This window comes from Gorilla gorilla, chromosome Y, assembly GCF_029281585.2.
Source record: "Gorilla gorilla gorilla isolate KB3781 chromosome Y, NHGRI_mGorGor1-v2.1_pri, whole genome shotgun sequence".
In the NCBI taxonomy this organism is placed as follows: domain Eukaryota; kingdom Metazoa; phylum Chordata; class Mammalia; order Primates; family Hominidae; genus Gorilla; species Gorilla gorilla.
In genome coordinates, this window is record NC_073248.2 from 44,103,766 (window position 1) to 44,247,944 (window position 144,179).

A 144,179-nucleotide genomic window follows, 5' to 3' on the forward strand; every position below is an offset into this window, starting at 1 on the left:
CTCCAGCCCACTGTCCCTAGTGTTAATCTCTTTTAGGCAACACTCACACAGACACATGCCAAACTAATACTCTGTATCTCTCAATCCAGTTAAATTGATACTCAGTGTTAGCCATCACAGGCTCTTGGTGATAAATTTGCTGGTCCCCACTGAGGCTCCACCTTCAAGCCGGTTACAGCCTGAAGTCTAGGTTCTAGGCTGATGGACAAGAATGGGAACCACTGTTGCTTTTTTCTGAAACGCACGCATTGTTGCCAAATAATCCAATCAGCAAGCACTTTCTTTCCTCTGAAGCAAATAATATTCCTGGACTCAGCCACATTTGAGGACTATTCAAACTACCAGCTGTGGAGAGGAGCTACCTACCCAAGGGCCATCGCTCTCCTGCCAGCTTAGGAGATGTCAGGACTATCAGCAGTGGGCAGGAGCTACCCACCAGACTCTGCTGAAAGCTGGGGAGATAATGGGATGACCAGCTAGAGTGAGGAGCTACCCAGTCGAAGGTCTTCTCTTTGCTGAAGGCTTAGCCAATCTTGGAACCACCAGGTGTGAAGTAGACCTACCCACTCCAGGGTCTTCCCTCTGTGGAGAGCTTAACATCTCATAATATGACCAACTGGATAGAGAAGCTACCAAGTCCAGGGTTTCTTTCCTGCTGAGAGCTGGACACTAAGCCTTGACAACTTGCCTGTAGAGATAAGCTGCTCGCTCTAAAGCCATCTGTCCACTGAGAGCTGGACACTCATCAGAACATCCAGCCTGTGGAGAAGACCTACCCAATCAGGATCTCTTTTGAGTTCTGTCCCTCAGTAAATCTTGTCTATAAATGTCTCACTCTCCACGTGTCCATCTACCTCATTCTTCCTGGATAAAGAACTATTATTTGAGAATCACTGAATGGTGGTGCTGAAAGAACTGTAACACAAACAGGGAAAAAAAATGTCTCTTGCTCATCACATTGTGAAAGACAAAAATAAGAGGACAGCTAGGCTATCTCAAAACCAGGGCTGTGACACCCTCTTTAGGGCTTTGCTGTTTCTGGCATCCTGAAACTTCTGGGCACCACTACATTCCCCAGTATCAACTGTGGAAGCTGCTTGCAGTATGCCTGGTCCAGCTGCTGCATCTCAGTGAGATTGCAGTTCTGTTGGTACCTAAAATTTCCTGCTTTGCCACTGCTGGCAGGCCTGGCCGTCCATAGCAGCTGGACCCCACACTTGCTCAAACACCATTGCCGCTCTACCTCTTGTTTGCCCTTGGCAGCTGTTAAATCCTGGCCCATAATGCAAGCTGAGTGCAGCCTGTCAGGCAGAGTGGGTAGAGCTAGCTTAGCAGGCCTGAGAAAACACAGGCAAAGGCACCACTGGCCACAGAGGTTTTCAATTGGCAAGGTGACTCTCCTAAAATCCCATGACAAAAGGAGCATAGCTAGTTGCGTTTAAATGCCTTTCTTCTATTGGATCTTGAAATACTTAAAATTCAGTCTCCTACAATTTGGAATGTTTAAACCTTATTTGAAAATCATTATATTTCAAAATCTTTTGGAAATTAAAGTTGAAAGACTGGTATTTCCACTGAAACACCCTATCCCTCTTACTTGCACAGACATCTAGTCTCTGAGAATATACTTCTGTAATTCATGGCATTGGGCTTCAGGTTAGCACTCTTCCACTGTGGTATAAAGCTTTCTAATGAAACAGAATTTCTGATTTTGACATTTTGTACTCATAAAATTTCTTTATGTGAGGAGCTTTTGCTGTGCATTGCAGGATGATGAGCAGCATTTCGGGCCTCTTCCATTAAGTGCAATTGTAAACGCCTTTTTTTTTTCCCATGGAAGAAATGCCCAAGTATGTTTGTGTCTTGTGGAAGCAAAATTGATGTCTATCTTTATCGTATAAGTTAATACCCATGAAAAAACTGATGGTGGTGAGCTAGTGCAGTCATAGGAATGGTTTTTCATTGTTCTTTGGAATGTAAATCAGTACAGACAATGTGGAAAGGTGTGTGGTGATTCACACTTTTAGTCTTTCAGAATGCCAATCCCACTGGACTCAGCAATTTCATTACTGAGTGTATAGCACCCACAAAATAAGTCATTCTATTACAAGGACACATGCTTGTGTACATGTATTACAGCACTATTCACAAAATCAAAGTCATGGAATTAACCCAAATGCCCATGAGTGACAGACTGGATAAAGAAAGTGGGAAAACAACAGCTTCAGGACAAATAGCTAATTTATGCAGAGATAAATACCTAGGTGATGGGGTAATGGGTTCAGTGAACAATCATGGCACACGTTTACCTGTGAAATAAATCTGCATGTCCTGCATACGTATCATGAAACTTAATATAAATTTAAATTAAATTAAATTAAATTGAAATTAAAAGGCTTTCATTTTTGTAGCAGTTATAGTAACTTTGGAATGTGTGCCACACCTTATTTAAGAGATTTTATAAAATAACTATAAATCAGAGTTTTGACAAACTGCACCAAAAAGTAAATAAGTAGTATATTTCAATTCTCAGTTGATTGAATTTCTTTTCTTCCATTTTGAGGATGGAATCTTACACAGTGTCTTCAGCTGGAGTGCAGTGGTGCAATCTTGACATGCTGCAACCCCTGCTTCCCAGCTTCAAGGGATTAATCTGCCTCAGCCATTTGATTAGCTGAGATTACACGTGAGCACCAACACAGCTGATGGGTTTTCACCATGTTGGCCAGGCTAGTCCCAAACTCCTGACGTCAAGTAATCTGCCTGCCTCATCATCTGTAAGTCCTGGGATTATAGGTGTGAGTCAGGATGTCTGGCCATTGAATGAATTTCTAATTGAGAAACTTATCCATCTTGCAAAACTTTATTTTCTATATCATACTTTTATGAGTTTCTTCACATGTCTCATAAGTCAAGAAAAATAATATAATTTTAATGCATTCTCTTTTCATTGGAAATGAATATATATCCATTTATATGTAATTAAAAGAGAAAGTCTATTTAGAATGTCATTTTTCTTTTGTGTAAAACTCTGGGGTTTTAGAAATTTCTTTAAAAATATAACTTTGGGAACTAATTACATTTCTTGACATAAATGGTTGTTTTTTAAGGATCTTTTTTGGTAAGAAAATTCAAAATTGTTTGAAGATACAATGAGATGTTTAATTATATCAAATAAACGTAAAGGTATTTTCTTTGAGAAAACAGGTTTTTCTTAATTTAGGTTTTCTACAAATAATATTATGATTACTTTCTCTTCCTAAAATTAATTTATGTTTTCATCTTCCCTGTATCAATATTCACCCGCAATGTATAAAAAGTAAGAACTGCCAGCAGAACAGGCATTTCCAAGATGTGGGTCACCCGCTACCATGAATCCTAGTTTGAGCTACTTGTTGTGCCAGCTATTGACTGTGTAAAAAATCTAAAAATGAGAGTAGGCTCTTTGACTGCAATATATGACACAGACAAAGCAATAACTAGTGAGTAGTTTAAATTATAAATCTGATTTTATTCATTAATATTCATTTACTTTGGTTTGAAATACTACTTTTTCATTTAGAAAAAGAAGTAACTCACTTTTTTTTGTTTGTTTGTTTTTGGTCAACTAGCCCAACATTTTGTAGTCATCAGGTATGTAAGTAGAAGAACTTTAGTGAGAGAATACAATTTTTTTGAAGAAGATGCCTTTCTTTAATGGTTTCCTGTAGCTGGTTTTGGTAACTTAGCACATGAGTTGTTTTTTATCATATGTGAAAAAATACAGAAATGTTACATTAATGAGGGGCCAAAGTTAATGCTATAAAATGTTGTATTTAAAATGTATGCACTGAAGTTGCTTAATGTTATTTTAATTAAATTCTAAAAGAGGAATGGTTTTGAAAATCATGATATTAGAGGGAAACATTTGAGTGCACTTTATTACTTCTAAATGTCCAAATAAGTTCCACAAAAAGGTAGCAATGTTTAAACTTACACAGAACTGAAACTCAAAGTGGGAGGTAATGTAAGCAAATTAACATACAGTAACATAAAACTTAGTGTATTTCAAGATTAAACTAAGTGTTAAGTATGTAATTAACAAACATACTCAGTATAGGCCTGTAATTAGTAAATATGAAATTATATATATATATCTATATATATATATTTCCATGTAAGTATTTTTTTAACACATTGTAGGAGTTTCCAGCTAACTCACTGCTTAAAAGATTAAGTCTTCATTTACATTGTGAGATCCATGTAGAGGGAAAGATTTGCTTTTAAAAAACACTTTTTTTGTTAATTTATTTAATGATTGTATTGACATGGTAAATATATATTTGCAAATGAGTTTTTTAAACAAACACTGCTGTTGTTAAATGCTTTAGCTAACTGTTTTACATAGGTTATATATATATTTTCACTATACAGGATGATATATACTCAAAATTATTAGCTGATCACCAATTTTATATTCCTGTTCCAGAGATTGTCTCTGTGCCTGCAGTAGTCCATATATTTAGCTATTTATTTATTTTCTTACACAAATGAATATAAACAATAGACTATATTGTTAACTTTGTTTCATACTTCGTCACACATCTGTCAGTATATGAAGATCCATTTAATTTTGTTTGTAGCTGCATAACTTGCAATTCAATGTGCTCTAATTTATGAAGTCCACCGCTGAGATGGATTGACGTGTAAGTGGTATTCAGTTTTACACTAAATAAAGAAGAATTTACACTTTCACCATAATTTTAAACACACCATCTCATTGACTTCATCTCACAACAAAATTCTGAGTGCAGGCAAAGTGATTATCATTATTTGCTGAGGAAAGAAGCAGATCTTTACATGAAAGTTATAGCTTTATGAGTCAGAACAATAACTTAAAGGAAGTGCTCAATTAAAACCCGGAAAACTCATTTTTTTAATGTAAAGTTCTAATGGCAATGAATTGCATACAATCATTTTAAGTGCAAAAGTTTTTAATGAGTAAACTCATAATGATCAAAGTTAAGTCTGTGTTTAACACATGAAAGTTTAATACTACGCCGTCTTCTATAACTCTTTCAAAGAAAGCGTTTTTTTTTTTTTCTTATCTCAGCTTGTGAAATATTTACTGAATGGGACTATCTGCCCCTGTTGGACCCCACCCAACAAAAGTATTTGTGGGACTCAAAGACGCTGGTGCTACTTATCAAATACATTCTGTGATCCAGCAGCTATACCTGATCCCTGTCATCGGCCACAGCATTTCTACCATTGAAAACACAGGTAGTGACATAGATGATGATCGTGGGGCTGGGAAATGAGGGTTTTCATCCTTCGGACTTCAGAATGGTTGGTCCATTGACAGCTTGATGGTGTGCCCAGAAAAGCCCGTAGACACTCAATGCCAGATAGTGAAAGCAGTTGGGAGGAAGGCTGTATCCCATAAAGCCTCATGGGGGGATCTGCCCAAGACCATGGAAACCCACCTCTTGCATCAGCATGACCTGGATATGAGACATTAACTTAAGGAAGATCATCCTGGAGCCTTAAATTTTTAGTGTCTCATCAGATTTCAGATGGGCTTAGGGCCTGTAATCCCTTTATTGTGGTCAGTTTCTCATATTTGGAATATCTGCATTTTCCCAATGCCAGTACCCCCATTATATCTAGGATGTAACTAACTCGCTTTAATTTTTGCAGGCTCATAGGCAGAAAAAACTTGCCTTGTCTCAGATAAAATCTCAGACTTTGGACTATTGAGTTAATGCTTGAATGAGTTAAGACATTGCAGTACAATTGGAAAAGCATGACTGGTTTTGATATGTGAGGATTTGAGATTTTAGAGGGGCCAGGGTTGGAATGATATGATTTGACTATGTCGCCATCGAAATTTTATCTTGCATTTTTACATGTGGTGGAGGGGGATGAGATAGGGAGTAACCATATTGTGGGGGCAGGTGATTTTTGTGCTGATCTTGTGATAGTGAATAAGTCTCATCAGATCTGATGGCTTTAAACATCAGTGTATCCCTGAACAAGCTCTCTCTTTGCTTGCTGCTATCATATAAGATGTGACTTGCTCCTCTTTGCCTTGCCAGATACATAAATCTCTAAGTCCATATATTACTCTTCCTTTTATAAATTGCCCAGTCTGGCGTATGTCTTTATAAGTGCATGAAAATATACTAATATAGTACAAATGTCATATTGACTAATAAAGCTCTGAAACTTTAGTTTCACAGTCAAGTCAAGAAGTAAATAAAATGCAAGTATACGTAGGTCTCTGAAAATGTATATCAAACACCTTTTAGTTCAGCAATATTTTATTAACATCTTTTAATAAAAACAAGGCAGAAAGAGTTGTGAAGTCGTTATTATAATGCACTCTATACTTGTATAATTTGTACTAACTTAAGACTAAAGCCATTTTACTTTTCTTAAGAGACAATTTTCTAGTGCTCCAGCTGGAATGAATACAGTGGTGCCATCGTCACTAACTGCAGCTTCTAACTCCTGGACTTATGTCATCCTGCTTCCTCAGCCTCCCAATTAGCTACAGCTAGAAGAAAAGGCCAGTAGGCTCAGCTAATTATTTAACTTATATATTTATTTTAATTTTTTCTTAGAGTCAGAATCTTGCAGTGTTACTCAGGCTGGCCTCAAATCCTAGGCCTAAAGTGATCCACCCATCTTGGCCTCATTAAGTGCCAAGATTACCAGTGTTAAGCCACCACATCTCCTCATTATTAAAAACTTTTTGTAAAGATGGTATTTCAGGATTTTGCCAAACTCTGTTCCAAATTCCTGGCCTCCACTGTCCTTTTTTTCCTTGCCCTTCCAAATTATTGGAATTGTCAACATGAGAAACAAAATCTGATGTAAAAACTGATCGACTTTTTAAATTATAAGTAAAGATTTTGTTTAGAATAGATAAAACTTAATACTGAATGACAAAGTAGAATAAGCTATGATAGAAATTTTTTGAAGTCAGAGATAATTTTTAATTAAAAAATGCATATTTAGATTAGAGAATTTTATGTTTACCAAGAATTCTCACACAATTACTGCAAAAATGTTTTTTGTGTATTTAAAAATTGAAATAATAATTTTGCTGTTAGGAAATATAAAGCAGTATAATAGACAATCAAACCAATTATAATTACATGATGAGTGAAATCCAAAGCCATGTACCAGTCACTGGCAGGAACACAAACATTTTTTGGTGTAAAATCCTGTGGTAATGATGAATATAGAGGCATTTTGTACGCTAATCATAGCAAATTCTTTTCCTTCATGCAGAAAATAATTCTACTGTTCAAAAAAATTATATATAGAGTCAAAAACGTTTGTATTTTCAAGCTGTTAATAAAATATTTGTTAGTTAAGCCAAATCTTAGTGATTACCTCACCGCTTCACTGACTCATATTTCAAACTGCTTGAGTAAAAAATAATAATTAATATAATACATAAATGCTCTTCCATATTTCCATATATTAAAAACCAATATTCTAAGGTAAAGATATCTTAAATATTTTACCTTGAAATAACTAGACCGAAAAGGCAACACATTCATATAAATTAGATCTAATGATTTCATAAAGAAAGAACAAGAAGATTGAAGAAATCGATTAAACACATTCGATACCTTGTAAAAACTCCTACGAGCCAAACACAAATTACTTATCATAAGAAGCAAATCTAAATTGTTAGGCTGAGTACAGTTTAGGTTTTAAGAAATCTGTGTTTGCAGAATCTGTAGGTGTAAAAGGTCACTTATTTGTTGTAAATTACAAAAGATTACTGACACAGACACTGATGCTTTTGTGGTGCCATATAGCCACTACCATCTGACTGTTACTGTTCTGATGTTTTCTTTTATGCTATGAAGCAGAATTTGGTGTGAGTAAATTGAAGATACATGATAAGCAATAATAATAGCAGCTGATATTTATAGCACTTAAAGAAGAGGTAATACACTAAGAGACACACAGATACTAATGAGTTTAATTCTCACAGTTTTTTTTTCTTTTTTTCTTTTCTTTCTTTCTTTTTTTTAAATTTCTTTATTTTTCTTTTTGAGATGATAGGGTTTTACTCTCTTCCCCTAGGCTGCGGTGCAATGGCAGGATCTCCGCTCACTGTAACATATGCCTCCCAGATTCAAGAAATTCACCTGTCTCAGCCTCCCCAGTATCTAATTTTACAGGCATCTGCCACGACGCCTGGCTAATTTTCATAGTTTTAGCAGAGGTGGAGTTTCACACTTTTGGCCAGGCTAGTCTCACTGTCTTATAAAAAAAAACGTTTAAGACCTGGCCGGGCTCGGTGGCCTGTAATCCCACGCCTGTAATCTCAAAACGTTGGGAGGCCGAGGTGGGCAGATCACGAAGTCAGGAAATCCAAACTGTTCTGGCTAACACGGCTCAACCGTGTCTCTATTAAAAATACTAAAAAATTAGCCAGGCGTGGTGGCTGGTGCCTGTCGTCCCAGCTACTCTGGAGGTTGAGGCAGGAGAATGGTGTGAACCTGGAAGTTGGAGTTGCAGTGAGCATAGACCGGGCCACTGCACTCCAGCCTGGGTGATAGAGTGAGACTCTATCTCAAAAATAAATAAAAAATAAGTAAATAAAATAAAATAAATAAAATACAACGTTAAGACCTATATATAGTTATTTTAAGAGGTTTGCATTAAGAGTGAGAGAAAGGGTGAAAAGAAATTGTTTCATTTCTCAGAGATGTGAATAGCAGGCAATATGATGTTACAAATGAACCACAATCTAAATGACAGCTAAGTTCACAACAATGCAGACAGCTTGGAGGTGAGAAGTTATGAAGGCCAAGAAAGACATCCATGTTATTTAGCTTACGTCTCCCAAGATAGTTCTTCATTCCATATCCCAAGCATGTTCCAAAGAGATAAAATGGGCTGGTTAGGCCTAAAGAATGAAATCTGTTTGTGAAACTACTCGTGGTTGTTAAAATCTGTTGTAACTGCATAAAATGAAGAGGTATCTGTAATAGAAAAAGAATAGTGTTTTCTTCTGTCAACTCTTCAATATTCAATCATTAAATTGCAATTTATCATAGAGGACAGATGAAAACCATCTGTGAGATCTTCTACATCCAAAATTATTCATTTAATAGGAATCATTTTTCTTCAAGTCAGTCGCTGTATTTTGTCAATATTATTTTCCTTTAAACCAGTTATCATCTTAACTACCTGTCTGATACCACTAAAACAGTAAAGAGAAACCAGAAGTTAATTTTGTAGATGAGCACAAACAACTCTAATGTCTTCTGGTTTTGTTGAATGAGATCTTTGTTTTTTCAAAACTGAAAAAAACATACATTTTATCCCATTTTACAACAATGTGGATTTGCCCTTTCCATTGGATATACTGTTCCAAAGAATCAAGAAGATGTTGATGACTGTTAATGTCCACGTTTAAAGTGTTAAAATATTTTTCACATTTTTACCTAAAGATATTTTTAAAGAAACAAATTATAAATATATATTCTTTATGTTTTTGTTTGGTTTGGTTTGGTTTGGTTTTCCAGTGAAGATAACAGAAAATTGTCTTTCACAAAACAGGTCCCTTGTGCCAATTGTTTGCAAACAGTCACACATAGATGCATGCACACATAAATTATTGTGTAAAAGTTTTGAAGACAGAAACTCATAGTGTTATAGTAATTTGAATGAAACAGAACAGAAATGTTGACTAGATTTCAGAAAAAAATATTTTGAGTAGATCAAATAAATGAAAATAACTTGTTGATGCAATGAAAAGGGAGTGTTGGTCACACGTGAGGCTATAGAACTGAAATAGGTCAATAAGAATTGCATATGCAAATTACACTTACAACCCTAAGTTTACAGTTTAGTTATGGAATCTAGAACCTCAAACTGAGAGATACAATGGGGAGTCAGTGCATTACAGGTGCACCGTAGACATTTAAAAGAAATCTAAGTGATATGCTAATACAGAGAAGGGAGCTGCTGTGAGTGAAACAGAAGGAAGCCCAGAAATCAGAAGATCCCTTTTTCTTTCTACCTCTGAGATATCTACGAATTACCTTCCTGAAAGAACGATAAACTCTCATGAGAAGCTGCAGCTTGTTTTAGAAACTAGAGAGAGAAATATATTACAGTATACAGTAAAAAGTTGTGTGACAGTGTTTTATTGTCATGCATGCCACAAATTAGACCTTGATAAAATGAAGGAGACAAAGGAAACAAAATCAAGCTGTTATTAAGCTTTGTGTGTGTGTAAGGGTTGGAAAGGGCAGCCCTTCTCTTCATTGCACAGGTTGGAGTGCAGCAACACAATCACAGCTCAGGAGATGTTTTCATCTCACTGTCCCAGGTAGCAGGGACTACAGGTGCAGACAATTACACTCACCCAGCTAGCTTTTTGCATCTTAATAGAGATGATATATCACCATGTTACTCCGGCTGGTTTTGATCTCCTGAAATCAAGTATTCTGGCTGCCTTGGCTTCCCAAAATGTTAAGACTACCAGTGTGAAGGAAGGTGCCTGGCACAAGCTTGTATTTATGTATATATATATATATATGCAAATATATATATATACACACACATATATGCATACATATACACATATGTATTATATAAAGTTATACATTATATATGTATATGTAAGTTTATCACATATATATATTTTCTTGCAGGGCTAGAAAGGGGCACTTTCTTGACAGTGATGAAAACGTTCATTTGATAAGAAAAAATGTGTATTTGATGATGAGTAATGTTGATCTGTGATATACATAATCTCATGGATAAACATTACTCTAGAAACTAAAAGACATCATTGATGCACTAATCTAATTTGAAATGAGTAATGAAGGAACTTTAAGCATACCCAGAAAGTCAGTGAATGAAATGGCATTTTACTTTCCCAAGTAGCTGATACTACAGGCTCAAACCACCACACCTGAGTAATTTTTGTATTTTTCGTGGAGACTGGTTTTTGCCATGTTGACCAAGCTTATGAAATAATTTTTATTATGTGCGATGACAGCACCATGGTCAAATTTTAAGGAAAATCTTTACAGATGTGTTCAAACATTTATAGAGATAAAATTATATACTTGAGATTTGCTTCATTAGAGAACTGTTAGATCAAGGAAATGGCTACATTTTAATGTTTAGTTTATATAGAGAGTATAAATCTTATTATAATAAGAATTTAATTGTATCTTAAGTGATGAAAGAATACATGGCCTGTCTTTGCTGTGACAATTTTTGTCTCTTTCTATTGGGATAATACTAGTAGAAATGACCGAGAAAGACAGCTATAATATTACTTTTGTTTAAATATTTAACATCAAATACATTATGGATTTTAAGATATATTTAAAAATTTTAGTTTATGTAGAGTTGATTTCATCAAAATTAAATGATAACTCACCCATAATTTACCTGAACTGTTTCCAAAAACTTTGGGTATGTAGAATTGTAGTCAGAAAGCAGCTAAATCAAAAGATTGACCTGAAGATGTCTTAGGACACCAATATTGTACTCTTTACTATCTTCTGTCTTGTTTAATGCTAGTTTGTCTTCACATTTATGACAATACTTAAATACATCATCGTGAGGATGAGCCTTACTCTAGAAGCCAAAAGGCAGTATCTTTAAAAGTATTGTGAAAGTAGTTGAATGAAATATATACCAAAACTGAGTTAATGAAATGATTCACAATTTTCGTAGCATTTTCAAAGAACTTACTGTGTTTAATGTTTAGCATTAGTGTTTACTTCACAGGTGGACCATCATAAAGAGTATACAGAAAAGTTATCAGTAGAAATAATAAAGTAATAACATACCTCACAGGTAAGAAAATAGACTACAATCTTCTCAAGTCGACAGGATTGGAAAGAAATCAGTGCTCTGCCATAAATAACTTACAAGAACTAAGTACTTTTTTCTCCTGGAATGCAGTGACTTCTTGTGAGTATCATGCATTTTTGACATTTACGTGGTATAATTTATGTGATGTATTGAAAATTATTACAGATCGATAAATATGGCCATTAAGAGCAGTTGTGGAAGGATCGAGAGCATACACAGAAGCTCCAAAGGTCATAATTTCCTTGTAGCTACAGAACAAAATACAGCTGTTTTACACATATGCAACATGTTTCTCTATGCTTTGGTATGCATCTGAGGTTTATGACACAGAAATAAAAGTTATCTTCTTCATGTCCTGATGAGGTTCATGGCACAGAAAAAGTAGCTAGGCAGACATGCATGCCACAGTGAAGGGCTGAGACAACATAAAGCACAAGCAGCTAAGCACAATGGTGGGGACTTAATTTGAATGCTATATTCTATCTACTTCATTCGCTTCTTGCCAGTACAATTTGCCATCTCTATCAGTTTTCAATTCCAAACCCTAGAGGAAAAACCAGCTAGAGGATCAGGACCCAAATTCTATCTTTTTGTCCAGTAGTGGCTGTTAACCAATTAAGAGTGGACATCCCATAATTAGATCCTACTGAAAGGAATGCTACCCAGGTTGTAATGCCTGCATAGTGTGATCTGTCATATCTAAAAGTCAGAGGCAAGTGTGTGTTTTGTAATCTCCGTAAACTTTAAGTGCTAAGATGTTATTTGAAGGCAAAGTTATTTCTGACCACTGAGGAAAACAAATGTAGAAATTTTGGAACTGTTTACTACAGTTAAAATATTCTAATTTCTTTCTTTAGTTTCTATCAATATTTATGCAAAAAAAGTAAAGGAATGATAAACAGTTTGAGTGTAAACATTTCCAAAATTCAGGTTTTCTGTATTAACTTACTTAATAGCTACATCTTAAATATGTGATCTGCCACAAAAGCCTAACATTTGCTGCCTTATGATCAACTGAATACTTTTTATTTTCAACCAGGTGCTTTTATACCTTTAGTAGCCTTATTGTAATTGTGAAATAATGTTGATAACAGGTCCATGTAGCATTATCTGAAAAACGATTTTTTTCTTAAGCAGAAGAATAGCTAATTTGAGGAACATATACAGAAAATCCTAAAAATAAACACAACTTATATAACACAGATAAAATTAGGGTCAAAAAATTAAATAGCCTACTTCAAATACAAGATGAGAATATACTTATTAAAATAAATATTTTTTATTCTTAAAATTCTGAATTGCATTTATCATGTCATACAAATATGATTGTATCAATTGTGCTTTGAAAACAAACAAAAAATAATAAAAACTGTCAAGTAAACTTTCAAGTTATTAGATAGTGAGCACGAAAAATATGCCATTCATAGTATCTCAGATATTCTAGCCATATTGTGAAAATGCAGTCCTGACAAAATCTCATGAAAGTACAGTAATCTCATGAAGAAAAACAGTACCTGGTATGAGAATATTAAAAACAAACAAATAATTAAAATTTAACTCACACCTTTGTTACTCATCTTTGAACAATCATTGTCTACATCAGCACATGTGTTTCTAATTGTAGAACTACTGTTTCTAACCACTAACATTATGTATAGTTGCTAGGTCACACAATTTATGTGACTAGTCACACCAGCCTCTTTGAGTCCCACAAGTCATTTTTGTGGGCAGGGTCTGATCGGGGGCAGATATTCCTACTATCTGAGTGTTTCACAACCTCAGAGAAGAAAAACTATGCTTATGCTACAAAAAGGATGACTCTGTCCATAGTTCTTCTAATCAGGCTGGGAAATTCATTTTATCAGGCTAACACAGCAATTTTTAAATGGTACCTTAAAGGTAGAAGGAAGAAGGAGAAGAAGAAGAAGAAGAAGAAGAAGAAGAAGAAGAAGAAGAAGAAGAAGAAGAAGAAGAAGAAGAAGAAGAAGAAGAAGAAGAAGAAGCAGAAGCAGAAGCAGAAGAAGAAGAAGAAGAAGAAGCAGAAGAAGAAGAAGAAGAAGAAGAAGAAGAAGAAGAAGAAGAAGAAGAAGAAGAAGAAGAAGAAGAAGAAGAAGAAGAAGAAGAAGAAAAAGAGGAAATAGCTTTATGTATGAAGGAGTGCAAATATTTCAAAAAACATCTCTGGGCCAGAAACACAAGAAGAAGAAGGAGAAGAAGAAGAAAGAAGAAGAAGAAGAAGAAGAAGAAGAAGAAGAAGAAGAAGAAGAAGAAGAAGAAGAAGAAGAAGGAAATAGCTTTATGTATGAAGAAGTGCAAATATTTCAAAAAACATCTCTGGGCCAGAAATACAATATTCGTGGCAAGTTAATCATTTTTCTTGCATGCCGTCTTATATATTTGGAAATATATATTAACCACAAGGAAAGAAAAGATTGACTTAACGTTTCATAACAGTAGTGGTTGTTTAAAACAATTTTAAAATATTTATTTACTCTGCCAATACAATAGTTAAATAAATTAACAAAAGTCTGTGTTTTTAAAATGGAAACTCTCCTCTTTACATAGATCCCACAGGACAAATAAAGATCTGTCCTTTTAAACAGTGAGTTTATCTAGAAACTCCTGCAATGTGCCAAAAAATATACTCACAGAGAAAAACATATAAACTAACATAATTTCACATTTTCAATTAAATATCTGTACAGAATACTGTTGTTAATTATATTTGTAACCCTCTGATTTCCCTTGAAATGAACTAAATTTTATGGGTTTTTTTGTTTGTTTGTTTTGAGACGGAGTCTCGCTCTTTCGCCTAGGCTGGAGTGCAGTGGTGTGATCTCGGCTCACTGCAAGCTCCGACTCTCAGGCTCACACCATTCTCCTACCTCAGCCTCCCATGTAGCTGGGGCTACAGGTGCCCACCAGCACGCCCGGCTAATTTTTTCTATTTTTAGTAGAGACAGGTTTCACCTTGTTAGCCAGGATGGTCTTGATCTCCTGACCTTGTGATCCACCCTCCTCGGCCTCCCAAAGGCCTGGGATTACAGGTGTGAGCCACCGCACCTGGCCTATTGTTTTTCAATTTACTTACATTACCTCTCGCTATGAGTTTCAGTTCTGCGTAAGATTTGAACATTGTTATCCATTTTGTTTAATTGATGTGGGCATTTAAAAGTAATAACATGCACTCAGATGATCTCTTCTCACGTTATGATTTTAAAATAATACTTCTCTTGGAATTTAACTAAAACAACATTAAGCAACTTCAATGTTTGGTTTAGAAAAATTTTTTAATGTATACATTTTTAGTATAAACTTTTTGTACCATTAAATTTGGTTTCTTCTTACTCAAAAGTCTTAACTATTTTTTTGTATAGGATTAAATCACTTCCACTGTGTTAAATTACCAAAACCATATATGAGAACATTTAAGTAACATCTCATTTAAAAAAAATAATATTCTCTGATATAAATGGTTTTAATTATATACCTGATGGCTACAAAATGTTAAGCTAGTTGATTGAAAACAAAGCAAAACAAAAGCGATGAGTTAATTTTTTCTAAATGTAAATATAGAATTTCAAATAAAACTGTTATTAATGATAAAAAACCTCTTTATGATTTTAAATACCCACTAGTTATTTCTTTGTCCATGTAATATATTTCCATCAAACAGACTGATATCTTTTTGAGATTTTTTTACCCAGCCAATCTTGTGCCGCAGGTAGCTCAAAACCAGGGTAGATGGTAGTGGGTGAACTATGGACCAGAACAACCTGCTCTGCTAGCAGTTCTTTATTTCTTAAATATTGCAGGTGAACTTTTGAGGCTGGGAAAATTTAAACATCAATTAATTCCTAGTAACATACAAAAAGTAATCACACAGTATTAGTAGAAACATAGCTTAAGAAAAAGTTGTCTTTCAAAGAAAATACCTTTTAAGTTTATTTGACATAATTAAACATCTTATTGTATCTTGAAACAATTTAGAATACTCTTACAAAAGAAAATCCAAAGAAAAAAATGCAAGTGTGATCAATAAATGCAATGAGGTTTCCAAATGAGATATGTAAAGCGATTTCTAAGATGTGAGAACTCTTCACCATAGAAAAATGACTTTCTAAATAAACCTACTCTTTTAATTATGTATTACTGGAAATAAATTCATTTCCAATAGAGAGACAATGCACTTAAGTTATCTTTGTGAATTATGAGACACAAAACGAAACTCATCAAAAATATGATATAAAAAATAAGGTTTGTAAGACCAGTGTATTTCTCAATTGGAAACTTAGATGAGGGCCGGCAAGCCTTGGTGGCTCATGCCTGTAATTCCAGCACTTTTAGAGGCCAAAACAGGCAGAGTACTTGAAGCCAGGAGTTTGAGACAAGCATGGCCAATATGGTGAAAACCCTTCGAGTGTGTTGGTGTATACCTGTAATCTCAGCTATTCAAGAAGCTGAGGAAGAATGAACATTTGAACTTGAGAGGCAGGGTGCTGCAGTGTGCTAAGATTGCACCACTGCACACCATCCAAAGAGACAGTGTGGGATTCCATTCTAAGAATAAAAGAAAATAAATTTCATCAATTAAGAATTGAGATATTCTACTTATTTGCTTTTCAATGCAGTTTGTGACAACCCTGATTTGTAATTAGAAAATGTCTTAAATAAAGTGTGGCACACATTTCATTACTATAACCTCACTTCTAAGAAAAGAAAGCCTTTCTAGTTTTATTCAACTTATTTAACTTTGTTTTGTATTAAGTTCCAGGGTACATGCAGGACATGCTGGTTCATTGCATGAGTGACAGGATATTAGAACAGCAGAAAGTTAGATAAAAATAAGATCTCATATAAAATTTGCGTATTAGTTTTGTTTTGTTTTGTTTTTTAAGACAGAGTTTCGCTATTGTGAGGTAGGCTGGAGTGCAATGGCATGATCTCAGCTCATTCTCGCCTCCTGGTTTCAATCGATTCTCCTGCCTCAACCTCCCGAGTAGCTGGGATTACAGGCGACTGTCACCATGCCCAGCTAATTTTGTTTGTTTGTTTACTTACTGTATTTTTAGTAGAGACAGGGTTACACCATGTTGGCCAGACTGGTCTCCAACTCCTGACCTAGGGTGATTCTCCCAAATTGGCCTCCCAAAGTGCTGGGATTACAGGTGTGAACCACCCTGCATGGCCTCTGCAAAATTGTTAAAACTGGTATTTTTATTCATTCTTCATAACTCTTTAGAATAGTCAATATCAACAATTTAGCTTCCAGAAGACACTAAGATATTTGGACATTTCAACCATGGAAAAAGGATGTTACTATTGCACTTAGTGGAAAAGGTCAGAAATGCTGCTCACCCTCTTACAATGCACAGCAAAAGTGCCTCCACAAAAAAAAAAAAAAAAATATATATATATATATATATATATATATATATATATATATATATGTGAGTATATAATGTCAAAATCCAGGGATTAGAAATTGTGTTCCATTGGCAAGTTTCACAATCTGCTAAAAGAATGCTAATCTGAAGCCCAATGCTTATATTTCAGAAATATATTTTGTGAGAATCAGGTGGTTCCATGCAAATATATTCTTGGGATTCAGGCGGTTCAATGCAAATACCAATTATTCAAATTTTATTTCTAAATAATGTGGAAATATAATACTTTCCAAATAAGGATAAAATACGAAAATATTCAGGGCATTGACACTGAATTATCAGTGTCTCAGGATTTAAGAGAAGTAAGGCATTTAAACACAATTAGCTATGCTTCTTTTGTTACAGAATTTTAGGGGAGTCACTTTGCCAGATAAAAACCCCTGTGGCCAGTGGTGCCTTTGCTCGAGTTTTTCCCAGGCCTGCTACATGTGTTCTACCCACTCTGCCTGACAGGCTGCACTCAGCTTGCATTAAGAGCCTGCATTTATCGCCTGCCAAGGGCAAGCATGGTGGAGTGGTGAGTGTTGTAATGAGCAAGTGTGGGCTCCAACCACTAAACTCATCCAGGCATACCAGCTGTGGCAAAACAAGAAATTTTAGGTGCCAACAGAAGTTCCGTCTCACTGAGAAGCAGCAGCTGGGCCAGGCATACTGCAGGCAGCATCCACAGCTGATACTGTGAAACGTAGTGGGGCCCAGAAGCTTGGAGATGCCAGAAAATGCAAAGCCCCTAAGAGGGTGTGACAGTCATGACATCGAGAGCCCCTAAGTCTGTGCACCCTGAAGGGCCACAGCTGTCCTCTTATTTTTGTGTTCCACAATACGATAAGCAAGGGGGCGAGTTTTATCCACAGTTTTGTTACAGGTCATTCAGCCCTGATAGTCAGCTGATCTCAAATTATTGTTCTGCATCCCAGACGAGAGAGGTACATGCTGCCTTCAGTCTTTCCACCTCTACCTATAGAGATAAACCATGCGCTGGCTGAGGCCACAGTGATGGCCTCCCCTGAGTCAGTTGCCAGGTATGATAACGTTGATTCTTCTCAGAGGCCACCCCCAACATCTCTGTTTGGTTCTAAGCCTATAACTAAACTAAAGTACTGGTGGGCTCTTTAAGGTGATATTGAGAGTGCAACCCATGAGAAGTTGTGGTAAACTGAAAAACAACTGTTTGAGTTCTATAATATACATGAACAGCAGGCTAGAGAACACAGAAGCAAATGGATATTAAGGGTATGGGATAATAGCAGAAGGAACACAGGGTTGTATCAGGCTGAATTTATTGACTAGGGCTGACCTAGTAGGGACTCTGCATTTAGAGACGCAGCACAGGGAGCTAAGAATTTCTAACAGTTTATCTGCTTGGTTAGCTAAAATATGGATTCAAAGATGGCCCACTGTGAGTGAGCTCTATAAATGTCCGCTCTCCATTGGTTTAAAGTAAAGGATGAAATCCAAAGGCCTTGGGAGATTGGAATGGTGGAGTGGATTAGTTCACTTTAGACCTACTCATCCCAGCTGAGAGAGTCCAGAGGATATATTCTTGATCAATGCCTTGTGAAGTAGAGCAGTACCCGCATCTTTGAACGGCTCTGTAATTACTCTTCTCTGTGTGTCAGATCGAAGGGTGGGAACTGCAGCCACTAACTATAACATTTAAATACACTAGGGATAATCGAATCCCAAGGTGGCAGGAACCAAGTGGCAACACTCGACCATCAAAGGCAAGGTGGGTGTAGGTACCATAATGGACAGCTGTCGGAAAGCAGCAATCAGAAGAGTCTGACACCTGTGGAACCCTGGCACTGGCTAATTAATCAAGGTGTTCCTGGAAGTGAAATTGATAGAAAGCCTACTGCATTCCTACTTAGGTTATAGAAACAGAAAACTCTGGTGTCATATAGATGAAGAACTGTTCTAAATTATAAAGACAGAACCACAGCTTCTCAACCTATTTCCATACCAGAGCCAATTTAAAGACACAGAACCCCTTGAATGAAGGGGAGGCTGGATCCCCTTGAGGAAAGACCCCACTCCATTACCAACAATTTATGCAGTGAATCTTTCTCTCATTGTTCCTTAAGTAATGCCTGGACTTTTGTCAGGGTAACTGTGCATGGAAGAAATGGAAATGATCAGAATTTTTGGGCTACTGGACCCTGGATCTGAGCTGATACTGACTCCAGGAGACCTGAAACATCATTGTGATTCTACAGTTAAAATAGAACCTTATGAATGTCAGGCAATTAATAAAGTTTTAGCTTCCGTCAGACTTACGGTGGGTCAAGCGTGTACCTAGAGTCATCCTAAGGTCATTTTCCCAGTGCCAGAATGCATTATTGACATAGACACACTCAGCTGCTGGTAGAACCCCACATTTGCTTCCTGACCTGTAGGGTGAGGATGACTAAAATGGGAAAAGGCAAATGGAAGCCATTTGAGCTTCCTCTACCTGAAAATACAGTAAATCAAAAACAATATCACAACCCTGGAGAGATTGTGAAGATTAGTACCATCATTAAGGACTTGAAAGACACATAGTTGATCATTACCAGCACATCTGAAAGCAACTCTCCCATTTAACCTGTGCAAAAGACAAGTGGCTCTTGGAGAATGACAGGAGATTTTGGTAAGCTTAACCACTCGGTGACTCGAATTGCAGCCGCTGTACCAAATGTGGTTTTATTGCTTGAGCAAATAAATATATCTCCTGGCATCTGATATGCAGCCATTGACTTGGCAAATGCCTTTTTTCTGCATTCCTGTCCATAAGACCCACCAGAGGCAATTTGCCTTCACCCGACAATACCAGCAATACACCTTTACTCTCCTGCCTCAGGGGTACACCAACTCTCTACCTTTGTGCCTTAATCTGTTTCAGAGAGATCTTGATTTATTTTGGTGGCTGCAAGATATCACATTTGTCTGTTACACTGATGACATTACGCTGATTTGATCCAGTGAGCAAGAAGTAGCAAACACACTGGACTTATTGGTGAGGCATGTTTATACCAGATTATAGGAAATAAATCTGACTAAAATTCCGGGACCTTCTAGCTCAGTAAAATTTCTAGGGGTCCAGTGGTGTAAGACCTGTTGACATGTTCCTTCTAAGGTAAAGAACAATTTGCTGCATTTGGCCCCTGATACAAACAAAAAAATGGGAGACAATGTCTAGTGGGTTTCTTTGGATATTGGAGAAAACATATTCCTTATGTGAGGTTGTTACTCTCCCCCTTTTGTTGAGTGACTTAACAGGCTGCCAGTTGTGAGTAGTGTCCAGAACAGGAGAAAGCTGTGTAGAAGATCCAGGCAAGCTTTTCTGTCACTTGGGTCATATGACCCAGAAGATATAATGGTGACTGAGGTGTCAGTGGTAGATAGGGGTGCTGTTTGGAGCCTAATGCCAGGATCTCACAGGTGAATCACAGCATAGGTCTCTAGGATTTTGAGGTAACGGCCTGCCATCTTCTGCAGATAACCACTGTCCTATTGAGAGACAGCTCTTGGCCTGTTACTGGGTTTGGTGGAAACTGAACCCTTGTCTATAAGTCATCAAGTCACCAAGTGAACTGAAATGCCTATCATGAACTGGGTGCTTTCTGATCCATCTAGCCATAAAGTGGGTTGTCCATAGCAGAATTTCATCATCAAATGGAAGTGGTACATACGTGCCCAGTCTCAAGCCAGTCCTGAAGGCACAAGTAATTTACATGCATAACTGGCTCAAATGCTCATGTTCTCCAGTCTTGCCACCATGGCTTCTCTCCTCCAACCTGCACTGATAGTCTCATGGATAGTTCCCTGTGGTCAGTTGACAGAATAAGAGAAGAGTATGGCCTGGCTCCAGACGGTTCTGCACCATATATGGAGCCACCACCCAAGAACGAACAGCTGCAGCAGTACAGATTTTTGCTGGGATATCCGTGAAGAACAGTGGTGAAGGGACCTCTTCCCAGTAGACTGAATGTCAAGGAGAAATAACGAGATGTGTGATTATATACTGGTTCATGGGCCATAACGAATGTTCTGGTTGGATGATCAGGAACTTGGAAGAAGCATTATCAGTAAATAAGTGGCAAAGTAATTTCAGAGAGAGTTACATAGATGAGCCTCTCTGAGTGGTCAAAAACTGTGAGGATATTTATATTTCATGTGAGTGTTCAACAACGGTGACCTCAGAAGAGGAAAAATTTGGTAAGCAAATGGATAGAATAAACCGTCCTGCGGAAACCACTCAGCCTCTCTCCCAAGCTTCTGCTGTCATCACCCAGAGGGCCCATAAACAAAGTGGCCATGATTGCTGGGGTGAAGATTATGCATGGGTGCAGCAAAATGGACTTTTACTCGCCAAAGCTAACCTGGCTATGGCCACTGCTGCATGCCCCATTTGCAAGCAACAGAGTCCAACACTGATCCGTGGATATGGCACCATTTCTCAGGGTGCTTACACTGGATATGCGTTTGCCTATTCTGCATCCAATGCTTCTGCCAAGACTACCATCTGTGGACACGCTAAATACCTCATCCACCAACATAGCATTCCACACAGCATTCCCTCTGACAAAGACACTCACCTTATGGCTAAAGAAGTGTGGCAGTGGGCTCCTGCTTATGGAATTCACTGGTCTTACCATGCTTCCCATCATCCTAGGGCAGCTGGATTAATAGAATGGTGAAATGGCCTTTTAAAGTTACAATTGCAATACCAACCATGTGACAAGACTTTGCAAACCTGGGGAAAAGTTCTCCAGAAGGCAATGTATGTTCTGAATCAGTGTTGAGCATATACTGTTTTTCCCATAGCCAGAATTATTGGGTACAGAAATCAAGGTGTGGAAGTGAAAATGTCCCCGCTCACCGTCACCCCTAGTGATCCACTAGCAAAATGTTTGCTTCCTGTTTCCTCTTCATTATGTTCCGCAGGCTTACAGGTCTTAGTTCCAGAGGGAGAAATGTTGCCACCAGGAGACAGAATGACATTTCCATTAAACTGACAGTGAAGATGGTCCCCTTGGCATTTTGGGCTACTCCTGTCTTTCAGTCAACAGGCTAAGGAAGTGACAGTGTTGGCTGTGGTGACTGACTTGAATTAGCAAGATAAAATCAGTCTACTATTTCACAACGGAGGTATGGAAGAATATACAAGGAACACAGGAGATCCATTAGGGTGCCTGATAGTATTTAACTGCCCCGAGATTAAGATCAACGGAAAATTACAACAGCCTGATTTTGACAGGACTGTGAGTGATCCAGAACCTTCAGGAATTAAGGTTTGGGTTACTCCAACAGAAAAGAAAGGAAGCAAGCAAGCAAGCAAGCCAGCCAGCAAGCAAGCCAGCCAGCCAGCCAGCCAGCCAGGCAGCCAGCCAGGCAGCCAGCAAGCAAGCAAACAAACAAGAAAGAAAGAAGAAAAGAGAGAGGGAGGAAAAAAGGAAGTAAGAAAAGAAGGGAGGAAGGGAGGAAGGAAAGAAGGAAGGAATAGAGGAAGCAAGGGAGGAAGGAATGGACGAAGGAAGGAAATAAAGAAGGAAGGAAGAAAGGAAATAAGGAAGGAAGGAAGGGGATTAGGGGTCTCAGCTGAGGTGCTTGTTGAACGCAAAGGGAACACATAAAGGTTGGTAGAAGAAGGTAGACATCAACACCAGCTACAGCCAGGTGACCAGCTGCAGAAATGAGGACTTTAATTGTTCTAAATAGTTCCTCTTTTTGTTAAAAAAAAGTTTGTGTATGTATACACACGTAATAGTACCTTCATTTTTTCTTTTTCTTTATTATGTGACATTAGATTTATTGACATCAAATCAACATTTGAGTATGGTTAACTTCACATAATAGTGTTTGGATTTGGGATTGGTGAATTACTGGTTGTAATAAAGAGAGTTGTATTACGTTAGGTGTAATTATGATGTTATTATTTTCTTTACTTGAGGATTAGGTATTCCCTTAGGAGACGTGTATGGGTTCAAGTTGTCAAGGGGTGGATTTGTGATGGTTAATACTGAGTGTTGACTTCGTTGGATTGAGGTATACAGGATACTAATCCTGGGTGTATCTGTTGGAAGATTTCCCCGAAACAATCTTTGACTCAGTGAGCTGTGGAATGCAGATCCACCTTATTCTTGTGGGCACAATCTAATCAGCTTTTAGTGAATATAAATCTGGTAGAAAAATGTAAATTCATGAGATGAGCCTAGCCTCCAAACCATGGTTAACTACCATGTTGTTGCTAGCTGCTAAAGTTTGGAAACAATTTTTTTAATCAAATGTAAAAGATGTTACGCTGTATGAGTAGTCATATGGAGTTTTCTAGAAGTTTTTGAAATTTCTTTATGAATCTCCCTTGCAGTCTTGCTGATTGTGGTCTTAAGTGTCCTGCAGAGCCAGTCTTTTCAAGAATCTTGAAATGAATCATTTGGTTAGAAAAATGCTTTTCTGATATATGTAACACGTTTTTCACTAACATAAACTATTGAGTCTTCAAAAGCTGAGTTTTCCTCTAGCCAGGCATCTGGATGGAGTACAATTTCCCTCTAGACAAAAGGAGCTGGTCTTCTCCCCTCCCCACCCCCAGCCCCACTGGAGAAATTCTAGCAGGCTCCAGTCTCAGCGTTTCTTGACATCACAGCCAGACAGGCTGGTGACCTCCTCAGGGCCCTCCTTTAGTACACATGGCGTGGGTGGGTAAGTTCTGACTTGATAGACACATATTGGTATGCCTATATAGGGGACAATACTCTTTTCACTCATAGCAAGGTCAGCTCCTGTGGTTATGAACTGAAGAGAATTTCCGAGTACATTTGAGCTGCAGTGGAAGGGGTGCCTATGTTTCCTATTTCGTTATTCTGAGACCCACTTGTTCCATGCTTACTGTGCGCCAGTGTCAGGTCCTATATTAGGTTTTTTACATAAAATAACTCATATAATCCTCCCCTTTCTTTGGTACAGGGACTATTAATATTCTAATTTTATGAAAACTTAGATTAAGTTAGATAAACAATTACAAAAGTCACATGACCAGAATTCAAAGCAAGATTTCAACTAGTTTGTCTGACTCCAAAGCAACATTACATTGCTTCTTTAAAAAAAATTTAAAATATATATGTGTATAATATTTTGAAAATATAATAGAAACCTATGGTACAAATTTCAAAAGATTCAAAAAACAATGAAAACACAGTCAAAATGAAACCTCCCTCTCTCCCCGTCCTCTTTCCTGAAGACAAGAAGAATTTCTTTTTTTGTTTTTTTGAAAATTTTATTGAGATTTAATTTATATACTATACAATTCACCCACTTAAAGTGTACAATTCAGTGGCTTTTAGTATATTTATGGGTTGTACAATGACCACCACAATTTTAGAACATTTTCACTTCCCCCCAAGGAAACCCCAAGCCACTTAGCTGTTCCCCCTCAGTCTTCCATCCCTTCCAGCCCTCAGCAACCACTGAACTATTTTCTGTTTCTATAGATTTGCCTATTCTGGACGTTTCATATAAGTGGAATTATACACCATGTGGTCTTTTGTGACTGGCTCGTCTCACTTAGCATGATGTTTTCAATTCATGTTGTAGTATGTGTCACTACTTCATTTCTTTTTATTGCCAAATAATATTCACTTGTATGAATATACTACATTCTATTTATCCATTCATCAGTTGATGTTCATTTGAATTGTTTCTGCTTTTTGGCTATTATGACTAATGCTGCTATGAACATTTGTGTGCGAGTGTTTGTGAAAGATTAGTTGAACACACTGCTTCTTATTTAAGATTGTGTAGTCAACCCCTACACAAAGAGGCTGAAATAAATCCAGAAATGTTTCTTTTTTTTTTTTTTTTTTTTTTTTTTGAGACTGAGCCTTGCTCTGTCGCCCAGGCTGGAGTGCAGTGGTGGCACAATCTCGCCTCACTGCAAGCTCCGCCTCCCAGGTTCATGCCATTCTCCTGCCTCAGCCTCCCGAGTAGCTGGGACTACAGGCGCCCACCACCACACCCGGCTAATTTTTTGTATTTTTAGTGGAGACTGGGTTTCACCATGTTAGCCAGGATGGTCTCAATCTCCTGACCTCATGATCCGCCTGCCTCGGCCTCCAAAAGTGCTGGGATTACAGGCATGAGCCACTGCGCCTGGCCCCAGAAACATTTCTTGAAAGGTGCTACTTGTGAGTTTTGTGAATGGCTTCCCTTGGGAAGCCCGAAAAGGTCAGGGGGAAGCTGCCTTATCCTCCCTGATGTTATGCTGGAGCACAGTACACTCTATGTGCTCCTGTTCTTCTGACATCTGAAAGAGGACCTCTGTAGGACTCAGTGTGCCGACCATGGGAAGCACACTACAGGCAGAGGACTGGCATTGCCTTGTCAATTTCAACGTACTCTTCTTGCCCCTCATTTGGGAGCCCAAGTCTTCTGGGAAAGCTCACTTTACCCAACCTTCCAATAGCCTCCCATGACTGGTGGCATCTTCCCACAGAGCTGGTTTCCATCTCATTGGTCCTGAAAGAGCTTTAGGTCCCCAAAGCTGCTACCTTCCTTTGATGTGGTGGAGTAGAGAGGTAGATGGTTCTGATCTAGGCATGCCTTCCCTCCCCTCACAAAAGCAATGGAGTCTGGGTTTCATTCCTAAACTGAAGAGGAAGATCCCAGTCAACTACTGGGGACAAGATGAAGGTGAAATCTCAAATAAAACTGTAAGGGTAATTTATTCCTTGGGAATCTTCATCATGAAAATAGTTACTATTTTATTGAACATTAATATTGAGCATTTATTATGTGTCAGACACTGTTAATAGGTTGTTTTTATTATTTTTAATACTTATAATTATGCAAATTAGATAGTATTAGCCTTCTTTTATAGATGAAGAACTTAGGGCTTAGAGTAGTTAAGCCCAAAGTCATGAAGATAAGAAGCAGCAGAATAAAGATTCAAACCCAATTCTGCCTGCCTCCAAAGACCATGCTCTTAACTACTGCACTGTCTTGTCTTCCCATACATCTGAGTTACTGAAAGAAGAAGGGCTCTGTGGTGACTTTTAAATACAGAGCTTCCCAACCTGTGTGATGGCGCTCCTTCCAGCCCTCCAGGGGCAGGGAGATCTGTGCAACTGGACCCCATGAACTGGTTTCCTCTACTGTGAGTTTACCGTAGTGTGCCATACAAACATAGTTTCTATATGGCTTGAAAAGGGTTTGCATATCTGTTTTAAAAGAAGGAAGAGATCTCCGGTCTCTAAGTCAATTTTAGTGGTTGCAAGCGTGCTGATCAATGAGGAGGCTATCTGCAGGAACCAGACTACAAGCTCTGTGAAATAAGGGAATGTGTCTACTTTTTCTCAGCTTTATATCCCAGGCACCTGGAAAATACTTGGCACATTGAGGCTGTTCAAAAATTATTTCAAGAATGGATGAACAAAATGACCTGGGCTGTAAGCCTAATCCTGCTTCTCATTTGCTGTGTGACCCGGACAAATGCCAACCCATATCTTTTCTGGAATTCCATGGTCCTCTTGTATGGAACTAGGGGATTGGGGTTGTCTCTGAAGATCTATCCAACCTTAGAATCCACTAAGTACAGTGGAGAGAGGGTTATGCCAGGTGTGTTTGATGACTCTATCTGCCCAGGGTATGTGGTATGGCAAGTGAACTAGAAACCCTTGGCATGGAAGTAGGAGACAAGACATATAAGCCAGTGATAGGCAAATCTGGAGCCACTTGAGGTTGGAAAGGCAAGGTATTTTAAAATAAATCCTTGATGATAACTTTAAAAAAGATTTTATTTCATTTGTCTTCTCTTCCTTTTCTTCTTTAAACTGAAATGCAGTGAAAACTTCAGATTAACTGAGGATTTGGTGAGTTACATTTCCTTTAACAAAGATGGACTGTCTTTGATCTTAGAGAATGAAAGCAGATTACATTTTGACTCCAGCTCTTTTAGGGACCCCTGGTCTGACTCAGCCCCTCTCTTCTTAGGAAGGCACATATAAGCCTATTGGCTTTGTGAACCAACTGGCAGTTCACTACACCCAGGTTGGGAACCTGATCCCCAAAGACTCAGATGAAGGACGGCGGCAGCATTACCGCGATGAATTAGTGGCAGGTAGGACTCTGGGCCATCCTGAAGCTACAGCCCTGAGCCTGTTCCCCTTATTCTGGTCACTCTAGGGAGTATACCTCTAAGCCAGAACTTTTCAGAGCTTCTACTAACATAAACTCCAGGCCGGGCAGGGTGGTTCTTGCCTATAATCCCAGCACTTTGGGAGGCTGAGGCGGGCGGATCATGAGGTCAGGAGATCGAGACCATCCTGGCTAACACAGTGAAACCCCGTTTCTATAAAAATACAAAAAATTAGCCGGGCGTGGTGGCACGTACCTGTAGTCCCAGCTACTCGGGAGGCTGAGGCAGGAGAATTACTTGAACCTGGGAGGCAGGGGTTGCAGTGAGCCGAGATTCTGCCACCACTGCATTCCAGCCTGGCGACACAGCGAGACTCTGTCTCAAAAAAAAAAAAAGCCCAATAGCTGGCTGTCCTGAATAGGTCAGGGAGCTAACCCATGACACTCAGGCCAAGGAAAACCCCAGGGATAGGTAGTGTCTGAAAAGCAGAAACCAAGAAAGCCCTCCCTGCCACAGATTGGGAGAGCAGGCTTAGACTTTGAACTCATTGGCAGTATCCTACCAAGGTTCTCAGGAGTCTGTCAAGGTGATTTCAGAAACAGGAAACCTTGAAGAAGACGAAGAGCCCAAGGAGTTAGAAACTGAGCCTGGGAGTCAAACAGATGTGCCTGCAGCTGGGGTACAGTATAATATCGCTCTGTGTCCCTCTTCTTCCAGCTCAAGCTGTGGATGGAGGCTTCATGGGTAACTTGGGAAAGGAGGAGGGAGACCAAAGGTGTGAATAGAGGCTGCAGGTGCCAATGTGTCTGGCAGCATCACTCTCTCCTACCTCTGTCCTGTCCTAGGACAGGACTTGCCCCATCTCCCCGTTTTCTACCACCTTCTCACAGCTGATTCCTGATCCTCTGGGTCTTTATTTTCAGGCAGCTGAAAAAGTGACTGAAGAAGAATTGATGACTCCTAAGCAGCCCAAGGAGAGAAAGCTCACTAACCAGTTCAACTTCAGTGAGAGGGCCTCACAGACCTACAACAACCCTGTCCGGGTAGAGCAGCCCCCACCCTAGCCCCTTTGCAGCTCTTCACTGTGCCTGGCAGGGAAGAAGCAGGCCTGACCCTGGCCCTAGCAGACCTCAGCCTGGCAGGGGTGACAGGACAACAGATGCTACAGCTTATCTCCCCAAGGAGAGCTGAGAGCATGCGTTCAGGTCTCTGTAAGCTATCCAGGCAGGAGTTTAGAGGGAGTAACATGGAGGCTAGAGCTCCCAAAACTCCACTGGAAGGCTTCAACTGGATCTGGGCTTTGTAGAGGGGTAGAAATTAGGACTTGGGAGGGGAGGGGAAGCCACAGTGTGTTCAGGGAACAGGAGGCCTAGGAGCCAGTTCAACTGAAGTTGATGATCTCTGTGATAGACCAGCTGGCAAAGGCCAGAAAGTTCTCTGACTCATAAGAGAGGCTCTTGAGAACCAGGCTGAGGGAGCCTCTCAGGGTTTCAGGTGAGAGACTCACACGTAAGGGGAGGGTTCTACAGAAATGAATCTACAGATGGAGGGCGAGGTGTACAGGGTGAGTTTTTGACAGTGCCTCATCACCCTGTGTGGTCCCTATGCTAACATTTGGTAATCTGGGTGATACAGAATGGGAAGGGGGCCCATTCCCCTGGTGGAGCCAGAGACCCTCATATTAGAGAGGCCTTCTCAGGGCAAGGGGTGTTAGTCTGATGGCCTGGCAGAGGCTGACCTCTATGCCCTGGCCTGGCATCCTGCAGGTCTGTTCATCCCCCACTTAGACTGTATCTTGGTTAAAATCGGCACAGTCAGGCTTCCCTGCCCCTGCTTTCTAGCTTATACTTCTTCTGAAGGAGGCCAGAATGGACACAATATGGGCTTTGAATGCATCATTCAGTTATTCACCCAAGCCCCTCTTTACTTCCCCAGCTCTGTGTCCCACACCTCCATCAGCCCCAACCAAAATGCTTCTCTCAAAGATATACTGTTGGATTAAGTGAGAAGGAGTTGAGGGCTTTTTGTGGGTCTCCTGTTGTCTTGTTCTTTAGGATCGAGAATGCCAGACGGAGCCTCCTCCCAGGACAAACTTTTCAGCCACAGCCAATCAGGTAAGACCCTGGGCCAGCCTGAAACCTCTTACCACCCACCTCTATGTATCCTTTCCTCATTTAGCAGCAAAGGCAACACTGGGTCAAGGGCTCCTCTGGCAGTCTGCCCTCCTCATCTACTTGCCTCCCTGCTCACTGTCCTGAGCATCCAGGCTCTGAACACCAGGCACATGAGACAGTAGGTCCCTATCCAGTGAGCTGTGGGCCAGCCACGTGACTCAAGGGCAAGGTTGTCCAAGCTGGAAACAGGCATGGCTTCTGGATGGAGCTTCTTCCATGACCAGGGGAGAACATTTGCTTCGATGGACTCTCTGGAACCTGTGGCACCCTGTGACTCTGTGACTGACTCCAAAGTGTTAGCACTCTGACCCTGCCCTCCCAGCAGCCTGCAGTGTTCCTGCAGCCCCCCTCCTCCCCCTTCAAGTCCTCCTGGATGGCCACACTTATTTGAACAGGATATGGTGCCAGGAGACCTGATCTCAGACCTCACATTTTCTGTTCATACTTTAAGATCCTGAGCAAACCATGTCACTTTTAATGCCTCAGTTTCTTTCTCTCTAAAGAGAGGATGACAAGCTGCCTCAGAGTTGTTGGAGGGTCTGAATGAGATAACAAAGATTAGAGTACTTTGCAATGTGGAATAGGAGACTGGGGGGGAATTATTAAATGTAAGGTTTACTTATCTGACCTCCAGGTGGCAGTGACTTCCCAGCTCTAGGGAGCACATGGTGTGATGAGGGGCATTTGCCCAGCCCCAGATCCTTGCTGCTTCCTCTGCTACTATCCTTGGGCTTCTCTTCCTGTCAGATCCATTTAGCAAATGTTCCCTTACCTTTTGCTTATCTCCTCTTAATGCTGAGATGTGGTCAGTGCCATAGACAGCCAGCCCGAGCCAGTATGTTTATGCCATGTCCGGGGTGGGGGTGGGGATATGAAGATATATATATATATATATAATATATATTTGAGACAAGGCCTTGCTCTGTCACCCAGGCTGGAGTGCAGTGGCATGGTCTTGGCTCACTGCAACTTCTGCCTCCTGGGCTCAAGCGATCCTCCCACCTCAGCCTGCTGAGTAGCTGGGACCACAGGGGCATGCCACCACACCTGGCGTATTTTTGTATTTTTTGTAGAGATGGAGTTTTCGCCATGTTGCCTAGGCTGGTCTTGAACTCCTGGGCTCAAACAATCCACCTGCCTCAGCCTCCCAAAGTGCTGGCATTACAGGTGTAAGCCACTGTGCCTGGCCTATTTTTTTAAATGTTCTAGTTCAGAGTCTTTTAAATCACCAACAAAAATGGGAACTAGCCTGATGTTTGCCCATTTGTTCTGCCTGCTGGGGGCTGTGTGCTAGAACAATGTTGATCTTCAGCTGGAGACCCAGCCTCTGGGTTTCAGGGTATGTAAGCCCAGCCCAGAGATGTCCTTAGAACTCTTTCATTCTTGTTCCAGAGCTGATAGTAGGGAAGACAGGTATTGAATACATAATTCCAACAGGCCAAGTAGAAGATGCTTGTTGCCAGGGTTAACATGACCAATTCCTTAAGTCTTGAAGGCTGAAAAGAGCTGTCTGGGTAAAGATTGCACCTTACAATGATCCTTCTTATCTCACCCTTGCCTAGTGGGAGATCTATGATGCCTATGTAGAGGAACTTGAGAAGCAGGAAAAGACCAAAGAGAAGGAGAAGGCAAAGACCCCAGTGGCTAAAAAATCAGGGAAGATGGCCATGAGGAAGCTGACATCTATGGAGTCTCAGGTTTGGTGTTAGTTCCTACAGCTCTGCCACAGAATTTCTGAATGAGGCCTTGGCCTCTGGGTAGACAGAAGCCTGGCTGTCTGGGAGGGGTTCACAGATACTTGAATCAGGGACTAATGTTGAGATATAAATAGTTCGTTCCTTAGGGAAAGATGTGAGGAGAGTTACAACTGCCTCTAGCATTCCATACCTCCCCCCAGTAAGATAGATCTGGAGGCTAGCAGTATTTCAGAATTATTGAGCTAGAGGGTAACAGAAGACATATTCCTTATTGAAAGCACTATATGCCTTCTGGAAGAGCTGGGGAGTCTGCTCAGGTGGGGGTGGGATGTGAGGATAAGGCACCACTTCCCTCGGCAAGGGCTTATATAGGATCTGGGAAAGTGAGATGTTTTTTCACTTTCAGTACTTGGGTTTACTTATGTCCTATACTGTAGGTGAATCTTCAGGGCCAGGAGCCAGATCAGAGATGATCATAGGTACCATAAATGCTAGGCCAATGGATTTGGCCACCCTGGGCTAGATTTTCCATGAAGAGCCATGTAGAAGTCATTATAAAGGTCGTGGTTGAGGGGGACTCACTGTGGGTCTAGCCAGCACAGGTTTGGGGATCATCGTGGGAGTCACAGTGATGCAACTATAGGGAGTCACTGAAGGGAGGGTCGCCACAGGGAGACGCTGAAGGGCCACATTTGTCCCTTTAACAGACAGAAATCTGGATCAGGAACCAGAGTCCCATTGTGGATCAGGATGGGTTTGACTTGGCAGTGGCGTGGGAGGGACAATGTCCACAAGAATCTGGGGGCTGGTTTCAGCACCTCGGAGAGTTCCCATGGCTGCTCTCGGGGAAGTGGTTCTGCTCCACTCCAGAATTGAAGCTGGACCAGTTAAAGGAAGTGCTGCTTCCTATGCCTGAGGTGTGTCCACTCTCGCTTAATTCTGTTTCATTATCCTGATCATGTCACATTTTAGGGGAAGTTTGAGGGTCCCCTGCCTTGGCTTTATAGGAACTGTCCCAATGCTGTTTTATTCAGTCACTGACCAAGTACCTAGTGATCATGGCCATGCGGGTACTGGAACTCTGACGTGAAAGATGGATCCCCTGCCCTGCTACTCTGTGCAGACCCTTGGCTTCCCCTGATCCATTCTCTAGAGGTTAGAGGCTTCACAGGGGCCACTGGCCTAGGTCAGGGTTCACATGAAGATCCATCAGGGGTTATAAGCTCTGTACTGGGACCCATGGTTGCAGAAACCTCAACTATAATCACCAGGATCTAGAAACCAGAAGAAAAGTCCCTGTGACTGAGACTAGAATCTGACCTGTGTCTTCTAAGCCTTGCCAGAGTTGGTGTCTAACATCCTCAGGGATGAGGGACCATCCCTCTCCATCACACTGGACTCTTCCAGCTTAGCTGACTTGGAAGACTATGGTACAAGCAGATTCCAGCCCTCTGGACCAAGAGTCCACATGGGAGGCAGGACACCCTCCCCCAGCCCCACCTAGTGAATGCCTTGGTGTGCACCCTCTCCCCAAGGCAATAATTAGAAATCCCAAGTACTGGGCCAGGCTGTCTGTGCAACACAGTGGGAGAGGCAGTCACCTTCCCCATTGCCCAGGCCCAATGGTTGAACAGAGTGACACCCTCAAAGAATGGCGTCTGATTATGTGGGTAGAAAACTCAAATGTGCTGGAGGGGAGAAAAGATAAAAACTTCATGATATCCTATAGGAAGGGCCTCCTTGGTGGACCTCAGGTCTCTGTCTCATTAATGATTTGAGTGAATGCACAGAAATCAATGCACATTTGTCTGATCTGAATAATTAGGTAGGAAAGGAGGAAAGGGCTCACAGGCTGCAAGTTCAGTCAGAACTAATAAAGATGTGTGGCTGCTCCAGTAGCATAGTATCTGGGACAAGGGAGGTGACAGCCCACAACACTCTCCTCAGAACACAACTGGAAACCTGCATCTCCCAGGACAAGGAGAGGAGTGGTCAGACTGGGGAGGCACTGGCTCGCTGTGTGGGTCTGAGAGCATGGACCCTGGAACCTACAGACCTGGATTTATATCCTGGCTTTGCCATTTGTTAGCTCAGTTTTTCTGAAACCTCAGTTTCTTCATCTGTAAAGATACCCTAATGATACCTACTTTGCAAGATTTTCATGAGAACCCAAGATAATACAGTGCAGCCCCTAACATAACACTTTTGTGCTACTGATCAATAAATGGTAGCTATTGTTATTGATATGCCATTTCATGACTGTTGGAGCTGGGAGGAGTCACCCGAGGAAGTGCTGACTTGAGGGCACGTGGCTGTGTCCTCCTACCTCAAAGGAGCTATCACCAAGCATCCAATTCCTTGTGGCCAGAGGACAGAGTTGGGCCCATAGGTAGAAGATGCAGGGAGGGAGTTTCAGTTAACTGGCTATCTGGCCACAGAAAACACTGCCTGACCTGGGGAGAGTCACACTTACCAGGAAGCTGCTAAGGGGAGAGGATTCCTGCTCTGGGTCAGAGAATAGAGAGCGTAGCTGGAACCAGGTGAACTCTGAGGTCTGTGACTGCAAGACTCCAATGAATGCCCTTCTTGGTCAGTTTTCAAAGATAAACTTGGAGTCTCTTTCAGGCGTGGCAAAAGGTCCTCAAAGGTCAGTTCCCCAGAAGTGACTTCATAACCCTTCGCTGCACTACTCTGCATGTTTCCTCTGACACCATCACCACCGGGAACTGGGTTAGACACTAACATGTATTATCACATTTCACCATCACAATGACCTGATGAGGCAGATGCCACCATCCGCCCCCACTTACCAGGAGGACTCTAAGACTCAGAGAAGCTAAGTAACTTGCCAGAGGTTGCCACCGGGTTCTAATTTTGGTGGGATGGGATAGGAGTGCAGGTCTGTGCGGCTCTAGAACCCATCCTTTTAACTGCTACCTGACGCTGCTGTTTCTGAGACATCGAATCCTTGGGAGCCATGGGCCTGGCCACCTGACCCCACCCTGGAGGGCTGCCCATTCAGCTGGCTCACTCCTGCCACCTGCCCTAAGCCCTCTGGGCCTTTCCTGTTAGTCCCAAACTCTTTGCTCTTCTGTCAACCTGCCAAGCACCTCATCTTGGGGATTTATGGAATTTCACACAATGGCAAGCTTCCTTTTGGTTCAAGATGAGTCACGTTTTCTTGAAGTTAAGCTTCCTGCTTTCTCATTGGTCTGGGCTGTAGGGAGGGCCTGGGATTAGGAGTCTCAGTTCTGCCTTGTACTCCATGTATGTAAGCATGTCTCTCCCCTCTTTGGGCCTTGGTGCCTTCCTCAGCCTGTAACTGAGTAAGGGATAAAACCACATGATCTTTGAGGCCTTTAATGGAGTCTTTCACTCTCTGAGCTGATAAAACTTTTCTGTCTCCACCAAAGAAGGCTCCAACCTGCCCTTGTCTGCTCTCCCCTGCAGACCCTTCCTGGGCTCTCTTCAATTCCCTGTCTTGTGCTCAGAGATAGGCCTTCTCCAAAACAAGTCCAGAATGAAAGCATGAAGCAGGTTCTACCCAGGGGCCAAGTATATCAGCTCAGACCCTTTGTGCCACTTGTGAGGCAGGAGTTCCTAGAAGAGGGTAGTGGCATGAGCTGGGCCTTGAGACATGCAGAGAAACCTTTACAGAGCTATCTGGGGTGAGTAGTGCCAGAGAGGTACTGCTGAATCAATTGCAAGGGTGACATGGCTCAGGACATATGACCTTGCCAAGTGCTGGTTTATGAGGACCTGAAGTTTCTGTATCCCCACAGACTGATGATCTCATCAAATTGTCCCAAGCTGCTAAGATCATGGAGCGGATGGTCAACCAGAATACATATGATGACATTGCTCAAGGTAAGAGTTGAAGTTCTGGCAACCACTATTATTGCCTGTATTAAAAATTTCTCATAAAAGCTTGGGTTATTTGGGTGTCTCATGCTAGCTCCTATAGGTGCAAGCGGAGAAAAAATAATCCCTCTGTCCTCTGGATGTCACTGGGGAGACAAGACTTATGTGGATTAACCATGACTGATGGCATAAGAAACAATGTGTATACTGATGAGATCTGGAAATGGTGCAGCAAAGAATACCTGCACATTGGTGATCCAATCTCATCTTCCTGATAACCCTGGGAGGCAGGCAGAGCAGAGACTTGCCCATACTGTACACATGAGGAAGCTAAGGCTAAGGCCACCTGACTAGTGAGTGGCAGAGAGGACCCAAACAGAGGTCTCAATCTTCCTCATTCTATGCTCTGTCCTCTACTCAGAGCACCTTGGGAATGCTATAAATGCCAGAATGTATGGGGTAGACAGAAACCACTCTGGGGATCCTCACGTAGGAGAGAAGGAAAATGAGGGATGAGTGGGAGTAGTTATGGAAGGCTTTGGAGAGGGCTTAGCTAGATGCCAAGGGAGAAGCAGAGTGTGTGAGAGAAGATAGCTACAGGGAGGATGTTCTGGACAGGGATGGCATGAGCAGTGTCTTGGCAGTGAAACCGAATAGGAATGGACTCTGGGGACAAGGGACAGCAGGCTCCCTGACCCAAACAGGATCTTCATTGAAAAGAGGTGAGAGTTCAGGCGGAAGAGGTTGTTGGAGCCCATTAATGAAGGGCCTTGAATATCATGCAAGGAATGTGACCTATCTCTGCAGACAGTTCAGAGAACTGAAACTTTCTAGGCAGGGACACAGCCTGATGAGAGCAAGGCTGGAGGAGGATGTGATTGTGTAGAATATAGGGGAGAGGTGGAGGTGAGGCTCAAATGTGGGGTGGAATGGGCCTTACCACACCTGACCTAGCCTGTGTCTTAAGGAATGGAGAAAAGGGAACAGTTATAATAGTGAGAAACAAGCTCCAGCATTCACTGGGAGTAGCCTGTGTGTCAGGCATTGTGCTATGCAATTTACATGTTATTATTTTGTTTGTTCCTGACAGCCACACTGTGAGGTGAATACCATTATTATCTCCATTTTATAGATGAGAAACTCAGGCTGGGATGTTGCCACTTTTTCAAAGTCACAGCTAGTGTGAAGTGTGAGTGGCAGAATCAGAACTCGAACACAGGCCCCTTGGATCCATCACCTAAGCACTTCGCCGCTAGGCTGCAAAGCCACTGAGCTGGAAGAGACATTTCAAATAAACACACTCAATAGATCTATCCTGGTGATTAATTAGTGATGAGTTGAAGAAAGAGATTGATTCAGAAATGCTTAAATCCTGGGGGCCTGGGAAATTCTGGTGTCTTTGACAGTGTCAGGGAAACAGAATCCTTCCCATGGCATGAACAGCACATTCCCAAGTGGCTTGTATTTCCCTAAGAGGTTGTGCATTTATTTGGAGCAGCTGCCTTCCCAGAGTTGGCAGCTCCTCGATGCTGGCTGGTCTCCTTTGCTGACAGCCTAGGGCTCTTCTTGGTGACTTGATGCTCATTGCTCACCCATGGGACACAGAAACCAGGGCTGCCAAAACCAGCCACCTAAACAAGCCCCCTCGTTATCATTCAGGCTGGAAAACGACCTTGAGTGCTTTTCAAAGCTGTCAAAGTACACAACAGCTGTGAATGAGTTTGTCACTCAAACAGCGTGGCTTCTTGAAACCCAGCCTCTGCAAGTGGCCCACCAAAGGGCTGCAAACCTGATTAATATCCATGGAGAAATTGGCCTTGGTGAACCACTTTCATTTATAAGAACACAGTCACATAAAAATGTATTGAACTTTGATTTTTTTAATTGCATACTCCTTTCCCTTTGGGAAAGTGTAATCATGAAGGAGACGTGAAAATAGAGAAGTGTTACCAATTAATCTCTGCTCTGAATTGAAGTATTTTCAAAGATAACCCAAGCCGGGGAATCTCTGATGTAATCAAGGCTCACGCCTCTCTGACCACTTGAATCTTTTTTGTTCTGAGACATTTTTGAGGTTTGAGTGAAGTCCCACAACCTCAAGGTATGGGCACTATAGGAGATGTCAGGCCTGGGCATGTTCTTGGCTTCACTGAATGACAGGATTCATTTTCTAATTGGTCACCCTTTGTCAAAAGAAGATCAAGAACTACTTCACTTCTGTTAATGAATTTCACTGCATTCTTTAAACAGTTGTTGGTTGTCTGTTTTGTGGCTGGCCCTGTGCTAGGCAATGGGGACCCAGAGAATATATGTGTGTCCTGCTCTCCAGATATTGTCTGGTGGGGGAGAATAGGCAAAAGGATAAATAGAGGCAATCTAGTGTGACAGATGTTTCAGTAGAGGAGAGGCAGGGCTAGAACAGAGGAAGAAATTAACTCTGCTCAAAAGAAAATGAAGGCCTTACAGATGAGAAAGAGTTTGATCTGGATCTGGAGTGAGTAGGAGTTTGCCAGGAAGAACAGGGCATCTTAGACATGGAAAACTATGTAGAAACACCCAAAACAGGAGACAACTGGACTCATTGGCATGATTTGATATGGAGGGGACACGGACAGCTGACTAGAAATAATGTGGATCTCCTCTTGGTTTAATCTCCTCTGCAAGGAGAGCCATTGAGGGGGTTTCAGTGGAGTGAGGAAAGGGGTGTCGTGAGGTGCCTTGTTTGTACTCACACTGATTGTTCTGTGAAACAAGGGTTGGAGAAGGAGTTACTGGAGGTAGGAGACCAGTTAGAGGGATGTTGTCATAATACAGGTGATGGATGTTGGGGCCTGAACCTGGGCAGGGGCTATGGGTTTGGAGAAAAGTGAATGAATTAAAAAGATAGAAGAAAAATATGAGAAATTATGGAAACAGATCAGTCAAGGATTACTCATTTCTGGTTTAGACAAGTGGGAGGATGGGGCATCTATCTAACTTAAAGGAAGTGGAAGGCAGAGACAATTTTGTAGGCAGGAGATGAAGTTGGGTTCAGAGAACCCATGGGGGATCTAGGCAGCTTCATTATAGGGAGGCTTGGCTGTGGATATGAAAATGGGCTGCATTTTAGGGATTTAGGAGGCAGAATTAATAGAACTATTAATCAGCCCCTGGCAGCTGAACCCTTGAAATTTGGCTCCTCCAAACGGAGCCTCCTGAAATGCTAGGGAAACACATGGGAACAAGGGCTGCAAACCTGGGATTTTATCCATGTAGACATGGCCGGTGTATTGTAATGTACCTCCAACAACAACGACAGTAACAATGGCTAACACATAGAGCTTACTATGTGCCAGGCATTTTTCTAAGCTCTTTGCATATATTAACTCAATTCATATATCCTCACAACAGAACTCTGAGATAGGTAGTATTATTATTCCCACTCTAAAACAGAGGCTCATTGTTTTGCCCAAGGAGGTACAGACAGTAAGTGGTGGACCTGGGTTTGCTATAAAGCGGCAGTCCCAGGGCTGACTCTGCTTGTGTGTGTTTAAGATTTTAAGTACTATGACGATGCTGCTGATGAATACCGGGACCAGGTGGGTACCCTGCTGCCGCTCTGGAAGTTCCAAAATGACAAAGCCAAGCGCCTGTCCGTCACTGCCCTCTGCTGGTAAGTATAGGCATTGCAGCAAACGCAGAGCCCCTGAGTGCCCTCTACATCCCAAACCCCCAGTACCCCCTTCTGCACTTAACCACCTTGAGTATGACGTATGACAGTATGGAAAAATATGGAACTTGGATTCTTATGGGATCACAAGACCACCCCCAGGACTCCCAAGTGGTGAGGGCCTAAGCTGGAGAACAGATGTCTGTAGTATATTTAGGCACCAGTGCCAATGGGAAGGCCCTTGTCCACAGGAGGGCCATGTTCATTTCCTATGCCAATGGATTCATATTTTTTTTTGCAGGAATCCAAAGTACAGGGATCTGTTTGCAGTGGGATATGGCTCTTGTAAGTGATCTGGCTATTCATTTATTTGCGCATGTAAACAGCAAACACTAAGTACCTACTCTGTGCAGAACTCTTTGCCAGTTGTAAGAAATACAAAGATGACTGCCCGCAGGGGGCTCACAGTCTAATGGGGAAGACCCACTATCCTACTGGCAATTAGTGCTGGGTGAAGGAATATTCTAAGCTGAATGTGTCAATGGAACCTTGAAGGAGTTATTCTGGTGAAGAAAGAGGGGAAAACACTTCTGGAAGAGGGACCTGCATATGCAAAGGTTTGGAGGCATGAGGAATATGGCAGAATATGAAGCTGCTGGTGGGGCCAGGGTCAGCCCTCAAAGGGCCTGGTAAGCCATTCCAAAAAGCTTGGATCTTCTCCTGAGGGGAAACCACTGAAGGAATTCAAGGACAGGGACATGACCAGTGCAGGGAGGAATTGCAGGCATTGCAGGCCTGAGACTGGAGGCAAGGAAACCAGTTAGGAGACTGATGTGGGCATCCCAAGGAGAGATGGCAGGACCTTAACCACACTGTGGAGTAGGGATGGAGGCCCCCCCTTCCTGCCTCCTCCTCAGGCCTTCCTGACCGGGTGGGTGGGGGCATGGGGGATGGGATCCCCTGAACCTTAGGAGCCCACTGCTATCCAGAGTGTGCCCACCCCTGCCAGTTACCCACCCGAGGCAGGAAGGCAGCACAATGGAAACTGTGTCCAGGCAGTTTGCTTTCCCTTCATGTTACTTGGTCCCAGAAGAAGCCCCTAGTGCTGTGCTGGCCTGGACATTCCCCCTTCCCAACGGGAGAGGGCCCTACACTTCACAGTAGTCTCGCTCCCCAGTGCTAACAGCTTGTTCTCTGGCTGGGAGGATCAGCTTCTGCAAACACAAAAACCTTTCCATTCTCCAAGCTGCTGCTGGCTGGCAGGCATACAAGCTCCCAGTCACTGCCCCTCAGACTGCCTGTCCGCCCATTCTTTGACCAGGGTGGGGAGGGGCAGGGGGTGTTTGTCATTCCTCTCAGGGAGGAGACCTTGGAGCTGCTCCCAGTCTTGTGGTCTGGGCCGCCTTTGAGGATGCCCTAAATGCCTGCTTTGTGTCCCCACTCCTGAGGGTGGGCTGCTGCCAAGTGGGAAGTACCCTCCCCCTCTGGCAGGGAACTAGCACATTCCTCCCCCTCTGCTGCAGCTACTGGGCCTGGAACAGGGCCTGGGGGTTGGGTTGGGCAGGCCCTCCCAGGAGTGGGTGTGGACCCCCCTGTGAGGCTACTCTCAACCCAGGCTCTCTGCCCAGGTCTGAGGCAGGGGTGTAGGGGTTGCTCCTCAGAAGGTGGGAGGGAAAACTGCTTCAGTTTTAGCGCTATTCTCCCCCCACCCAGGTTCGGAAGCAGGCTCAGCTGGTCGGGGTCATGTGGAGGCTGTCGTGGGGGCTGGGGGGCTGGGCAGCCTTGGGCAGGAGCAGTAGAGTAGGTCACCTCCCACCAGCAGAAGACCTTGAGCCTGACAAGCCCAGCAATGTCCTTTGGGCAGGCACTTACCTGAGAACGGTCTCTTTGTCCTTCCTTGATCCTGTTAGCTACATCCACGTGCCTGAGTGGTACCCATCGTCAGCTACAGTCCTGGGGGTGGGGGTGTCACTTTCCAGTGACACCTGGGGCCAGAAGCCTCTCTGAGCCTTGGTTTCTTCGTTGGTGACATGGAAAGTCTGACAACCTGCCAGGCCTCCATTCCAGGGCTATTGTGAGGTATGCTTGAGAGAGAAGAAGTAAACATGCTGCAAGCGGAGGAACCACCTACACATAAAGGACAATCATTGCTGATTTGTCTGTCATTCTTTCTCGTAGCTTTCCTGCAGTACCCTCAGGGAGCCCGAGCAGAGAAGGGGGGTGTGGAGACAGAGGTAGTCTCCTAGGGAGCAGGGCCCAGTGGCAGCGGCAGTGGTATTTGCTTTTGCTGTCACTGGCTTGGGGGTTGTTGGCCGGCTTTCAGATGAGCATCTATTCTCCAGAGCCTTGCATATCTCAGAACCACCTGCAGAGGCCTGAAGAGAACCAGGCTGGGCTGAGACTCAGGAAGGCCCCTGCATCCATCCTGAGCTTGCCTCTGGGAGTCCCATGCTCTTGAGTGCCTCCATGGGAGAAAGAGGGCGAAGCTGGGGCAGACAGAAGGCACCCTAGCTGCTGGATGGGGTCACTATGAGGAGCAGCTGGTCTCACCAGCATCCATCACACTGTCTTTGGAAGCTCCCAGATACCACCCTCCCATAATCAGCTTTTGCCTCATGAGGACAAACACTGGAGTGAGAATTTGGGTTTGTTGTTGGATTTGACTCTGGTGAGCTGAGTCTAGACCTCATAAACCTCCTTTTTATGGTATTCCCAGATATTTATTCTGTGATTCAGCCAAATAAAACTTTGGCAGGGGTAGGTATGTACCCTAGGAAGGACTGTAGCCATTCCCTCATTTCTGGGACAGGCCAGGTTGGTTGGAGCCAGCCAGAACAAGCAGGTAGAGAAAAGGAAATCTGGGCAATTGCCTGCAACAGCACAGAAACATCCCTACCTGGTTCCCCTCTATAGCTGCTGGGTACCAGGTAGTGAGCACAATAGGCTGCTTAAAGGGCAAAGATTGGGATCCCCCTAGGGCCAGGCTACATGTTCCCAGCAGAGTAGAGAAAGAGGCTGTCAGTAGGTATAAAGCAGGCGGAGGAAGGTTAGAAGAAAAGGAACTAGCCCAAGAAGAGATGGCCTTGGGACTGCTGGGATGCAATGATGTCAGCTGGCTGTACTGAAGGGGTCCTTTCCAGCCCATTAGCCAATTCATAGCAGGGAAACAGGGACTTCTCATGGTCTGCCAGGCATGGATGGTGGAACAGATCAGGATGCTCTGTGTGGTCCTGAGGCTATCACACAGGACATGGGGCAAGAAGCTTCCCAGAGAGCCATGTATTGGAAGAGCAGGGAAGCCAGCTGTTCCCCAGCCCAGCCTCTGTCTGGGGACAGCACCCTCAAAAGGGGCCAATGTCAGGCTCTGAGTCCCAGCTCTAAATCCCTTCCCACTCTGTCCCACCACATCCTGGCCTGTCCCTGGGCCTGCCCAGGCCAGAGATACACTTTTAGGGATTTAAATCTTTCCTGATCATTTATTTGTCAGCTTCACTAATTAAGCAGTGTTAATTTCATTTACTGGAAATGGAAATTCATCCACCTCATTTCTTCTCATTCATCCTCCATACACAAAATCCACCACTCCTCGGCTGCAGGCTGCGTAAAATTTACAGGACTAATTATGTTGTCAGGTCTCTTTGTAAATACAGTCCTTAAAGGCCACTGTGCTTGCTGGGTTGTAATGCAAGGGCATTCCTGTTGTTAGTTTAATTACTGGTTAGTTATTTAGGTTCTCAAATGTTTGCCTCATTTTCCCTAAATCAAATTAAATGTCCCGCTTGATGTATTCTGTCTCTAAGGCCTTGCTCTTATTTCCACACTGTTTAAATATGACTTCTAATCAAATGAGAGTGCCTGGAAAAGCCCAGCTACTCGAGAGGCTGAGCCCAGCTCGGCACCATGGCCTCTGGGCCATGCTTGAGGTTTTGAACCCTCTAGCAACTGATAGCCTTCTTTAGAGCAGCCTTGGGCTAGTCCCCTGCCTTTGGAAACTGTGAACGTCCTAACGCAAGGGGCATTTTTGTTCCTGGAGTCGAAGGTGGCAAGGCTGAGGTATGGGAAATGGAGAGAGGGTTTCATTATTGTCATCAGAAGGGCGGAGGAGCATTGCATCCATCCAGCTGACTTCTAGAGGGACGGCTTCCAAACCATCCCAGAAAAAAAAGTGCCATCTATGGGAGCCTCTCTCTCTGATTCCTAAAGTACGTTTGGGTCAATTTTCCCTAAATGTCTACTATATTAGTTTCCCGTTGCTGCTGGAATAAACTACCACAAATTTAATGGCTTAAAATAACACAAAATTATCATATAGTTCTGGAGGTCAGAAGTCCAAAATAGGTTTCACGGAACCAAAACCAGGTGGTAACAGGGCTGCATTCCCTCTTGAGGCTCCAGGGGAGCAGCCCTTTCCCTCCCCTTTCCAATTTCTACAGGCTGCCCACATTCCATGGCTTGTGGCCCCCTTCCAGCAAGCAATCGAATCATTCTGACATCTGCTTCTATGGTTACATCTCCTTCCCTGACTCTCCTGCCTCCCTCTTTCCCTTATAAGAACCCTTGTGATTACATTGAGTCTACCCAGATAATCCAGGATAATCTCCTCCATCTCAAGGTCTTTCACTTAATCAAATCTGCAGAATCCCTTTTGCCATGAAAAGTGACATATTTACAGGCTCAGGGGATTAGGATATGGACATCTTTGCAGGGGGGCCTTATTCTGCCTACCACACACCCCCTCCAAGTGCCTTTTGCATGACTTAATAAGGGAGTCATTAAACAGCTGCTGTCTTAGAGCCAGTCCTGGGCTAGACTCATTTAGGACAGCACAGTAAGAGAGGAAGCCTGCTGTCAGTGGCTGGCCTGGTATCCTTGTCTCTGTAGCGTGGCATCTACTTCCTCCTGTCCACTGACCTGGCCTGATGCCCCTACATGCCCTCTGCTTTAGCAGAGTGCCCCCAGGTAGGGGCTACACTAGCCTTCCACCTCTCCAGCTTCGGCTCCTCTGAGCTTGGTGAGGAGGCTGGGAGGACCGAGCTGGTGGCGGAAGGGCTGGGACTATGTTCATGACTACATATCAGGATGGGCGCCAAGTACACAGAAAATGAAAGAAAGAGTGGGAGGCACTCCCTTGACATGGGGCTGGTGGGGAGAAGGGCCTCTGCTGAGTAGTCCATTGTTGATCGCCAAAAGCTGTGCCCAGGTCAAGTGGGCCTGTGGAAGCCTGACTGGCTGGCCTGGGACTTCTGGGTTTGGGGAGCATGCCTAGATCTAGGGCTCAGGCTGAACCTGGGACTGTGGGGATATGCTCATAGGTGGCTAGTTTGGGATTCACTGTAGACAATTCGATGTTAGTTCAAGCTTAGCCCATATTTAGCTGGGGGGAGGGGTACATGGGCATTATCCAGGCATCTATGGAAAGCTGCCTGCCCTTGGCTGGGCATCCAAACCCCTTCTGAGGGTTCTGCTCCTTCCCAAGCTCACACACCTTCTTCACTTAGCAGCTCTTTGAGCCAGCATCCCCCTTTCCTGCACCTCGGGGAGAATTAGGAGAATAAACCTGGTCACCTTGATTGGTTGTTGGATCTTTCCATGATCTCTGAGAAGGGAAAGGTCACATCTCATAATTCCACTTCACAGATGGAAAAGATGAATCCCAGAGAGGAATCCCACACTCTGACAGATGCAGAGCAGGGCAGGGCTTGCCCATCTAGTGGGGTAGGGGTGAGGGGGCTTCTCCAGGCAGGGCAGTTGGATCCTCCAACCTCAGCCGCCCATCTTCCCTGGGTAGATGACTTCATGAAGCAGAGCCGGGGCATGCTGCTGCTCTACAGCCTGAAGAACCCCAGCTTCCCCGAGTACATGTTCAGCAGCAACAGCGGCGTCATGTGTCTCGACATCCACGTGGACCACCCCTACCTGGTGGCAGTGGGCCACTATGACGGCAACGTGGCCATTTACAACCTCAAGAAGCCCCACTCCCAGCCCTCCTTCTGCAGCTCAGCCAAGTCTGGCAAGCACTCAGACCCTGTGTGGCAGGTCAGCAACCAGGGTAGGAGGGGTGGGGATGGGAGCAGCATGTGGGCCTGGAGCCACTGGAGGAGGGAGGGAGCTTGGGGAGGAGAGGACCACAGGCAAGGAGATGAGGATGGCAGGTACCATCAGGTCAGGATCTGGGTGTCAGAAAAGGGCAGAAGGTGAAAATCAGGAGGCAAGAGGGTCTCCAGTGAGAGCTGGGGTCTGCTGCCCCAGAGCTTCCCTCAGGAGGGCCCCCACCTGTTTGCTAAGGATCTCTTAGATGTGGCGATCAGTAACTCAGAAGACATAGCTGGAAGGCTCCAGGGCCTGACAGGCTCCAGCTGAGTACAGTGGGCCCTTAGACAATGTGGGAATGAGGGACACTGACCCCCACACAGTCAAAAATCTGTGTATAACTTTGGGGTCCTCAAAAACATAACTACTAATAGCTTACTTTTGACCAGAAGCCTTACTGACAACAGTCAAATAACACATATATTGTGTGTTATGTATATTTTATGTACTGTATCCTTACAATTAGACAAGTAGAGAAAAGAAAATATGTTATTAGGAAAATCATAAGGAAGAAAAAATATATTTACTGTTCATTAAATGTAAGTGGATCATCCCAAAGGTCTTCATCCTCATCATCTTCACATTGAGGAGGCTGAAGAGGAGGAGAAAGAGGAGGGGCTGGTCTTGCTGTCTCATGGATGGCAGGGGCAGAAGAAAACCTGTGTATAGTTGGACCCATGTAGTTCAAAGTCATGTTGGTCAAGGGTCAACTGTATGTTAAAGACCAGGTCCTTGTCTACAAGCTTCCTCAACTCTGCACGGGGCCTTTCCTCTGCCATCTGGGCTAGATTTGGGGAAACTCCCAGGCAGGGGTGGCTGCTGCTGGTTGCCTGCCCTCGGGTGGGACTGTAAGGCCTGGTAGGCAGGTCTGCCCCTGAGCCTCTCTGTAGCACCCCCTCTTCTCCAGACATGCCTAGAGTGGTGGGTGGGGCCTCTGCAGAAGTCTGACACCAGCCTGGAACCATTACCTCGACATTGGGGCTGGATTTCACCCTGACTGTGTTTCCCATCATATTCCACTGGGTGTAGATTTCAGTTTCACTCTCAGAGGGTCTCTTAGCTGTGGCTTTGCAGGCCCTTCCTTATTGTGTCCCAAAGGTCCCCTTCTTTCAAAGGCTGTGTACTATTTTTCCATGGGCAGGTCTGGGAGGACCTAAGGATGAATTTCTGCCTCAAGTTGCTCAAGGTCTCTGGGCTCATCAGACAGCAGTGGGACTCTGTCTTCTGTTCTTTCACTTCCCTCCTGCCCTGACAGTCTTCAGGCAAGTTCTACACTCCTGCCTCTTATGGCCCTGAGCTCCCTGAGACATGTGGACACCTTCCCCAGCACTGACAGGCCTGAGCAGAGGGAGGACTGCCCAGGCACAGGGGCTATGGTGCCCTCTCAGCTTTATCCTTTACCCAGAGCCTGGGGCAGAGGGTGGGAGGGAGGCAGCCCCTCCTGCCATACGCCCTCCCCAGCTACTCTCCAACAAAGCAGAGACCAGAGGTTGCAGCCTCAGGAGTTTTCTCCACCAAAAAGTCCACCTCCCAATTAATCACCAGGCCTTCCAGACACATGTAGGTCTCCAGGCAGGGAAGGATCTCTGTAGAAACTTTAAAACTCAGGGAGAGGAGAAAAGGCCTGTCTTGATCATACCTGGCCCAGCCCTGCCCCTGCTTTCCCAGCTCAGATAGCCCAGGGCCAAGCGCAGAGCATCTCTGGTTGGCCTGACCACCTTCCTTCCTCAAGCCAAGCAGAAGGGCAGAGGCCCAAGCCAACCACCCTACTCCTACTCTGCTATGTCCTGTAAATCAAATAGCAGATTGCTGGGAAAATGGGGCATCGAGAAGAAACATTATTGCTTTTGCTGAGCAGGTCCCAAGAAGACAGGAACTCAGCTGGACAGAGAAGCCTTCTGCTCTCCTATCCTGCCAGGAAAACAGGGCTGCTGCCTTTGCAAAATGGAAGACTCAGTTTCTTGTATAGAATCATGGCATGTGACATGGTCAGGACACACCTGTCTCTCACTTGTTTACTCACTTCCTGTTCTTTTCTTTTCATTCCTTCCTCCCTCCTTATTCATTCACTTACTCATTCATACATTCAGTAACTCCTCCCTGTGTGCTCCTCTGGTTGATCTCTGGAGTTCCTACTGGGGAGATAACCACAGCCACAGACTGACCAGGGCAGGGCAGCGTGCTAAGTGCTAAAGTAGAAGTGCGCGAGGAGGGGCACCCACACTGTCCTGGGTGGGGACCAGGGGGTGGAGGGCTGGGCAGGTCTTTCTAGAGGAAGCAACACCTGAGCTGGATTGTGAGGGAGGAGAGAGAGTTAGTGAGATGAAGAAGGGTACAAAGGGGTCACATGTGCAATGACATGGGGCATCAAGCAGAGTAGCCTGTTGGGAAGTGACACGTCATTTGAAGCACCCTGCACTTATCTATTAAGTTAAGATGCTTGGACATTGTACGTCTGTGGTTTCAAGCAAAGTGTTCATGCAGAAGCCCATATTAAAAAGATGAGATTAATATTAAAAAGAAATGAGAAAATATTAAAAAGATGAGAGTGGTGCTCTGTTAGGACCAGGTCCCTGCTTGCTTAAGGGTCCCCTATTTTCACTCCCTCTACCCCCTGAGCATAGTTCGAAAATTGCTGCCCAACCATCAGAGAGTTTGGGGCAGAGGAGTAACACAGTCATGTTTGTCTCTTGGAAGGATTCTCTGGCTGCAGCATGAGTGATTTTGAAGCCTGAGCTAGGGCAGGGGCAGTGGAGACAGAAATGAGAAGACAGGGTTGAGAGCTGGTGGGGTAGCAAAATCAATAGAAGGAAATGATTGATCAGATATTAGATAGAAGAATTGATGCTGCCTGGGTTTGAGGTGCTTAGTAGGCCATCCATAGGAGTGAGAAATGGCAGAAGAAAAACAGGTTTGGCCAGAAAGTAATACAAGAAACCCAAGGGACACCCAGAGGGAGGCGTCCTCCAGGCAGTTGGCTATATGAGCATGGAGGTTGAAGGAGAGCCAGGCTGCTGAATGAGATGTCAGAGACATCAGAGTCTAAGTCCCTCTTAACAGGACTGTGTCAGAGATACTGTGTCAGAGATATATGGGGGAGGCCAGAGAGGTTGTATTAGATCTCAAATGCCAGGCTGAGGCAGAAGGAGTTTGTTCTGTTGGCAGTGGTGAGCCACGGAAGGTTTTGGAGCCAAGGAGAGGACTGTCTGTTCTAAGAAGATTGGGCTCCTGTCCCACAGCACAGGCTTCTTCTCCAGGGAACCTGCCTGAGTAGCCAGCTCTGTGCAGGCCCTACTGTGAAGCTTCAACCAGCAACACTCTGTGGGGTGTGTGTGTGTGTGTGTGCGTGCTGGTGCAATTCTGGGGAAGGAGGCAGGAAGGATGTACGAAGCAAGAGACTAGGGTCAAGCAGGTCTGCCCTAAGCAAATAAGGCAGAAGAGAATAAATCAGTGAAGCAGGCTCCAGCTCCTCCCTACCACCTGGTCCCTGGGAATTCATTCATTCTCTTAACCTCACTTACCACCCTCCCTCTTTTGCTTTATTCCTACCGGCTCACCTCCACCCCAGGAGCATGTGTGTGACTTGCGCACATACACACATACACAGTCACTTGCAAATACACACACACCACCCCCCACTGGGCATCAGGCTGCTAAGTGGGGTGTGAAATACAATTTCCATGCGGTGCTGGCGTTTACTCATTAAACACTTCCCTTTGCAGCTCCCTAGTGCCTCTTACAGCCTGGCCTTTGACACCCCCTGTCCCCTCCCCCCTTTAAAGGGACCACCTTTACACAGAAGGAGAAGCGGTCTCAATATTAGGGCTGGCTCTGACTTATGCCTCACAGGCTCTGTGGCGCTCTCAGTCCAGTGAAAGTGCAAAAGAGCCAGCTGCCTGGACAGACCAAGACAGGACTCAGCCCGCCTTCCTGAAGCTCCGATCCACCAGGCCTCAGGCTGGCTGGGGAGAGACAACCCATTCTCTACTTCCCTCCAGCCCCCAACAACCCTGGTGACAGCAGCAGTTACAGGCAACAGGCAATGGCACTGGGTTCTTGGCCTCCCTCACTGGTCCTCTGCTAGTGACAGGGGGAGGGGACAGGACGGTGGTCCCAGCATGGGCGGTCTGGAGGGAGCTAGAGAATGGAAAACTCTGGGCACCCAGCCCCACCCCAGCTCTCTGGGACATGGCTTGGCCAGGCCTCCCCATCTGGCAACAGAAACTTGAGTCTCAAGCGTGTCATCTTCATAAGACAACAGCTCTGTCTCCAAAACACTTTCCCACATGTTTGCTTCCAGCCCTGAGAAGATGGGTGGGGCAGGATAATTAACCCTGATTTGCAGTTGGAGAAATGCAACTCAAATCTGGGACTGGGAGCAAAGTTCTGAGAGCAGGAGTTAGTAGCAAAGGAAAGGTGGGAAAGACGAGACACTTCCTAGAGAAAGGCCAAGCCTGGAAGAGGTGGGCAGGAGACGGGGGCCTGCTCCTCTTCACCCCCCACTAGCAAGCAGGGAAAGGCTCCTGCAGAACCTTGGCACCCAGATTCCTAGGATGATGGTAACAATGAGGACATTAGCTAACATGTATCGAATACTTCATATGTGCAATGTTCTGACGTAAGGGCTTCACATATATTATCTCATTTATTTCTCATAACAAACCTATGCTATTATGACTCCTGTTTTATAAACAGGAAACTGGTTGATGGGCCCTGTTCTTTCCAGGCCATGTTTATTTATGTAAGGTGGTTGAACCCGTAGCCACTGCCTTCTCCCCACAGTGGAGCTCCTGGAACCCAACCCAGGGAGGGATTGGGTACCTCCACTGCCAAGCCAGTAAATTAAGGCAATGCTTTGACTGGCACTATTGCTCCAGGATGGTCAAGAAAGGAATGAGAAATCCCCAAGAAAGGAATGAGAGACAGAGATGGATGGAAGGAGGGAGAAAGGACCAATCATGGGATTCTGGGAAATGGGCTCCCAGAACTTGCTTCTGAGCCTCAGATGGGTGCTTGGGGGAGCCCTGCTCTGCCCGCAGCCCTAACTCAACACTTTAGCAGGGTCCCAGAGCTCACATTTTGGGATGTTTCAGGTCAAGTGGCAGAAGGATGACATGGACCAAAACCTTAACTTCTTCTCTGTGTCATCTGACGGCAGGATTGTGTCTTGGACTCTCGTGAAGGTGCCTATTTCCCAGAGAGGGTCACACTGGGGTGATTGGGGAGGCAGGGAGCTAAATGGCAAAGGGCACCCCCAAGCCTTGCTCATCTAGCCCAACCCACGTGCCCTCCCCCCCACATCCCTCTGTCTGCGGCTACAGAGAAAGCTGGTTCACGTAGATGTCATCAAGCTGAAGGTGGAAGGCAGCACCACAGAAGTTCCTGAGGGGTTGCAGCTGCACCCAGTGGGTAGGAGCCCCAGCCCTCTCACCTCCAGGCCTGGCCAGGTCATTCAGGCCCAGTGAGGGTCAGTGACAGTGGTCCTTCCCCTGACTGAGTGCTCCCTCCCCAACCTGTGCCAGAGCCTGACAGGAGATTATAGGAAGGCCTGGCCCTGTCTGCTGAACCCTTGGCTGTTTGTAGACCCTCCCTGTTTATGCAGTTCCCATCCCTGTGTTTGCAGACCCTTTTCCTGTTTATGCAGATCAGGTGCTGTTATGCAGATCCAGCCCTGTTTATGCAGATCAGGCCCGTTTACCCAGATCCTGTCCCTGTTTACTCAATTCCTACCCTGTTTATGCAGACTATATCCCTGTCGGCACAGACCATGTCCCTGTTTGCAGACCCTGTCCCTGTTTACCCTGACCCTGACCCTGTTTAACTCAATCCCTGCCTTGTTTACCCAGGCCCCCATTCCTGTCTGCAGAACCCCTGGCCATTAGGATTTGCAGAATCCTAACTGCCTGGGACAAGCAGGCCAGAGGGCTGGTTTCTGTTTGCCTGGCCTGGTCCCAGCCCTTACAGGGGCCCTAGTTCAGTCTGTCCTGCGCTGAGTCCTGCGCTGAGAGTGCCTGGGCTGAGCTCCTCTGCTGAGTAGGGGAGGCACTGGGAGCCTCCCTCTTGGAACTGGGCTAAGCCTGCCCCTCCCTCTTTTCCCAGGGTTGTGGCACTGCCTTTGACTTCCACAAAGAGATTGACTACATGTTCCTAGTGGGCACAGAGGAGGGAAAAATCTACAAGGTGAGGCTGCCCTGTGCCAGCTCCTTAGAAGGCCGCTTAGACCTGAGCACCTGGGGAGCTTAGAGTTCTCAACAGATCCTATTTTGATGGATTTTAGTTCCCATCAGTTCTAGAAGGCCTCTTGAGGGAAGAGAATGTATTTCTTGACCTGCTTGGGTGATAGGAATAAGGGTAAATGCAGGAAAGGGGATGGAGAATCTAGAGGGTGACTTTAGCCCAGCTCAGCATCTTTTCCTCCGGGCCCTCCCTCCCTTCCTGGGAGTTGAGGTAGAAGGGGGAATTCGGAGGAGTTAGAATATTTTGGGAAAACTTCCTGGAGGAGATTTGTACTTGAGCTGAGCTTGGAAGGCCAGAATTATCTCTGAATACTGGGTACATCCCAGCCAGCAGGATGGAACCTCACGGTCAGTTTCTACAAGGTCTCGGTGGTAGTAGGTGAACGTCCTTCTGAACTTCCATCCATCCAGAAATAGCTCTGCTGCAAGCTTTTCTTAGGCTCAGAGACTCAGAATGTTAATTACAGGCAGCCTCTTGGGAGCCCCTGAGGCCCAGCCAGAGCTGGTCTGAATGCAAAAGAAGTCCCCACCCCCTCTTCACCCCTCCCACTGGCAGCCCAGGAGAGGCAGGAGTAACAAGAGATTACTCAGTCACACTGTCTTCTGGAGGGAGGGAGAAAGGGGCATGCTGGTCAGGGCAAAAAACTGAATAGGAAAGCTGGAGATCCAAGTCAGCTTCTGGCTCTGCACCTGCTCTTGCCTGGACAAGGTGGGATGTTATCACTGTTGCAAGGATGATGTCTGGGCTGCAGGTGGAACCAGGGCTCTGTTTGTCCACAGGCCCTGGCCTGGAAGATGGCCAGACCACACCTCACTCAGGGCCTGAGACCTGCTCTGCCCTCTCTTAAGGAGAGAAGGCTTTTTCTGCCTGGCCTGGAATCCTCTGGGGTCAGGGCACTACAGCCCTTTCCTTCATCCTGCAGGAAGGCTCCCCTGCCCATCCTGAACCCCCAGATCCTCAAGCCCTTCCTTTCCCCCAGGGTGTGCTGAGGGTGGGAAGGGCAGCCAGGAGCTTGGCCCCAGTTCAGCTGGGATGCGATGTGGGTTAAGGACAGGAGTCTAAGGCTCTGATCCTCCAGACCCCCAGGGAAGTGGTGGCTGCTGACCTTTCTCTCACTTCTGACCCCCGTTCCCTCCCCTACCAGTGCTCTAAATCCTACTCCAGCCAATTCCTCGACACCTATGATGCCCACAACATGTCAGTGGACACTGTGTCCTGGAACCCATACCACACCAAGGTCTTCATGTCCTGCAGCTCCGACTGGACAGTGAAGATCTGGGACCACACCATCAAGTGAGGGGCCTGTTCCTGGCTCTGCCTGGGGCCCTCCCCTGGGCTATGGCACTGTAAGCCCTCTGTGCCATGGGCTTTCCACCTTCCACCTCTGCAGGACCCCGATGTTCATCTATGACCTGAACTCAGCCGTGGGTGATGTGGCCTGGGCGCCATACTCTTCTACTGTGTTTGCAGCAGTCACCACAGATGGGAAGGTGAGTGCCAGCGTCCTGACCTCACTGAGTTCCTACTGGAGATCAGGTGTGTTATCTCAGGGGCTTCCTGATGGAGAACCCATCCCATGCCTAGGTCAGGAAGGAGAAGGCGGGACATAAGGACTGTGTATTTTCCAGGGGCAAGCCATCCAGGGTCCAGCCAAAAGAGGAATCATTCATCCCATGAGGCTTCAGGGAGGAAACGGAGCTGTTCACCTTGGAGGAGAAAGCACTCTGGGGGATGAGATGCCATTGAGCAGTTATTTCCTCTGCTGTATGGTGGGGAGCTAGAGGGTGGCAGGGCCCGGCTCCATCTAAGGAAAAATGTATGAGCCAGAGGTGATCAGTGACTGAATAGTGTCTATAATGTAGTGAAGTCTCCATCCCTGGGAGTGTGCAAGCTGATTCTGAGGGAACTTCAGTGGGGTGGAATGGGAGGGGGCTATTCAACACTGAGAATTGGTGAGAGCTCAGAAACAAACATCTTGTGAGCATATTCTTGAATGCAAACCCATTTTCCCTATGGACTTTCATATAAACTGAGAAGCACTGGCTGCCCCAAGGAAAGAATGCAGCGATGAAGGCACCATCCTAAAGTCCGTCAGTCGTCTCTTCCTGGAACAGATAACTACTAAGGGCCAATGATGGTGCCCAGCTCTAGGCTGGACCCTGGTGGCTTAGATACCTGCTCCTGTGGAGCTTATGTTCTAGTGAAGGGAAAGATACAAAAAGCAACAACAAAATTCCCACTGTTAAGTTCTAGGCAGAGAATTATTAATAAAAGACTGTGATATGTAAACATAAATGTTCATGGCAGCATTACTCATAACAGTCAGAGTGGCAACAACCCAGTGTCCATCAACTGCTGAATGGATAAACAAAATATAGTCTCTCCTTGGGGATTATGTCAGCAAGGACAAGGAATGATGTGCTGATACATGCTACAACATGGAGGAACCTTGACAACATGCTTAGTGTAAAAAGCCAGTCACAAAAGACCACATACTGTATAATTCCACTTATATAATACATCCAAAACAGGCAAATTTGTAGAGATGGAAAGTCAATTTGTGTGGCCTAGGGTGGTGAAAATGTTCTAAAATCGGTTGTAGAGAAGGTTGCATAACTGTGAATATAATAACACCAAGAATTTGATACTTTAAATGAGTGAATTTTATAGTATATGAATTATATCTCAATAAAGTTGTTACATTAAAAGAAGAAAGATAGGTTCACAAAGGCCAGGCAATGAAAAAGAAAAAAAGAAAAAGAAAAAATAAAAGGACTGGGTGGTCTGTTGGATACAGTGGTCAGGAAAGGCTTCTTTGAAGAGGTGACACGCACGCTGAGAGTTGACTGGCAAGAAGGAGGCAGCCATGTGGAGATAGGGCAGGGGGGCAGCCCATGGTGAGGGAGCAGCTGGGGCAGATGCCCTGAGGTGGGAACCAGCTTGGGGTTTAAGGAACAGGAAGGCAAGTGTGGTGGGGGTAGAGTAAGCAAGGGGCGAGAACATGAGGTGAGAGTGGGGAGGTGGGCTAGAGTGTGGGATCTGGATTTCATTTATAGTGCCAAGGGAGACTGTGGGAGGATTTTAAGTGCTTTAAAGGTAAGCCTACTGCCATATGGAGGATGGATTGTAACAAGGCAAGAGTGGAAGTGGGGAGACCAGTTAAGAGGCTGCCACAGTTGTCCAGGTGAGAGTTGGTAGTGGTTTGGTCTGAGGGTGTGGTGAAGGTAGCATCCAACATGGAATGAGCACTGGTATGTCAAGCACTGTCCTTGCACTTTACATATATTAACTGGTGTAAGCCCTGGCTCTGCCACTTACTAGCAGGTTAGCCTCTAAGAGCCTCTAACTCCTCCGTTATAAAATAAAGATAATGACAGAACCACCTTACAGAGTGGTTGTGAAGAGCATAATGAGGTGATGCAACCGTATGATGTGCTTGCCCAGAGTCGAGTACATAGTGAGTGCTCAACAAATGGTAGCTGCTATTTTCTTTTCTTTTCTTTTTTTTTTTTTTTTTTTTTTGCCCAGGCTGGAGTACAGTGCTCCATCTTGGCTCACTGTAACCTCTGCCTCCCAGGTTCAAGTGATTCTCCCATCTCAGCCTCCCTAGTAGCTGGGACTACAGGCATGCACCACCACGCCCATCTAATTTTTTGTATTTTTGGTAGAGACAGGGTTTCACCATGTTGGCCAGCCTGGTCTCAAACTCCTGACCTCAAGTGATTCACCCACCTTGGCCTCCTAAAGTGCTGGGATTACAGGCGTCAGTGAGCCACCACGCCCGGCCTATAGCTGCTATTATTAATTCTCCATAGATTTAACATTTCTCCTAAACTTTTTTATTCTCACTCTTTCAACCATAGGAAAAACACAGAGACACAAAATTCCCCCTCCCTCCACCTCCAGCTCCAGTGTGCTAGCCATTAGCCTTCTACAGTCTTTCCCCAGAAAGTCCAGGGACTCATTCCTCTGAGGTGGAAGACAGGCCTCATTACCCCTGAGTGTGCTGACACCGACCTCTCCACAGGCCCACATATTTGACTTAGCCATCAACAAGTATGAGGCCATCTGCATCCAGCCTGTGGCGGCCAGAAAGAACAGGCTCACCCACGTGCAGTTCAATCTCATCCACCCCATCATCATTGTGGGCGATGACCGTGGGCACATCATCAGCCTCAAGCTCTCACCCAATTTGCACAAGATGCCAAAGGTACAGGCTCTGGGACTTTGAGCTGCTGCAAGATGTAAAGTCTCCAGGAGGGTGGGGATGACAGAAGGGAGAAGCCAGGGTGACCACCCAGTTTCTGATGTGGGAGACCCAGGGTAAGGATGGTGTCATTGCCTGAATGAGGCTCACAGTAGAAGCAGGTTTGTGAGAAAATAGCAGTTTGACATGCTGCATTTGAGTTACCTGTGGGGCCCCAGGTGACTCTCCCAGGTGGAGACATCCAATGAGCAGGTGGATCTGAAGCCTGCAGAGGCAAATGTGGAGGTATCATTGATTTCTTCCCAGTGGAAATGCTGTGGGTAGGACAGGTCACCCAGGCAGGGGGCCTGGGGCTGAGCCACTGCCTCATTGACTGGGCTTTCACAGGGCTTCAGCCCCAGTGGTCCCTGAGCTGGGAGCTGTGGGTCTACACAGAGAGGAAGGAAATGAGCCGCAAGGAGAGTAACTAGGTCAGCAGCTATGCAGCCCTCCTTCTGAGCTCTGGTTCCTGTTTCTAGGGTCTCCAATGATCAGGAGACCCTGCCCAGAGGCCAAGGGCCCCAAATACAGGTCTGGAGCCCAGAGCGATGACCTTAAAGTCTAGATCTGAGTCCAGATCCAGACTTATGAACCTGGGCTTTGCAGCCCAGGCCTCGGAATCCTGAGCCCAAGAACCCAGAGCCCAGTCCTGCCCATTTGTGTGCTAAGAGTAGAGATGGCTCTTTGCTTTCTGCCAGGTTCTGGGCCAGGATCAGGACTGGGCCAGCTTGCCCTGATGACCATCCCTCCTGGCAATTTGAGGCATTTACTGCAGTTTGAGGCAGTGGCAGGGGCCTGTGTCTTTCGACTGCTGTCTTCCCTGCACTGTGCTCCTACCAAGGAAGGGACTGCTGCACCATCCCTCTGGTGCTGGCTTGGCCTGTTCCCCACCATGGCCAGGGAGGCAAGGGCTGGGAGTGTGGCTGGCCCTGTAATTGTAGCCAGCTGGGGGAGGGGGTGGACTTGGCTATAAATACTCAAAAGGCTGCTAAGCGCCTGCAGCTGTGGCCCAGAGGCTGTGGTGGGCTTGAGGGGAGGGAGGGAGTCGGGCGTGGTCTGAATCTCTTTGCTGAGCCCAGCTAGTTGGCCTCAAGGAGGAGGAAGGAGGAAGCATAATTTGTGGAATAGATAAAATGTGTTCTTAATTTTCTGAGGAGAGAGACCCAGGTTGAAGCTGGCAGAGTTGGACAACCCTCCAGGAGGGATGATGGTCATTCTTTGGGGGAGGAGTACAGCCACGACACCATGAGGGCGGTAGACATGGGCGGGAGCCTGCCCTGCCCACTCTGATCCAGGGAGGTAAGCATCTCCCATAGTTTCAGTTCCCCTCAGAGAAGGGTCAGTCATGGCTGGGAGAGCTGGGCTGTGTTTATCTGGGGACCTACGTCTCTGAGGACCTGAGAAGGGACAGGTGGGGGCTGGTGGGTACTTGAGTGGATTAGAGGTTCCCGTGAAATTGCCATCTGACCCTATCAGCCAAGTGATTCATGCAAAACAAAATCCTCTGGGCATCCCTACTGCCCTTCCTCTGTGAGCTGCAGACTCCCTGCCCTTTCCAAATGGCTTCCCCACAGAGGTCTGGACCTCCCTGCCCAGGGAGCTCCCATGATGGGTGTCAAGAGCCCAAAGAGTCCAAGGCCAAAGACTGTCTTTCCCTAACTACAGGATAGATGGGAAACCGAAGCTCAGAAAGGCAAAGGCCTTGCCCAAAGTCATATAGGGAGTTAATGACAGAGCTGGAACTAAAACCAGGTCCCCTAACTCCCAGGGGATGGGGTGAAGCCAAGAAGAGAACCCAAGCTTAATTTAGGAAGGAGAGAGGGAAGAGAGAGAAAAAGAGTTTTTTTGTCCTCTGCCTGCAGAGGGTAGAGGTGAGCTAGGTAGTGGCAAAAAGGCACTGGGCTGCAAGGGGATAGGGGAGAAAATTTGGGAGCAGGTATGGGGTCACACCAGGGGGAAATCTGAGCTCCACATGGTGACAGCAGCCAAAAAGGAGCCAGGGAAGGGCCTACTGGCCCTGCACTCACCCCTCCCCATCCCCTTTACAGCCCTGGCCAGACCAAGGTAAGGCTGGGGTAGGTGTCAGTGAGCAGTGGGCACAGGTGGCTGAGAGGATGGGGGCCCAGGAGCACAGCGAAGGCAGGAAATGGGGAAATGGCAACTGTCCAGCCTGCCCCAGCATAGCCCTCACCCCCCTGCCTGGACAGCAGGGAGGGTGGGACTGGTGCTGGTCTGCCAAGGAGTTCTCGGGACCTGTGGGTGACACACACTCCAGTGTCCAACTTATAATGGAAGGATTAGAGTGCTTTGCAGGTAGGGTGATGGGTCATAAACTCAGGATCTGGTCTTCTAAAGGACAACCTCAGCCAACGACACCTGGAGTCACATGGACTATTCCCTCTGCCCTTATGGGTCTCTGGACACTCTTCCCAACCCTGGGTATGTCTGACACAGCAGGTCTCGCCCCAAATAGCACCCACTGCCAACCTGACCTGAAGGCATCAGGTGAGAGGACTAGGTGAGGTCCGGGCCCCTGAGGCTCTGTCCACAGCCCCTCCCTCCCCAAACACATACCCATTAGCTCCTTGACAGGTCTCGGCCAGGGACCTTCCCATGGTAAGGATGGTGCCAGCAGTCAGCCCCCCGCCTTCGCAGAGCTGGATTTCCCTGGCCTGGAAGGTTGTTCCCCGAGGATCAGGGAATGGATGCCTTTTCCCACTCCCACAAGCATCAAGACTCCATGTCCATCTGAGGTTCAAGCCAGAGCTGGACTCCTTTTTGCAAGCTGTCAGCTGAGCCCCTGTGTCACCTAACCTGAGTTGGGGAATGATCGTGTCAGGGAGAGGGGAGGCAGGGATCCAGAATTTACTGGGCAGGGGAGGGGTAGGACACAGCTGGACAGGCTGGGCAGAGGTGGTGGTGCTGGGACCCAGAGAGGGGGGGCCCACCATTCCTCCCTCATGTATACTTTCCCTCTCCCCAGGAAAAGAAGGGGCAGGAGGTGCAGAAGGGTCCAGCTGTGGAGATTGCGAAACTGGACAAACTGCTGAACCTGGTGAGGGAAGTGAAAATCAAGATCTGAGGGGCTGGCCTCAGTCTCTGTCCCATCGCTTGAATACAGTACTCCTAGGGCTTGACCCTGGTACCCAGCCCAGCCTTAGCACCCAGCATGTGACCCCACTCCTGATCAGGTCCCAGCATCTTCCCTTCTTGTTCTGTTCCTTAAGGTCCCAGCACCTTACCCCAGGACTTGGTCTTCAACCACCATTACCCCTCTAACTTTGCACAAATAAACCTGTGTAGAAACCCACCCCACACCTTTAATTGTGCTACCACAGGGCCCTCAGGAAGAGAAGAAAATCTCAGGGTAGAGCCATAGTTCCATTTATTATCCAGCAAACACTGGGAGGACCAGGGGAGGGGCCCAGCCTGGACACCCTCCTATTATTGCCATGGGTTCCAGTTTGCTTCCCCAACCTAGAGGGCCTAGAGGTGCTCAGCCTAGGGAAAGAGTGGACCAGGCCCCTGACCCTTGGCCCTTGGGATGGAGCATAGTCCAGATGGCCCTGGCTCTAGCACCAACTCATAAGCCCCCACCCCAGGCCCATCTCCTTAGGGCCAGTTTACTGTCTCTATAAATATTTCTTCTCTGTAACGTAATAGAAATGAAATCATACAACATGTCACCTCTTCAGACTGGCTCTTATCACTTTGCTTTATGAATGCCCGATTCATCCATGGCTTTGCATGACTTCATAAATCACTCCTTTTGTTTTGATGAATAGTATTTCATTTTATGAATTTACCTGGCTTGGTTAATTTTGAAGGGCATCCTGATTCCTTCAAGTATGTGGCCATTGTCAAGAGAGCAGTTATACATAAATGCTTGTGGTTTTTGGTTAGATGTGAGTTTCCAAATCAGTTGTCTAGATACCTAAGTGTTAACAATTGTTAGCCTATATGTTGAGACCACGTCCGCCTTTGGAAAAAACTGTCAAACCCTTTCAGAAGGAAACAACCATATTTTAAAGTTGCTGTAAAATTATGCATTCCTTCAGCAATGAATGAGATTTTCTGTTGCAGTTTTGAGTATATTTAAAAAGAAATTTAGACATAGTAGAGCTGTTTAGTGCTCACACTCTTATTTTAATTTGCCTTCCCCGAACGGCAGGTGTTGTTGAGCATTATTTTGTTGTTATTGTTTGTTCATTAATCTATGATTGCTGCCAAAAAGCATACATGTGTTGTGCCACAGAAAACCAATTTTAAAAAACGTACTCTCAGCTCTCAGCTCAACTTGGTAAAAAATAAAAAAATTAAGTGTCATACTGCCCAAGGTAATTTATAGATTCAATGCCATCCCCATCAATCTACCAGTGACTTTCTTCACTGAACTGGAAGAAAAGTACTTTAAAGTTCATATGGAGCCAAAAAAGAGCCCACATCACCAGGTCAATCCTAAGCCAAAAGAACAAAGCTGGAGGCATCACGCTACCTGACTTCAAACTATACTACAAGGCTACAGTAACCAAAAGAGGATGGTACTGGTACCAAAACAGAGATATAGATTAATGGAACAGAAAATAATGCCGCATATCTACAACTATCTGATCTTTGACAAACCTGAGGAAAACAAGCAATGGGGAAAGGATTCCCTACTTAATAAATGGTGGGGGGAAAACTGGCTAGCCATAGGTAGAAAGCTGAAACTGGATCCCTTCCTTACACCTTATACAAAAATTAATTCAAGATGGATTAAAGACTTAAGCGTTAGACCTGACACCATGTAATGACTTGCCGTTTGGTTTTTACTTACTACTGTTACTGTGTTTTCTGTCTTGAGAATACCAAAATAGTAATGCATTGTACCAAGCCTTCTAAAATAACTGCCTAAAAATGTAATTGAGTCCTTTTGTTGTTGTTGTTCTGTTCTGTTTCTTGTTGTTGTTGTTTGTTTGTTTGTTTGTTTTGAGATGGAGTCTTGGTCTGTTCCCATGGCTGGAGTGCAATGACATGATCTCGGCTTTAGTAACCTCAGCTTCCCGGGTTCATGAAATTCCCTTGTCTTAGCTTCCTGAGGATATGGGTTTACAGGACCCAGACACCACTACTGGCTAATTTTTTTACATTTTTAGTAGAGAGTTTGTTTCACCATATTGACCAGGATGATCTCAAACACCTGACCTAAGGACATCCACCTGGCTCAGCCTCCCAAACTGCTGGGATTACCGATGTGAGCCATCACGCCTGGCCATGCCAATTCCTTTATTTCTTTATGGAATCAAATGTAGGTTGAGAATCATCTTTCCTAATACTTGTCAGTGCCTCAAGATTGTTAGGATAAATATAAAACTTCCAACCGAAGGATACTGGTTGACATCCAGAATTTTAAGAAAACTTGTGAAATAAAATATCCAGCTTCTGGCTCTTCCCTCATGAGCATGCTCAATGTCTGGGAAATCCTTGGAACCTCGAAGAAGGGTAGAGCTGGGGTAGGTGGGGATGATTTTTGAAACCACTGCTGCTCTGGCAGCCACTGTTGCTCCTCGGAAAATGGCTTGGAGCCTCAGCCTTCAGAAGAAGTAACAGGGGCTCAGCAAGCAGTATTTTGTGTGCCAGGTTTTCCATCTCCATATCTGTTTTGGTGATGTACCTATTCAGGTCTCTACTTATTAATTAGGTCATCTTATTTGTCTGTATATTTTGCATAAAAGTCACTTTTCAGTTGTGTTTCCTAAACTTTTCTTAGCCTGAGGCTTGTTTTTTCGGTTCTCTTAACCAGAACATAGTTCTTGTTTGTTTTGTTTTGTATTGTTTTGTTTTCTTCTTTTTTGTTTTTTGCCTTTTTTGAGATGGAGTCACACCTTGCCACCCAGCCTGGGGTTCAAAGGCATGATTTTGGCCCACTGCAACATCTGTCTCCTGGGTTGAAGGGATTCTTCTGCCTCAGGTTCCAGAGTAGCGTGGATTACATGTGTCTGCCAACAAGCCCACCTATTTTTTTTTTTTTTTGTATTTTTAATAGAGACAGTGTGGCAGTCAGTTACTATGGGATGAAACAAAGGGGGTTGAATGCAGAAATGAAGACAAAGACAAAAAAGATCTGTTTTAAAAGAGGGGTCGGGGGCTCATTGCTTCTAATCAGCAAAGGCCCTGAGCTTCTACAGGCCTTCGTATTTAGTAGGCAGAATCAACAGGGAGGAAAGGTAATTGTTGGTCAGCTGCTTGAATTATCACAGGCTCACATAATTGCTTTCTATATACTACAGGCTTCAGATGTTCCTATATATAACCACAAGAAAGACTGTGCTTGGGGAATGACTGTCCTCAGCATTCCTTCTGACACCAGACGTGGTGTGTCAGGTTGCCAACATGCTGCTTTCATGAGAACAGTTCCCTCTCTGCTCATAGACCCTCCAGTCATTACTGAGTTGGTCACGACCCTCATTCTTTTGGCCTCCAACATCTCCTCCTTTTTATTTTTGCATTAATTGAGTAAAGATAGTTGCAGACTGTGCAGCTCTCCACTGCTGTTTGGTGGTCCAGCTGCTTTTACAGACAATGAACATAAAAGAGAGACATCATGACGTTACTCTGATAATCACAAAAAAGACATTTAGGTGATGTTTGGAGGAGGTCCAAAGGCTAAGGCTCTCTAAACCTTGCTGGAATTCTGCCCAAGTTTTCAGAGATGGCTGAGTTACTTGAGTATGCTTTTTCAAGTTAAGAATTTTGCTTTGTAAATCAAGTTTCCATGGATATTCCCTTTGGTTTTATTCCAAATTGGTTACACAAATATGAGCATGCTTAAAATGACAATGCAATTGCTGCCACAACTGCTAGTTTGTTCTTGGTTTCCTAGCCACAGAACTGTAATCTTTAACTCTTTAACATTGTTACTTCCATGTGTATCTCAGTGTTAAGCTTATTTTTAAGCATCCATGCCTGGTCGGCTGTACACATCCAATTTTCTACATATTGAGCTGTGATTTGAATGGAGCTGTACATTGCTACTAAGGACACCACAACAGAAGTTATTAATGTACCTAAGGAGACTTTCCCAAAAATTTTCATGCCTAAGGCTCTACAAGCACAATGAATAAGCTGACTAAGAAAAAAGTTTACAAAATGGAAACCAGAGGTGGCCACCCAAGGCTCAGGCAGATTTACAGGAATCCGTAATCTGGGATTGTGACCTACAATTACTAGGGTGGATATGCTGTATGTTTGTACTGTGTTATGATTAAGGGAATAAAACAGTTAACAGGAATCACAAGTCAGTCTGGCATCGTTTACCTGGAGTTGGTCATTTTTGCTGCCAGAAAAACATAAGTTCAAAAACACAAATTGTAAATTGAGTGGTAGTGTTTTCTACAATGGTAACATTACAACTGTGTTCAGCACAATTACTATAATTAGATAGTGTTCCGACACAAATGCTGCCATTCATATAGTGGAGTGCTGCCTTCCCTATCGACTCCTGAGTTGGACCTCTCTTTCCTTAGTAATGCCATTGAGGCAAAGTTGGGCTAAGGCCTGTTCCATGCCAAGTGAAACTTGCTGCAGGTTGGGATTGAATCCCAGCGCAATGTAGTGAAGAGATGCTGACCAGTGTCAGCGAAGTTTATGCCATGAGGTCGGATTCTCATCTCTCCCATCTAAATGACCACAGGGACCTAGAAAATAATGTCTCCCATTAGCATGTACTCTTGTCTAGCTAGGGGACCAAGACACTGGGTCCAAGGAGGGGGGTAAGAATTATCAAAGGGAGCCCATTCTGTATAATTAATATGATTTGGGAGATGGGGCTGGGAGTAATTAGTAGCTACACCAGTAATGTTAATAGAGCTAAGGCCTAATAGGTACATATTTTTTTCCATGGTAACTCAGCCATACTTGGGGTTAATTTGCAAGGCCACTGCAGTTGAGTGATGTACCCTGGGTGACTCATGAAGGAAGTCCCTCCAATGGAGCGGCATAATTGATAATCATTGTTCTGAGAGTCTAATTACTGTTTGTCAGGGGGTGTTAGGGGTCCTGGTGCCCCTGCCTCATGATCATGATAGATGTCAGGGGGAGTGTCACTCCAAATTACACTCCGTAATACTGGGGGATTGGGAATATATGCCCAATATGTTTTTGTCTCTCTGCACAAGGGAAACCTACTGCACAGGATGTTATGGGTAGCATGGCCATAAACGTGATGTCAGGGGTGTTTGCCTGACCCTGGTGCTCCAGCAATTTCAAGTGACTCATGGCTTGTAATGGAGGAGTTGGATTCATAGTTGGGATCCATGGCTCTCTCCAGTCTCCCTTTACATGGTCACAAACACATTGAGGGCACCCCACACAGATTATCCATCTCCTGTAAAAACACAAGCATACCCTCATCCTTACATCAGTAAATCTCCTGAGCATTTCCATCGTCCTTAGGGGGATTTTCATAATATCTTGGGGTATACTTTACTTTTTCCCTATAACATTTACCAGTGTCATTCTGCCATAGTCTTACTATCTGTGCCAGGAGTCAAAAAAATTAAAGTAAATAAGTAAAAAAATAAATTAAAGTAAAAGTAAGTATTTTGTTTGAGGTGGTAACTGATCTCTTGTTTCCCCTTTCGGTTTTTTTCAGCACAACTTGTAATGTTTGATTTGCCCGCTCTATAATTCCTTGTCTTTGGGGTTTGTAAGGAATTCCTGTTTTATGAGTGATTGACCATAGCTGTAAAAAATTTTAAAAAGCATGACTAACATAAGCTTGTCCATTGTCAGTTTTTAATTATTTAGGGACCCCCAATATGAGCAAATGACGACAGACAACGTCATTACACATAACCAGCTGTGTGACCTGGTTTGCATGTAGCATGCCGCATATGAGAATATGTGTCTCTAGTCACATGAACAAAGGAGAACTTACCAATGGCAGCTTTGTGAGTAACATCCATCTGTCAGATTTCATTTGAAGCTAAGTCTCATGGGTTACAGCCTTCTATGGGTGTGACTCCAGTGACATGCTGGCAAGCAGGACAGGCTTGTACAGGCTGCAGCCTGGCTGTTAGGCAAATGAAACATATGAGTAAAGGCAGAGTTTTGATGCAGTAATATATGAGAAGGTTGAGCTTGTTGAAATGCAGAACAAACCAATTTATTGGTTCTATTATTACCTAGATATAGTGGTGTAGGGAGTTGTGTGGGAGAGCAAGTATAAGAAATATAAAAAGCAGCACAAGAGCAAACAGCTTCTTAAAGTCTTAGAAACGAGTTAAACTGCTCTGGTTCCAGGGTGCTTTTAATAGTGGCCATCCCAATATGACCGGCTACATTTACAACATAGGCTGAATCACAGAGAGTGTTAATAAGAGATGAACCAGTGAGCTGTAAAACCTGCATAACTGCCATTAGTTCTGAGCGTTGATCTGAAACTCCGGGGTTTTTTATTGTTTGAGCATGCTTAGTACCGTAAGTAACTTTGCAACCTTTGGAAGAACCATCAGTAAGTAGGTCTGGCTGATGAAATGGGCTTGTGATGAGTAATCACGGGGAAGATGAAAGGTTGAACTTTTAAAATTGCAAAATTTTGTCTGATGGATAATGTTTATGTATTATTCCTACACAATCTGAAAGAGCAATTTGCCACACAGGCAACATTTCCCATGCTGCAGCCTGTTGCTGGGAATCCAATATTTCTCCTCATACTTTTAGACTGGCTCTAAAAGGAGAACAATAATTTTGTGTGGATCATATCTCTTAAGCATTTTTGATCTATCCCTACCCCTTGTTATAAACTGAGTAGTTAAAGAAAGATAAACTTGCAGAGATTTTACTCTCTGATTGAATTTCAAAAAAAGCCATTCTATTACAATTACATATTTTTTCTATGATCTGGCCTAAAAGTCCTGTTGGAGAATGAGGGGTAGAGAGAATAAAGGGAACCAAGGGCTTTTGTGGCTGTAGCCGGGAGGCATGTGTTTGCTGAAGAATCTGCTCTACAAGCTGTAACTCAGCTTCAGCCTCCTTAGACAAACCAGCAACTGGGTTGTCTCCTAAGCCCATTGCTCCTAATGAAGAATTTCCATGGAGTGCCTGAGTGTTTGAGTTGATGAGTAGCAATACCTAGGATTGGACACAGCCAATTTATATCTCCTAATACTTGTTGGAAATCACTGAAGGTTTGTAATCTGTCCCTATGGAGGACTGCTTTCTGAGGTCGAACATTTGTTTTAGTAACAATAGTGCCTAAGTATTGGTATGGGGGGGGGTTGCTTCTACCTTTTGTTGAACTATTTTGAGATGTCCCCCTGTTTTGCTTCTCTCAACAATTGGTGTAATAACTCTTCCATTGGAGCAGCCAAAAGAATTTCATCCATATAATGAATGATGTAGGCAGTAGGAAATATATTATGAGGCTCCTTTAAGGACTGTCCTACGAAACGCTGAAATAGCGTAGAACCGGTGAGCATGCTTTGGGTGAAACTTTGCTTATCCTTCTCATGTAAGGGTATAGTAAGGAAATAATCTTTGAGATCTACTACTATAGGAGGTGAGTCACTTGGAATGGCCGCCAGCAATGGCAGACCTTGCTGTAATGCACCCATTGATTAAATCTGTGCATTAATCGCTCTCAAATCATGTAGCAACTTGCTGGCAAATCGGTCTGTTTTTATATACTAAAATTTTTCTGAAACCTTACACTTGTGTTGATACATATGTATATGTATATGTGCGTATATATCTCTATATGTGTGTATATATATACATATACACATACACACACATATGTATGTGTGTACATATATGTATGTAATATGCACATATGTAATACCCAGAGTTTATGGATGTATACCTATACACTCTGGTACGTGTGTATAGATGGTATGTGTATACGTAGGTATATACGTATACACATACACATATGTATGTGTATATATAACACGTGTATATATACACACATATATGCACACATACAGACAGATATATAAGTGAGTGTGTATATTTACATATATATGCATGCTCTGTCTATAAATGTGTTTATATATACACACACATATATATAACACACATACATACATATACACATATGTGTATATGTATATATGTATGTCTATACATGTTTATATATATAATTCCTAATTCCTCATACATATGTAAAATTTTGTATACGTGTGTGTGTGTGTGTGTGTGTGTGTGTGTATATATATATATATATATATATATATATATATATATATATATATATAAAATTCGTTGTTTTTCTCCTAAGCCCATTCAACCCAAAACCTTCCAGGTATGTGGGAAGCTTAAGAGAGGTTATGCAGTAGTTAGATGGCAGCAAGAGTCTTTAATAGAGTTTGAGTCTTTATACTATCCCTGGCTTCCCTTACTGTGGTCCTAGCAAAACATTGACATCCTCATAAATAACACAGACTGACTTTGAAAATTAACATTCTCTTCTTATTTAGGTATCAGTGTAGCTGGATGTAGAACAGCTGCCTCAAAAAAAAAGACATTCCATTCTTTTCCTTCTTTTATAAAAACTTCAGCAATGAGGTTGGAATTTGTCTCTCAAGGGCAGCTTCTTTTTGACTGTTGAAAGTGGAGATTTTCTGCTTACAGATGGGACATAGAGTCTTATAATTATTAGCGGGACATGGGAGGAAGAGAAAGTTAGAAACTAGACGTTTTGGGCAAAGGGCTGACAAGGCTCTACACAGAGAAAAATCCTGTCTTACTAGGTGGCACTGTAGGATCTGAAAAATTAGATAAAAACTCTGATTCCAAACACTTTTCTGTCAAAAGTTAGAGAAGGGGGGTGGAGCCAAGATGGTTGAATAGGAACAGCTCCAGTCTACAGCTCCCAGCATGAGCCACACAGAAGACAGGGGATTTCTGCATTTCCAACTGAGGTACCGGATTCATCTCACTGGGGCGTGTCAGACCGTGGGTGCAGGACAGTGGGTGCTGTGCACCGAGTGTGAGCCAAAGCACAGGGAGGAGGCATCACCTCACCCAGGGAGCACAAGGGTTCAGGGAATTCCCTTTCCTATTCAAAGAAAGGGCTGGCAGACAGCACCTGGAAAATCAGGTCACTCCCACACTAATACTGCTCTTTTCCAGTGGTTGTAGCAAAGGGCACACCAGGAGATTGTATCACACACCTGGCTTGGAAGGCCTACACCCACAGAGCCTCACTCTTTGCTAGCACAGCAGTCTGAGATCAAACTGCAAGGCGACAGTGAGGCTGGGGGAGGGGAGCCCGTCATTGCTGCAGCTTGAGTAGGTAAACAAAGTGGCTGGGAAGTTCGAACAGGGTGGAGCCCACTGCAGCTCAAGGAGGCCTGCCTGCCTCTGTAGACTCCACCTGTGGGGGCAGGGCATAGCCAAACAAAAGGCAGCAGAAACCTATGCAGACTTAAATACCCCTGTCTGACAGCTTTGAAGAGAATAGTGGTTCTCCCAGCACGCAGCTTGAAATCTCAGAATGGACAGACTGCCTCTTCAAGTGGGTCCCTGAACCCCACATAGCCTAACTGGGAGGCACCCCCCAGTAGCTGCAGACTGACACCTCACATGGCTGGGTACTCCTCTGAGGCCAAACTTCCAGAGGAACAATCAGCCAGCAATATTTGCTGTTCACCAATATCTGCTGTTCTGCAGGCTCTGCTGCTGATACCTAGGGAAACAGGGTCTGGAGTGGACCTCCAGCAAACTCCAACAGACCTGCAGCTGAGGGTCCTGACTGTTAGAAGGAAAATTAACAAACAGAAAGGACATCCACACCAAAACCCCATCTGTATGTCACCGTCATCAAAGACCAAAAGTAGATAAAACCACAAAGATTGGGAAAAAACAGAGCAGAAAAACTGGAAACTCTAAAAATCAGAGCGCCTCTCCTCCTCCAAAGGAACGCAGCTCCTCACCAGCAACGGAACAAAGCTGGATGGAGAATGACTTTGACGAGTTGAAAGAAGAAGGTTTCAGATGGTCAAACTACTCCGAGCTAAAGGAGGAAGTTCGAACCCATGGCAAAGGAGCTGAAAACCTTGAAAAAAAATTAGATGAATGGCTAACTAGAATAACCAAAGCAGAGAAGCCCTTAAAGGACCTGATGGAGCTGAAAACCATGGCATGAGAACTACGTGATGAACACACAAGCCTCAGTAGCCGATTTGATCAACTGGAAGAAAGGGTATCAGTGATGGAAGATCAGATGAATGAAATGAAGTGAGAAGAGAAGTTAAGAGAAAAAAGAATAAAAAGAAATGAACAAAGCCTCCAAAAAATATGGGACTATGTGAAAAGACCAAAGCGACATCTGATTGGTGTACCTGAAAGTGACGGGGAGAATGGATCTATTATCCGGGACAACTTCCCAAATGTAGCGAGGCAGGCCAACACTCAGATTCAGGAAATACAGAGGACGCCGCAAAGATACACCTCAAGAAGAGCAACTCCAAGACACATAACTGTCAGGTTCACCAAAGTTGAAATGAAGGAAAAAATGTTAAGGGAAGCCAGAGAGAAGGTAGGGTCACCCACAAAGGGAAGCCCATCAGACTAACAGCTGATCTCTTGGAGAAACTCTACAAGCCATAAGAGAGTGAGGGCCAATATTCAACATTCTTAAAGAAAGGAATTTTCAACCCAGAATTTCATATGCAGCCAAACTAAGCATCATAAGTGAAGGAGACATAAAATCCTTCACAGGCAAGCAAATGCTGAGAGATTTTGTCATCACCAGGCCTGCCCTAAAAGAGCTCCTGAAGGAAGCGCCAAACATGGAAAGGAACAACCGGTACCAGCCACTGCAAAGACAGGCCAAATTGTAAAGGCCATCGAGGCTAGGAAGAAACTGCATCAACTAACTAGCAAAATAACCAGCTAACATCAAAGTGACAGAATCAAATTCACACATAACAATATTAACCTTAAATGTAAACGGGCTAAATGCTCCAATTAAAAGACACAGACTGGCAAATTGGATAAAGAGTCAAGACCCATCAGTGTGCTCTATTCAGGAAACCCATCTGACGTGCAGAGACACACATGGGATCAGAATAGAGGGATGGAGGAAGATCTACCAAGCAAATGGAAGACAAAAAAAAAGGCAAGGGTTGCAATCCTAGTCTCTGATAAAACAGACTTTAAACCAACAAGATCAAGAGGTCAAATCAACAAGAAGAGCTAACTATCCTAAATATATATGTACTCAATACAGGAGCACCCAGATTCATAAAGCAAGTCCTTAGAGACCTACAAAGAGACTTAGACTCCCACACAATGATAATGGGAGACTTTAACGCCCCACTGTCAACATTAGACAGATCAACGTGACAGAAAGTTAACAAGGATATGCAGGAAATGAAGTCAGCTCTGCACCAAGAGGGCCTAATAGACATCTACAGAACTCTCCACCCCAAATCAACAGAATATACGTTCTTTTCAGCATCACACCACACCTATTCCAAAACTGACCCCATAGTTGGAAGTAAAGCACTCCACAGCAAATGTAAAAGAACAGAAATGATAACAAACTGTCTCTCAGACCACAGTGAAATCAAACTAGAACGCAGGATTAAGAAACTCACTCAAAACCGCTCAACTGCATGGAAACTGAACAACCTGCTCCTGAATGACTACTAGGTACATAACGAAATGAAGGTAGAAATAAAGATGTTCCTTGAAACCAACAAGAACAAAGATACAATATACCAGAATCTCTGGGACACATTCAAAGCAGCGTGTAGAGGGAAATGTGTAGCACTAAATGCCCACAGGAGAAAGCAGGAAAGATCTAAAATTGACACCCTGACATGACAATTAAAAGAACTAGAGAAGCAAGACCAAACACATTCAAAAGCTAGCAGAAGGCAAGAAATAACTAAGATCAGAGCAGAACTGAAAGAAATAGAGACACAAAAACCCCTTCAAAAAATCAATGAATCTAGGAGTTGGTTTTTTGAAAAGATCAACAAAATTGATAGACCGCTAGCAGGACTAATAAAGAAGAAAAAAGAAGAATCAAATAGACGCAATAAAAAATGACAAAAGGGATATCACCACCGATCCCACAGGAATACAAACTACCATCAGAGAATACTATAAACACCTCTACACAAATGAAGTAGAAAACCTAGAAGAAATGGATAAATTCCTCGACACATACACCCTCCCAAGACTAAACCAGGAAGAAGTTGGATCTCTGAATAGACAAGTAACAGGCTCTGAAATTCAGGCAATAAGTAATATTGCAAAAAAATGTCCAGGACCAGATGGATTCACATCCGAATTCTACCAGAGGTACAAGGAGGAGCTGGTACCATTCCTTCTGAAACGATTCCAATCAATAGAAGAAGAGGGAGCCCTCTCTAACTCATTTTATGAGGCCAGCATCATCCTGATACCAAAGCCTGGCAGAGACACAGCAAAAATAGAGAATTTTAGACCAAAATCCCTGATGAACATCAATGCAAGAATCATCAATAAAATACTGGCAAACCGAATCCAGCAGCACATCTAAAAGCTTACCCACCGTGATCAAGTGGGCTTCATCCCTGGGATGCAAGGCTGGTTCAACATGTGCAAATCAATAAACGTAATCCAGCATATAAACAGAACCAATGACAAAAACCACAGGATTATCTGAATAGATGCAGAAAAGGCCTTCCACAAAATTCAACAGCACTTCATGCTAAAAACTCTCAATAAATTAGGTATGGATGGGACGTATTTCAAAATAATAAGAGCTATCCATGACAAACGTACAGCCACTTCATACTGAATGGGCAAAAACTGGAAGCATTCCCTTTGAAAACTGGCACAAGACAGGGATGCCCTCTCTCACCATTCCTATTCAACATAGTGTTGGAAGTTCTGGCCTGGGCAATCAGGCAGGAGAAGTAAACAAAGGGTATTCAATTAGTAAAATAGGAAGTCAAATTCTCCCTGTTTGCAGATGACATGATTGTATATTTAGAAAACCCCATCGTCTCAGTCTAAAATCTCCTTAAGCTGATAAGCAACTTCAGCAAAGTCTCAGGATACAAAATCAATGTGCAAAAAATCACAAGCATCCTTATACACCAATAACAGACAAGCAGAGAGCTAAATCATGAGTGAACTCCCATTCACAATTGCTTCAAAGAGCATAAAATACCTAGGAATCCAACTTACAGGGGATGTGAAGGACCTCTTCAAGGAGAACTACAAACCACTGCTTAATGAAATAAAAGAGGTTACAAACAAATGGGAGAACATGCCATGCTCATGGATGGGAAGAATCAACATCATGAAAATGGCCATACTGCCCAATGTAATTTATAGATTCAATGCCATCCCCATCAAGCTACCAATGACTTTCTTCACAGAATGGAAAAGTTCATATGGAACCAAAAAAGAGCCCACATTGCCAAGTCATTCCTAAGTCAAAAGAACAAAGCTGGAGGCATCACACTACCTGACTTCAAACTATGCTACAAGGCTACAACAACCAAACAGCATGGTACTGGTACCAAAACAGAGATATGGACCAATGGAAGAGAACCAGGCACTCAGAAATAATGCCACATATCCACAACTATCTGATCTTTGGCAAACCAGACAAAAACAAGAAATGGGGAAAGGAATCCCTATTTAATAAATGGTGCTGGGAAAACTGGTTAGCCATATGTAGAAAGCTGTAGCTGGAGCCCTTCCTTACACCTTATACAAAAATTAATTCAAGATGCTTTGGATTCTTACATGTTAGACCTAAAACCATAAAAACGCTAGAAGGAAACCTAGGCAATACCATTCAGGACATAGGCATGGGCAAGGACTTCATGTCTAAAACGCCAAACACAATGACAACAAAAGCCAAAATTGACAAATGGGATCTAACTAAAGTAAAGAGCTACTGCACAGCAAAAGAAACTACCATCAGAGTGAACAGGCAACCTACAGAATGGGAGAAAATTTTTGCAATCTACCCGTCTGACAAAGGGCTAATATCCAGAATCTACAAAGAACTTAAACAAATTTACAAGAAAAAAACAAACAACCCCATCCAAAAGTGGGCAAAGGATATGAACAGACATTTCTCAAAAGAACACATTCATGCAGCCAAAAAACACAGGAATAAATGCTCATCATCACGGGCCGTCGGAGAAATGCAAATCAAAACCATAATGTGACACCATCTCACACCAGTTAGAATGGTGATCATGAAAAAGTCAGGAAACAACAGGTGCTGGAGAGGATGTGGAGAAACAGGAGCACTTTTATACTGTTGGTGGGACTGTAAACTAGCTCAGCCATTGTGCAAGTCAGTGTGGAAATTCCTTGGGGATCTAGAACTAGAAATCCCATTTGACCCAGCCATCCCATTACTGGGTATATACCCAAAGGATTACAAATCATGCTGCTATAAAGACACAAGCACACGTATATTTATCGCAGCACAATTCACAATAGCAAAGACTTGGAACCAACCTAAATGTCTAAAAACGACAGACTGGATTCAGAAAATGTGGCACATATACACTATGGAATACTATGCAGCCATAAAAAATGATGAGTTCATGTCCTTTGTAGGGACATGGATCAAACTGGAAACCATCATTCTCAGCAAACTATGGCAAGAACAAAAAACCAAACACTGCAAGTTCTCACTCATAAGTGGGAATTGAACACTGAGAGCATGTGGACACAGGAAGGGGAACATCACACTCCGGGGACTGTTCTGGGGTGGGGGAAGGGGTGAGGGATAGCATTAGGAGCTATACCTAATGCTAAATGGTGAGTTAATGGGTGCAGCACACCAGCATGGCACATGTATACATATGTAACAAACCTGCACGTTGTGCACATGTACCCTAAAATGTAAAGTACAATTTAAAAAAAGAAAAAAGTATTCTTCCATCGTTTTATTTTGAGCGTTATGTGTGCCTTTGCACGTCAGATGTGTCTCCTGAATAAAGCACACTTGGTGTATTTATATTTAAGATTAATATTGTTACGTGTCAATTTGACCATGGTATGGTGATGCTAGCTGGTTATTTTGCATATTCTTGATGCAGTTTCTTCATAGTGTTGTTGGACTTTTTATTTGTTATTCACCGATCTTAAAGGAAAGAATTTTCAGACCAGAATTTTATATCCATCCAAACTAAGCTTTATGGCCAAAGGAGAAATAAAATAATTTTCAGACAAGTTAAGTGTACAAACATTTTTCACCACCATGAGTGCCTTACAAGAGTTCCTAAAGGGAATATTAAATATGTAAGGGGACATCTGGTAACAGCTACTGCAAAAAATAACAAATAAAAAGTCCAACAACACTATGAAGAAACTGCATCAAGAATATGCAAAATAACCAGTTAGCATCACCATACCATGGTCAAATTGACACATAACAATATTAATCTTAAATATAAATACACCAAGTGTGCTTTATTCAGGAGACACATCTGACGTGCAAAGGCACACATAATGCTCAAAATAAAACGATGGAAGAATACTTTTTTCTTTTTTTAAATTGTACTTTACATTTTAGGGTACATGTGCACAACGTGCAGGTTTGTTACATATGTATACATGTGCCATGCTGGTGTGCTGCACCCATTAACTCACCATTTAGCATTAGGTATAGCTCCTAATGGTATCCCTCACCCCTTCCCCCACCCCAGAACAGTCCCCGGAGTGTGATGTTCCCCTTCCTGTGTCCACATGCTCTCAGTGTTCAATTCCCACTTATGAGTGAGAACTTGCAGTGTTTGGTTTTTTGTTCTTGCCATAGTTTGCTGAGAATGATGGTTTCCAGTTTGATCCATGTCCCTACAAAGGACATGAACTCATCATTTTTTATGGCTGCATAGTATTCCATAGTGTATATGTGCCACATTTTCTGAATCCAGTCTGTCGTTTTTAGACATTTAGGTTGGTTCCAAGTCTTTGCTATTGTGAATTGTGCTGCGATAAATATACGTGTGCTTGTGTCTTTATAGCAGCATGATTTGTAATCCTTTGGGTATATACCCAGTAATGGGATGGCTGGGTCAAATGGGATTTCTAGTTCTAGATCCCCAAGGAATTTCCACACTGACTTGCACAATGGCTGAGCTAGTTTACAGTCCCACCAACAGTATAAAAGTGCTCCTGTTTCTCCACATCCTCTCCAGCACCTGTTGTTTCCTGACTTTTTCATGATCACCATTCTAACTGGTGTGAGATGGTGTCACATTATGGTTTTGATTTGCATTTCTCCGACGGCCCGTGATGATGAGCATTTATTCCTGTGTTTTTTGGCTGCATGAATGTGTTCTTTTGAGAAATGTCTGTTCATATCCTTTGCCCACTTTTGGATGGGGTTGTTTGTTTTTTTCTTGTAAATTTGTTTAAGTTCTTTGTAGATTCTGGATATTAGCCCTTTGTCAGACGGGTAGATTGCAAAAATTTTCTCCCATTCTGTAGGTTGCCTGTTCACTCTGATGGTAGTTTCTTTTGCTGTGCAGTAGCTCTTTACTTTAGTTAGATCCCATTTGTCAATTTTGGCTTTTGTTGTCATTGTGTTTGGCGTTTTAGACATGAAGTCCTTGCCCATGCCTATGTCCTGAATGGTATTGCCTAGGTTTCCTTCTAGCGTTTTTATGGTTTTAGGTCTAACATGTAAGAATCCAAAGCATCTTGAATTAATTTTTGTATAAGGTGTAAGGAAGGGCTCCAGCTACAGCTTTCTACATATGGCTAACCAGTTTTCCCAGCACCATTTATTAAATAGGGATTCCTTTCCCCATTTCTTGTTTTTGTCTGGTTTGCCAAAGATCAGATAGTTGTGGATATGTGGCATTATTTCTGAGTGCCTGGTTCTCTTCCATTGGTCCATATCTCTGTTTTGGTACCAGTACCATGCTGTTTGGTTGTTGTAGCCTTGTAGCATAGTTTGAAGTCAGGTAGTGTGATGCCTCCAGCTTTGTTCTTTTGACTTAGGAATGACTTGGCAATGTGGGCTCTTTTTTGGTTCCATATGAACTTTTCCATTCTGTGAAGAAAGTCATTGGTAGCTTGATGGGGATGGCATTGAATCTATAAATTACATTGGGCAGTATGGCCATTTTCATGATGTTGATTCTTCCCATCCATGAGCATGGCATGTTCTCCCATTTGTTTGTAACCTCTTTTATTTCATTAAGCAGTGGTTTGTAGTTCTCCTTGAAGAGGTCCTTCACATCCCCTGTAAGTTGGATTCCTAGGTATTTTATGCTCTTTGAAGCAATTGTGAATGGGAGTTCACTCATGATTTAGCTCTCTGCTTGTCTGTTATTGGTGTATAAGGATGCTTGTGATTTTTTGCACATTGATTTTGTATCCTGAGACTTTGCTGAAGTTGCTTATCAGCTTAAGGAGATTTTAGACTGAGACGATGGGGTTTTCTAAATATACAATCATGTCATCTGCAAACAGGGAGAATTTGACTTCCTATTTTACTAATTGAATACCCTTTGTTTACTTCTCCTGCCTGATTGCCCAGGCCAGAACTTCCAACACTATGTTGAATAGGAATGGTGAGAGAGGGCATCCCTGTCTTGTGCCAGTTTTCAAAGGGAATGCTTCCAGTTTTTGCCCATTCAGTATGAAGTGGCTGTACGTTTGTCATGGATAGCTCTTATTATTTTGAAATACGTCCCATCCATACCTAATTTATTGAGAGTTTTTAGCATGAAGTGCTGTTGAATTTTGTGGAAGGCCTTTTCTGCATCTATTCAGATAATCCTGTGGTTTTTGTCATTGGTTCTGTTTATATGCTGGATTACGTTTATTGATTTGCACATGTTGAACCAGCCTTGCATCCCAGGGATGAAGCCCACTTGATCACGGTGGGTAAGCTTTTAGATGTGCTGCTGGATTCGGTTTGCCAGTATTTTATTGATGATTCTTGCATTGATGTTCATCAGGGATTTTGGTCTAAAATTCTCTATTTTTGCTGTGTCTCTGCCAGGCTTTGGTATCAGGATGATGCTGGCCTCATAAAATGAGTTAGAGAGGGCTCCCTCTTCTTCTATTGATTGGAATCGTTTCAGAAGGAATGGTACCAGCTCCTCCTTGTACCTCTGGTAGAATTCGGATGTGAATCCATCTGGTCCTGGACATTTTTTTGCAATATTACTTATTGCCTGAATTTCAGAGCCTGTTACTTGTCTATTCAGAGATCCAACTTCTTCCTGGTTTAGTCTTGGGAGGGTGTATGTGTCGAGGAATTTATCCATTTCTTCTAGGTTTTCTACTTCATTTGTGTAGAGGTGTTTATAGTATTCTCTGATGGTAGTTTGTATTCCTGTGGGATTGGTGGTGATATCCCTTTTGTCATTTTTTATTGCGTCTATTTGATTCTTCTTTTTTCTTCTTTATTAGTCCTGCTAGCGGTCTATCAATTTTGTTGATCTTTTCAAAAAACCAACTCCTAGATTCATTGATTTTTTGAAGGGGTTTTTGTGTCTCTATTTCTTTCAGTTCTGCTCTGATCTTAGTTATTTCTTGCCTTCTGCTAGCTTTTGAATGTGTTTGGTCTTGCTTCTCTAGTTCTTTTAATTGTCATGTCAGGGTGTCAATTTTAGATCTTTCCTGCTTTCTCCTGTGGGCATTTAGTGCTACACATTTCCCTCTACACGCTGCTTTGAATGTGTCCCAGAGATTCTGGTATATTGTATCTTTGTTCTTGTTGGTTTCAAGGAACATCTTTATTTCTACCTTCATTTCGTTATGTACCTAGTAGTCATTCAGGAGCAGGTTGTTCAGTTTCCATGCAGTTGAGCGGTTTTGAGTGAGTTTCTTAATCCTGCGTTCTAGTTTGATTTCACTGTGGTCTGAGAGACAGTTTGTTATCATTTCTGTTCTTTTACATTTGCTGTGGAGTGCTTTACTTCCAACTATGGGGTCAGTTTTGGAATAGGTGTGGTGTGATGCTGAAAAGAACGTATATTCTGTTGATTTGGGGTGGAGAGTTCTGTAGATGTCTATTAGGCCCTCTTGGTGCAGAGCTGACTTCATTTCCTGCATATCCTTGTTAACTTTCTGTCACGTTGATCTGTCTAATGTTGACAGTGGGGCGTTAAAGTCTCCCATTATCATTGTGTGGGAGTCTAAGTCTCTTTGTAGGTCTCTAAGGACTTGCTTTATGAATCTGGGTGCTCCTGTATTGAGTACATATATATTTAGGATAGTTAGCTCTTCTTGTTGATTTGACCTCTTGATCTTGTTGGTTTAAAGTCTGTTTTATCAGAGACTAGGATTGCAACCCTTGCCTTTTTTTTTGTCTTCCATTTGCTTGGTAGATCTTCCTCCATCCCTCTATTCTGATCCCATGTGTGTCTCTGCACGTCAGATGGGTTTCCTGAATAGAGCACACTGATGGGTCTTGACTCTTTATCCAATTTGCCAGTCTGTGTCTTTTAATTGGAGCATTTAGCCCGTTTACATTTAAGGTTAATATTGTTATGTGTGAATTTGATTCTGTCACTTTGATGTTAGCTGGTTATTTTGCTAGTTAGTTGATGCAGTTTCTTCCTAGCCTCGATGGCCTTTACAATTTGGCCTGTCTTTGCAGTGGCTGGTACCGGTTGTTCCTTTCCATGTTTGGCGCTTCCTTCAGGAGCTCTTTTAGGGCAGGCCTGGTGATGACAAAATCTCTCAGCATTTGCTTGCCTGTGAAGGATTTTATGTCTCCTTCACTTATGATGCTTAGTTTGGCTGCATATGAAATTCTGGGTTGAAAATTCCTTTCTTTAAGAATGTTGAATATTGGCCCTCACTCTCTTATGGCTTGTAGAGTTTCTCCAAGAGATCAGCTGTTAGTCTGATGGGCTTCCCTTTGTGGGTGACCCTACCTTCTCTCTGGCTTCCCTTAACATTTTTTCCTTCATTTCAACTTTGGTGAACCTGACAGTTATGTGTCTTGGAGTTGCTCTTCTTGAGGTGTATCTTTGCGGCGTCCTCTGTATTTCCTGAATCTGAGTGTTGGCCTGCCTCGCTACATTTGGGAAGTTGTCCCGGATAATAGATCCATTCTCCCCGTCACTTTCAGGTACACCAATCAGATGTCGCTTTGGTCTTTTCACATAGTCCCATATTTTTTGGAGGCTTTGTTCATTTCTTTTTATTCTTTTTTCTCTTAACTTCTCTTCTCACTTCATTTCATTCATCTGATCTTCCATCACTGATACCCTTTCTTCCAGTTGATCAAATCGGCTACTGAGGCTTGTGTGTTCATCACGTAGTTCTCATGCCATGGTTTTCAGCTCCATCAGGTCCTTTAAGGGCTTCTCTGCTTTGGTTATTCTAGTTAGCCATTCATCTAATTTTTTTTCAAGGTTTTCAGCTCCTTTGCCATGGGTTCGAACTTCCTCCTTTAGCTCGGAGTAGTTTGACCATCTGAAACCTTCTTCTTTCAACTCGTCAAAGTCATTCTCCATCCAGCTTTGTTCCGTTGCTGGTGAGGAGCTGCGTTCCTTTGGAGGAGGAGAGGCGCTCTGATTTTTAGAGTTTCCAGTTTTTCTGCTCTGTTTTTTCCCAATCTTTGTGGTTTTATCTACTTTTGGTCTTTGATGACGGTGACATACAGATGGGGTTTTGGTGTGGATGTCCTTTCTGTTTGTTAATTTTCCTTCTAACAGTCAGGACCCTCAGCTGCAGGTCTGTTGGAGTTTGCTGGAGGTCCACTCCAGACCCTGTTTCCCTAGGTATCAGCAGCAGAGCCTGCAGAACAGCAGATATTGGTGAACAGCAAATATTGCTGGCTGATTGTTCCTCTGGAAGTTTGGCCTCAGAGGAGTACCCAGCCATGTGAGGTGTCAGTCTGCAGCTACTGGGGGGTGCCTCCCAGTTAGGCTATGTGGGGTTCAGGGACCCACTTGAAGAGGCAGTCTGTCCATTCTGAGATTTCAAGCTGCGTGCTGGGAGAACCACTATTCTCTTCAAAGCTGTCAGACAGGGGTATTTAAGTCTGCATAGGTTTCTGCTGCCTTTTGTTTGGCTATGCCCTGCCCCCACAGGTGGAGTCTACAGAGGCAGGCAGGCCTCCTTGAGCTGCAGTGGGCTCCACCCTGTTCGAACTTCCCAGCCACTTTGTTTACCTACTCAAGCTGCAGCAATGACGGGCTCCCCTCCCCCAGCCTCACTGTCGCCTTGCAGTTTGATCTCAGACTGCTGTGCTAGCAAAGAGTGAGGCTCTGTGGGTGTAGGCCTTCCAAGCCAGGTGTGTGATACAATCTCCTGGTGTGCCCTTTGCTACAACCACTGGAAAAGAGCAGTATTAGTGTGGGAGTGACCTGATTTTCCAGGTGCTGTCTGCCAGCCCTTTCTTTGAATAGGAAAGGGAATTCCCTGAACCCTTGTGCTCCCTGGGTGAGGTGATGCCTCCTCCCTGTGCTTTGGCTCACACTCGGTGCACAGCACCCACTGTCCTGCACCCACGGTCTGACACGCCCCAGTGAGATGAATCCGGTACCTCAGTTGGAAATGCAGAAATCCCCTGTCTTCTGTGTGGCTCATGCTGGGAGCTGTAGACTGGAGCTGTTCCTATTCAACCATCTTGGCTCCACCCCCCTTCTCTAACTTTTGACAGAAAAGTGTTTGGAATCAGAGTTTTTATCTAATTTTTCAGATCCTACAGTGCCACCTAGTAAGACAGGATTTTTCTCTGTGTAGAGCCTTGTCAGCCCTTTGCCCAAAACGTCTAGTTTCTAACTTTCTCTTCCTCCCATGTCCCGCTAATAATTATAAGACTCTATGTCCCATCTGTAAGCAGAAAATCTCCACTTTCAACAGTCAAAAAGAAGCTGCCCTTGAGAGACAAATTCCAACCTCATTGCTGAAGTTTTTATAAAAGAAGGAAAAGAATGGAATGTCTTTTTTTTTGAGGCAGCTGTTCTACATCCAGCTACACTGATACCTAAATAAGAAGAGAATGTTAATTTTCAAAGTCAGTCTGTGTTATTTATGAGGATGTCAATGTTTTGCTAGGACCACAGTAAGGGAAGCCAGGGATAGTATAAAGACTCAAACTCTATTAAAGACTCTTGCTGCCATCTAACTACTGCATAACCTCTCTTAAGCTTCCCACATACCTGGAAGGTTTTGGGTTGAATGGGCTTAGGAGAAAAACAACGAATTTTATATATATATATATATATATATATATATATATATATATATATATATACACACACACACACACACACACACACGTATACAAAATTTTACATATGTATGAGGAATTAGGAATTATATATATAAACATGTATAGACATACATATATACATATACACATATGTGTATATGTATGTATGTGTGTTATATATATGTGTGTGTATATATAAACACATTTATAGACAGAGCATGCATATATATGTAAATATACACACTCACTTATATATCTGTCTGTATGTGTGCATATATGTGTGTATATATACACGTGTTATATATACACATACATATGTGTATGTGTATACGTATATACCTACGTATACACATACCATCTATACACACGTACCAGAGTGTATAGGTATACATCCATAAACTCTGGGTATTACATATGTGCATATTACATACATATATGTACACACATACATATGTGTGTGTATGTGTATATGTATATATATACACACATATAGAGATATATACGCACATATACATATACATATGTATCAACACAAGTGTAAGGTTTCAGAAAAATTTTAGTATATAAAAACAGACCGATTTGCCAGCAAGTTGCTACATGATTTGAGAGCGATTAATGCACAGATTTAATCAATGGGTGCATTACAGCAAGGTCTGCCATTGCTGGCGGCCATTCCAAGTGACTCACCTCCTATAGTAGTAGATCTCAAAGATTATTTCCTTACTATACCCTTACATGAGAAGGATAAGCAAAGTTTCACCCAAAGCATGCTCACCGGTTCTACGCTATTTCAGCGTTTCGTAGGACAGTCCTTAAAGGAGCCTCATAATATATTTCCTACTGCCTACATCATTCATTATATGGATGAAATTCTTTTGGCTGCTCCAATGGAAGAGTTATTACACCAATTGTTGAGAGAAGCAAAACAGGGGGACATCTCAAAATAGTTCAACAAAAGGTAGAAGCAACCCCCCCCATACCAATACTTAGGCACTATTGTTACTAAAACAAATGTTCGACCTCAGAAAGCAGTCCTCCATAGGGACAGATTACAAACCTTCAGTGATTTCCAACAAGTATTAGGAGATATAAATTGGCTGTGTCCAATCCTAGGTATTGCTACTCATCAACTCAAACACTCAGGCACTCCATGGAAATTCTTCATTAGGAGCAATGGGCTTAGGAGACAACCCAGTTGCTGGTTTGTCTAAGGAGGCTGAAGCTGAGTTACAGCTTGTAGAGCAGATTCTTCAGCAAACACATGCCTCCCGGCTACAGCCACAAAAGCCCTTGGTTCCCTTTATTCTCTCTACCCCTCATTCTCCAACAGGACTTTTAGGCCAGATCATAGAAAAAATATGTAATTGTAATAGAATGGCTTTTTTTGAAATTCAATCAGAGAGTAAAATCTCTGCAAGTTTATCTTTCTTTAACTACTCAGTTTATAACAAGGGGTAGGGATAGATCAAAAATGCTTAAGAGATATGATCCACACAAAATTATTGTTCTCCTTTTAGAGCCAGTCTAAAAGTATGAGGAGAAATATTGGATTCCCAGCAACAGGCTGCAGCATGGGAAATGTTGCCTGTGTGGCAAATTGCTCTTTCAGATTGTGTAGGAATAATACATAAACATTATCCATCAGACAAAATTTTGCAATTTTAAAAGTTCAACCTTTCATCTTCCCCGTGATTACTCATCACAAGCCCATTTCATCAGCCAGACCTACTTACTGATGGTTCTTCCAAAGGTTGCAAAGTTACTTACGGTACTAAGCATGCTCAAACAATAAAAAACCCCGGAGTTTCAGATCAACGCTCAGAACTAATGGCAGTTATGCAGGTTTTACAGCTCACTGGTTCATCTCTTATTAACACTCTCTGTGATTCAGCCTATGTTGTAAATGTAGCCGGTCATATTGGGATGGCCACTATTAAAAGCACCCTGGAACCAGAGCAGTTTAACTCGTTTCTAAGACTTTAAGAAGCTGTTTGCTCTTGTGCTGCTTTTTATATTTCTTATACTTGCTCTCCCACACAACTCCCTACACCACTATATCTAGGTAATAATAGAACCAATAAATTGGTTTGTTCTGCATTTCAACAAGCTCAACCTTCTCATATATTACTGCATCAAAACTCTGCCTTTACTCATATGTTTCATTTGCCTAACAGCCAGGCTGCAGCCTGTACAAGCCTGTCCTGCTTGCCAGCATGTCACTGGAGTCACACCCATAGAAGGCTGTAACCCATGAGACTTAGCTTCAAATGAAATCTGACAGATGGATGTTACTCACAAAGCTGCCATTGGTAAGTTCTCCTTTGTTCATGTGACTAGAGACACATATTCTCATATGCGGCATGCTACATGCAAACCAGGTCACACAGCTGGTTATGTGTAATGACGTTGTCTGTCGTCATTTGCTCATATTGGGGGTCCCTAAATAATTAAAAACTGACAATGGACAAGCTTATGTTAGTCATGCTTTTTAAAATTTTTTACAGCTATGGTCAATCACTCATAAAACAGGAATTCCTTACAAACCCCAAAGACAAGGAATTATAGAGCGGGCAAATCAAACATTACAAGTTGTGCTGAAAAAAACCGAAAGGGGAAACAAGAGATCAGTTACCACCTCAAACAAAATACTTACTTTTACTTTAATTTATTTTTTTACTTATTTACTTTAATTTTTTTGACTCCTGGCACAGATAGTAAGACTATGGCAGAATGACACTGGTAAATGTTATAGGGAAAAAGTAAAGTATACCCCAAGATATTATGAAAATCCCCCTAAGGACGATGGAAATGCTCAGGAGATTTACTGATGTAAGGATGAGGGTATGCTTGTGTTTTTACAGGAGATGGATAATCTGTGTGGGGTGCCCTCAATGTGTTTGTGACCATGTAAAGGGAGACTGGAGAGAGCCATGGATCCCAACTATGAATCCAACTCCTCCATTACAAGCCATGAGTCACTTGAAATTGCTGGAGCACCAGGGTCAGGCAAACACCCCTGACATCACGTTTATGGCCATGCTACCCATAACATCCTGTGCAGTAGGTTTCCCTTGTGCAGAGAGACAAAAACATATTGGGCATATATTCCCAATCCCCCAGTATTACGGAGTGTAATTTGGAGTGACACTCCCCCTGACATCTATCATGATCATGAGGCAGGGGCACCAGGACCCCTAACACCCCCTGACAAACAGTAATTAGACTCTCAGAACAATGATTATCAATTATGCCGCTCCATTGGAGGGACTTCCTTCATGAGTCACCCAGGGTACATCACTCAACTGCAGTGGCCTTGCAAATTAACCCCAAGTATGGCTGAGTTACCATGGAAAAAAATATGTACCTATTAGGCCTTAGCTCTATTAACATTACTGGTGTAGCTACTAATTACTCCCAGCCCCATCTCCCAAATCATATTAATTATACAGAATGGGCTCCCTTTGATAATTCTTACCCCCCTCCTTGGACCCAGTGTCTTGGTCCCCTAGCTAGACAAGAGTACATGCTAATGGGAGACATTATTTTCTAGGTCCCTGTGGTCATTTAGATGGGAGAGATGAGAATCCGACCTCATGGCATAAACTTCGCTGACACTGGTCAGCATCTCTTCACTACATTGCGCTGGGATTCAATCCCAACCTGCAGCAAGTTTCACTTGGCATGGAACAGGCCTTAGCCCAACTTTGCCTCAATGGCATTACTAAGGAAAGAGAGGTCCAACTCAGGAGTCGATAGGGAAGGCAGCACTCCACTATATGAATGGCAGCATTTGTGTCGGAACACTATCTAATTATAGTAATTGTGCTGAACACAGTTGTAATGTTACCATTGTAGAAAACACTACCACTCAATTTACAATTTGTGTTTTTGAACTTATGTTTTTCTGGCAGCAAAAATGACCAACTCCAGGTAAACGATGCCAGACTGACTTGTGATTCCTGTTAACTGTTTTATTCCCTTAATCATAACACAGTACAAACATACAGCATATCCACCCTAGTAATTGTAGGTCACAATCCCAGATTACGGATTCCTGTAAATCTGCCTGAGCCTTGGGTGGCCACCTCTGGTTTCCATTTTGTAAACTTTTTTCTTAGTCAGCTTATTCATTGTGCTTGTAGAGCCTTAGGCATGAAAATTTTTGGGAAAGTCTCCTTAGGTACATTAATAACTTCTGTTGTGGTGTCCTTAGTAGCAATGTACAGCTCCATTCAAATCACAGCTCAATATGTAGAAAATTGGATGTGTACAGCCGACCAGGCATGGATGCTTAAAAATAAGCTTAACACTGAGATACACATGGAAGTAACAATGTTAAAGAGTTAAAGATTACAGTTCTGTGGCTAGGAAACCAAGAACAAACTAGCAGTTGTGGCAGCAATTGCATTGTCATTTTAAGCATGCTCATATTTGTGTAACCAATTTGGAATAAAACCAAAGGGAATATCCATGGAAACTTGATTTACAAAGCAAAATTCTTAACTTGAAAAAGCATACTCAAGTAACTCAGCCATCTCTGAAAACTTGGGCAGAATTCCAGCAAGGTTTAGAGAGCCTTAGCCTTTGGACCTCCTCCAAACATCACCTAAATGTCTTTTTGGTGATTATCAGAGTAACGTCATGATGTCTCTCTTTTATGTTCATTGTCTGTAAAAGCAGCTGGACCACCAAACAGCAGTGGAGAGCTGCACAGCCTGCAATTATCTTTACTCAATTAATGCAAAAATAAAAAGGAGGAGATGTTGGAGGCCAAAAGAATGAGGGTCGTGACCAACTCAGTAATGACTGGAGGGTCTATGAGCAGAGAGGGAACTGTTCTCATGAAAGCAGCATGTTGGCAACCTGACACACCACGTCTGGTGTCAGAAGGAATGCTGAGGACAGTCATTCCCCAAGCACAGTCTTTCTTGTGGTTATATATAGGAACATCTGAAGCCTGTAGTATATAGAAAGCAATTATGTGAGCCTGTGATAATTCAAGCAGCTGACCAACAATTACCTTTCCTCCCTGTTGATTCTGCCTACTAAATACGAAGGCCTGTAGAAGCTCAGGGCCTTTGCTGATTAGAAGCAATGAGCCCCCGACCCCTCTTTTAAAACAGATCTTTTTTGTCTTTGTCTTCATTTCTGCATTCAACCCCCTTTGTTTCATCCCATAGTAACTGACTGCCACACTGTCTCTATTAAAAATACAAAAAAAAAAAAAAAAATAGGTGGGCTTGTTGGCAGACACATGTAATCCACGCTACTCTGGAACCTGAGGCAGAAGAATCCCTTCAACCCAGGAGACAGATGTTGCAGTGGGCCAAAATCATGCCTTTGAACCCCAGGCTGGGTGGCAAGGTGTGACTCCATCTCAAAAAAGGCAAAAAACAAAAAAGAAGAAAACAAAACAATACAAAACAAAACAAACAAGAACTATGTTCTGGTTAAGAGAACCGAAAAAACAAGCCTCAGGCTAAGAAAAGTTTAGGAAACACAACTGAAAAGTGACTTTTATGCAAAATATACAGACAAATAAGATGACCTAATTAATAAGTAGAGACCTGAATAGGTACATCACCAAAACAGATATGGAGATGGAAAACCTGGCACACAAAATACTGCTTGCTGAGCCCCTGTTACTTCTTCTGAAGGCTGAGGCTCCAAGCCATTTTCCGAGGAGCAACAGTGGCTGCCAGAGCAGCAGTGGTTTCAAAAATCATCCCCACCTACCCCAGCTCTACCCTTCTTCGAGGTTCCAAGGATTTCCCAGACATTGAGCATGCTCATGAGGGAAGAGCCAGAAGCTGGATATTTTATTTCACAAGTTTTCTTAAAATTCTGGATGTCAACCAGTATCCTTCGGTTGGAAGTTTTATATTTATCCTAACAATCTTGAGGCACTGACAAGTATTAGGAAAGATGATTCTCAACCTACATTTGATTCCATAAAGAAATAAAGGAATTGGCATGGCCAGGCGTGATGGCTCACATCGGTAATCCCAGCAGTTTGGGAGGCTGAGCCAGGTGGATGTCCTTAGGTCAGGTGTTTGAGATCATCCTGGTCAATATGGTGAAACAAACTCTCTACTAAAAATGTAAAAAAATTAGCCAGTAGTGGTGTCTGGGTCCTGTAAACCCATATCCTCAGGAAGCTAAGACAAGGGAATTTCATGAACCCGGGAAGCTGAGGTTACTAAAGCCGAGATCATGTCATTGCACTCCAGCCATGGGAACAGACCAAGACTCCATCTCAAAACAAACAAACAAACAAACAACAACAACAAGAAACAGAACAGAACAACAACAACAAAAGGACTCAATTACATTTTTAGGCAGTTATTTTAGAAGGCTTGGTACAATGCATTACTATTTTGGTATTCTCAAGACAGAAAACACAGTAACAGTAGTAAGTAAAAACCAAACGGCAAGTCATTACATGGTGTCAGGTCTAACGCTTAAGTCTTTAATCCATCTTGAATTAATTTTTGTATAAGGTGTAAGGAAGGGATCCAGTTTCAGCTTTCTACCTATGGCTAGCCAGTTTTCCCCCCACCATTTATTAAGTAGGGAATCCTTTCCCCATTGCTTGTTTTCCTCAGGTTTGTCAAAGATCAGATAGTTGTAGATATGCGGCATTATTTTCTGTTCCATTAATCTATATCTCTGTTTTGGTACCAGTACCATCCTCTTTTGGTTACTGTAGCCTTGTAGTATAGTTTGAAGTCAGGTAGCGTGATGCCTCCAGCTTTGTTCTTTTGGCTTAGGATTGACCTGGTGATGTGGGCTCTTTTTTGGCTCCATATGAACTTTAAAGTACTTTTCTTCCAGTTCAGTGAAGAAAGTCACTGGTAGATTGATGGGGATGGCATTGAATCTATAAATTACCTTGGGCAGTATGACACTTAATTTTTTTATTTTTTACCAAGTTGAGCTGAGAGCTGAGAGTACGTTTTTTAAAATTGGTTTTCTGTGGCACAACACATGTATGCTTTTTGGCAGCAATCATAGATTAATGAACAAACAATAACAACAAAATAATGCTCAACAACACCTGCCGTTCGGGGAAGGCAAATTAAAATAAGAGTGTGAGCACTAAACAGCTCTACTATGTCTAAATTTCTTTTTAAATATACTCAAAACTGCAACAGAAAATCTCATTCATTGCTGAAGGAATGCATAATTTTACAGCAACTTTAAAATATGGTTGTTTCCTTCTGAAAGGGTTTGACAGTTTTTTCCAAAGGCGGACGTGGTCTCAACATATAGGCTAACAATTGTTAACACTTAGGTATCTAGACAACTGATTTGGAAACTCACATCTAACCAAAAACCACAAGCATTTATGTATAACTGCTCTCTTGACAATGGCCACATACTTGAAGGAATCAGGATGCCCTTCAAAATTAACCAAGCCAGGTAAATTCATAAAATGAAATACTATTCATCAAAACAAAAGGAGTGATTTATGAAGTCATGCAAAGCCATGGATGAATCGGGCATTCATAAAGCAAAGTGATAAGAGCCAGTCTGAAGAGGTGACATGTTGTATGATTTCATTTCTATTACGTTACAGAGAAGAAATATTTATAGAGACAGTAAACTGGCCTGTAACTTACAGTTGCTTTTAGTGGACAGGTAGTGAGTTGAAAAGGAGAATGCAATTATGGAAAGGAGCACAAATGGGCCAGATGAGAAGAGACTCATTCTGCTTGATGAGATCATGCTGGGCATGTGGAAGAGTCAAGAGTGTGTATAATGGCATGAATAAATAAATAGGCTTCTACTCATGATAGGAGAGGAGCGTCTTCTTTCATCACACATGGAACTATTTTAGGACAATTTCTGAGGGAGCTTTTGTTGTAAGTGGAATATCATACATAAACGAATGTACCATTTCAAATACTTTGAGTGTATAATTTGGAAGCATTAACTATGCTCAAATTGTGCAAACATCACCACCATTTCACAATCTCACCAGCAATGTACAAGGGTTCCAATTTCTCCACATACTCTCAAAGTTTTCTTTAAAAAAAAAAGAAAGAAAAATTCTAATGGGGATAAAGTGGTAATCTCATTGTGGTTTAGATATTCCTGCATTAAGTGGCTAGTGATTTTGAACATCTTTTCATGTGCTTATTGGCTGTGGATTTGTAAATGATTTCTTGGCTATATCACTGACTGAACACAAAACATAAGAAAAAATAGATCACTTGAGCTTCATCAAAACTAAACACTTTTGTGCATTAAAAGACACTGTCAGTATAGTGGAAAGAAAACCAACAGCATGGGACACAATATTTGCAAGTCATATATATGGTATATATTCATATCACCCACTTGGATCTCTTCCTAATGCACTCTTCTTTTTTTTCTTACTCTAAAATATTTTAAATAAACATCCCCTTTTGCTGTGAAACCTTTCTCAGTCTCCTTTGCTACTTTACTCCCCTCAGTCAAATTCTTTCTCCTGAGGAGGCAAGAGTTGAGGTTACTGCAGACCATGATAGATTTGACGCCAGTAACTCAGATAACTTCCACTGGTAACAGGTCGAGGGGCTGCTGGACAGGGTGGTGGGAGTTCATGTCTAGTGTGTGGCTGGCCTGGCCCCAGGCAGCTCTGGACTGTGGAGGGACCAGAACCCCATGCTGCAAGCACTCTGTGGAAAGAGCGCTCACGTTGCTGAGAGAATGCTGAGGAAGAAATTTTGTCTTTTTAGTGAGGTTAAATTCCTTCATGTAATATAAAATTAACTGTTTCTTAATGAATTCCTTAGTGATCTTTAGTACGTGCATATTTGTGTGCAAGTACCACATCTTAGTTCCAAAGTATTTTCATTATTCCAAAAGGAAATACCCTACTTATTAAGAAGCTCCTACCCAATCTGTCCTCTTTCTGACACCAGCACCAATAATCTGCATTTTTTTCTCTACAGATTTACCTACTCTAAATATTTATATAAATAAAATCATACACTATGTGACTTTTGGCTCAGCTTCTTGAGCCAAAATTTAAGTTTCTTCACATTGTAGCATTAGAGTTGTAATCTTTTTCACAGCTGAATAGTATGCCATTGTATGGACATACTACATTTTCTGTCTTATTTTTTTGTTGGTGGACATTTATTTGGTGTGTTTCCAGATTTTAGTTATTGTGAATGCTGCTATGAACATACGTATACATACTTTTGTTTGAATACCTCTTTTACACTTTTTTGTGTGTATATAGTTTGGAGTGCATTTTGGGGGTTCTATGGTAATTTTTTGTTTAGCTTTTGCAGAACCACCGAACTATTTCCCACAGCAGCTGCAGCATTTTTCTTTCACATTTTCCCACTTCCATTTCCAATTGTGGAGGTGCACTTTTTTTGTATCTTTCATATTGTTTATATATTTATCTTTTCCTTAATCTTTACTTATTCACACTGCTGTTTCATGTCTGTTCATGTTATCCTAAAATACTCCATAAAGCATTTCTTAAAGGGTAGTCTACTGGTAAAAGACTGCAGCTTTTACATGGGAATTTTATAATATCTCTCTCACTTTTGATGGGCAGTTAGTGTAGGCATAAGGTTTCTGTTAAAAGTTTTTTTTCTACAGCATTTGGCATATCTTAGTCTACTACTTTCTGACCTCTGAATTTTCAGAAAAGAACTCCACTGATTACTCATGGGGGTTCTTTTTACATGACCAGTCACTTCTCTTGCAACTTTCAAGTTTCAAGTTGTTTTTGTTTTAGACAGGTTAATTATCAAGTAAGTTTGAATGTGTTTGAGCTTATGCTGCTTGGAGTTTGTTGAACTTCTTTGGTGTTTATTTATTTCCTCAAATTTATGACCTTTCTGACCACTACTGTTTTAGTCTCCTTTAGGAGGACTGCTTGATGGTGTCCCACTGGTTTCTAGGCTGTTTTCACAGTTATTTATTTATTTATTTACGTATCCCCTTCTTGACTTAACAATTTCAACTGCCCTTTTCTTAGATCTGCTGATAGTTTGTTCTATCTTCTCAAGTGTCCTTTTAAGTCTCCGTAGAGTTTTGTTTTGTTTTGTTTTTTAATTGAGTTTTCCTCTGTCAACAGGATGGAGTTCAGTGAGGCAACCTTGGCTGACTGCAACCTCTACCTCCTGATTTCAAACAATTTTCCTGCCTCAGCCTCTCAAGTAGCTGGGACTACAGGCTCATGCCACCACACCCTGCTAATTTTTGCGTTTTTTAGTAAAGACAAGGTTTCACCATATTGGCCAGGATAATCTTCATCATTTGACCTCGTGATCTAACCGACTTGGCCTCCCAAAGTGCTAAGATTGCAGGCGTGAGCCACTGTGCCAGGCTGTAGTAAATTTTAGTGACAGTTGTTTAACTTTTCAGCTCCAGATATATATGTATAAGTATATATATATATATATAAAAAATATATATACATACACATATATATACACATATATACATATATATTTATATTATATATTAAATAAAAATATATTATATATAATATAGAAATATATTTTATGTATTCTATATATATAAACTAAAGTCTAACATAATCTAAGGTCTAAGATATATGTATATATAGATTAGATAGATAGGTAGATAGATAGATTAGAGAGAGAGAGAGAGAGACAAAAAGAAAAAAATATTAGAGCTTGCAAGAACAATCTGATGCTCATCTGTCTGCTCTTATATTTGGGCTTGTGCATAAAGTAATGACGTTTGGATGGAAAAGCTGTTTCATTATTTATTTTACAGTTACAGTGCTTGAAGTGAATTGATAATATTAAGTAAGTACTTTGGATATTTTCAGTCTCCTTTCAAGCCTTATCTATGGTTGAAATTGTTTTGGGCTATGAACATGGATTAGGGCATCTTGCAGCTAATGATGTATTCTGCTTAGCTCAGGTCTTGGGTCCCGAGCAGACAGACTATTAGAACTCATCAATTTTTCTTTGTACGTATTTGACCATGGATTCTATCCCTTGCGCTGAGGCTCAGAATTTTTTTCAGCATTTCACACTCTCTCCTTGGCCTGTTCCAACATCATTTTAATTTTACAGCGAACAAAGGTCTTACCTTTCTCCAGAACAACTGGATTACAAGAGGAAAGCTCTTGAATTTGGATCATAGCGTCTTGTGTGAAATTTTCAGTCCAAGACACTTAAGAGACCAGGCCCTTGGCACATGCATCCAGTGCTGTCAGCTTTCTCCCACCAAACCACATTTCACTGGCTGATACTCCACCCAGCATGTTGGGAAATGTAATGATAGAACAGCCACCTGAACTCTGTCCAAATGTCATAAAAGAGGTTTCAAGCCAAGCCTTTCTGTTAGCCCCAAAGCAAATCACAAAGAGGCAATATGGATGCACCTAGTCAAATTACCATGCTACTGCCTGATGCAAAAACAGATTTCTTAAACTGAATAAAACTATGTGCCAGGTCTTTGTGGTGTCCCCCATTTCAATGCTTGCTCTCTTCCTGTCATTTCTTAAATGCACACAAAATCAAGACCACAGCAAAGGACACTGCCGGCTGCACTGAGCAGGGAGCACAAATTTGCTGTCATCCACAGCAACCCTATTCAGGACATTCTCAATTTCTTTCATTCCCTCTGTATTTAGTGAGGTATTCTCTGTCAATCTAGTTGATAGTAATTTTTGGGTAATGAAGCTCTCTTTCCTCACCACAATGTCCCTGAATCTGCTGGCATTTTCTGTTAACCTTAGTGTAAAGTACATCCTTTTGATAAAAGGCTGCTTTTTTTCAATCATCAATAATCTTTATTTTCCCATCTCTCCCTCTTCAAACAGCTATATGAATGTTTTTTGTCCCGTTGGCTGTTAATGAATTCGTTAATGCCAATGTACCTTCCTTGTTAGCTGAGACTGTAACCATGGAAGTGGTAATCGAGCCAGACACCAGAGACATTAGTGGGTGTATCTGGGACCTATCGTTTCTTCCAGCCTCTTCTGCACTGGAACCTGATAAATCTCTGATGGGCTTCTCTGCTGCCATCTTGTGCACCACCATGTCCAGCTGATGTGACACAATAGGGTCCAGTTTCCCGAGTTCCGGAAAGCCACTCACTGAGTTCTTGCTGTTAAATGGGCTCTGAAGTGCAAGTGTCTTGAGAGGTTAACTTCCCAGCTTCATATTTTTGGGTCAAAGAAAGGTAAAGCTGCATTTATCCTAACGTTGTGGCCAGCAGCATACATCTGGCTGTGTTTGGATGTGTGGTATTTGCGAGTCATTAGCATTTTAGAAACGTTCTTAGAAAAGTTGGTGTAGGTAGATCCGAACATTCCATTTCTGGCATTGTTTGAAAAACTTCTGCTCATTCCCGTCCACGTCTTCTTCTTTTTTTTTTTTTTTAGATGGGGTCCCACTCTGTCACTCATGCTGGAGTTCAGTGGTGCCATCTCAGCTCACTGCAATCTCCACCTACTGAATTCAAGGGATTCTCCTGTCTCAGCCTCCTGAGTAGCTGGGAGTACAGATGCATGCCACCATGCTCAGCTAATTTTTGTATTTTTAGTAGAGATGCGGTTTCACCACGTTGTTCAGGCTGATCTGGAACTCATGACCACATAATCTGCCTGCCTCAATCTCCAAATGTTCTGTGATTAGAGGCATCAGCCATCACACCCAGTCCCCTGTCCTTTGTCTCTGTTTTTCTGTCATCTGTTAAAGTCATAATATTTCTTACAATGTAGGAAGTTCTGTTCCGGTTGCCACGTGTCACCCTGTTTGTCATAGCCTTTCCACTGAATGAAATACTATGTCTTCCCATTTTTGTCTTGTCTTTTGTCTACACTATTTTGAACCTGAAACTTTTGGGAAGCTAGAAAGAAAGAGATGATATTGAAGCAGCTGCTGTGTCATCTTTCTTTCAGTTGAGTCTCTACATAGTCACTGCATTCTGCCTCCAGTGCTTCAGCAGACCTTGGGTACGGATGAGCCTCTTCCAGTCTGTGACCTGTGGTGTAGAAAGAGTTGTGTGAAGAAGCAATTATACTATGTCCATTAGGCTCTCTACATTTACTCCATGGCTGGACAACTCAGGCTTCTCTTTAGGGTGCCAAGATGGCCCGCCATGTAGTCTCAGCTAAGAGCAGCTGAATCCACTACTCTTAATTTGCTGGTATAGTGCAGAAAGCTTCTACCTGCCTGGTACTTTTCCTTTGTGGCTCTTCTAATGATTACATTAAACATTGTAAAGTTAAAACACTTCTAAATTCATGTTAGTTTACTCTCGCTACCATTAAAAAAAAAAAAAACTACTCCTTTATGGCACGACCCCTTCTATTTCACTTATTGAGTTCGCAAAATTACACCTTTAGGCACCGTATGCCAAAAACACAAGCCAGTGAGTTTTTAAAATATATAATAGTGACTTAATTATGTGGAAAACCAATTGTGGAGGTGCACTATTTTTTATCTTTTGTATTGTTTATATATTTATCTTTTCCTTAATCTTTACTTATTCACACTGCTGTTTCATGTCTGTTCATTTTATCCTAAAATACTCCATAAAGCATTTCTTAAAGGGTAGTCTACTGGTAAAAGACTGCAGCTTTTACATGGGAATTTTATAATATCTCTCTCACTTTTGATGGGCATTTAGTGTAAGCATAAGATTTCTGTTAAAAGTTATTTTCTTACAGCATTTGGAATACCTTAGTCTACTACTTTCTGACCTCTGAATTTTCAGAAAGGAAATCCACTGATTACTCATGGGGGTTCTTTTTACATGACCAGTCCCTTCTCTTGCTACTTTCAAGTTTCAAGTTGTTTTTGTTTTAGACAGGTTGATTATCAAGTAAGTTTGAATGTGTTTGAGTTTATGCTGCTTGGAGTTTGTTGAACTTCTTTGGTGTTTATTTATTTCCTCAAATTTATGACCTTCCTGACCACTACTGTTTTAGTCTCCTTTAGGAGGACTGCTTGATGGTGTCCCACTGGTTTCTAGGTTGTTTTTGCAGTTATTTATTTATTTATTTATTTATTTATTTATTTATGTATCCTCTTCTTGACTTAACAATTTCAACTGCCCTTTTCTTAGATCTGCTGATAGTTTGTTCTTCTATCTTCCCAAGTGTCCTTTTAAATCTCTGTAGAGATTTTTTTTTTTTAATTGAGTTTTGCTCTGTCACCAGGGTGGAGTTCAGTGAGGCAACCTTGGCTGACTGCAACCTCTACCTCCTGATTTCAAACAATTATCCTGCCTCAGCCTCTCAAGTAGCTGGGACTACAGGCTCATGCCACCACACCCTGCTAATTTTTGTGTTTTTTAGTAAAGACAAGGTTTCACCATACTGGCCAGGATAATCTTCATCATTTGACCTCGTGATCTAACCGACTTGGCCTCCCAAAGTGCTAAGATTGCAGGCGTGAGCCACTGTGCCAGGCTGTAGTAAATTTTAGTGACAGTTGTTTAACTTTTCAGCTCCAGATATATATGTATAAGTATATATATATATAAAAAATATATATACACACACATATATATATACACATATATACATATATATTTATATTATATATTAAATAAAAGTATATTATATATAATATAGAAATATATTTTATGTATTCTATATATATAAACTAAAGTCTAACATAATCTAAAGTCTAAGATATATGTATATATAGATTAGATAGATAGATAGGTAGATAGATAGATTAGAGAGAGAGAGAGAGAGACAAAAAGAAAAAAATATTAGAGCTTGCAAGAACAATCTGATGCTCATCTGTCTGCTCTTATATTTGGGCTTGTGCATAAAGTAATGACGTTTGGATGGAAAAGCTGTTTCATTATTTATTTTACAGTTACAGTGCTTGAAGTGAATTGATAATATTAAGTAAGTACTTTGGATATTTTCAGTCTCCTTTCAAGCCTTATCTATGGTTGAAATTGTTTTGGGCTATGAACATGGATTAGGGCATCTTGCAGCTAATGATGTATTCTGCTTAGCTCAGGTCTTGGGTCCCGAGCAGACAGACTATTAGAACTCATCAATTTTTCTTTGTACGTATTTGACCATGGATTCTATCCCTTGCGCTGAGGCTCAGAATTTTTTTCAGCATTTCACACTCTCTCCTTGGCCTGTTCCAACATCATTTTAATTTTACAGCGAACAAAGGTCTTACCTTTCTCCAGAACAACTGGATTACAAGAGGAAAGCTCTTGAATTTGGATCATAGCGTCTTGTGTGAAATTTTCAGTCCAAGACACGTAAGAGACCAGGCCCTTGGCACATGCATCCAGTGCTGTCAGCTTTCTCCCACCAAACCACATTTCACTGGCTGATACTCCACCCAGCATGTTGGGAAATGTAATGATAGAACAGCCACCTGAACTCTGTCCAAATGTCGTAAAAGAGGTTTCAAGCCAAGCCTTTCTGTTAGCCCCAAAGCAAATCACAAAGAGGCAATATGGATGCACCTAGTCAAATTACCGTGCTACTGCCTGATGCAAAAACAGATTTCTTAAACTGAATAAAACTATGTGCCAGGTCTTTGTGGTGTCCCCCATTTCAATGCTTGCTCTCTTCCTGTCATTTCTTAAATGCACACAAAATCAAGACCACAGCAAAGGACACTGCCGGCTGCACTGAGCAGGGAGCACAAATTTGCTGTCATCCACAGCAACCCTATTCAGGACATTCTCAATTTCTTTCATTCCCTCTGTATTTAGTGAGGTATTCTCTGTCAATCTAGTTGATAGTAATTTTTGGGTAATGAAGCTCTCTTTCCTCACCACAATGTCCCTGAATCTGCTGGCATTTTCTGTTAACCTTAGTGTAAAGTACATCCTTTTGATAAAAGGCTGCTTTTTTTCAATCATCAATAATCTTTATTTTCCCATCTCTCCCTCTTCAAACAGCTATATGAATGTTTTTTGTCCCGTTGGCTGTTAATGAATTCGTTAATGCCAATGTACCTTCCTTGTTAGCTGAGACTGTAACCATGGAAGTGGTAATCGAGCCAGACACCAGAGACATTAGTGGGTGTATCTGGGACCTATCGTTTCTTCCAGCCTCTTCTGCACTGGAACCTGATAAATCTCTGATGGGCTTCTCTGCTGCCATCTTGTGCACCACCATGTCCAGCTGATGTGACACAATAGGGTCCAGTTTCCCGAGTTCCGGAAAGCCACTCACTGAGTTCTTGCTGTTAAATGGGCTCTGAAGTGCAAGTGTCTTGAGAGGTTAACTTCCCAGCTTCATATTTTTGGGTCAAAGAAAGGTAAAGCTGCATTTATCCTAACGTTGTGGCCAGCAGCATACATCTGGCTGTGTTTGGATGTGTGGTATTTGCGAGTCATTAGCATTTTAGAAACGTTCTTAGAAAAGTTGGTGTAGGTAGATCCGAACATTCCATTTCTGGCATTGTTTGAAAAACTTCTGCTCATTCCCGTCCACGTCTTCTTCTTTTTTTTTTTTTTTAGATGGGGTCCCACTCTGTCACTCATGCTGGAGTTCAGTGGTGCCATCTCAGCTCACTGCAATCTCCACCTACTGAATTCAAGGGATTCTCCTGTCTCAGCCTCCTGAGTAGCTGGGAGTACAGATGCATGCCACCATGCTCAGCTAATTTTTGTATTTTTAGTAGAGATGCGGTTTCACCACGTTGTTCAGGCTGATCTGGAACTCATGACCACATAATCTGCCTGCCTCAATCTCCAAATGTTCTGTGATTAGAGGCATCAGCCATCACACCCAGTCCCCTGTCCTTTGTCTCTGTTTTTCTGTCATCTGTTAAAGTCATAATATTTCTTACAATGTAGGAAGTTCTGTTCCGGTTGCCACGTGTCACCCTGTTTGTCATAGCCTTTCCACTGAATGAAATACTATGTCTTCCCATTTTTGTCTTGTCTTTTGTCTACACTATTTTGAACCTGAAACTTTTGGGAAGCTAGAAAGAAAGAGATGATATTGAAGCAGCTGCTGTGTCATCTTTCTTTCAGTTGAGTCTCTACATAGTCACTGCATTCTGCCTCCAGTGCTTCAGCAGACCTTGGGTACGGATGAGCCTCTTCCAGTCTGTGACCTGTGGTGTAGAAAGAGTTGTGTGAAGAAGCAATTATACTATGTCCATTAGGCTCTCTACATTTACTCCATGGCTGGACAACTCAGGCTTCTCTTTAGGGTGCCAAGATGGCCCGCCATGTAGTCTCAGCTAAGAGCAGCTGAATCCACTACTCTTAATTTGCTGGTATAGTGCAGAAAGCTTCTACCTGCCTGGTACTTTTCCTTTGTGGCTCTTCTAATGATTACATTAAACATTGTAAAGTTAAAACACTTCTAAATTCATGTTAGTTTACTCTCGCTACCATTAAAAAAAAAAAAAACTACTCCTTTATGGCACGACCCCTTCTATTTCACTTATTGAGTTCGCAAAATTACACCTTTAGGCACCGTATGCCAAAAACACAAGCCAGTGAGTTTTTAAAATATATAATAGTGACTTAATTATGTGGAAAACCAATTGTGGAGGTGCACTATTTTTTATCTTTTGTATTGTTTATATATTTATCTTTTCCTTAATCTTTACTTATTCACACTGCTGTTTCATGTCTGTTCATTTTATCCTAAAATACTCCATAAAGCATTTCTTAAAGGGTAGTCTACTGGTAAAAGACTGCAGCTTTTACATGGGAATTTTATAATATCTCTCTCACTTTTGATGGGCATTTAGTGTAAGCATAAGATTTCTGTTAAAAGTTATTTTCTTACAGCATTTGGAATACCTTAGTCTACTACTTTCTGACCTCTGAATTTTCAGAAAGGAAATCCACTGATTACTCATGGGGGTTCTTTTTACATGACCAGTCCCTTCTCTTGCTACTTTCAAGTTTCAAGTTGTTTTTGTTTTAGACAGGTTGATTATCAAGTAAGTTTGAATGTGTTTGAGTTTATGCTGCTTGGAGTTTGTTGAACTTCTTTGGTGTTTATTTATTTCCTCAAATTTATGACCTTCCTGACCACTACTGTTTTAGTCTCCTTTAGGAGGACTGCTTGATGGTGTCCCACTGGTTTCTAGGTTGTTTTTGCAGTTATTTATTTATTTATTTATTTATTTATTTATTTATGTATCCTCTTCTTGACTTAACAATTTCAACTGCCCTTTTCTTAGATCTGCTGATAGTTTGTTCTTCTATCTTCCCAAGTGTCCTTTTAAATCTCTGTAGAGATTTTTTTTTTTTAATTGAGTTTTGCTCTGTCACCAGGGTGGAGTTCAGTGAGGCAACCTTGGCTGACTGCAACCTCTACCTCCTGATTTCAAACAATTATCCTGCCTCAGCCTCTCAAGTAGCTGGGACTACAGGCTCATGCCACCACACCCTGCTAATTTTTGTGTTTTTTAGTAAAGACAAGGTTTCACCATACTGGCCAGGATAATCTTCATCATTTGACCTCGTGATCTAACCGACTTGGCCTCCCAAAGTGCTAAGATTGCAGGCGTGAGCCACTGTGCCAGGCTGTAGTAAATTTTAGTGACAGTTGTTTAACTTTTCAGCTCCAGATATATATGTATAAGTATATATATATATAAAAAATATATATACACACACATATATATATACACATATATACATATATATTTATATTATATATTAAATAAAAGTATATTATATATAATATAGAAATATATTTTATGTATTCTATATATATAAACTAAAGTCTAACATAATCTAAAGTCTAAGATATATGTATATATAGATTAGATAGATAGATAGGTAGATAGATAGATTAGAGAGAGAGAGAGAGAGACAAAAAGAAAAAAATATTAGAGCTTGCAAGAACAATCTGATGCTCATCTGTCTGCTCTTATATTTGGGCTTGTGCATAAAGTAATGACGTTTGGATGGAAAAGCTGTTTCATTATTTATTTTACAGTTACAGTGCTTGAAGTGAATTGATAATATTAAGTAAGTACTTTGGATATTTTCAGTCTCCTTTCAAGCCTTATCTATGGTTGAAATTGTTTTGGGCTATGAACATGGATTAGGGCATCTTGCAGCTAATGATGTATTCTGCTTAGCTCAGGTCTTGGGTCCCGAGCAGACAGACTATTAGAACTCATCAATTTTTCTTTGTACGTATTTGACCATGGATTCTATCCCTTGCGCTGAGGCTCAGAATTTTTTTCAGCATTTCACACTCTCTCCTTGGCCTGTTCCAACATCATTTTAATTTTACAGCGAACAAAGGTCTTACCTTTCTCCAGAACAACTGGATTACAAGAGGAAAGCTCTTGAATTTGGATCATAGCGTCTTGTGTGAAATTTTCAGTCCAAGACACGTAAGAGACCAGGCCCTTGGCACATGCATCCAGTGCTGTCAGCTTTCTCCCACCAAACCACATTTCACTGGCTGATACTCCACCCAGCATGTTGGGAAATGTAATGATAGAACAGCCACCTGAACTCTGTCCAAATGTCGTAAAAGAGGTTTCAAGCCAAGCCTTTCTGTTAGCCCCAAAGCAAATCACAAAGAGGCAATATGGATGCACCTAGTCAAATTACCGTGCTACTGCCTGATGCAAAAACAGATTTCTTAAACTGAATAAAACTATGTGCCAGGTCTTTGTGGTGTCCCCCATTTCAATGCTTGCTCTCTTCCTGTCATTTCTTAAATGCACACAAAATCAAGACCACAGCAAAGGACACTGCCGGCTGCACTGAGCAGGGAGCACAAATTTGCTGTCATCCACAGCAACCCTATTCAGGACATTCTCAATTTCTTTCATTCCCTCTGTATTTAGTGAGGTATTCTCTGTCAATCTAGTTGATAGTAATTTTTGGGTAATGAAGCTCTCTTTCCTCACCACAATGTCCCTGAATCTGCTGGCATTTTCTGTTAACCTTAGTGTAAAGTACATCCTTTTGATAAAAGGCTGTTTTTTTTCAATCATCAATAATCTTCATTTTCCCATCTCTCCCTCTTCAAACAGCTATATGAATGTTTTTTGTCCCGTTGGCTGTTAATGAATTCGTTAATGCCAATGTACCTTCCTTGTTAGCTGAGACTGTAACCATGGAAGTGGTAATCGAGCCAGACACCAGAGACATTAGTGGGTGTATCTGGGACCTATCGTTTCTTCCAGCCTCTTCTGCACTGGAACCTGATAAATCTCTGATGGGCTTCTCTGCTGCCATCTTGTGCACCACCATGTCCAGCTGATGTGACACAATAGGGTCCAGTTTCCCGAGTTCCGGAAAGCCACTCACTGAGTTCTTGCTGTTAAATGGGCTCTGAAGTGCAAGTGTCTTGAGAGGTTAACTTCCCAGCTTCATATTTTTGGGTCAAAGAAAGGTAAAGCTGCATTTATCCTAACGTTGTGGCCAGCAGCATACATCTGGCTGTGTTTGGATGTGTGGTATTTGCGAGTCATTAGCATTTTAGAAACGTTCTTAGAAAAGTTGGTGTAGGTAGATCCGAACATTCCATTTCTGGCATTGTTTGAAAAACTTCTGCTCATTCCCGTCCACGTCTTCTTCTTTTTTTTTTTTTTTAGATGGGGTCCCACTCTGTCACTCATGCTGGAGTTCAGTGGTGCCATCTCAGCTCACTGCAATCTCCACCTACTAAATTCAAGGGATTCTCCTGTCTCAGCCTCCTGAGTAGCTGGGAGTACAGATGCATGCCACCATGCTCAGCTAATTTTTGTATTTTTAGTAGAGATGCGGTTTCACCACGTTGTTCAGGCTGATCTGGAACTCATGACCACATAATCTGCCTGCCTCAATCTCCAAATGTTCTGTGATTAGAGGCATCAGCCATCACACCCAGTCCCCTGTCCTTTGTCTCTGTTTTTCTGTCATCTGTTAAAGTCATAATATTTCTTACAATGTAGGAAGTTCTGTTCCGGTTGCCACGTGTCACCCTGTTTGTCATAGCCTTTCCACTGAACGAAATACTATGTCTTCCCATTTTTGTCTTGTCTTTTGTCTACACTATTTTGAACCTGAAACTTTTGGGAAGCTAGAAAGAAAGAGATGGTATTGAAGCAGCTGCTGTGTCATCTTTCTTTCAGTTGAGTCTCTACATAGTCACTGCATTCTGCCTCCAGTGCTTCAGCAGACCTTGGGTACGGATGAGCCTCTTCCAGTCTGTGACCTGTGGTGTAGAAAGAGTTGTGTGAAGAAGCAACTATACTATGTCCATTAGGCTCTCTACATTTACTCCATGGTTGGACAACTCAGGCTTCTCTTTAGGGTGCCAAGATGGCCCGCCATGTAGTCTCAGCTAAGAGCAGCTGAATCCACTACTCTTAATTTGCTGGTATAGTGCAGAAAGCTTCTACCTGCCTGGTACTTTTCCTTTGTGGCTCTTCTAATGATTACATTAAACATTGTAAAGTTAAAACACTTCTAAATTCATGTTAGTTTACTCTCGCTACCATTAAAAAAAAAAAAACTACTCCTTTATGGCACGACCCCTTCTATTTCACTTATTGAGTTCGCAAAATTACACCTTTAGGCACCGTATGCCAAAAACACAAGCCAGTGAGTTTTTAAAATATATAATAGTGACTTAATTATGTGGAAAACCAATTGTGGAGGTGCACTATTTTTTATCTTTTGTATTGTTTATATATTTATCTTTTCCTTAATCTTTACTTATTCACACTGCTGTTTCATGTCTGTTCATTTTATCCTAAAATACTCCATAAAGCATTTCTTAAAGGGTAGTCTACTGGTAAAAGACTGCAGCTTTTACATGGGAATTTTATAATATCTCTCTCACTTTTGATGGGCATTTAGTGTAAGCATAAGATTTCTGTTAAAAGTTATTTTCTTACAGCATTTGGAATACCTTAGTCTACTACTTTCTGACCTCTGAATTTTCAGAAAGGAAATCCACTGATTACTCATGGGGGTTCTTTTTACATGACCAGTCCCTTCTCTTGCTACTTTCAAGTTTCAAGTTGTTTTTGTTTTAGACAGGTTGATTATCAAGTAAGTTTGAATGTGTTTGAGTTTATGCTGCTTGGAGTTTGTTGAACTTCTTTGGTGTTTATTTATTTCCTCAAATTTATGACCTTCCTGACCACTACTGTTTTAGTCTCCTTTAGGAGGACTGCTTGATGGTGTCCCACTGGTTTCTAGGTTGTTTTTGCAGTTATTTATTTATTTATTTATTTATTTATTTATTTATTTATTTATGTATCCCCTTCTTGACTTAACAATTTCAACTGCCCTTTTCTTAGATCTGCTGATAGTTTGTTCTTCTATCTTCCCAAGTGTCCTTTTAAATCTCTGTAGAGATTTTTTTTTTTTTAATTGAGTTTTGCTCTGTCACCAGGGTGGAGTTCAGTGAGGCAACCTTGGCTGACTGCAACCTCTACCTCCTGATTTCAAACAATTATCCTGCCTCAGCCTCTCAAGTAGCTGGGACTACAGGCTCATGCCACCACACCTTGCTAATTTTTGTGTTTTTTAGTAAAGACAAGGTTTCACCATACTGGCCAGGATAATCTTCATCATTTGACCTCGTGATCTAACCGACTTGGCCTCCCAAAGTGCTAAGATTGCAGGTGTGAGCCACTGTGCCAGGCTGTAGTAAATTTTAGTGATAGTTGTTTAACTTTTCAGCTCCAGATATATATGTATAAGTATATATATATATATAATATATATGTACACACATATATATACACATATATACATATATATTTATATATTTATATTATATATTAAATAAAAATATAGTATATATAATACAGAAATATATTTTTATGTATTCTATATATAAACTAAAGTCTAACATAATCTAAAGTCTAAGATATATGTATATATAGATTAGATAGATAGATAGATAGATAAGTAGGTAGATAGATAGATTAGAGAAAGAGACAGAGAGAGAGAGAACCACTGAACCTGGCCTAGAATTTCCTTCTTAGTTTTACTGTAAGTTTACTTTATTGTAAGTTTTGTTTATTGTAAGTTTACTGTCTATTAATAATTCTTTTTCTGTTCATGGTTTTCTGTGCTTTTCTTCATTGCATTAGCTTTCTAAAAAAATCATGAATTTTAAAAATTATTTTTTAATTAGACTGCCATTTGGGCCACCTGGTAAAAGCTTCTGTTAGTGATTTCTTTTCTTCCTAGGGTGAACCACACTTTCTTTCTTTTTTTTTTTTTTTTTTTTTTGAGACGGAGTCTCCCTCTGTCCCCCAGGCTGGTGTGCAGTGGCGAGATCTCGGCTGACTGCAAGCTCCGCCTCCCGGGTTCACACCATTCTCCTGCCTCAGCCTCCAGAGTAGCTGGGACTACAGGTGCTCGCCACCACGCCCGGCTAATTTTTTTAGTAGAGACGGGGTTTCACCGTGTTAGCCAGGATGGTTCTCGATCTCCTGATCTCGTGATCCTCCCGCCTCGGCCTCCCAAAATGCTGGGATTACAGGAGTGAGCCACCGCGCCCGGCCGAACCACACTTTCTTATTTCACCTTACGCTTTGTGATTCTTTTGGTGTCGAAAACAGGCATATAAATTTTTAAGTGTTGTACCTTTGAAAATCAGATTTTCTCCCTCTGTAGCTTGCTAGGGATTTGTTTATTCATCATCTAGGCTATTTCTGTCATGACAGTCAGTCTTACTGATTTTGTTGGGGGTTTTTCTTGAGGCTGCATCATTGCGGAGCACAGATGTGTAGCAACACATTTTATTCTAAATTTTCACTTACATATGTTTTCTTTGAATGTTTTCTCTATCATTCTCTGGCCTCTAAAGAGAGAGAAAAAGAAAAGAAAAATTAGGAAAGAAAGGCTCTGCCTTTGTAAATCGTCTGAAAGTTACTTGAGTAGGAGGAGAAAAAGCCTGTAAAAGGTTTGGAAAATGAAACAATGACTGTTCACCACTCGCAGGACCTCCGTAATAAGAAACAGCAATCGGTTAGCAAGTCCTCCTGACATTTGGAGGATAAGGTCATTTTTGCCTATCGTGGCTACTGCCAGCTGCTCCAGAAGTATTTGCAAGGCTGCACACCACGGCAGTAGTTGATAGGAATAAATAACTGCTGTTGACCTATGCTGTAAAATTGATCGAACTTAATTGTTGTTGACTCTACAAATCGTCTTTTGAAAGCTTCAAAGCTTCAGATAAGATCTATAATTCCAAACTATTTGCATCATAGAGATTCTGCCACTGCACATATTGAATAGTTGAAGGGACAGATACATAGTGCTCTGTAATCCATTATCTCGTTTTTCCAAGAACCTGTATCATTTTACTTTTCAATCTCTCTCTTTGCACTTAAAGTAACACTTGCAGGGAAATCACATATGTAAACCCTTCTTTTAAAGGTACATTTGCATCATTCTGTGCCTTTTTATGAGAGAGCTCACATTTAAAGTTATTAAACGTAAAAAACTATTCACTCTGATATTTAATTACTTGCTTTCTGTATGTTCTCTACCTTACTTGAATTTTTTAATTTCTCCTTTGATCTTTCAGAAAAATTCCTTAATTTCTCAAAACTTTCTTTTTCTATATATTTTATATTATAATTAGTTACATTTGGGACCTCAATAAATATTCTAAACTTAAAATAGCCTACGTTGGATAATACTACCTTATTTGAATAATCTAAAGTCTAAGTTCAACAATATAAAGGTACTCTGCTCCTGTACTTTTCTGTTCTTCTCAAATTATATTATATTGTCTCAGACTATGTCTCCACACACAGAGTGTCCATGAAATTAAATTTGTATATTTTTTATATGTAATAGCTGCCTATAATAAGCATAATAGTAGTAATTATCTTTGCTAGGTAATAGTAATAGCTTTATTTTGGTGGGGGGAGGGTTAGACACAGATTTCTCTAGCTTATTTTTATCTAGACATTTTCTGCTTCTGTATTATTTTACAAATTATAAATGTTCTTCATTTCTCCAAGGTGTCTTCTTAGTTATTGGCAGCTTAGTATCCATTTAAATAGCATTTTGTATAAGAGCAGTATACAAGCTATTATTTAAAAAAAACTGAATGTGTATTATCAGATTGTCAATTATATGAAGTAACTGCATTGTTGGTTCTCAGGAATCTAAATGTTTGTGACCAATTCCTGGCATTTTCAACCAAGAGTGACTTCTGACTTTGGCAAAACAGAAATAAAAATGACTAATCAATTCATTGTTTATTCTCTAGAAAGACTAGAACAAACACAATAAATTAGCACATAAGGGCTGTTTTACTCCTTCTAGAATCAGGAATCAGGGCCTCAAACTGAAAATGTGGATTTCAGTTTTGCAGGCTTCATCTGTGTCTGGGAGGCAGTATGACAATCCAAAACATTAACTGTTTTAAAATTGTCTCTCTTGATTAAGTGTTTCCTTGGTTGATGTGAACTATTGGTGAACTATTGGTTTCCTAGGTGTGGACAGTTTTTTATTTGTTTTAGATTTCTTTGAATGGTTTGACGCTGCCTGCTCTGCAATTTTGTTTCAGTTTTATTTGTGAAGCATGAATTGTTTTCTAATCTCAGTTTATTTTTATTTAGGAGATCTAAATTTTGTCCCATGAAAATGTTGTTTCAAATGCTGAAGTTAAATGTTATGCTTTTAATTGGGGTTTCTAGATTTTTTATTTGTTTGTTTTAGTGGTTATAGTGTAAGGTTTTTTGTTTGCTTTATATTAATTGATCCTATCAATTTCATATAAAATGCATGAGGTAAAATTCTCTATTGAGTACAGCTTGGTCTCATGTGAGACAAGCATAAAATAATTAGTCTCTAAAGTGACTTTGAAGTAAATATCTAAATAAAATAATAAGGGAATAATCACACAAGCATGCATCAAGATCAACAAGTTTGATGACCTCCACCAGACGCCTGCTTAAATTGTTTGAAAAACAGCCAGGTCACTGTGGCTGGAGCAGATGGTGGAAGTCAAACAGTTATAGACATTGAGCTCATGGAGGTAACAGACAGTCCATGTGAGTGGCTAGGGTTTCTATAAGTCAATAGATTTTACTTTCTTTTTACCCGAAGCCTGGTTCATGACCAGAAGTGGAATTGGTAAGGTTGTTACTAGCATCTAGCCCTGAGAGATTAGAAAAGCTGATAAATATCTTAAAATCTAGAGTCTCAGGCCTCTCTTTGACAAATTAACAGTGACAGATCATCTCTCCAGAAAATTGTAAATAAAAAAAACACACTTTGATTTTATATTTTCAAGATTACTTAACTCAATCTTTGGTTTCTATCAATCAGAAGAATTTTAAGAAGCTTTTGTAAAGTTCTGTTGATTCAAGTTAAGGTAAGTGTTAGTAAAGTGAAGTCAGTTCAGTTAGTCAATGATTACAAAGTAAAGCATATATTTATTTTTCTCCCCTTTTCTTTTCCCATTACTTTTTCAATATTTCCATAAAACACTAGTATAGCAAAGAAAAAAAAAAACAAAGCTAGGCAGCCTCTATTTTGGTGGTGGCAATTAAGAAAACTCAATGAATGGCTTTTGGGATAGAACTAAACTTGACTACAGCTGGAAGGCATACGGAAAAGACATACACACTTGTGGATTGGCACACTACATTATGCATGAACAATGGGCATAATATTTATCGTAAGGCAAAAATTAAATATGTCTTATGACATAAAAGTTGCTAAGCCATTATAATAACCAAGCCAAATGAAAACAAAGATTTCAAGGATTATAGCTGGGGTTAGAGAACTCTTGCTTTTGCTAAAGTTGTTGAGTAGAATTAACACTGATGTATCTTCTACTTTTCTAAAATTGTTTCTGATAGAAGATTTTTATAGTGGGAAACTTTGATCGCAATTTGTTATGCTCGCTCATGTTCTAAATTAACCAGAAATAAATACATTCACAAAAATTTACATGAGCCAATTAGAGAAAATAAAAACAAGTGAATGAAGAAGTAGCTGTAATAGAAAAATGTATGTGGAAATGTTAAGATAAATCAAAAAAGGAGGTTAATTCGTACAGCATAACATCTTTTACATTTGATTAAAAAAATTGTTTCCAAACTTTAGCAGCTAGCAACAACATGGTAGTTAACCATGGTTTGGAGGCTAGGCTCATCTCATGAATTTACATTTTTCTACCAGATTTATATTCACTAAAAGCTGATTAGATTGTGCCCACAAGAATAAGGTGGATCTGCATTCCACAGCTCACTGAGTCAAAGATTGTTTCGGGGAAATCTTCCAACAGATACACCCAGGATTAGTATCCTGTATACCTCAATCCAACGAAGTCAACACTCAGTATTAACCATCACAAATCCACCCCTTGACAACTTGAACCCATACACGTCTCCTAAGGGAATACCTAATCCTCAAGTAAAGAAAATAATAACATCATAATTACACCTAACGTAATACAACTCTCTTTATTACAACCAGTAATTCACCAATCCCAAATCCAAACACTATTATGTGAAGTTAACCATACTCAAATGTTGATTTGATGTCAATAAATCTAATGTCACATAATAAAGAAAAAGAAAAAATGAAGGTACTATTACGTGTGTATACATACACAAACTTTTTTTTAACAAAAAGAGGAACTATTTAGAACAATTAAAGTCCTCATTTCTGCAGCTGGTCACCTGGCTGTAGCTGGTGTTGATGTCTACCTTCTTCTACCAACCTTTATGTGTTCCCTTTGCGTTCAACAAGCACCTCAGCTGAGACCCCTAATCCCCTTCCTTCCTTCCTTATTTCCTTTCTTCCTTCCTTCTTTATTTCCTTCCTTCGTCCATTCCTTCCTCCCTTGCTTCCTCTATTCCTTCCTTCTTTCCTTCCTCCCTTCCTCCCTTCTTTTCTTACTTCCTTTTTTCCTCCCTCTCTCTTTTCTTCTTTCTTTCTTGTTTGTTTGCTTGCTTGCTGGCTGCCTGGCTGGCTGCCTGGCTGGCTGGCTGGCTGGCTGGCTTGCTTGCTGGCTGGCTTGCTTGCTTGCTTGCTTCCTTTCTTTTCTGTTGGAGTAACCCAAACCTTAATTCCTGAAGGTTCTGGATCACTCACAGTCCTGTCAAAATCAGGCTGTTGTAATTTTCCGTTGATCTTAATCTCGGGGCAGTTAAATACTATCAGGCACCCTAATGGATCTCCTGTGTTCCTTGTATATTCTTCCATACCTCCGTTGTGAAATAGTAGACTGATTTTATCTTGCTAATTCAAGTCAGTCACCACAGCCAACACTGTCACTTCCTTAGCCTGTTGACTGAAAGACAGGAGTAGCCCAAAATGCCAAGGGGACCATCTTCACTGTCAGTTTAATGGAAATGTCATTCTGTCTCCTGGTGGCAACATTTCTCCCTCTGGAACTAAGACCTGTAAGCCTGCGGAACATAATGAAGAGGAAACAGGAAGCAAACATTTTGCTAGTGGATCACTAGGGGTGACGGTGAGCGGGGACATTTTCACTTCCACACCTTGATTTCTGTACCCAATAATTCTGGCTATGGGAAAAACAGTATATGCTCAACACTGATTCAGAACATACATTGCCTTCTGGAGAACTTTTCCCCAGGTTTGCAAAGTCTTGTCACATGGTTGGTATTGCAATTGTAACTTTAAAAGGCCATTTCACCATTCTATTAATCCAGCTGCCCTAGGATGATGGGAAGCATGGTAAGACCAGTGAATTCCATAAGCAGGAGCCCACTGCCACACTTCTTTAGCCATAAGGTGAGTGTCTTTGTCAGAGGGAATGCTGTGTGGAATGCTATGTTGGTGGATGAGGTATTTAGCGTGTCCACAGATGGTAGTCTTGGCAGAAGCATTGGATGCAGAATAGGCAAACGCATATCCAGTGTAAGCACCCTGAGAAATGGTGCCATATCCACGGATCAGTGTTGGACTCTGTTGCTTGCAAATGGGGCATGCAGCAGTGGCCATAGCCAGGTTAGCTTTGGCGAGTAAAAGTCCATTTTGCTGCACCCATGCATAATCTTCACCCCAGCAATCATGGCCACTTTGTTTATGGGCCCTCTGGGTGATGACAGCAGAAGCTTGGGAGAGAGGCTGAGTGGTTTCCGCAGGACGGTTTATTCTATCCATTTGCTTACCAAATTTTTCCTCTTCTGAGGTCACCGTTGTTGAACACTCACATGAAATATAAATATCCTCACAGTTTTTGACCACTCAGAGAGGCTCATCTATGTAACTCTCTCTGAAATTACTTTGCCACTTATTTACTGATAATGCTTCTTCCAAGTTCCTGATCATCCAACCAGAACATTCGTTATGGCCCATGAACCAGTATATAATCACACATCTCGTTATTTCTCCTTGACATTCAGTCTACTGGGAAGAGGTCCCTTCACCACTGTTCTTCACGGATATCCCAGCAAAAATCTGTACTGCTGCAGCTGTTCGTTCTTGGGTGGTGGCTCCATATATGGTGCAGAACCGTCTGGAGCCAGGCCATACTCTTCTCTTATTCTGTCAACTGACCACAGGGAACTATCCATGAGACTATCAGTGCAGGTTGGAGGAGAGAAGCCATGGTGGCAAGACTGGAGAACATGAGCATTTGAGCCAGTTATGCATGTAAATTACTTGTGCCTTCAGGACTGGCTTGAGACTGGGCACGTATGTACCACTTCCATTTGATGATGAAATTCTGCTATGGACAACCCACTTTATGGCTAGATGGATCAGAAAGCACCCAGTTCATGATAGGCATTTCAGTTCACTTGGTGACTTGATGACTTATAGACAAGGGTTCAGTTTCCACCAAACCCAGTAACAGGCCAAGAGCTGTCTCTCAATAGGACAGTGGTTATCTGCAGAAGATGGCAGGCCGTTACCTCAAAATCCTAGAGACCTATGCTGTGATTCACCTGTGAGATCCTGGCATTAGGCTCCAAACAGCACCCCTATCTACCACTGACACCTCAGTCACCATTATATCTTCTGGGTCATATGACCCAAGTGACAGAAAAGCTTGCCTGGATCTTCTACACAGCTTTCTCCTGTTCTGGACACTACTCACAACTGGCAGCCTGTTAAGTCACTCAACAAAAGGGGGAGAGTAACAACCTCACATAAGGAATATGTTTTCTCCAATATCCAAAGAAACCCACTAGACATTGTCTCCCATTTTTTTGTTTGTATCAGGGGTCAAATGCAGCAAATTGTTCTTTACCTTAGAAGGAACATGTCAACAGGTCTTACACCACTGGACCCCTAGAAATTTTACTGAGCTAGAAGGTCCCGGAATTTTAGTCAGATTTATTTCCTATAATCTGGTATAAACATGCCTCACCAATAAGTCCAGTGTGTTTGCTACTTCTTGCTCACTGGATCAAATCAGCGTAATGTCATCAGTGTAACAGACAAATGTGATATCTTGCAGCCACCAAAATAAATCAAGATCTCTCTGAAACAGATTAAGGCACAAAGGTAGAGAGTTGGTGTACCCCTGAGGCAGGAGAGTAAAGGTGTATTGCTGGTATTGTCGGGTGAAGGCAAATTGCCTCTGGTGGGTCTTATGGACAGGAATGCAGAAAAAAGGCATTTGCCAAGTCAATGGCTGCATATCAGATGCCAGGAGATATATTTATTTGCTCAAGCAATAAAACCACATTTGGTACAGCGGCTGCAATTCGAGTCACCGAGTGGTTAAGCTTACCAAAATCTCCTGTCATTCTCCAAGAGCCACTTGTCTTTTGCACAGGTTAAATGGGAGAGTTGCTTTCAGATGTGCTGGTAATGATCAACTATGTGTCTTTCAAGTCCTTAATGATGGTACTAATCTTCACAATCTCTCCAGGGTTGTGATATTGTTTTTGATTTACTGTATTTTCAGGTAGAGGAAGCTCAAATGGCTTCCATTTGCCTTTTCCCATTTTAGTCATCCTCACCCTACAGGTCAGGAAGCAAATGTGGGGTTCTACCAGCAGCTGAGTGTGTCTATGTCAATAATGCATTCTGGCACTGGGAAAATGACCTTAGGATGACTCTAGGTACACGCTTGACCCACCGTAAGTCTGACGGAAGCTAAAACTTTATTAATTGCCTGACATTCATAAGGTTCTATTTTAACTGTAGAATCACAATGATGTTTCAGGTCTCCTGGAGTCAGTATCAGCTCAGATCCAGGGTCCAGTAGCCCAAAAATTCTGATCATTTCCATTTCTTCCATGCACAGTTACCCTGACAAAAGTCCAGGCATTACTTAAGGAACAATGAGAGAAAGATTCACTGCATAAATTGTTGGTAATGGAGTGGGGTCTTTCCTCAAGGGGATCCAGCCTCCCCTTCATTCAAGGGGTTCTGTGTCTTTAAATTGGCTCTGGTATGGAAATAGGTTGAGAAGCTGTGGTTCTGTCTTTATAATTTAGAACAGTTCTTCATCTATATGACACCAGAGTTTTCTGTTTCTATAACCTAAGTAGGAATGCAGTAGGCTTTCTATCAATTTCACTTCCAGGAACACCTTGATTAATTAGCCAGTGCCAGGGTTCCACAGGTGTCAGACTCTTCTGATTGCTGCTTTCCGACAGCTGTCCATTATGGTACCTACACCCACCTTGCCTTTGATGGTCGAGTGTTGCCACTTGGTTCCTGCCACCTTGGGATTCGATTATCCCTAGTGTATTTAAATGTTATAGTTAGTGGCTGCAGTTCCCACCCTTCGATCTGACACACAGAGAAGAGTAATTACAGAGCCGTTCAAAGATGCGGGTACTGCTCTACTTCACAAGGCATTGATCAAGAATATATCCTCTGGACTCTCTCAGCTGGGATGAGTAGGTCTAAAGTGAACTAATCCACTCCACCATTCCAATCTCCCAAGGCCTTTGGATTTCATCCTTTACTTTAAACCAATGGAGAGCGGACATTTATAGAGCTCACTCACAGTGGGCCATCTTTGAATCCATATTTTAGCTAACCAAGCAGATAAACTGTTAGAAATTCTTAGCTCCCTGTGCTGCGTCTCTAAATGCAGAGTCCCTACTAGGTCAGCCCTAGTCAATAAATTCAGCCTGATACAACCCTGTGTTCCTTCTGCTATTATCCCATACCCTTAATATCCATTTGCTTCTGTGTTCTCTAGCCTGCTGTTCATGTATATTATAGAACTCAAACAGTTGTTTTTCAGTTTACCACAACTTCTCATGGGTTGCACTCTCAATATCACCTTAAAGAGCCCACCAGTACTTTAGTTTAGTTATAGGCTTAGAACCAAACAGAGATGTTGGGGGTGGCCTCTGAGAAGAATCAACGTTATCATACCTGGCAACTGACTCAGGGGAGGCCATCACTGTGGCCTCAGCCAGCGCATGGTTTATCTCTATAGGTAGAGGTGGAAAGACTGAAGGCAGCATGTACCTCTCTCGTCTGGGATGCAGAACAATAATTTGAGATCAGCTGACTATCAGGGCTGAATGACCTGTAACAAAACTGTGGATAAAACTCGCCCCCTTGCTTATCGTATTGTGGAACACAAAAATAAGAGGACAGCTGTGGCCCTTCAGGGTGCACAGACTTAGGGGCTCTCGATGTCATGACTGTCACACCCTCTTAGGGGCTTTGCATTTTCTGGCATCTCCAAGCTTCTGGGCCCCACTACGTTTCACAGTATCAGCTGTGGATGCTGCCTGCAGTATGCCTGGCCCAGCTGCTGCTTCTCAGTGAGACGGAACTTCTGTTGGCACCTAAAATTTCTTGTTTTGCCACAGCTGGTATGCCTGGATGAGTTTAGTGGTTGGAGCCCACACTTGCTCATTACAACACTCACCACTCCACCATGCTTGCCCTTGGCAGGCGATAAATGCAGGCTCTTAATGCAAGCTGAGTGCAGCCTGTCAGGCAGAGTGGGTAGAACACATGTAGCAGGCCTGGGAAAAACTCGAGCAAAGGCACCACTGGCCACAGGGGTTTTTATCTGGCAAAGTGACTCCCCTAAAATTCTGTAACAAAAGAAGCATAGCTAATTGTGTTTAAATGCCTTACTTCTCTTAAATCCTGAGACACTGATAATTCAGTGTCAATGCCCTGAATATTTTCGTATTTTATCCTTATTTGGAAAGTATTATATTTCCACATTATTTAGAAATAAAATTTGAATAATTGGTATTTGCATTGAACCGCCTGAATCCCAAGAATATATTTGCATGGAACCACCTGATTCTCACAAAATATATTTCTGAAATATAAGCATTGGGCTTCAGATTAGCATTCTTTTAGCAGATTGTGAAACTTGCCAATGGAACACAATTTCTAATCCCTGGATTTTGACATTATATACTCACATATATATATATATATATATATATATATATATATATATATATATATTTTTTTTTTTTTTTTTTGTGGAGGCACTTTTGCTGTGCATTGTAAGAGGGTGAGCAGCATTTCTGACCTTTTCCACTAAGTGCAATAGTAACATCCTTTTTCCATGGTTGAAATGTCCAAATATCTTAGTGTCTTCTGGAAGCTAAATTGTTGATATTGACTATTCTAAAGAGTTATGAAGAATGAATAAAAATACCAGTTTTAACAATTTTGCAGAGGCCATGCAGGGTGGTTCACACCTGTAATCCCAGCACTTTGGGAGGCCAATTTGGGAGAATCACCCTAGGTCAGGAGTTGGAGACCAGTCTGGCCAACATGGTGTAACCCTGTCTCTACTAAAAATACAGTAAGTAAACAAACAAACAAAATTAGCTGGGCATGGTGACAGTCGCCTGTAATCCCAGCTACTCGGGAGGTTGAGGCAGGAGAATCGATTGAAACCAGGAGGCGAGAATGAGCTGAGATCATGCCATTGCACTCCAGCCTACCTCACAATAGCGAAACTCTGTCTTAAAAAACAAAACAAAACAAAACTAATACGCAAATTTTATATGAGATCTTATTTTTATCTAACTTTCTGCTGTTCTAATATCCTGTCACTCATGCAATGAACCAGCATGTCCTGCATGTACCCTGGAACTTAATACAAAACAAAGTTAAATAAGTTGAATAAAACTAGAAAGGCTTTCTTTTCTTAGAAGTGAGGTTATAGTAATGAAATGTGTGCCACACTTTATTTAAGACATTTTCTAATTACAAATCAGGGTTGTCACAAACTGCATTGAAAAGCAAATAAGTAGAATATCTCAATTCTTAATTGATGAAATTTATTTTCTTTTATTCTTAGAATGGAATCCCACACTGTCTCTTTGGATGGTGTGCAGTGGTGCAATCTTAGCACACTGCAGCACCCTGCCTCTCAAGTTCAAATGTTCATTCTTCCTCAGCTTCTTGAATAGCTGAGATTACAGGTATACACCAACACACTCGAAGGGTTTTCACCATATTGGCCATGCTTGTCTCAAACTCCTGGCTTCAAGTACTCTGCCTGTTTTGGCCTCTAAAAGTGCTGGAATTACAGGCATGAGCCACCAAGGCTTGCCGGCCCTCATCTAAGTTTCCAATTGAGAAATACACTGGTCTTACAAACCTTATTTTTTATATCATATTTTTGATGAGTTTCGTTTTGTGTCTCATAATTCACAAAGATAACTTAAGTGCATTGTCTCTCTATTGGAAATGAATTTATTTCCAGTAATACATAATTAAAAGAGTAGGTTTATTTAGAAAGTCATTTTTCTATGGTGAAGAGTTCTCACATCTTAGAAATCGCTTTACATATCTCATTTGGAAACCTCATTGCATTTATTGATCACACTTGCATTTTTTTCTTTGGATTTTCTTTTGTAAGAGTATTCTAAATTGTTTCAAGATACAATAAGATGTTTAATTATGTCAAATAAACTTAAAAGGTATTTTCTTTGAAAGACAACTTTTTCTTAAGCTATGTTTCTACTAATACTGTGTGATTACTTTTTGTATGTTACTAGGAATTAATTGATGTTTAAATTTTCCCAGCCTCAAAAGTTCACCTGCAATATTTAAGAAATAAAGAACTGCTAGCAGAGCAGGTTGTTCTGGTCCATAGTTCACCCACTACCATCTACCCTGGTTTTGAGCTACCTGCGGCACAAGATTGGCTGGGTAAAAAAATCTCAAAAAGATATCAGTCTGTTTGATGGAAATATATTACATGGACAAAGAAATAACTAGTGGGTATTTAAAATCATAAAGAGGTTTTTTATCATTAATAACAGTTTTATTTGAAATTCTATATTTACATTTAGAAAAAATTAACTCATCGCTTTTGTTTTGCTTTGTTTTCAATCAACTAGCTTAACATTTTGTAGCCATCAGGTATATAATTAAAACCATTTATATCAGAGAATATTATTTTTTTTAAATGAGATGTTACTTAAATGTTCTCATATATGGTTTTGGTAATTTAACACAGTGGAAGTGATTTAATCCTATACAAAAAAATAGTTAAGACTTTTGAGTAAGAAGAAACCAAATTTAATGGTACAAAAAGTTTATACTAAAAATGTATACATTAAAAAATTTTTCTAAACCAAACATTGAAGTTGCTTAATGTTGTTTTAGTTAAATTCCAAGAGAAGTATTATTTTAAAATCATAACGTGAAAAGAGATCATCTGAGTGCATGTTATTACTTTTAAATGCCCACATCAATTAAACAAAATGGATAGCAATGTTCAAATCTTACGCAGAACTGAAACTCATAGCGAGAGGTAATGTAAGTAAATTGAAAAACAATAGGCCAGGTGCGGTGGCTCACACCTGTAATCCCAGGCCTTTGGGAGGCCGAGGAGGGTGGATCACAAGGTCAGGAGATCAAGACCATCCTGGCTAACAAGGTGAAACCTGTCTCTACTAAAAATAGAAAAAATTAGCCGGGCGTGCTGGTGGGCACCTGTAGCCCCAGCTACATGGGAGGCTGAGGCAGGAGAATGGTGTGAGCCTGAGAGTCGGAGCTTGCAGTGAGCCGAGATCACACCACTGCACTCCAGCCTAGGCGAAAGAGCGAGACTCCGTCTCAAAACAAACAAACAAAAAAACCCATAAAATTTAGTTCATTTCAAGGGAAATCAGAGGGTTACAAATATAATTAACAACAGTATTCTGTACAGATATTTAATTGAAAATGTGAAATTATGTTAGTTTATATGTTTTTCTCTGTGAGTATATTTTTTGGCACATTGCAGGAGTTTCTAGATAAACTCACTGTTTAAAAGGACAGATCTTTATTTGTCCTGTGGGATCTATGTAAAGAGGAGAGTTTCCATTTTAAAAACACAGACTTTTGTTAATTTATTTAACTATTGTATTGGCAGAGTAAATAAATATTTTAAAATTGTTTTAAACAACCACTACTGTTATGAAACGTTAAGTCAATCTTTTCTTTCCTTGTGGTTAATATATATTTCCAAATATATAAGACGGCATGCAAGAAAAATGATTAACTTGCCACGAATATTGTATTTCTGGCCCAGAGATGTTTTTTGAAATATTTGCACTTCTTCATACATAAAGCTATTTCCTTCTTCTTCTTCTTCTTCTTCTTCTTCTTCTTCTTCTTCTTCTTCTTCTTCTTCTTCTTCTTCTTCTTCTTCTCCTTCTTCTTCTTGTGTTTCTGGCCCAGAGATGTTTTTTGAAATATTTGCACTCCTTCATACATAAAGCTATTTCCTCTTTTTCTTCTTCTTCTTCTTCTTCTTCTTCTTCTTCTTCTTCTTCTTCTTCTTCTTCTTCTTCTTCTTCTGCTTCTGCTTCTGCTTCTGCTTCTGCTTCTTCTTCTTCTTCTTCTTCTTCTTCTTCTGCTTCTGCTTCTGCTTCTGCTTCTTCTTCTTCTTCTTCTTCTTCTTCTTCTTCTTCTTCTTCTTCTTCTTCTTCTTCTTCTTCTTCTTCTTCTTCTTCTTCTTCTCCTTCTTCCTTCTACCTTTAAGGTACCATTTAAAAATTGCTGTGTTAGCCTGATAAAATGAATTTCCCAGCCTGATTAGAAGAACTATGGACAGAGTCATCCTTTTTGTAGCATAAGCATAGTTTTTCTTCTCTGAGGTTGTGAAACACTCAGATAGTAGGAATATCTGCCCCCGATCAGACCCTGCCCACAAAAATGACTTGTGGGACTCAAAGAGGCTGGTGTGACTAGTCACATAAATTGTGTGACCTAGCAACTATACATAATGTTAGTGGTTAGAAACAGTAGTTCTACAATTAGAAACACATGTGCTGATGTAGACAATGATTGTTCAAAGATGAGTAACAAAGGTGTGAGTTAAATTTTAATTATTTGTTTGTTTTTAATATTCTCATACCAGGTACTGTTTTTCTTCATGAGATTACTGTACTTTCATGAGATTTTGTCAGGACTGCATTTTCACAATATGGCTAGAATATCTGAGATACTATGAATGGCATATTTTTCGTGCTCACTATCTAATAACTTGAAAGTTTACTTGACAGTTTTTATTATTTTTTGTTTGTTTTCAAAGCACAATTGATACAATCATATTTGTATGACATGATAAATGCAATTCAGAATTTTAAGAATAAAAAATATTTATTTTAATAAGTATATTCTCATCTTGTATTTGAAGTAGGCTATTTAATTTTTTGACCCTAATTTTATCTGTGTTATATAAGTTGTGTTTATTTTTAGGATTTTCTGTATATGTTCCTCAAATTAGCTATTCTTCTGCTTAAGAAAAAAATCGTTTTTCAGATAATGCTACATGGACCTGTTATCAACATTATTTCACAATTACAATAAGGCTACTAAAGGTATAAAAGCACCTGGTTGAAAATAAAAAGTATTCAGTTGATCATAAGGCAGCAAATGTTAGGCTTTTGTGGCAGATCACATATTTAAGATGTAGCTATTAAGTAAGTTAATACAGAAAACCTGAATTTTGGAAATGTTTACACTCAAACTGTTTATCATTCCTTTACTTTTTTTGCATAAATATTGATAGAAACTAAAGAAAGAAATTAGAATATTTTAACTGTAGTAAACAGTTCCAAAATTTCTACATTTGTTTTCCTCAGTGGTCAGAAATAACTTTGCCTTCAAATAACATCTTAGCACTTAAAGTTTACGGAGATTACAAAACACACACTTGTCTCTGCCTTTCTAGATATGACAGATCACACTATGCAGGCATTACAACTTGGGTAGCATTCCTTTTAGTAGGATCTCATTATGGGATGTCCACTCTTAATTGGTTAACAGCCACTACTGGACAAAAAGATAGAATTTGGGTCCTGATCCTCTAGCTGGTTTTTCCTCTAGGGTTTGGAATTGAAAACTGATAGAGATGGCAAATTGTACTGGCAAGAAGCGAATGAAGTAGATAGAATATAGCATTCAAATTAAGTCCCCACCATTGTGCTTAGCTGCTTGTGCTTTATGTTGTCTCAGCCCTTCACTGTGGCATGCATGTCTGCCTAGCTACTTTTTCTGTGCCATGAACCTCATCAGGACATGAAGAAGATAACTTTTATTTCTGTGTCATAAACCTCAGATGCATACCAAAGCATAGAGAAACATGTTGCATATGTGTAAAACAGCTGTATTTTGTTCTGTAGCTACAAGGAAATTATGACCTTTGGAGCTTCTGTGTATGCTCTCGATCCTTCCACAACTGCTCTTAATGGCCATATTTATCGATCTGTAATAATTTTCAATACATCACATAAATTATACCACGTAAATGTCAAAAATGCATGATACTCACAAGAAGTCACTGCATTCCAGGAGAAAAAAGTACTTAGTTCTTGTAAGTTATTTATGGCAGAGCACTGATTTCTTTCCAATCCTGTCGACTTGAGAAGATTGTAGTCTATTTTCTTACCTGTGAGGTATGTTATTACTTTATTATTTCTACTGATAACTTTTCTGTATACTCTTTATGATGGTCCACCTGTGAAGTAAACACTAATGCTAAACATTAAACACAGTAAGTTCTTTGAAAATGCTACGAAAATTGTGAATCATTTCATTAACTCAGTTTTGGTATATATTTCATTCAACTACTTTCACAATACTTTTAAAGATACTGCCTTTTGGCTTCTAGAGTAAGGCTCATCCTCACGATGATGTATTTAAGTATTGTCATAAATGTGAAGACAAACTAGCATTAAACAAGACAGAAGATAGTAAAGAGTACAATATTGGTGTCCTAAGACATCTTCAGGTCAATCTTTTGATTTAGCTGCTTTCTGACTACAATTCTACATACCCAAAGTTTTTGGAAACAGTTCAGGTAAATTATGGGTGAGTTATCATTTAATTTTGATGAAATCAACTCTACATAAACTAAAATTTTTAAATATATCTTAAAATCCATAATGTATTTGATGTTAAATATTTAAACAAAAGTAATATTATAGCTGTCTTTCTCGGTCATTTCTACTAGTATTATCCCAACAGAAAGAGACAAAAATTGTCACAGCAAAGACAGGCCATGTATTCTTTCATCACTTAAGATACAATTAAATTCTTATTATAATAAGATTTATACTCTCTATATAAACTAAACATTAAAATGTAGCCATTTCCTTGATCTAACAGTTCTCTAATGAAGCAAATCTCAAGTATATAATTTTATCTCTATAAATGTTTGAACACATCTGTAAAGATTTTCCTTAAAATTTGACCATGGTGCTGTCATCGCACATAATAAAAATTATTTCATAAGCTTGGTCAACATGGCAAAAACCAGTCTCCACGAAAAATACAAAAATTACTCAGGTGTGGTGGTTTGAGCCTGTAGTATCAGCTACTTGGGAAAGTAAAATGCCATTTCATTCACTGACTTTCTGGGTATGCTTAAAGTTCCTTCATTACTCATTTCAAATTAGATTAGTGCATCAATGATGTCTTTTAGTTTCTAGAGTAATGTTTATCCATGAGATTATGTATATCACAGATCAACATTACTCATCATCAAATACACATTTTTTCTTATCAAATGAACGTTTTCATCACTGTCAAGAAAGTGCCCCTTTCTAGCCCTGCAAGAAAATATATATATGTGATAAACTTACATATACATATATAATGTATAACTTTATATAATACATATGTGTATATGTATGCATATATGTGTGTGTATATATATATATTTGCATATATATATATATACATAAATACAAGCTTGTGCCAGGCACCTTCCTTCACACTGGTAGTCTTAACATTTTGGGAAGCCAAGGCAGCCAGAATACTTGATTTCAGGAGATCAAAACCAGCCGGAGTAACATGGTGATATATCATCTCTATTAAGATGCAAAAAGCTAGCTGGGTGAGTGTAATTGTCTGCACCTGTAGTCCCTGCTACCTGGGACAGTGAGATGAAAACATCTCCTGAGCTGTGATTGTGTTGCTGCACTCCAACCTGTGCAATGAAGAGAAGGGCTGCCCTTTCCAACCCTTACACACACACAAAGCTTAATAACAGCTTGATTTTGTTTCCTTTGTCTCCTTCATTTTATCAAGGTCTAATTTGTGGCATGCATGACAATAAAACACTGTCACACAACTTTTTACTGTATACTGTAATATATTTCTCTCTCTAGTTTCTAAAACAAGCTGCAGCTTCTCATGAGAGTTTATCGTTCTTTCAGGAAGGTAATTCGTAGATATCTCAGAGGTAGAAAGAAAAAGGGATCTTCTGATTTCTGGGCTTCCTTCTGTTTCACTCACAGCAGCTCCCTTCTCTGTATTAGCATATCACTTAGATTTCTTTTAAATGTCTACGGTGCACCTGTAATGCACTGACTCCCCATTGTATCTCTCAGTTTGAGGTTCTAGATTCCATAACTAAACTGTAAACTTAGGGTTGTAAGTGTAATTTGCATATGCAATTCTTATTGACCTATTTCAGTTCTATAGCCTCACGTGTGACCAACACTCCCTTTTCATTGCATCAACAAGTTATTTTCATTTATTTGATCTACTCAAAATATTTTTTTCTGAAATCTAGTCAACATTTCTGTTCTGTTTCATTCAAATTACTATAACACTATGAGTTTCTGTCTTCAAAACTTTTACACAATAATTTATGTGTGCATGCATCTATGTGTGACTGTTTGCAAACAATTGGCACAAGGGACCTGTTTTGTGAAAGACAATTTTCTGTTATCTTCACTGGAAAACCAAACCAAACCAAACCAAACAAAAACATAAAGAATATATATTTATAATTTGTTTCTTTAAAAATATCTTTAGGTAAAAATGTGAAAAATATTTTAACACTTTAAACGTGGACATTAACAGTCATCAACATCTTCTTGATTCTTTGGAACAGTATATCCAATGGAAAGGGCAAATCCACATTGTTGTAAAATGGGATAAAATGTATGTTTTTTTCAGTTTTGAAAAAACAAAGATCTCATTCAACAAAACCAGAAGACATTAGAGTTGTTTGTGCTCATCTACAAAATTAACTTCTGGTTTCTCTTTACTGTTTTAGTGGTATCAGACAGGTAGTTAAGATGATAACTGGTTTAAAGGAAAATAATATTGACAAAATACAGCGACTGACTTGAAGAAAAATGATTCCTATTAAATGAATAATTTTGGATGTAGAAGATCTCACAGATGGTTTTCATCTGTCCTCTATGATAAATTGCAATTTAATGATTGAATATTGAAGAGTTGACAGAAGAAAACACTATTCTTTTTCTATTACAGATACCTCTTCATTTTATGCAGTTACAACAGATTTTAACAACCACGAGTAGTTTCACAAACAGATTTCATTCTTTAGGCCTAACCAGCCCATTTTATCTCTTTGGAACATGCTTGGGATATGGAATGAAGAACTATCTTGGGAGACGTAAGCTAAATAACATGGATGTCTTTCTTGGCCTTCATAACTTCTCACCTCCAAGCTGTCTGCATTGTTGTGAACTTAGCTGTCATTTAGATTGTGGTTCATTTGTAACATCATATTGCCTGCTATTCACATCTCTGAGAAATGAAACAATTTCTTTTCACCCTTTCTCTCACTCTTAATGCAAACCTCTTAAAATAACTATATATAGGTCTTAACGTTGTATTTTATTTATTTTATTTTATTTACTTATTTTTTATTTATTTTTGAGATAGAGTCTCACTCTATCACCCAGGCTGGAGTGCAGTGGCCCGGTCTATGCTCACTGCAACTCCAACTTCCAGGTTCACACCATTCTCCTGCCTCAACCTCCAGAGTAGCTGGGACGACAGGCACCAGCCACCACGCCTGGCTAATTTTTTAGTATTTTTAATAGAGACACGGTTGAGCCGTGTTAGCCAGAACAGTTTGGATTTCCTGACTTCGTGATCTGCCCACCTCGGCCTCCCAACGTTTTGAGATTACAGGCGTGGGATTACAGGCCACCGAGCCCGGCCAGGTCTTAAACGTTTTTTTTTATAAGACAGTGAGACTAGCCTGGCCAAAAGTGTGAAACTCCACCTCTGCTAAAACTATGAAAATTAGCCAGGCGTCGTGGCAGATGCCTGTAAAATTAGATACTGGGGAGGCTGAGACAGGTGAATTTCTTGAATCTGGGAGGCATATGTTACAGTGAGCGGAGATCCTGCCATTGCACCGCAGCCTAGGGGAAGAGAGTAAAACCCTATCATCTCAAAAAGAAAAATAAAGAAATTTAAAAAAAAGAAAGAAAGAAAAGAAAAAAAGAAAAAAAAACTGTGAGAATTAAACTCATTAGTATCTGTGTGTCTCTTAGTGTATTACTTCTTCTTTAAGTGCTATAAATATCAGCTGCTATTATTATTGCTTATCATGTATCTTCAATTTACTCACACCAAATTCTGCTTCATAGCATAAAAGAAAACATCAGAACAGTAACAGTCAGATGGTAGTGGCTATATGGCACCACAAAAGCATCAGTGTCTGTGTCAGTAATCTTTTGTAATTTACAACAAATAAGTGACCTTTTACACCTACAGATTCTGCAAACACAGATTTCTTAAAACCTAAACTGTACTCAGCCTAACAATTTAGATTTGCTTCTTATGATAAGTAATTTGTGTTTGGCTCGTAGGAGTTTTTACAAGGTATCGAATGTGTTTAATCTATTTCTTCAATCTTCTTGTTCTTTCTTTATGAAATCATTAGATCTAATTTATATGAATGTGTTGCCTTTTCGGTCTAGTTATTTCAAGGTAAAATATTTAAGATATCTTTACCTTAGAATATTGGTTTTTAATATATGGAAATATGGAAGAGCATTTATGTATTATATTAATTATTATTTTTTACTCAAGCAGTTTGAAATATGAGTCAGTGAAGCGGTGAGGTAATCACTAAGATTTGGCTTAACTAACAAATATTTTATTAACAGCTTGAAAATACAAACGTTTTTGACTCTATATATAATTTTTTTGAACAGTAGAATTATTTTCTGCATGAAGGAAAAGAATTTGCTATGATTAGCGTACAAAATGCCTCTATATTCATCATTACCACAGGATTTTACACCAAAAAATGTTTGTGTTCCTGCCAGTGACTGGTACATGGCTTTGGATTTCACTCATCATGTAATTATAATTGGTTTGATTGTCTATTATACTGCTTTATATTTCCTAACAGCAAAATTATTATTTCAATTTTTAAATACACAAAAAACATTTTTGCAGTAATTGTGTGAGAATTCTTGGTAAACATAAAATTCTCTAATCTAAATATGCATTTTTTAATTAAAAATTATCTCTGACTTCAAAAAATTTCTATCATAGCTTATTCTACTTTGTCATTCAGTATTAAGTTTTATCTATTCTAAACAAAATCTTTACTTATAATTTAAAAAGTCGATCAGTTTTTACATCAGATTTTGTTTCTCATGTTGACAATTCCAATAATTTGGAAGGGCAAGGAAAAAAAGGACAGTGGAGGCCAGGAATTTGGAACAGAGTTTGGCAAAATCCTGAAATACCATCTTTACAAAAAGTTTTTAATAATGAGGAGATGTGGTGGCTTAACACTGGTAATCTTGGCACTTAATGAGGCCAAGATGGGTGGATCACTTTAGGCCTAGGATTTGAGGCCAGCCTGAGTAACACTGCAAGATTCTGACTCTAAGAAAAAATTAAAATAAATATATAAGTTAAATAATTAGCTGAGCCTACTGGCCTTTTCTTCTAGCTGTAGCTAATTGGGAGGCTGAGGAAGCAGGATGACATAAGTCCAGGAGTTAGAAGCTGCAGTTAGTGACGATGGCACCACTGTATTCATTCCAGCTGGAGCACTAGAAAATTGTCTCTTAAGAAAAGTAAAATGGCTTTAGTCTTAAGTTAGTACAAATTATACAAGTATAGAGTGCATTATAATAACGACTTCACAACTCTTTCTGCCTTGTTTTTATTAAAAGATGTTAATAAAATATTGCTGAACTAAAAGGTGTTTGATATACATTTTCAGAGACCTACGTATACTTGCATTTTATTTACTTCTTGACTTGACTGTGAAACTAAAGTTTCAGAGCTTTATTAGTCAATATGACATTTGTACTATATTAGTATATTTTCATGCACTTATAAAGACATACGCCAGACTGGGCAATTTATAAAAGGAAGAGTAGTATATGGACTTAGAGATTTATGTATCTGGCAAGGCAAAGAGGAGCAAGTCACATCTTATATGATAGCAGCAAGCAAAGAGAGAGCTTGTTCAGGGATACACTGATGTTTAAAGCCATCAGATCTGATGAGACTTATTCACTATCACAAGATCAGCACAAAAATCACCTGCCCCCACAATATGGTTACTCCCTATCTCATCCCCCTCCACCACATGTAAAAATGCAAGATAAAATTTCGATGGCGACATAGTCAAATCATATCATTCCAACCCTGGCCCCTCTAAAATCTCAAATCCTCACATATCAAAACCAGTCATGCTTTTCCAATTGTACTGCAATGTCTTAACTCATTCAAGCATTAACTCAATAGTCCAAAGTCTGAGATTTTATCTGAGACAAGGCAAGTTTTTTCTGCCTATGAGCCTGCAAAAATTAAAGCGAGTTAGTTACATCCTAGATATAATGGGGGTACTGGCATTGGGAAAATGCAGATATTCCAAATATGAGAAACTGACCAGAATAAAGGGATTACAGGCCCTAAGCCCATCTGAAATCTGATGAGGCACTAAAAATTTAAGGCTCCAGGATGATCTTCCTTAAGTTAATGTCTCATATCCAGGTCATGCTGATGCAAGAGGTGGGTTTCCATGGTCTTGGGCAGATCCCCCCATGAGGCTTTATGGGATACAGCCTTCCTCCCAACTGCTTTCACTATCTGGCATTGAGTGTCTACGGGCTTTTCTGGGCACACCATCAAGCTGTCAATGGACCAACCATTCTGAAGTCCGAAGGATGAAAACCCTCATTTCCCAGCCCCACGATCATCATCTATGTCACTACCTGTGTTTTCAATGGTAGAAATGCTGTGGCCGATGACAGGGATCAGGTATAGCTGCTGGATCACAGAATGTATTTGATAAGTAGCACCAGCGTCTTTGAGTCCCACAAATACTTTTGTTGGGTGGGGTCCAACAGGGGCAGATAGTCCCATTCAGTAAATATTTCACAAGCTGAGATAAGAAAAAAAAAAAAACGCTTTCTTTGAAAGAGTTATAGAAGACGGCGTAGTATTAAACTTTCATGTGTTAAACACAGACTTAACTTTGATCATTATGAGTTTACTCATTAAAAACTTTTGCACTTAAAATGATTGTATGCAATTCATTGCCATTAGAACTTTACATTAAAAAAATGAGTTTTCCGGGTTTTAATTGAGCACTTCCTTTAAGTTATTGTTCTGACTCATAAAGCTATAACTTTCATGTAAAGATCTGCTTCTTTCCTCAGCAAATAATGATAATCACTTTGCCTGCACTCAGAATTTTGTTGTGAGATGAAGTCAATGAGATGGTGTGTTTAAAATTATGGTGAAAGTGTAAATTCTTCTTTATTTAGTGTAAAACTGAATACCACTTACACGTCAATCCATCTCAGCGGTGGACTTCATAAATTAGAGCACATTGAATTGCAAGTTATGCAGCTACAAACAAAATTAAATGGATCTTCATATACTGACAGATGTGTGACGAAGTATGAAACAAAGTTAACAATATAGTCTATTGTTTATATTCATTTGTGTAAGAAAATAAATAAATAGCTAAATATATGGACTACTGCAGGCACAGAGACAATCTCTGGAACAGGAATATAAAATTGGTGATCAGCTAATAATTTTGAGTATATATCATCCTGTATAGTGAAAATATATATATTACCTATGTAAAACAGTTAGCTAAAGCATTTAACAACAGCAGTGTTTGTTTAAAAAACTCATTTGCAAATATATATTTACCATGTCAATACAATCATTAAATAAATTAACAAAAAAAGTGTTTTTTAAAAGCAAATCTTTCCCTCTACATGGATCTCACAATGTAAATGAAGACTTAATCTTTTAAGCAGTGAGTTAGCTGGAAACTCCTACAATGTGTTAAAAAAATACTTACATGGAAATATATATATATAGATATATATATATAATTTCATATTTACTAATTACAGGCCTATACTGAGTATGTTTGTTAATTACATACTTAACACTTAGTTTAATCTTGAAATACACTAAGTTTTATGTTACTGTATGTTAATTTGCTTACATTACCTCCCACTTTGAGTTTCAGTTCTGTGTAAGTTTAAACATTGCTACCTTTTTGTGGAACTTATTTGGACATTTAGAAGTAATAAAGTGCACTCAAATGTTTCCCTCTAATATCATGATTTTCAAAACCATTCCTCTTTTAGAATTTAATTAAAATAACATTAAGCAACTTCAGTGCATACATTTTAAATACAACATTTTATAGCATTAACTTTGGCCCCTCATTAATGTAACATTTCTGTATTTTTTCACATATGATAAAAAACAACTCATGTGCTAAGTTACCAAAACCAGCTACAGGAAACCATTAAAGAAAGGCATCTTCTTCAAAAAAATTGTATTCTCTCACTAAAGTTCTTCTACTTACATACCTGATGACTACAAAATGTTGGGCTAGTTGACCAAAAACAAACAAACAAAAAAAAGTGAGTTACTTCTTTTTCTAAATGAAAAAGTAGTATTTCAAACCAAAGTAAATGAATATTAATGAATAAAATCAGATTTATAATTTAAACTACTCACTAGTTATTGCTTTGTCTGTGTCATATATTGCAGTCAAAGAGCCTACTCTCATTTTTAGATTTTTTACACAGTCAATAGCTGGCACAACAAGTAGCTCAAACTAGGATTCATGGTAGCGGGTGACCCACATCTTGGAAATGCCTGTTCTGCTGGCAGTTCTTACTTTTTATACATTGCGGGTGAATATTGATACAGGGAAGATGAAAACATAAATTAATTTTAGGAAGAGAAAGTAATCATAATATTATTTGTAGAAAACCTAAATTAAGAAAAACCTGTTTTCTCAAAGAAAATACCTTTACGTTTATTTGATATAATTAAACATCTCATTGTATCTTCAAACAATTTTGAATTTTCTTACCAAAAAAGATCCTTAAAAAACAACCATTTATGTCAAGAAATGTAATTAGTTCCCAAAGTTATATTTTTAAAGAAATTTCTAAAACCCCAGAGTTTTACACAAAAGAAAAATGACATTCTAAATAGACTTTCTCTTTTAATTACATATAAATGGATATATATTCATTTCCAATGAAAAGAGAATGCATTAAAATTATATTATTTTTCTTGACTTATGAGACATGTGAAGAAACTCATAAAAGTATGATATAGAAAATAAAGTTTTGCAAGATGGATAAGTTTCTCAATTAGAAATTCATTCAATGGCCAGACATCCTGACTCACACCTATAATCCCAGGACTTACAGATGATGAGGCAGGCAGATTACTTGACGTCAGGAGTTTGGGACTAGCCTGGCCAACATGGTGAAAACCCATCAGCTGTGTTGGTGCACACGTGTAATCTCAGCTAATCAAATGGCTGAGGCAGATTAATCCCTTGAAGCTGGGAAGCAGGGGTTGCAGCATGTCAAGATTGCACCACTGCACTCCAGCTGAAGACACTGTGTAAGATTCCATCCTCAAAATGAAAGAAAAGAAATTCAATCAACTGAGAATTGAAATATACTACTTATTTACTTTTTGGTGCAGTTTGTCAAAACTCTGATTTATAGTTATTTTATAAAATCTCTTAAATAAGGTGTGGCACACATTCCAAAGTTACTATAACTGCTACAAAAATGAAAGCCTTTTAATTTCAATTTAATTTAATTTAATTTAAATTTATATTAAGTTTCATGATACGTATGCAGGACATGCAGATTTATTTCACAGGTAAACGTGTGCCATGATTGTTCACTGAACCCATTACCCCATCACCTAGGTATTTATCTCTGCATAAATTAGCTATTTGTCCTGAAGCTGTTGTTTTCCCACTTTCTTTATCCAGTCTGTCACTCATGGGCATTTGGGTTAATTCCATGACTTTGATTTTGTGAATAGTGCTGTAATACATGTACACAAGCATGTGTCCTTGTAATAGAATGACTTATTTTGTGGGTGCTATACACTCAGTAATGAAATTGCTGAGTCCAGTGGGATTGGCATTCTGAAAGACTAAAAGTGTGAATCACCACACACCTTTCCACATTGTCTGTACTGATTTACATTCCAAAGAACAATGAAAAACCATTCCTATGACTGCACTAGCTCACCACCATCAGTTTTTTCATGGGTATTAACTTATACGATAAAGATAGACATCAATTTTGCTTCCACAAGACACAAACATACTTGGGCATTTCTTCCATGGGAAAAAAAAAAGGCGTTTACAATTGCACTTAATGGAAGAGGCCCGAAATGCTGCTCATCATCCTGCAATGCACAGCAAAAGCTCCTCACATAAAGAAATTTTATGAGTACAAAATGTCAAAATCAGAAATTCTGTTTCATTAGAAAGCTTTATACCACAGTGGAAGAGTGCTAACCTGAAGCCCAATGCCATGAATTACAGAAGTATATTCTCAGAGACTAGATGTCTGTGCAAGTAAGAGGGATAGGGTGTTTCAGTGGAAATACCAGTCTTTCAACTTTAATTTCCAAAAGATTTTGAAATATAATGATTTTCAAATAAGGTTTAAACATTCCAAATTGTAGGAGACTGAATTTTAAGTATTTCAAGATCCAATAGAAGAAAGGCATTTAAACGCAACTAGCTATGCTCCTTTTGTCATGGGATTTTAGGAGAGTCACCTTGCCAATTGAAAACCTCTGTGGCCAGTGGTGCCTTTGCCTGTGTTTTCTCAGGCCTGCTAAGCTAGCTCTACCCACTCTGCCTGACAGGCTGCACTCAGCTTGCATTATGGGCCAGGATTTAACAGCTGCCAAGGGCAAACAAGAGGTAGAGCGGCAATGGTGTTTGAGCAAGTGTGGGGTCCAGCTGCTATGGACGGCCAGGCCTGCCAGCAGTGGCAAAGCAGGAAATTTTAGGTACCAACAGAACTGCAATCTCACTGAGATGCAGCAGCTGGACCAGGCATACTGCAAGCAGCTTCCACAGTTGATACTGGGGAATGTAGTGGTGCCCAGAAGTTTCAGGATGCCAGAAACAGCAAAGCCCTAAAGAGGGTGTCACAGCCCTGGTTTTGAGATAGCCTAGCTGTCCTCTTATTTTTGTCTTTCACAATGTGATGAGCAAGAGACATTTTTTTTCCCTGTTTGTGTTACAGTTCTTTCAGCACCACCATTCAGTGATTCTCAAATAATAGTTCTTTATCCAGGAAGAATGAGGTAGATGGACACGTGGAGAGTGAGACATTTATAGACAAGATTTACTGAGGGACAGAACTCAAAAGAGATCCTGATTGGGTAGGTCTTCTCCACAGGCTGGATGTTCTGATGAGTGTCCAGCTCTCAGTGGACAGATGGCTTTAGAGCGAGCAGCTTATCTCTACAGGCAAGTTGTCAAGGCTTAGTGTCCAGCTCTCAGCAGGAAAGAAACCCTGGACTTGGTAGCTTCTCTATCCAGTTGGTCATATTATGAGATGTTAAGCTCTCCACAGAGGGAAGACCCTGGAGTGGGTAGGTCTACTTCACACCTGGTGGTTCCAAGATTGGCTAAGCCTTCAGCAAAGAGAAGACCTTCGACTGGGTAGCTCCTCACTCTAGCTGGTCATCCCATTATCTCCCCAGCTTTCAGCAGAGTCTGGTGGGTAGCTCCTGCCCACTGCTGATAGTCCTGACATCTCCTAAGCTGGCAGGAGAGCGATGGCCCTTGGGTAGGTAGCTCCTCTCCACAGCTGGTAGTTTGAATAGTCCTCAAATGTGGCTGAGTCCAGGAATATTATTTGCTTCAGAGGAAAGAAAGTGCTTGCTGATTGGATTATTTGGCAACAATGCGTGCGTTTCAGAAAAAAGCAACAGTGGTTCCCATTCTTGTCCATCAGCCTAGAACCTAGACTTCAGGCTGTAACCGGCTTGAAGGTGGAGCCTCAGTGGGGACCAGCAAATTTATCACCAAGAGCCTGTGATGGCTAACACTGAGTATCAATTTAACTGGATTGAGAGATACAGAGTATTAGTTTGGCATGTGTCTGTGTGAGTGTTGCCTAAAAGAGATTAACACTAGGGACAGTGGGCTGGAGAAGGTAGTTCCACCCTTAATCTGGTGGGCACAATTGCCTTGTAATTGTTCTTCTCTGGAAACCACAGTTATGCAATGACAAAATTTAAATATGAGAATAGTTGGATCCCGATGTGATAGGGGTCAAGTGGCACCACTCAACCATCAAAGGTGATGTGGGCACAGCGAAGGGATAGTGTCAGTCAAATAATGTGACCCCTGTAGAGCCTTGCCATTGGCTAATTAGTCACGGTGTTCGTGCAAGTGAAATTGATGGAAAGCTTACTGCATTCATACTTAGGTTATACATACAGAAATCGTTGGGTCAAAAGGACAAAACACTATTCGGAATGATGAAAACAGACAAGTACAGCCCCTCCATCAATTACCAGGCTAGAGACAGTTTAAAGACCGATAATCCATTGAATGAAGAGGAGGCTGGGTTCCCTTGACCAAGAAACCCACAACACAACTGTCTATTTATGCAGTGAATCTTTACACCATCTTTCCCCAAGAAGACCTCCAGGCTTTACCAAGGTAATTGTGTACTAGGGAAAGGGAAATAGTCAGACTTTGCAGAAACTACTGGCCACTAGCTCTGTGCTGATGCGGGTTCCAGGGGACCCAAAATGTTATTGTTGTCTTACAGTTAAAGTAGGCACTCAGGGAGGTCAGGTAATTAATAGCGCTTTAGCTTATTAGGTCAGATTTACAGAGTGCCCAGTGAGTCCCTGGAGTCATCCTGTGGTCATTTTCCCAGTGCTAAATTGCATAACTGGCATAGATATACTTAGCAGCTGGCAGAATCCCACATTTCCATGACTTCCAAGGTGAGGGCTACAACAATAGAAAAGGTTAAATGGAAGCCACAAGAGCTGCCCCTACCTAGAAAAATAGTAAATAAGAAATGATATCAAAACCCCGAGAAGATTGTGAAGATGGGTGCCACCATCAAAAATTTCAAAGATGCTGGATTGGTAATTACCAGCACATCCTAATTCAACTCTCCCATTTGGCCTGTGCAAAAGACAGGTGGACCTTGGATAATCACATTGGAGTATTGCAACTTAATACAGTTGTGAATCAACATGCAGCTGATATTCTAGATATGGTTTATTTTTTGAGCAAATTAATACATCTCCTGTTACGTGGTATACAGCCATTCACTTGGCCAGTGCCCTTTTCTTTATTCCTGTCTATAAGGACCACCAGAGGCAATTTGCCTTCAGCTGGCAAGGCCAGCAATACACATTTATTAACCTTGCTCAGGGGTATATTAACTCTCTGGCTTCCTGTCATAATCTTACTCAGAGAGACCTTGATTGCTCTTCACTTCTGTAAAGTATCATGATGATTTCATCCATCTCATTGATGAAATTAGGCTGATTTGATGAGTGAGCTAGAAGTAGCAAGCACATTTGAATTATTGGTGAGACATTGATGTACCAGAGGATGTGAAATAAATGTGACTAAAATTCAGAGACCTTCTACCTCCGTAATGTTCCTAGAGGTCCAGTCTTGGGAAGGCTGTCAAAATATCCTTTCCAGGGTGAAGAACAAGTTGTTGTGTGAGGCCCCTCTTATAACCAAGAAAGAGGCACAATACCTACGAGGCCTAGTTGGATTTTTGAAGCAGCACATTTTTTATTTAAATATGTCCCACTGGCCCACTTATTAGTGACCCAAAGGGCTGCCAGCTTTCAGGGGCATCCAAAACAGGAAAAGACTCTGCAACTACTTCAGGCTGCATTGCAAACCCCTCTACTCTTTGGGCCATATGAACCAGGAGATTCAATGGTGCTTGAAATTTCAGTGGCAGATAGGAATGTTGTTTGGAGCTAAATAACTGTGGCAGCAGCCTCCTGCTCATTAAATCTACTTGTCTTACCATGTTTCCCATTATCCTGAAGGAGCTGGATAAATAGAACGGTTAGGTGGTTTTTTGAAGTTACAATTACAATGCCAACGATGTGACAATACTTTGCAGTGCTCCCACAGGTGAATCAGACCATACACCTCTAGGATTTTGAAGCAAGGCCCTGCCATTTTCTGCAGATAACTAGTATTCTTCGGAGAGACAGCTCTTGGCCCATTGCTGGGCTTTGGTGGAACATTTCAATGTTGGTCATCAAGTCACCATGTGAACTACACTGCCTATCATGAACTTGGTGCTTTCTGACCCATCAAGTCTTAAAGTGGGTTGTGCGCAGCAGCATTTCATCATGAAATGGATGTGGTATGCACGTGGCCAGGCTTAAGCGGGTCCTAAGGCACAACTAAGTTACATGAGAAAGTGGTTCAAATGCTCACAATCTCCACGGCAGCCACCCCATCTTCTCTCCTTCAGCCTATGTCGATACCCAAATGGCCAGATTTCTGACTACATACTGATTCATGGTCCATGGCCAATGGTTTGTCTGGGTGTCAGGCACTTGGTAGATGCATGATTAGAATATTGGTGAGAAAGATATTTGAGGAAGAGGTATGTGGACGGACCTATGTGAGTGGTCGAAAGCTGTCAAAATATTTGTATTCCATGTGAGTTCTAACCAACGAGCAGCCTTAGTAGATAAAGAGCTTAATAATCAAGTGGATAAAAACACTGGTTCCAGGGACACCACCCTGCCTCTTTCCCCAGCCACCCCTGTCATTGCCCGATGGGTCCATGAACAAAGTGGCCATGGTGGCAGAAATTGAGGTTACACATGTGCTCAGCAACATGGACTTCCACTCACAAAGCCTGACCTGGCTATGGCCACTGCTGAGTGCCCAATTTGCCAGCAGCAGAGACCGAAACTGAGCCCTCAGTATGGCCCAGTTTCTTGGGGTGATCAGCCAGCTACCTGGTGACAGATTAATTATATTGGAACTCTTTCATCAAGGAAATGGCAGAGGTTTGTCCTCACTGGAGTAGCCACTTACTGTGGATATGGGTTTCCCCATTCTTTATGCAATGCTTCTGATAAGACTACCATTCATGAACTCACAAAATGCCATATTCACCATTATGGTATTCCACACAAGATTTCCTCTGACCAGTGCACTAACTTTACAGCTAAAGAAATGTGGCAGTCGTCTGCAGCTCATTAAATCTGCTGGTCTTACCATGTTTCTCATTATCTTGAAGCAACTAAATTAATAGGATTGTGAAGTGGCCTTTTGAAGTTACAATTGCAATGCCAACTATGTGACAGTACTTTGCAGGGCTGTGGCAAAGTTCTCCAGAAGACCATATGTTCTCTGAATCAGCATCCAATATATGGTGTTGTTACTTCCATAGCCAAAATTCGCTGGTCCAGGAATCAAGCGATGGAAGTAGAAATTTCACCACTCACTATCGCTCCTGGTGCTTCACTAGCAACATTTTTGTTTCCTGTTTCTTATGATATTATGTTCTGCTGGCCTAGAGGTCTTAGCTCCCCGAGGAAAAGCGCTGCCACCAGATGAAACAATAATGATTCCACTAAACTGGAAGTCAAGATTGTCACCTGGACACTTGGGCCTCCTCCTACCTTTACGTCAGCGTTGGAAAAAGGCAGTTACAGTGTTGACTGGGGTGATTGACCTGAACTATCAAGATGAAATCAGCCTACTCCTCCACAATGGAGGGAAGAAAGAGTGTGGCATAAAATACAGAAGATGCATTAAGATGTGTTCCAGAATTACCATGACGTGCGATTAAAGTCAGTGGAAAACTACAACAGCCCAATTCTGACAGGGCTACAGTTGGATCAGACCCTTCAGGTATTAACGTTTGGGTAACAACAACAAAAGGAACAACAACAACAACAACAAAACAATAAAAACCGCAAACTGCTGAGGTGCTTGAGGAAGACAAAAGGAACGCAGAATGGGTGTTAGAAGAAGTTAGTCATCCATATCCGCTATAAATAAGTGACCAGCTGCAGAAATGAGGACGTTAATTGTCTTAAGTATTTCCTCCTTCTTTTGTTAAAAAAAAAAGTTTGTGCATGTATACACATGTACTAAGAAAATACTTTTTTATTTTCCTTTATCATGCTACATAAGATTTATTGAGTTCTTATCAACATTGGTGTATTGTAAACTTTATGAAATAGTGTTTGGATTGGGGATTGCTGCATTCCTGGTTGTAAGAGGATAATTGTATTATGTTAGGTGTTATTATTACCTCATTTCTGTCTGCATTTGAAGATTATGTATTATAGCAGGAGATGTGTTTTGATTCGAGTTAACAAGGGGTGGACTTGTGATGGTTAATACTGAGTGTCTCATTCATTGGATTGAGGAACACAGAGTATTAATCGTGGATGAGTTTCTTGGGTGGTTACCCCCAAAAACTTAACATTTGAGTCAATGGGAAGATCTACATTAATCTGATGGGCACAATCTCATAAGCTTCTAGCGAATATCAAGCAGACAGAAACATGTCAAAAAGCGAGATGGGACTAGCTTCCAAAGCATACATCTTTCTTCTATACTGGATACTTTTTCTCTCAGACAGTGGACTCCAAGTTCTTCCAGGTTTGGGACTCAGACTTGCTCTCCTTGTTCCTCAGCTTGCAGGCAGCCTATTGTGATCATGTACATAAGTACTTATAACCTCCCCTAAATATTTATATATACATATACACAGGCACACACACACACTCACACATATACATGCATATATAAAAATATATCAAGGGATGGAAAATTAAACAGTTTGTAAGTATTTTCAAAAAGCATTCTTTTTTTATTATACTTTAAGTTTTAGGGTACATGTGCACAATGTGCAGGCTAGTTACATATGTATACATGGGCCATGTTGGTGTGTTGCACCCATTAACTCGTCATTTAACATTAGGTATATCTCCAAATGCTATCCCTCCCCACGCCCCCCACCCCAAAACAGGCTCTGGTGTGCGACGTTCCCCATCCTGTGTCCATGTGTTCTCATTGTTCAACTCCCAGCTATGAGTGAGAACATGCGGTGTTTGGTTTTTTGTCCTTGTGGTAGTTTGCTGAGAATGATGGTTTACAGCTTCATCCGTGTCCCTACAAAAGATATGAACTCATAATTTTTTATGGCTCCATAGTATTCCATGGCACATACGTGCCACATTTTCTTAATCCAGTCTACCATTGTTGGGCATTTGGCTTGGTTCCAAGTCTTTGTTATTGTGAATAGTGCCACAATAAACACACGTGTGCACGTGTCTTCATAGCAGCATGATTTATAATCCTTTGGGAATATGCCCAGCAATGGGATGGCTGGGTCAAATGGTATTTCTAGTTCTAGATCCCTGAGGAATCACCACACTGACTTCCACAATGGCTGAACTAGTTTACAGTCCCACCAACAGTGTAAAATTGTTGCTATTTCTCCACATCCTCTCCAGCACCTGCTGTTTCCTGACTTTTTCATGATCGCCATTCTAACTGGTGTGAGATGGTATCTCATTGTGGTTTTGATTTGCATTTGTCTGATGGCCAGTGATGATGAGCATTTTTTCATGTGTTTTTCGGCTGCATAAATGTCTTCTTTTGAGAAGTGTCTGTTCATGTCCTTCGCCCACTTTTTGATGGGGTTGTTTATTTTTTTCTTGTAAATTTGATGGTGTTCATTGTAGATTCTGGATATTAGCCCTTTGTCAGGTGAGTAGGTTGTGAAAATTTTCTCCCATTCTGTAGGTTGCCTCTTCACTCTGATGGTAGTTTCTTTTGCTGTGCAGAAGCTCTTTAGTTTAAAGAGATCCCATTTGTCAATTTTGGCTTTTGTTGGCATTGTTTTTGGTGTTTTAGACATGAAGTCCTTGCCCATGCCTATGTCCTGAATGGCAGTGCCTAGGTTTTCTTCTAGGGTTTTTATGGTTTTAGGTCTAACATTTAAGTCTTTAATCCATCTTGAATTAATTTCTGTATAAGGTGTAAGGAAGGGATCCAGTTTCAGCTTTCTACATATGGCTACCCTGTTTTCCCAGCACCATTTATTAAATAGGGAATCCTTTCCCCATTGCTTGTTTTTCTCAGGTTTGTCAGATAGTTGTAGATATGTAAGATTATTTCTGAGGGCTCGGTTCTGTTCCGTTGATCTATATCTCTGTTTTGGTACCAGTAACATGCTGTTTTGGTTGCTGTAGCCCTGTAATAGAGTTTGAAGTCAGGTAGCATGATGCCTCTGGCTTTGTTCTTTTGGCTTAGGATTGACTTGGCGATGCAGGCTCCTTTTTGGTTCCATATGAACTTTAAAGTTTTTTCCAATTCTGTGAAGAAAGTCATTGGTAGCTTGATGGGGATGGCATTGAATCTATAAATTACCTTGGGCATTATGGCCTTTTCCACGATATTGATTCTTCCTACCCATGAGCATGGAATGTTCTTCCATTTCTTTGTATCCTCTTTTATTTCATTGAGCAGTGGTTTGCAGTTTTCCTTGAAAAGGTCCTTCACATCCCTTGTAAGTTGGATTCCTAGGTATTTTATTCTCTTTGAAACAATTGTAAATGGGAGTTCACTCATGATTTGGCTCTCTGTTTGTCTGTTATTGGTGTATAAGAATGCTAGTGATTTTTGTGCGTTGGTTTTGTATCCTGAGACTTTGCTGAATTTGCTTATCAGCTTAAGGAGACTTTGGGCTGAGACAATGGGGTGTTCTAGATATACAATCATGTCATCTACAAACAGGGACAATTGGACTTCCTCTTTTCCTAATTGAATACCCTTTATTTCCTTCTCCTGCCTAATTGCCCTGGCAAGAACTTCCAACACTATGTTGAATAGGAGTGGTGAGAGAGGGCATCCCTGTCTTCTGCCACTTTTCAAAGGGAATGTTTCCAGTTTTTGCCCATTCAGTATGATATTTGCTGTGGGTTTGACATAGATAGCTCTTATTAATTTGAGATATGTCTCATGAATACCTAATTTATTGAGAGTTTTTTGTATGAAGGATTGTCGAATTTTGTCAAAGGCCTTTTCTGCATCTATGGAGATAATCATGTGGTTTTTGTCTTTGGTTGTGTTTATATGCTGGATTACATTTATCAATTTGCATATGTTGAGCGAGCCTTGCATCCCAGGGATGAAGCCCACTTGATCATGGTGGGTATGCTTTTTGATGTGCTGCTAGATTCGCTTTGCCAGTATTTTATTGAGGATTTTTGCAACAATGTTCATCAAGGATATTGGTCTAAAATTCTCGTTTTTGGTTATGTCTCTGCCAGGCTTTGGTATCACGATGGTGCTGGCCTCATAAAATGAGTTAGGGAGGATTCCCTCTTTTTCTATTGATTGGAATGGTTTCAGAAGCAATGGTACCAGCTCCTCCTTGTAGGTCTGGTAGAATTCGGCTGTGAATCCATATGGTCCTGGACTTTTTTTGGTTGGTAAGCTCTTGATTATTGCCACAATATCAGAGCCTGTTATTGGTCTATTTAGAGATTCAACTTCTTCCCTGTTTAGTGTTGGGAGGGTGTATGTGTTGAGGAATTTACCCATTTCTTCTAGATTTTCTAGTTCATTTGCATAGAGGTGTTTGTAGTAGTCTCTGATGGGAGTTTGTATTTCTGTGGGATCAGTGGTGATATCCCCTTTATCACTTTTTATTGAATCTGTTTGGTTCTTCTCTCTTTTCTTCTTTATTAATCTTCCTAGCGGTCTACCAATTTTGGCGATCTTTTCAAAAAACCAGCTCCTGGATTCGTTAATTTTTTGAAGGGTTTTTTGTGTCTCTATTTCCTTCAGTTCTGCTCTGATCTTAGTTATTTCTTGCCTTCTGCTAGCTTCTGAGTGTGTTTGCTCTTGCTTCTCTAGTTCTTTTAATTGTGATGTTAGGGTGTCAATTTTAGATCTTTCCTGCTTTCTCTTGTGGGCATTTAGTGCTATAAGTTTCCCTGTACCCACTGCTTTGAATGTGTCCCTGAGATTCAGGTATGTTGTGTCTTTGTTCTCGTTGGATTCAAAGAACATCTTTATTTCTGCCTTCATTTCGTTATGTACACAGTAGTCATTCAGGAGCAGGTTGTTCTGTTTCCATGTAGTCGAGCGGTTTTGGGTGAAATTTCTAATCCTTAGTTCTAGTTTGATTGCACTGTAGTCTGAGAGACAGTTTGTTGAGATTTCTGTTCTTTTACATTTGCTGAGGAGTGCTTTACTTCCAACTATGTGGTCAGTTTTGGAATAGGTGTGCTGTGGTGCTGAAAAAAATGTATATTCTTTTGATTTGGGGTGGAGAGTTTTGTAGATGTCTACTAGGTCCGCTTGGTGGAGAGCTGAGTTCAATTCCTGCATATCCTTGTTAAATTTCTGTCTCATTGATCTGTCTAATGTTGACAGTGGGGTGTTAAAATCTCCCATTATCATTGTGTGGGAGTCTATGTCTCTTTGTAGGTCACTAAGGACTTGCTTTATGAATCTGGGTGCCCCTGTATTGGGTGCATATATATTTAGGATAGTTACCTCATCTTTTTGAATTGTTCCCTTTACCATTATGTAATGGCCTTCTTTGTCTCTTTTGATCCTTGTTGGTTGAAAGTCTGTTTTAGCAGAGACTAGGATTGCAACCCCTGCCTTTTTTTGTTTTCCATGTGCTTGGTAGATCTTCTTCCATCCCTTTATTTTGAGCCTTTATGTGTCTCTGTATGTGAGACGGGTTTCCAGAATACAGCGAGCACTGATGGGTCTTGAATCTTTTTCCAATTTGCCAGTCTGTATCTTTTAATTGGAGCATTTAGCCCATTAACATTTAAAGTTAATATTGTTATGTGTGAATTCGGTCCTGTCATTATGATGTTAGCTGGTTATTTTGCTCATTAGTTGATGTAGTTTCTTCCTAGCCTTGATGGTCATTATATTTTGGTACCTTTTTGCAGTGTCTGGTACCGGTTGTTCCTTTCCATGTTTAATGCTTCCTTCAGGAGCTCTTGTAGGGCAGGCCTGGTGGTGACAAAATCTCCCAGCATTTGCTTGTCTGTAAAGGATTTTATTTCTCCTTCACTTATGAAGCTTAGTTTGGCTGGATATGAAATTTGGGGTAGAAAATTCTTTTCTTTAAGATTGTTGAATATTGGCCCCCACTCTCTTCTGGCTTGTAGCCTTTCTGCCAAGTGATCAGCTCTTAGTCTGATGGGCTTCCCTTTGTGGGTAACCCAACCTTTCTCTCTGGCTGCTCTTAATATTTTTTCCTTCATTTGAACTTTGTTGAATCTGACAATTATGTGTCTTGGAGTTGCTCTTCACGAGGGGTATCTTTGTGGCATTCTATGTATTTCCTGAATCTGAATGTTGGCATGCCTTGCTAGATTGGGGAAGTTCTCCTGGATGATATCCTGCAGAGTATTCCAACACTTGGTTGGAAACCAAGTTTCCAACTTGGTTCCATTCTCCCCATCACTTTCAGATACACCAATCAGAAGTAGATTTGGTCTTTTCACATATTCCCATATTTCTAGGAGGTTTTCTTCATTTCTTGTTGTTCTTTTTTCTCTAAACTTCCCTTCTCTTTTCATTTCATTCATTTCATCTTCCATCACGGATACTCTTTCTTCCAGTTGTTCGCATTGGCTCCTGAGGCTTGTGCATTCATCACGTAGTCCTCGTGCCTTGGCTTTCAGCTCCATCAGCTCATTTAAGGACTTCTCTGTATCGGTTATTCTAGATATCCATTCGTCTATTTTTTTTCAAAGTTTTTAACTTCTTCGCCATTGGTTTGAATTTCCTCCTGTAGCTCAGAGTAGTTTGATCATCTGAAGCCTTCTTCTCTCAACTGGTCAAGGTCATTCTCCATCCAGCTTTGTTGCATTGCTGGTGAGGAGCTGTGTTCCCTTGGAGGAGGAGAGGCACTCTGCTTTTTAGAGTTTCCAGTTTTTCTGCTCTGTTTTTTTCCCATCTTTGTGGTTTTTTCTACTTTTGGTCTTTGATAATGGTGACGTACTGATGGGGTTTTGGTGTGGATGTCCTTTCTGTTTGTTAGTTTTCCTTCTAACAGACAGGACCCTCAGCTACTGCTCTGTTGGAATTTGCTAGAGGCCCACTCCAGACCCTGCTTTCCTGGGTATCAGCAGTGGTGGCTGCAGAACAGCGGTGGCTATAGAACGGCAGACATTGGTGTCTGTAGAAGAGCAGATATTGGTGATCCACAAATGCTGCTGCCTGATCGTTCCTCTGGAAGTTTTGTCTCAGAGGAGTACCTGGCCTTGTGACGTGTCAGTCTGCCCCTACTGGGGGATGCCTTCCACTTAGGCTGCTCAAGAGTCAGGGACCTACTTGAGGAGGCAGTCTGCCTGTTCTCAGATCTCCAGCTGTGTGCTGGAAGAACCACTACTCTCCTCAAAGCTGTCAGACTGGGACATTTAAGTCTGCAGAGGTTACTGCTGTCTTTTTGTTTTTCTGTGTCTTGCCCCCGGAGGTGGAGCCTACAGAGGCAGGCAGGCCTCCTTGAGCTACGCTGGGCTCTGCCCAGTTCGAGCATCCCAGCTGCTCAAGCCTGGGCAATGGCAGGCACCCCTCCCCCAGCCTCACTGCGGCCTTGCAGTTTGATCTCAGACTGCTGTGCTAGCAATCAGCGAGACTCCATGGGCGTAGGACCCTCCAAGCCATGTGCAGGATATAATCTCCTGGTGTGCTGTTTTTTAAGCCCATTGGAAAAGTGCAGTGTTAGGGTGGGGGTGACAGGATTTTCCAGGTGCCATCTGTCACCCCTTTCTTTGACTAGGAAAGGAAACTCCCGGACCACTTGCACTTCCCGAGTGAGGCAATGCCTCGCCCTGCTTCAGCTCACACCCGGTGCATGGCACCCACTGTCCTGCACCCACTGCCTGGCACTCTCTAGTGAGATGAACCCAGTACCTCAGGTGGAAATGCAGGAATCACCCGTCTTCTGCGTCACTCACACGGGGAGCTGTAGACCGGAGCTGTTCCTATTTGGCCATGTTGGCTCCACCCTTTAATCCATCTTGAATTAATTTTTGTATAAGGTGTAAGGAAGGGATCCAGTTTCAGCTGTCTACATACAGCTAGCCAGTTTTCCCAGCACCATTTATTCAATAAGGAATCATTTCCCCATTTCTTGTTTTTGTCAGGTTTATCAAAGATCAGATGGTTGTAGATATGTGGCATTATTTCTGAGGGCTCTGTTCTGTTCCATTGGTCTATAACTCTGTTTTGGTACCAGTTCCATGCTGTTTTGCTTACTGTAGCCTTGTAGTATAATTTGAAGTCTGGTAGCGTAATGCCTCCAGCTTTGTTCTTTTGACTTAGGGTTGTCTTGGCAATGTGGCCTCCTTTTGCTTCCCTATGAACTTCAAAGTAGATTTTCCCAATTCTGTGAAGAAAGTCATTGGTAGCTTGATGGGGATGGCATTCAATCTATAAATTACCTTAGGCAGTGTGGCCATTTTCACAATATTGATTTTTCCTACCCATGGGCATGGAATGTTCTTCCATTTGCTTGTATCCTCTTTTATTTCATTGAGCAGTGGTTTGCAGTTCTCCTAGAAGATGTCTTTCACGTCCCTTGTAAGTTGGAATCCTAAGTATTTTATTCTCTTTGAAGCAATTGTGAATGGGAGTTCACTCATGATTTGGTCCTCTGTTTGTCTGTTATTGGTGTTTAAGAATGCTTGTGATTTTTGCACATTGATTTTGTATCCTGAGACTTTGCTGAAGTTGCCTATCAGCTTAAAGAGATTTTGGGCTGAGACGATGGGGTTTTCTAGATATACAATCCTATCATCTGCAAACAGGGACAATTGGACTTCCTCTTTTTCTAATTGAATACACTTTGTTTACTTCTCCTGCTTGATTGCCCTGGTCAGAACTTCCAACACTATGTTGAATAGGAGTGGTGAGAGAGGGCATCCCTGTCTTGCACCAGTTTTCAAAGGGAATGCTTCCAGTTCCTGCCCATTCAGTATAAAAGTGGCTGTGGGTTTATCATAGATAGCTCTTATTATTTTGAGATATGTCCAATCAAGACATAATTTATTGAGACTATTTAGCATGAAAGAATGTTGAATTTTGTCAAAGGACTTTTCTTCATCTGTTGAGATAATCATGTGGTTTTTGTCATTGCTTCTGTTTATATGCTGGATTACGTTTATCAATTTGTGTATGTTGAAACAGCCTTGCATCCCAGGGATAAAGCCCACTTGATCATGGTGGATAAGCTTTTCGATGTGCTGCTGGATTCGGTTTCCCAGTATTTTGGTGAGGATTTTTTCATCAATCTTCATCAGAGATATTGGTCTAAAATTATCATTTTTTGTTGTTGTGTCTCTGCCAGTCTTCAGTATCAGGATGATCCTGGCCTCATAAAATGAGTTAGGGCGGATTCCTTCTTTTTTCTCTTGATTGGAATAGTTTCAGAAGGAATGGTACCAGCTCCTCCTTGTCGGTCTGGTAGAATTCGGCTGTGAATCCATCTGGTTCTGGACTTTTTTAGGTTGGAAAGCTATTAATTATTTCCTCAGTCTCAGAACCTGTTATTGGTCTATTAAGAGATTCAAGTTTTTCCTGGTTTAGACTTGGGAGGTTGTATGTGTTGAGGAATTTATCCATTTCTTCTAGATTTTCAAGTTTATTTGTGTAGAGGTGTTTATGGTATTCACTGATGGTAGTCTGTATTTCTGTGGGATCTCTGGTGATATCCCCTTTATCATTTTTTATTGTGTCTATTTGATTCTTCTCTCTTTTCTTCTGTATTTGTCTCGCTAATGGTCTATGAATTTTGGTGATGTTTTCAAAAAACCAGCTCCTGGATTCATTGATTTTTGGATGGGTTTTTTGTGTCTCTATCGCCTTCAGTTCTGCTCTGATCTTAGTTATTTCTTGCCTTCTGCTAGCTTGTGAATGTGTTTGCTCTTGCTTCTCTAGTTCTTTTAATTGTGATGTTAGGGTGTCAATTTTAGATCTTTCCTGCTTTCTCTTGTGGGCATTTAGTGCTATAAACTTCCCTCTACACACTGCTTTGAATGCATCCCAGAGATTCTGGTATGTTGTGTCTTTGTTCTCAAAGACACACCCTTGAGATGCTGTTTGTTGGTTTCAAAGGACATCTTTATTTCTGGCTTCATTTCGTTATGTACACAGTAGTCATTCAGGAACAGATGGTTCAGTTTCCATGTAGTTGAGCGGTTTTGAGTGAATTTTCTAATCCTGAGTTTTAGTTTGATTGCACTGTGG

The 144,179-nt window shown here is 41.3% G+C and overlaps 1 protein-coding gene across 1 annotated transcript; it reads left to right on the top strand.

Annotated features, from left to right (window-relative positions):
- The first annotated feature begins 22,432 nt into the window (after nucleotides 1-22,432).
- On the top strand, nucleotides 22,433-58,678 carry LOC129530372 (dynein axonemal intermediate chain 1-like). The gene is made up of 17 exons (XM_055377157.1): nucleotides 22,433-22,573; nucleotides 27,270-27,396; nucleotides 27,981-28,093; nucleotides 28,338-28,457; nucleotides 29,469-29,528; nucleotides 31,151-31,285; nucleotides 35,068-35,152; nucleotides 38,681-38,798; nucleotides 39,097-39,140; nucleotides 44,584-44,831; nucleotides 49,979-50,068; nucleotides 50,207-50,290; nucleotides 50,985-51,065; nucleotides 52,267-52,415; nucleotides 52,513-52,612; nucleotides 55,150-55,332; nucleotides 58,352-58,678. The coding sequence occupies exons 1-17, from the start codon at nucleotides 22,433-22,435 to the stop codon at nucleotides 58,448-58,450; spliced, it is 1,977 nt and encodes a 658-aa protein (XP_055233132.1). The 3' UTR covers nucleotides 58,451-58,678.
- The last annotated feature ends 85,501 nt before the right edge of the window (nucleotides 58,679-144,179 follow it).

Bases quoted from the DNA above. Each gene is read 5' to 3' on its own strand.
- LOC129530372 (XM_055377157.1), top strand. From the start codon at position 22,433: ATGGAAGAATATACAAGGAACACAGGAGATCCATTAGGGTGCCTGATA. The intron at 38,799-39,096 runs GTAAGTATAGGC...TTTTTTTTGCAG, and splicing joins TCCGTCACTGCCCTCTGCTG to GAATCCAAAGTACAGGGATC. The intron at 50,069-50,206 runs GTGCCTATTTCC...CTGCGGCTACAG, and splicing joins TGTCTTGGACTCTCGTGAAG to AGAAAGCTGGTTCACGTAGA.